Source organism: Netta rufina (assembly GCF_964035555.1).
Source record: "Netta rufina genome assembly, chromosome: 8".
NCBI classification, from domain to species: Eukaryota; Metazoa; Chordata; class Aves; order Anseriformes; family Anatidae; genus Netta; species Netta rufina.
The window spans coordinates 16,210,474-16,332,105 of NC_140131.1; the positions used below are offsets into that span (position 1 = coordinate 16,210,474).

The 121,632-nt window shown below is 41.1% G+C and overlaps 4 protein-coding genes across 12 annotated transcripts; 2 read left to right on the plus strand and 2 right to left on the minus strand.

The window, feature by feature from the left end:
* Positions 1 to 3,888: 3,888 nt before the first annotated feature.
* On the minus strand, positions 3,889 to 23,533 carry GTF2B (general transcription factor IIB). Of its 2 annotated transcripts, none has more exons than XM_084290950.1 (7): positions 23,443 to 23,533; positions 21,359 to 21,465; positions 12,386 to 12,519; positions 6,153 to 6,299; positions 5,887 to 6,016; positions 5,237 to 5,518; positions 3,889 to 4,119 (listed from the first exon to the last, which is right to left on the minus strand). In XM_084290950.1, exons 1-7 carry the CDS (start codon positions 23,457 to 23,459, stop codon positions 3,986 to 3,988), a joined length of 951 nt encoding a protein of 316 aa, XP_084147076.1. In that variant the 5' UTR covers positions 23,460 to 23,533; the 3' UTR covers positions 3,889 to 3,985. The 2 variants fall into 2 exon arrangements, with proteins under 2 accessions (XP_084147076.1, XP_084147077.1); XM_084290951.1 differs by lacking the exon at positions 23,443 to 23,533 and adding an exon at positions 22,747 to 22,940.
* Positions 23,534 to 26,889: 3,356 nt separating this feature from the next.
* KYAT3 (kynurenine aminotransferase 3) lies at positions 26,890 to 61,052 on the minus strand. Of its 6 annotated transcripts, none has more exons than XM_084290849.1 (16): positions 48,991 to 49,119; positions 45,531 to 45,575; positions 44,592 to 44,692; positions 41,339 to 41,397; positions 39,979 to 40,123; positions 36,878 to 37,027; positions 36,196 to 36,282; positions 34,908 to 35,030; positions 34,698 to 34,818; positions 31,855 to 31,931; positions 30,881 to 30,970; positions 30,166 to 30,352; positions 29,575 to 29,648; positions 29,071 to 29,157; positions 28,062 to 28,129; positions 26,890 to 26,981 (listed from the first exon to the last, which is right to left on the minus strand). In XM_084290849.1, exons 3-15 carry the CDS (start codon positions 44,688 to 44,690, stop codon positions 28,067 to 28,069), a joined length of 1,362 nt encoding a protein of 453 aa, XP_084146975.1. In that variant the 5' UTR covers positions 44,691 to 44,692; positions 45,531 to 45,575; positions 48,991 to 49,119; the 3' UTR covers positions 26,890 to 26,981; positions 28,062 to 28,066. The 6 variants fall into 6 exon arrangements, with proteins under 6 accessions (XP_084146975.1, XP_084146974.1, XP_084146973.1 ...); XM_084290850.1 differs by lacking the exon at positions 26,890 to 26,981 and adding an exon at positions 44,253 to 44,362 and having other exon boundaries at positions 27,036 to 28,129; XM_084290848.1 differs by lacking the exons at positions 26,890 to 26,981; positions 48,991 to 49,119 and adding an exon at positions 61,017 to 61,052 and having other exon boundaries at positions 27,034 to 28,129.
* Positions 61,053 to 61,393: 341 nt separating this feature from the next.
* On the plus strand, positions 61,394 to 80,771 carry LRRC8B (leucine rich repeat containing 8 VRAC subunit B). Its single transcript, XM_084291211.1, has 5 exons — positions 61,394 to 61,533; positions 74,652 to 74,706; positions 75,416 to 75,511; positions 76,167 to 78,328; positions 79,332 to 80,771. Exons 4-5 carry the CDS (start codon positions 76,193 to 76,195, stop codon positions 79,602 to 79,604), a joined length of 2,409 nt encoding a protein of 802 aa, XP_084147337.1. The 5' UTR covers positions 61,394 to 61,533; positions 74,652 to 74,706; positions 75,416 to 75,511; positions 76,167 to 76,192; the 3' UTR covers positions 79,605 to 80,771.
* Positions 80,772 to 95,843: 15,072 nt separating this feature from the next.
* Positions 95,844 to 115,665, plus strand: LRRC8C (leucine rich repeat containing 8 VRAC subunit C). 3 transcript variants are annotated; one of them, XM_084291209.1, is made up of 4 exons: positions 95,844 to 95,977; positions 101,991 to 102,203; positions 110,879 to 111,020; positions 113,212 to 115,665. In XM_084291209.1, the coding sequence occupies exons 3-4, from the start codon at positions 110,883 to 110,885 to the stop codon at positions 115,480 to 115,482; spliced, it is 2,409 nt and encodes an 802-aa protein (XP_084147335.1). In that variant the 5' UTR covers positions 95,844 to 95,977; positions 101,991 to 102,203; positions 110,879 to 110,882; the 3' UTR covers positions 115,483 to 115,665. The 3 variants fall into 3 exon arrangements, with proteins under 3 accessions (XP_084147335.1, XP_084147336.1, XP_084147334.1); XM_084291210.1 differs by having other exon boundaries at positions 95,849 to 95,935; XM_084291208.1 differs by lacking the exon at positions 95,844 to 95,977 and adding an exon at positions 99,058 to 99,175.
* Positions 115,666 to 121,632: the final 5,967 nt, after the last annotated feature.

Below are 121,632 nucleotides of genomic sequence, written 5' to 3' on the forward strand. Positions count from 1 at the left end.
TTTTTCAGTCTGAGTAAGTGACCAGCTCTGAATATACCTTCTTTGAAACTGAAGGAAAGTCCTCTTCTCTTGTTTGGGTGAGCAGTGCTGAACGGAGCAGAAGATCCCATATGTTAGGTTGGCCAGCTTGACTTGGCCTTCTTCCCTCACAAGATTCCTTTGAGGACAGTGGGAGACAACCCTCCCCTCCCTCCTGGGTATTTCTTCATTATTTTCCCCCCATTACAGAAGGCAGCTCTGTAAACAAACAAAAGCCTGCACAGAACCCCCAGTAAACCTCTTCTTTAAGCAAGAACGAAACTTTCTTTTCTGAGTTCATTTGAACAATAAATCTTTTCTACAACTTTTAATAACAAGCTAAGGTTTCATAAGGCTATTGCTTAGAGCCACCTACCTTCAGTACTTAGCTAAGCAGTCATTCCAGAAAGGGCTGGATACAAATGAAGATTACAGGGAGTTTTAAATAGTCTAAATTACAGTTAAATTAACATAGGAAGCACCTAAAGATACCATGCCATGTCCTTTGTTGTCTGTGCAGAATGCAATCCTTCAGCTCACCTGTCTTGTCCCAGGCTCCCTGCAGCTACCACCTGTACTTCTTAGTGGAGAACCCAAAGCCTACCACCGCCCCTACCTGCTGCTGGCCTCCTTGCCATGCTCTTTAGACTCTGCTCATCATACAGGCTTGGTGGCAGCTTGGCTTCAGTAATACAAGGTAGTTAGCTAGGAGCCTGGAAGTGCTCAGAGACCTCTTTGAACCTAGGAATGTACCCCAAATCAGGCTGCTTAGGTGCCATGATTCTTCCCACTAACAGTAAACACCCAGCTCAGAAGCACACCACCAAGAAGGCACGGCTCCTGCTACACCATCATAGAGTGGCTCTTCCTGCCATCCACCCCCACTAGCCTTTTCCCTTGCTGCTTTTATTCAGGAAATAGGAAGAGAGCAGCCTCATCATCTAACAAGTGGTTGCCTTGTGTTTAGCTCAGTACTCAGATTGTCCACCAGGAAGTCTCTGGCCCCCAATAATGGGCTCTTTTTGCTGTTCCTAAAAAAACAGCACTACTCACTGCTTGCAGTTCCTGGAGGAAGACAGTCTGGGGCCATGTCCTTAACAGCAAAACACAGACAAGCAAGCACATGTGCCTGTTCTCCATCTATCAAGTGACCACACAGAGCCAGCTGGCTCCCGTGCCACACTGAGCCTACCAGGACAGCTCGAGTCCCAGTAGAAAGGTTCTCACAGAACAGCATCTCTTCAGCCTCACGTCCAGCCACCACCAGTCCAGTTCACAGCAACTGAGTCCCTCTTCAAAGGCAAGAAGTGTCTGACCTAGATAAAACACACATGAGAAAGTATGGTAGCTTGCCTCAGGGACATGCATAAAGTTTAAACTCAATCTGAAGATACACAGCTATCACTTGTGGCTTTAAGGAGATTTAAGATGCCAACAGATGTTTAGAGTGTTTTTTCAAGGAGCTATGACTACTGCCCAGACCAAAGCTGCCTTTGCGTGATTGGAGGCTTCCAATTTGTGACTATTAACAGCAGTCTCTGCTGGACCAAAGCTGCTCTCAGCTTCCGTTGCTATAGCCTCAATCATCTCTTCCTTTATACAATTTCCAATTGACACAAGGTAAGAACACACCTCCCTTTCAACCAGCAGATGCAACATTTGCATCTTCTCCAGCTGAAGGCCTTGGAAGAAACCTGCCCACAGAGCATCCCAAAGCACTGCATTGCCCAAAACCCAGAAGAGGAAGGATGTCACCCTTCAGCACAGGGCCTTCAACGGCAAGACAAGGTGTCACAGCTCCAGAGGTCAGAGGCGATTACAACAGCTACAAGAGTGCAGCAGAGCTCCCAGAAGCCACAGAGCTTCCTTACAGAACAAAAACCTTGCCTCCAGCAGCTTGCACCTTTCCCTGCACTGAGAACTGCTGAGGGGGAACAGCCAGGAACACAAAGAGCTCATTCCTGAAGGAGAAGGTTCTGTGAGAAAAGACAAATTTCTTACCTTCATTAAAGCAGCTTACCAAAGTGGTCATAACTGCCCCAAAATGAATTCAAAGTTGTATTATTTTTTTCCCCTAAAATGCTATACATTAAGTTTAGTCTATCGGGATAAGAAATAACTGTTTTCCCAGAGCATACAGTCCCTTCAAGCATATTCCTCATTACACCTCTTCAGGCTGCAGTCAGTGCCATCTCCACAGCACAGGTGGCACCTGAACTGCCTGCACAAGTGCAGGAGGAGGCAGGGCCCAGCCAGGACAGCATATCCCTGCCTCTATCTACTATATTCCCTTTTAAATTTCAATCCAGACAGCTTCTGCTGTATGTAACAAACTGCACTCACCCCTCACGTGTCAACTGATCATTCATAATACCTGAAAGCATTTCTAGTAAGAGCATTATCATAAACGTAAGGTTTCAGGAAAAGTACTCCCTGTCTTTCACCTCTACATTTCCAAGCTCTAACAGGGCACTTAAGGCAGGACTCTGTCCCCTCAAAGCACCACGCCTGATCCCACAAAGGAGGCTGCAGAAGCATCGCAAACCGAGACCAGGAAAGCCCAGGTAACAGAAAAAGCTGCAACCAAGGTTAAGGAAATAGATGACATTAGAACCCTCCCAACAACAGGAATGCCACCTTTCACATCTGCACCACAATCATTTTTCACAACTGCAACCAACCGCCTCGGTGCTGTAAAACAACTGCACCGCCTTTGTAATTTAAGAAAAAATGGTGAGCTGCCACGTTTCAGTAGTCTCACTTGGCAGAACAGGATTAAAACCAAACCACCAGGAAAACAGCATGGCCTGTTGACAGTCAGTGCTGTTAGCTTTGGACACAAAGCCCTCCCTCTGGATGGCTCAGGACCAGATGTGAAGCAAGCTGACCCCTCAGCTGTTCAGTTTGGAAATTAAAATGAATTTGCACCTGTGAGGCAAAATTAGTTCAGGAACCAGAAGACTCCCAGTTAAGGACATTTGTTGCTTTGCACACAAAAGGAACACTGTCAAGAAGCAGCCAGTTTTCAGAGCTATTACAGTTTGGGAAGGGCTGAACAATTTCTGGCCTTCGCTTTTTCGCATCTGATGCATTATTTCACAAGAGTCAAGTGCCCAAGTAGAACATAACAGTGCCAAAGCTTAACCACTGGCCAGCCAGACCGCAAGGCAAAAAGACATGTCAGAACATTGAACAGCAGTATCAAAAATACTTCTGATCTTCCTTTGTACGAAACAAAGCACCACAAAATTGCCAGGAATTCAACCAAAACTAAGCCTGTTTTGTCATTACAAATTCAGAGAAGCAAAGCACTAAGACATCAGTGAAAATCAAGGAGAGTCTGATATTTCAATACAAGGTTAGAGACCTTCAGCAGCAGTTGTGCAAATATTCAAACTGCTTTTCACCAACTGCTTGCACTCTGGGTTAAGTCTCCCATAAATTGTAGCTCACTACAAATATTAAAGCCACTGCAGACATTTAAAATTGTGAGGAAGGTGAGCCTTGTGACTAAGTCTGTAAGCATGAAGCTAGCTCAACCATTCTCTGGCCTGCATTCCAGTTCTCAGTATGCAGAACAGCACGTGCACGTCCACTTGGAGTGATATTCACAAGATGTAAGTGTTTTTGGAAAACAGTTTATTCAGGAATTACAGAATATTTTCAATTTTCCAAAATACATTTTACTAGATCCCTACAAAAGAAATCTAAGTAAGTACAACAATATGAAATTAAGTTTGTTGCAAGTCATTAAATATTTACTTCCACTAATATATACATACAAAATGCCACACAACGAGCTTGTTTACCCTTGGAATGTGTGCTGCGTTCTGGCAGTATCCTCCAGTTCCACAACATGAAGACTCAATATTAACACTTTGTACATCCTTTATTATAGGCAAAAAAAAAAAAAAAAATCAGAAGTTTTTCTTTTTGTTAATAGAAATTAAAGGAGCCTTCAGCAATCTCACAGCTGTGGTAGCTTGTCTACTGGGGTATCGAACTTGAAGTCCGCTGGGAAGAGATCAGGAGCCCGAGGATAGATCAGCCTATACGACTGTCTGATCGTAACATCAGCCACACCAGCAATATCACCAATTTCTAAGACAAAAAGCAAAAAAATGATTAACAGTTTTTTATTTTGTTGCCATTTTTATTGAAGAAAACAGCAAACACCACCATTTACAAAAGGAACTTAAATTGATTCAAGATTTAACAAAGGTTGAAATTTCAAACCTTGAGATGACTGAAAGCCCCAGCATCATCCCAGGACTCTGCAGGAATATGAGGCATGTATGCGTCAACTGCAGACAGATGTATTCTCATTTAACAAAGACTCTTAAGAGATAATCAAATAGCTCGAGGTGAGCAAGGATGAAGGCACAGTACTGCTTGGGTTCTAGATCACTCTCATGCCCAGGAAACTGCCAACACAGTGAAAGTCCCAGGGACAGAATGAACAGCACTCAACGCAGAACAGAACATCACAACCCAACAGATAAAGACTATTACTTACCTAAAAGAATCTCTCCTCTAAAGGATTGCTAAATTTTTAACATCTCTGATCTGAACTGGACCAGACAAAGCGACAGAACTTCTATCCATGCACCACACCAAGTCCTAATCAAGGCAGCCGTTGTTCCCTTCCCTCCCCACACAGGCCCAGTTCTCTTGCAACCCACAGGCCAATCACTGCTGTTCTGAAGCTCAGGAACAGGCCTGAGCTCTTCACTGGCTTTCTAAGGGCTACCCTACCAGAAGAGGATAATGCTGAGGTGATCCATGGCCAAGCTGCCCCACAATCTAGGTGATCTGGGGCTGCCAGAATGATTTGAGACCAGGAATGTAAGCTAAGGCCTCAATACTAGCTACAACTGCCACCGAGTTTGCATTTGGAGTATTTTGGAGCAGCAGAATGCACACGTGCCAACATTAGCATGGGTGAAGTTAAAGTTATGCTCATGTGAACATACTCAAATGCAGCAGAGCAGTAAGAATCCAATTCCTAGTGCCAGGTAACGTGAGTTCAGTTTCACTAAGCACAGCTCACCATTCCATTTTTATTGGGGGGAGCGCAGAAGAGACATTCTGGTTTGGTCTCTGCCTCATGCTGCTATAACACCAGCTTACCACTACCTCCAGTGACTTCACTCAAGTTCTACAGTAACCTCAAACTCTCTTTTGAACCGTAAGACATTTGAATACAGTGAAGTTTTACCTTTTTGTGTCCTTTTCTCTGCAGAAGCTTGCGATGCCATATAAATCGCTGCAGCTGCTACGGAGATAGGGCTTCTCCCAGGAACCAAATCTAATTCCACGGCCTTACGGGCAATGTGCGTGGCTGCCATTTGCACTTGTTTCGGAAGACCCAGATTTGAACAGAATCTTGACATGAAGTCTCCAGTTGTAATCAGATCAACACTGGTTTCCAGAGCTTTCAAAATGAGTTTAAAACACCGGCCTATTTCCTTCTTTGAAATCCTGGACACTGCACATATTTCTAAACAAAGAGAAAAAATGAACTTCAGCTTGACAGCTTGCACATACTTACTGCAGAGCTGTTGGTTCAAATTCAGTTGGAAAAGTCCCCAATGTCCTCAGATCAAGCAATATCTTAAATTTCACCGACAATCAGAATGACCCTCAGGTGCCAATTTTTAAATGCATTATCACCAAAAATCCCGTGCCTGAGAGCCTTATGAACATAGCAATTTTTTTCTAGACTGCCTCCCCCCCCCCCCCAACAAGGTGTACTACAGTGGAGAACAACCAATTCAGCAAAGTCCAGAAATGAGAAAATTACCTTCCTTCAGTAACAATGACTAGATAATTCACAACAAAATTGAATCTGTATCACTGAAAGCTTACCTTTAAATGTTCTTGGAACACCCTCTTGCCTACAGGCTATGTAGAGACAAGCAGAAGCAATAGCATCATTACTCCTTCCCTTCAGGCTCTTCTGCTCATACACTTGCTTGAATAAATTATTTGTTCTATCCTTCAAAGCAAAAAGACAAAATTTAATTAACTCTAGGCCATTTAATTAGCAGCAATATCAAAAATTCATGTGCTCATTATATTATGCTAACTAAGTCAATGCCAGAACAATTAAAGAAAGAGAGACATGAACTTACAACTATATTTCTAGGGAGGTTGATTCTGTCTGCCATATTCGTGATTTCTTTAAAAGCGTTCATCATTGCACGATCAGAGCTACTCATAGTTCTACGATTCTGGTACTTTGAATTCCCAAATTCATCAAAACTTGCTGCACCTGTGCCCTGAAAAGAAAAATTTTATTGTCAGTAAAACATAATCAACTTCCTCCTCATTTCAAGAACGAACAAGTTCCAGCTTTATAAATCCCAATTCATGACATTAGGTTGGAACAACTGCACAAATACACGACTGAAGTAAATCATACAATTGAGCACTGTGCCAACCATCACGCTCTATGCGATGCACAAGTCTCGAATCATGAATTGATTTCCAAGGACTACCAATTATGCAAGTATTTTTCTTTCCTAATGTAACAATGGCTTAAAATATGAGCAACACGTAGCCAGCGTACGCATTTCAATACTCCAATCACCAACGCTGAGGTCCAAGACTCAGTTTTATGCAACCCATGTGTCACTGGGCTACATCTGCAGCATGGCAGACTGGCAATTGAGAAAAACAAAACTTTATGGCCAACTGGAGACCACTTGTTACAATGACAACTCAAATATGGTAGTGAAGGCGTGACCCAAGAGAACATCTAAATCAATGACCAATTCAAAACTAATTTGAGGCTTTGCCTACAAGCAGTAGCAAGTGTTCATTGTGGCAAATGTAAAAACCCATATATTCTGCCTTTACAATACAACCAAAGGACCTCTTAAAAGAAAAGCTTCAAGTCTTAGGAGAAGTAAAAGCCACTGACTCAACCCAGGAGCTTCAAAACAAGGTTCCGACAGGCATTGTCTTGTACCTTGTAACTGACAGTGCAAATCACATACTTCTGAAAACTCCCACCTCTACCCAGCTAAGAGGGTTTAAAATGTTTAAGGTGTTCAATTACTTATCGTGCTGAAATATGCCTTTAACAAATAAAACCATGTCAGATTAGCAATGGCCGATAACAACAATGCAGCCTGTGAGTTCAGGGGAGCAATCTCTGTAATTGCACCACACCCTGGCACCACGTTACTCCCCTGAGCTGCCCAGGCAGAGCCAGAGCACTCATGTCTTCTTTCCCAACCCAAGCTCTCTGGAGCTGCTGCTCTATTTTAAAGCAGCCTCTAATTCTGTCCTCTCCCCTTGGTGTATCTGCACATAACATACGTTCTTTGGCTGACACTAACAATGCTTGCTCCTTACATTCACTTACACTGTTCCACTTCGCTGTACTGAGGACTCCAGCTACATTCCATTCTCAGCAAACTCAGTGCATCCCTCTGTCATGAAGACCCACATCTCTGGTGCACACATACTTTGGTACTGCTGTGGAAAGCTACGGCTCTAGCTAAGAAACCTCTTTCTCATGTTTCCCTATAGGTTAGCCCCTTGAACAGGCCTTCTATGACAGCTGTTAGATCCCGAGACTGTTCTTGGCTTTTTTCCTACTCCTTCAAACATCCTTGCCAATTAAAGAACCACAGAGAAACAATCCTGGCACCAACACAGCAGAGGGAGCTCCAAAGGCAATCCTACTTCCCTGACTGGGTGAATACCTCCAGCTACGCAAAGGTTCCCAGAAAGGTTTAAAGGTAAACAGTGAGCACAAAGAGGGCACAACAGCCTTCAGGCCTGTTCAGGCCTTTAAAGAGCTTTACAAACACATCTGCAGCGCTAGCCCTTTCTTTTAGAACCCATGCCAGAACAACACTCCTCAGCCCAGAACACGTCTCTGGTCAAAAGTCTCCTTCCTGGTCATTGCTCACGTTCCTGCTCCCTACAACATTCCCTGCAACATTCACATGCATCACGGCCTCCTGGCCTAGTGCTATGCAGAAATACTTACCAGAATGGCATTTGCTCAAAATCTTGTGAATAATAGAGTAATGGCCGCAGCCAAAGGTCCCCTGTCCCTGTTCATTCAGACCTCACACCAGGTAACCCTTAGGAAACAGTGCTCTGTTCTCGTGCCATGAAGCATACCCTGTCACCACAGGGATTTTCACCAGTCCACCATACAGCACATGAAATATATATATGTTGTTGTTGGTTTTTTTTTGTTTTGTTTTGTTTTTTTAATGTTCTCGTTAACCTCCCCATTTTTAACTTTCTGGTTAGTTACTTTTTCCTTTGAATGTCTGCTTACACGTACCAAACCAACAGTGCAGCCACATGCAAGTACTGCTAGCCAGAGGACTTCACCCTGACTGCATCAACACCTTCCAAGAGTAATTCCAAGAGCGATCCCCAACATACAGCTTGCAACTATAAAAGGGTTGGAAAATACTCTTCCATTTCAACCGCTTAAGTTAAACCACAGCAATTCTCCCTGCATTTGCTATTTAAATGCATCATCTACTTTCCTTCTGAATCCTTCAATTGAGGGACAATGCTTCATTGGCTTCAGCTCCTGACAACCATGTTAGGAGTCCCTTCCCCTACATGGGCAAAACCAGAAGCCATAGAGTTTTAACAAAAATCCAATAAGCTTTAAGAATTAAGCATCTTTTGGCCGTGTCCTTTATAAGATGTCTACTCAAACCTCAGCAAGACAGGTGTGAAAGTCAGGAGTTCCAACTTTTTGGCTTTCAAACAGAGCTGAAACCTTCATGCACTATTTTTCTGTCCTGAAAACTGCCTCTAAGACAGCTGGAGTCAAAAACCAGTTCAATAAACAGTGGTGATCTCTGGAGACGCTCAGTGGAGGTTAGGTTTACAGCACTGGCATCCAACAGCTTTGCAGCCTAGCATATCTCCTTTAAGAGCAGAAGGGAGAAATATCTCCAGCATCACCGACTTGAGGCTATCCACAGCACCAAGGAATGCACCCATATCAGGCAGTTTGCTTGCCCAGTATAACCAGCTCATTATACAGTCTGGAGGTAACCATGGATCCTTTCTTCTTTCACATTCATCAGCCCTAGGTATCTTGCCACTGCTTATCAATACGGCACTTTGAGATCCAGGCCACGCCGTCTGACAACATCCAGCTTCCTTTCAGAGGCACCTGATCAAAGGATAGGAATTCTATACTAAGAGAATGCATTAGTTTCCTGTTCAGCCAACCTACATTCTCTTGTACCTGCAGTCACTACAAAAAGGACTAAATTAACAACAAAGCATGACAAAAGGCAACTTCTCCCACAAGATCGGTAGCAAAACTGCAAGTTTTCTTCTTAGACTCCGGGAAAAGGGGCTGATGTATTTAAGCTGCTTGCTCAGTTACTGCTCTTGAATTTTGCATGAAGATTTTAGAAATAACCATGATATCCTGGCAATCGAGTCACGACACCAGACCTCACCACGTCTCCAATTGATCTGCAGCATCACAGAATCAATCGCAGCACACTGCTTCAGAGGCATACAGTTCTGTGTCAATACCCTAAAGATCTGTCTGAAGAATGCCAGCCACTTCCACCACAGCCAGCTATGCTATTCATCCTCCTCTTCACAGACAAATTAATCTTTCTTCCAGCACAGGCTTTTGCTACTTCAGACAGATGGGTCCCATAAGTACTAAAACCAATTAGGAATTAATCCATTTGTACGGGCAGAACAGCCTCTCTCCTGCTGCTAGCAGACACAGACCACGCTTCCACAGCAGGAGTCCCAGAGCAGGACCTCCTGGCTCCAAAGAGGACGACTAGCAAACCATTCTGAGAAGCAGAACTGACTCCCTTCTTTTACTATTTCAAGTTCCATTGTAACTGGCAAGTGGTTCGGACTCCGTTTTCCCCTATATCCTCAGAAGTTTGCAATGGATGTGTTTTGTTATTTGCTACATATAAAATAATTAATCTTCACTTCTGGCTTTTCCATAACACAGGTTATATTTCTGTTGCTGTTGTTTTATTCGCTTGTTTTGACAATTCCATTGCCAACAGCTCTACCCCAAGCAGACAGAAATAACTGTTTCCTGCCTCATGTGAAAGGCTAAAGGGATTTCAGACACAGACATCTGAAGTCCACTCCAAGCCATTCTGGGAATTGTTGTTAACCAAGAAAACAGGATCTCATCCTGCTTCATTGCCTGGAATTCCTGAAGGCTGTTCTTTGTTCTTTTGGATAGTATTTACCTTCCTCTTGATTACACCAATTTCACTGCTTGACTACTCTACACATTCAGGTCAATCCTCACACCAGACTACTGCTGGTGCAGCCTCCGGAAGACTGCTTTAAAAGTGTGCTACTTGCTTGGTTTAGTTATTTTTGCTGCAAAATTCACTCTTCCTGCACTGACAGAAATCTTCAGCATCTTCTGATGAACTATCCTCTTCCTTCCAAATAGCTGATGAAGAAGGCAGCTCCTGATACAAAGTTCACATCAGTGAGCTGACATTTCAGAGCTCCTGGTTCAGTGGCAACACAAAGACAGGAACTCTTGTCCAGAACATATCCTGGTTTGTCACAATTTCCTGTAGAAAACAACATCTCTTCTTTGGTTCCTCCCCTTCTAAATGAAATACCCACAGCAAGACAGACTGTACCCCAAAATTCTCCATGGCAGTTCTAGTGCTTGGACATTTTCACTCACAGTTCTCATAGGTTGTATCATGCCTCTGACAATCCTGCCTCTGACACACCAACTTCACTGAATTGCACTCTGCTACTGCTAGTTTAGTCACGTCTGTCCTGGGGTGTTCTGGTTTAATGGCAAAGCTGTTTCACTCATTCAATCTTCCTCTCTGATCATTTTTATTTTTTTATTGAAAAAGCAAACTTTCACAGGTGTTTCTCTAGGTCTTTAATTCTCTCATTGAGGCTACTATCACTGTTAGTGATACGGATACAAATGCTCTCTAGTGGAAACATTTTTTTGTCTTCTCCAACATGCAGGTTCTGAGAAGGTCATCCTACCTACCGAATCAAACCAAGTTCCCAGAAACAAACCCTGTATTGGCACAGTCCCAGAAATAAGACAACCCTGTGTGAACCCAGAGCAAACTGGCTCTTTCTCTGCCTGTTTATAAAGGTGCATTTCTGATCTTTACCATAGCTCACCAAATCTATGACAGAAATCCAAGTCCTGAGGATTATAATCTTCATGGATCTATTAAGGAACCATTAAAACTCCAATGACTCATTTTTCCATTAGGATTTATTGAAAAGAGAACTAACATCATTCATAAAGGTGGTAATGACTCTCTCTAAGCACCCACCTGACTGCTACCAGAGTGGTTAATGCGTATATGTATTGCACAATTATCTAATTCTTTCTAGGACTGCAAGAAATTCACTCAGTTACTAGAAGATTACCCAAACTTTGCACAGTTTTAAGAAAATAACTATTTCTTTGGTAATCATTAAGTATTACAGGATCCCAATTAATGGCTGAAGACCATCTCCCTAACATGTATGAATATCTACGAAATGGACACTTAAAATCAAATGGAAATAATCTACTAAAAACAGGCTATAATTGCATATGCTCATTTCATTAAGTTATTGGGAAAGATATCAGATGACATCTGTAAAGATTAGACAGAAAGAAACATTCAAGAAATGCACAAATATGAATTTGCAACTTGCAGTAGGAAATATAACAAAGTACAACAATGAGAGCTTGTCTGGGTCACTATTTCATTAAGGGCAGCGTATTTGTGCTATTAATCTTGCTCTCTCTCATGGGAAACATCAGGATAAGGCTGTATCACAAAACTTCAAGTGAAACATGCATCAAGTACTTTCTTCTGCAGCAGTTATGCTATAGAAAATTCTACATTTAGTGCTTTAATATTAACTGACAGAGAAAGTACAACATGCATGTAGCTCTCAGGTTCTCATCCAATATAGATTTAATTACAAAAAGGTAGCTCGAGTTGGCAGTACAAGCCATTGAGACCCCAAAACTATGTCTCTGTTAATTCACAATTACCTCAAATACACAAAGTATTAGAATGCTAAGTAACAGTATTTGTTGTTTTGTTGGTTGTAATTAAACATTACAACATCAGCTCTTCTATTTATAGCAGCATATCAAGGGGTGGCAACTAACACCACAGCACTTAAAACTCTTCTTGAAGTGTTCGGCCCCTTCCTGCTACCAGCCAGAGCCAGCCCCTGTTACACACCACTGAAATGCAAGTGTACCATTTAGACAGAACACTTCTGTAAATACATTCTCTGAATAGTTTCGGTATGGACATACAAATACATACTTGACATTAAAATGTTCAAACTCAGTAGAATTTTGTATTTTAAATTTTACCTTGCCAATCATTGTACTCAAGTCACCATCACTCAACAAAGGATTCTGGGTATCCCCAACTCGAGATGGGTCTTTTGTCGCTTTGTCATTGCTGAAAGTTCTCCATTCCGACCCAACGTCTATGACCCGGTCACCTGAGATCACAGAAAGCAATAGTTTGCATTAATGTATTATTCTGAAACATCAAGTCAGGCATCTGAGCCCTCAGTTATAAAAACGCAACCTTTGTCATTTGCAAACAGAACAGTAACTTGCAGGACAATGTACCAAAATGTTTAGGCTTTCCAAGTTAAGTAGAAGGCAATAATAAAAAAATATGCAACAGGAGCTGTATAGAAAAATTAAATATCTAGAGAGATGCATCCAGAACACCAGGAGTTACAGCCATGCCTGACGAATACAACAGGTTATCTTCAATACAAAATAAGAATCAAGACTTTGACTTCCAGCTGCAGCTTATGGTTGCCTATGGACATCCTCAGCGCTTACACAAGTGAGTAAGTTATCTTACATTTTCCAAGTGATACAACTGCTTGTGAATTATCAGGCACCATGTCATCAAGCCGTAGCAAATCAGTTCTGTGTGTGAGCTCCAGGTCCTTGGTACTCCAAAATATATGCGCCACCTCTAACCCACAATACCATTTTGTAGCTCTATTTTGTTCCTTAAGGGAGTTCTTACCCTGCCCAACTCCATTTATGATACTTGACAGAATGAACTCAAAATCCATACACACAACCCTTTCTTAAACTTGAGCTACCCCTAGAATTGTATCTGGAAGAGTTTAAATACAAATTCAGAGCAAGCAGAAAAAGCACTAAAGCCCCAGTCTCTGAATGAACGAAAACTTTCCTCGAGTCCTCTCCAATTCATCTAAACGTTCCCAGCAGCAGCTATTCACGTTGACAAATATCTCTAATCAACACTCTGATACCAGCAAAAAAAAAATCACAATGACACTAATTTAAAAAAATAATAATAATCCTGTTGGCAGTGCAGTTCATTCTATCCGCAGGTCTGGTAAAACCTGCATCTCAAAGGTGAGGTCTCCAGAGCAGTATTACAATACTACAGAGTTTTTAGGAATGCATGTACAAAAAAGCATCAAAAGAACACTTTTTTTGGTGTGTGTTTCGCAGTTAAACAGATTACAGCTCTGTGAAGGAGAGGATATCAGTAGAAACTTCAATGTAATTGTCACCTCTGCTTTGCTAAACCTGAGGGAAAATTCACTACCTTCCTCAATGCTTACGTGTGTTATGAAAGGAACATTTGCAAGAAATAAACAGCACTGACAGCAAGAAAAACTTCTGGTATGAAGTCCAAATATGAACCCACAAAAGCTGGTTTATCCTAGTGAAAACATAAGCTGTCAGACAAAAGAACTCTCCACCAAACAATGATAATATAAAAGATATGAAGTGGGGAAAAAATGCAAGAGCAATGGACAGAGCAGTGTAACTGCAAAATTACTGGTGGAAAAAGAAATATCTAATCTGAATCTAAGGAATATTATTCGTAACAAATGATGATGCAAGGAGTATGTTTGAAATTGAAAGGCGTGACTGAACCGTAAGAGATCACCACAGACTAAAAAGAATAAATTCAGATTAGAAGTGTTCTCACCAGTGTTTGTCCACTATACCCACAGCTATGTTCCAACTTTATTTATTTAATGCTCTAATGAAGACCAAGAGAGGTTGTGGAAATACCAAAAGCTAGAAGATCAAGAAGATAGCAAGGGGGCACACATCCATTCTTTCCACCATGAAGGTCTCTGCCTTGCAAGGTTAAATTAGCAGATGGCATGCTCCTCTGGCTCCCGGACTCTCTGTAAATATTTGATTCAGTAATGCTCCTTCTATGGCCTAGCAGTAACTTTACTTTAAGACAACCCCCCAATACTGTTTACAGCATCTAAAAAAAGCAAAATGTACTTAAAATTCTGGCATGGTATAAATAGAACACTGAGTACAGAGCAATGATGTAATATTTTTTCCACACAAGTGGGAATGACCTAAATGACTCACTCAAGGATCTGCCTCTTGTGAGTTATGAACCATTCCTGCTCTAACAAAAAAAGTGTTATATCACTGCCTGCTTTGGCAAACGTATTACAAACAGAGGATTGAGACTACTATTTCAGAGTGAGAAAAGATTAAGCAGAACAAATCGCTGGGTACAAAACATGTGCGAGGATGAGGTATGCAAATACCTTTACTTTGCCAAGACTTCTAATATTGCAGAAAAATGGTTCTTCTGTATATTCTGTTTTACTTAAAATATACAGAGATCCTAGGGATTGCATTCCACCTTTCAGAAGGCTTCTATAAAAGCGTGACACAAGCTAGAAATACCAACAAAAATGCAACAAATACGCCAAGTATTTCCACAAATGGAAAACATATTCAACTACAAGCAACTAATTATCCAATTCTACACGCTCAAAAAAGCATGGCATTTACTATTTTTAACTTTTCAAAAAATAAAATTCGCTTTGAAACTGTCCTGTTAGTACAGATGCACTTAAGGCCCACCTGTAAGTGACAAAAACAAGACCTTAATATGCTAAAGTCAGTCCTCTCAGAAGTAGTGCAAAACAGTAGTGTTCAGAGAATGAGCCTTACACACTGCTCACTAAGCTGTCATTTCAAGCTCTGAGCTGGATTTCCTGGGTCATACCTTATTGATTGGCTGTCCCAAAGCACCTGGAAAATGGGTCTGGAGTGGTAAATGCCAGAGTAACAAAAGCTCCCCAGAACCACCACCTAAATTCTCTGCTTTCTCCCATTACTATTATATGGGTTTTGGCAACTGTATCCAGCTATGATTAAGGATGGGAGTGGTTGAATATTCCCTTCACTGCTTCCTTTTGATGCAGTCTTTTTGAACAGAAATAAAATCCACCAGATATGGTGATATTAGGCATATCTTTTCTTAATTTTCAGAAAAGAGATGAGCTCATCCTTTCCTCTCCTGAAGGGACAAAAACACAGTGTACAGGACTGAATCCTTGTGGAAACCCACCTCCAGACTAACAGCATGAAGCATCTTTACGAACATGTGAGTTTTTCTTCACTGCCCCATCTCATTTCATTTTGTATGCCATTCTTCCAGTATACAGCTACTCTTTAAAATTACAGTCTGGTTGACTGACATGTGAACCGTACTGGAAATAACCACAGCAACCTTCAGTGACTGGAGTTACCCACCATTGAAAAAATCAGTTAGTGAAACACAAAGCTGCTGTTACTCAGAAGAGAAGACCTCAGACCAAAGTTACTTTTCTTCATAACTGCCAAATGCAACAAGCAACTGCCACAGAAGTGCAAGAGTAAATTCAGACCAGCATCAAAAATTTAAATGTCATTTTGAACAGATTTTAATAATTAGTTTTAAATGTGTACACATCACCAATTATGTTTGTTTACTTCCTCCCCCAATAGAAAGTGCTTTATGAAAGGGAAGCATTTTCACTTGACAAGCTCTGAACTCAGTTACATATTTTCAGAGAAATAATACAAGCTATTTTAGTGTCACACTCCACTCATGATACATATGTATTTTATTCTCTATTTGCATTTCGCATTTTTTTATATAAATAAAATAAAGCTGCAATCTGAAGATGCTTAATCAAAACAAGTGGGATGAAATTCAAGCCTCAAATGTTATCCTCCATATTCAGTCTTGAAGCAGTTCTGAGAAGTATGCCTTAAGTCTTCTTAAGAGGACTATAACATTAGCTGTACGTTAAATCAAGTTACAAACATTAACAATTAGTACTTCAATCTTAAATACAGTATTATATTTATTTGCACTTTAAAATACCTACACCACTTGAACAGAATGTTTGTTTCATTCTTACAGTTAGCTAAGGAATCTGCTGCCATCTAGTGAACATATATATGGAAACACATTTTACAATGTTAAATTTAAAAATTTATAAGAATTATAATTAATTTGTCAGCTCCTTATTAAGGAAAGTACTGACATGCTGAGACAGAGTACAATGAAGAACTTAGGTGGCAGACTACAAACCAAGGAGAATTGTGAAGACTTTCAAGAGTGCCAAGAGACTTGTGAAGAGATTTGTGGAAACTTACCCTGCTTCCAGCAGAAACACAGCTGAAATGGGTTAGACTTAAGACAAACTATTTGAAATGCTTACTGCTAAATGGTAATGGATGGTTCTTTTGGTAATACAAATCACCTATGTAAATTAGGCAGCCACGAATACCCATGCATTCAACTGCTCAGAATTTCTGCAAGTATAAGCATACCTTATAATGAGCTTTTCTGTGGATGCAAAGCAGTTTACTTGCAAGCACAAACTTGTCAAACACTTTTTAGTGCTCTGGACACCAAGTGCAAAAGCAGTAACCAGACGCTAACGCAGCATCCATAACTAAATGTTTTTGACTGTTCATGTAACATGTTAAATTAAAATCTTCATTTTTAAATGTTAATAATACTTACAGAAAGAGGTAGCCATAAAAAAAAACAAAAACACAGAGATACGAAAAAGACTGTCACCATTTTGAGGTATAAAGGTATTAGAATAGCCATAAGTGCCATCTACTGGACCTAAGTCAGAAGTACTTACATTCCTTCACTTACAGGTTGCTCCAAAAAAAAAAATAATAATTAAATAAATAATAAAAGATTATTTGGTTTATTTTAGAAAAGCAGCATTTATGTACATATGCAATCAATCTTATCCCTGACAATAGACATCATAACGTGCTGGCAGAGTAACAGTCAGGCCACCAGCCAATCATGAAACCCATTTCATCCTATATTGTGAAGAAAAAAATATCTGTGGCAAAGTTAAATCTTACCTTTACCACGCAGACTACACCTAAATTTAAGACACACCATTTAGATCTTGAACTCTTGACCAACATTAGCCAACTAATAACGTGTCAATTTTATAACAGCATTACCTCTCTGACCAAAAGCCATTGAACCTTTTTCCCCAAAACTAAGTATTCAGGCACAAATGTCTGAATATAGGTCACAATCTGATTCAAACCTTTAACAAGTTGCTATGCATCCAAAGATTCCCATCAGGTGAAGACAGGCTTCAACTTTTTTTTTTTTTTTTTTTTTTTTAAATTTAAGAAGGTTATCCAGGAAGACTCCATACATGAGCTTGTTCTTCTCTATGCCACACCTGTCTCCTGAAGCAGAGGGAGCTAACCAGTTCAAGAAAAACTTACTGCTCACAGCTGCAACTCCTGCATGCTTTGACACAGTAGTTTAAGGAAAGTCCTCAGAAGTACTCCTGCCTAGCCGAGAAGCTACACAGCTGCACAGGCTACCAGACTTAATCACCCTCTGAAAGCCAGCTCATCACTTCCCTGCAGCAAGAAGTCAGTGCTTCGTATTCCACTTCTGTTCTGCTTTCTTCCACCCCTTCTGGTATCAGCTGACTTCCAGCCTTTTTACTGCCTAAAAGGTAGCAAGCAAAATATTTACCTGTCAAGGAAGAGGATTTACTAGTTTACTAGCCTGTGTTCTTGAACAAAAGACTTCCCCACCACAAAGTGTACCTGAAGAATGACATAGGGTCAATATTTCTAAATTAACACAGACCTATTTATTCCTCCAAAGCCTAAGAACTGTGTTCGTGAGCTGTTGAGCCAGCACATTAACAATTACTGTACTACACATCCCAGAATGATTTGAGAAATTTAATGAAACACCAGACACACAACAGCAAATAATCTAGGACACACACTTGTCACAATTCAGATTTATGTCAATCCAGAATGCAAAAACACCACAGATAATTGCAATTTAATCTCTGATTGATTTTCATGCAAAAAAAAAAAAAAAAAAAAAAAAAAAAACAAAGTATCTAATGGGGGAAGTTAGCAAATTCAAAACAGTTACCAGGAAAAGACAAAACACATGCTATGGCAGAAAAAAGCTGCAGTAAGAAGGTAGATGGAAGTTTTTCATAAACAGAAGCTATATTTTGAAGCCACAATAAAACAACTATCAGCTTCACTTAAAATGTTCTTAAAAGATTTGATTACTTTAATGCTGCACAGTGAAGCAGTACGGTTTATTTAGAACAAGTGAAAATTACTGTGCAAAGAAAAAGCACCATACCAGATTTAACTTAAATTTGCACTCTCATTAAGACACTAAGACCACCTGATGAGTACAGAATGACACCAGGTAAAAAACCTTTTCCTGTTGCTTCACTCCTCCCTTTCAGCTACATACCCCATAAATGCAACCTCAGCCATAACACTAGTAGTACTGATTTCACCTCACACTCCCAGAAAAGATAGTTTTCACACTTTGGAATCGATGTACAAGCTGCTTTAACCACGGACACAGTGTTTTAAATAACAACAAAAAACCAACTTTTTCCTCAAATATGTGAAAAATTATTATCTTACCACAACAAGCAAGAAAAACATCAAGTGGAAACACACTTAGTTTAGTCAAAAGATTCTTTGACCTCATTTCCAGCCAAACTGTACTAAAAATCAGTCAAGTCACATACTACATACTTTATGGCAGCAGAATATGCACACGTTTAGTATGTACCCTTCTGCCACACCAGGACACTGGCAGCACTCCCCAGGCACCAAAACCAGAGTATTTTTAAGTGAAACTGGAACATTTCTTTGAACACGGAGTGTATCAGATCTTTCCCTTTAACCTTTCTAATGGATCCCCTCCAGCGATCTCCCCAACTCTGTACCCACCTCCATCCAAACATACGAGGCAGACCTAACTCCCATCAGCTACACATCCCGACCACAAGTCTGAAGAAATCTGAACACAAATATGTGACTTCATTGTGTAGGAACAGGAAGTGAAATCACAACTCTCTAAGGGGAACCTGCAACAAATGTATAGAAGTTTTACAATTTGAAACAAAATTTTGTCTTCACTTTATACATCCTAGAAAACATCCCTATGCCATGAACCTCAAGAAAAACAGGCATCAACAATAGGAGCTGTTCTTCTCCTTCACTGAATTTCCTAACAAACCAGAAGAAATGTGCAATGTTCACACCTCTGTTTAGTCATGCACTCTTCAATTATTTACCTTCATCTCCTTTAATTAGTTTTCCAAACTAGCTGCTAGATACACCAGCTCATGAATTGGACATATGGAGGAAGACTCAATTACTCAAGGATGGAAAACAAAACAAGAGCAATCAGCACAAGAGAAAATGTTAAAACATTTTAATGATAAATCCATAGAAAGACCTGCTTAAAAAAACTCCATGCTTACAGGAGAAAAAAAAAAAAAAACAAAAAAACCTTTTTTTTACGCTACCAGTAATGTTAGCTCTAAAGAAGACTAGGTTCAGTTTAAACACATTTTGAAAATTCAGCTTAGTGAAAGGCTGCATTACTAGTCTAAGGATTTTGTCCAAGAATACCGAGCATTTCAACTAAGAAAAGCTGCAAAGCTACTGAATCAGAAGAGAACAAAGAGCAAATCTCTAAAGCACAAAAACCTTGAGACTAGATAACAAGAAAATATGTGAAAGCAAGGTTTCTCATGTATTTCAAAAGTTCCTGAAAAAGAAATGTAACAACAGGCAAGCAAAACCTTTCCCCCTCTTCTTCTAAAGCGAGTATTATCTTAGAAGTTATGAACTGATTGAGATGGACTTCTAAACTTCGGTTCAACTTCCAGAGTGGCTGTGCCAAGAGCTTAACACAGACCAAATTATTGTAAATAACAGCTTAAGAACATGATAGTATGTTTTAACAGGAAATATTGTTGTGGATATTTGCGTTTTCTAACAGCAGATTTATCATAGTTCATACATTTTCATCAGAATTCACGCAATCTAAGCCAGCCTTTCTGTAATAATGCAAGTAACAGTGGAGCTTTTTCAGCCTTTTATATGGGTTCATCATTTTAAATAAAACTGGTACCCAAGTTAAAATATTTTAGCAACTGTTTTAATAAAACATATCAAAGTCTGTTTTCTGCATGAACAAAAATACGTATTTTAGTCACCTGGCTAAGTTAGTGCTGTATTTGTTGCAATTTATTAAGCCTTTAGCTTCATGCTAGAAGTTGTACAAGAACTTCATTGCAAGAGTAGAACCAGTATAAAATCATTGCAGTCTAGGAGAAAGGGTTATGATGCTATCAGAAAATTTTTGTACTATTGAATTGATTGAATATTAATTATTGAACACACACCCTCAAAGACAGAGTACTTTCTTTTGGTCACCGCATCTCTAAATAAAACTTAATAGACATAAATGATGTTTAAAGAATGACTATAACACAAGCACAAACAGTTGTCCCACAAAGAGTTGCATAAAAATGAATATACAACATATTTTATGATACAATTTTCTCTATCATTCAAATAAAGACAATGCCTAAAAAGCCTTTCATTTTAAATATGCGTTATACTTATAAATACAGTTTAGCCTGTGAAAGTTGCTGCCACATGAACTAAGTAAAAGAGATCAGTAAAATTCCAGGAGAAAAACTGGATATTTACTTTGGATAGCGTTAAAAGCCTTTGGAGAAGTAATTAACAAATACAAGCAATGACATAAAGAATCATCCTTCAGGGCAGAAGATAACCTAGGAACAGATTTTTTTTTATTTTATAAGCAAGGTATTTGACTAAGAGCTTTGATTACAGTTCTTTTACTTTCCTATCTGAAACGGCAGTCATGATTAAAGACCAAGCACCCGGACTAGACAGCACAATATTCTAGCTCAATATTGCAAAATACTTCAAGTTTTCAATCTTTAAAGCAAGTGTTTTTTTCACCATAATGCAAGTTACTAGAAGATGGACAATTCAAAATAGTACGCTCTTAGTCAACACAACATCATAAAAGCAAACATTTAGGTATCAAGAAAAAAGCTTTTAATACTGAAACTATACACCACTCTTGGGGAAAAAACAGAACTACATGCGAAAGTTACATGGTAAGTCATGAAAACATGAATACCTACTTACCTACTACTAGCCCACACTCAGAACAGATCATATCACCGGCTCTGTAATCCTCTACCAAAATGGAGTCCGGATGGTTTGGACAAGTCACTCGTGGAAGCACATCCAAACTAAGAAAAGGAAAAAAAAAAAAAGCATTAATTCTTAATCATGTTTAATCGAGCAGGTTGCATATCCAAGTATGAGTTCCTCTGCAAAAAAAGAATGATTTAGTAATACTGGATTTACTGTGTTTTGAATCATAGTATGCTAACCCAAACACCTGAACTTCACCTTCTATTCAAAGGCTGTAGCACTACATTTGACAATCAAGACTCCAGGTCATCTTAAATTCCAGAATTTTTGCAATAAAACTCATTATCAGAAACATAAAATGCCTCCAATTAGAACATCAGAAACTTAAATGTAGACATGATTAAGTGTAGTCTAACTCACAGTCTACCACTAAATGAAGGTCCCCAGGAAGTCAGTGGTGATTGCTTCACTCTAAGTGACTGTTCCTACTCGTTCTTATCAGACCAATATTATTTATCAGGTTCTCTAATCAGCAAGTAATGCACACATACAACCTTTTTTTTTTTTTTTTTTTTAAAAGACAAAAAGAGAATACATGATTCTGACCTTATTTTTTCAAACATTTAAAGAAAAACACCCATTTTAAATAAAATCAGAACTAGATCATGCAAACTAGACAAGCCATTACTTGTGAGATCTTCAGAGAAAAACCATCAGCTCACAAAAGGGACTGCATGAAAACAAATTCTGAGAACAGGGAACTGCTTCTTGCACACCCATGCACATTCAAGAGCTACAGCAGATATAAAAACCTTCCCATAAAACATTAGCATTATTTAACGCATGCATAAACACAACAACTTTAGTTACTGGCTAGATCAGTGACCAATTGTTTCTAGTCAAATGTTTTAACAGCAAATGGCTCCTTCAAATTAATAGTGACCCCTCAGTAATTCCACTAGAAATGTTTCCTTTAAAAAATAGAACCATCTCTGCTTCCAGATGTAATCATTTACAATTATGTTCAACAAAGCCATTCTCCTTGAGCTGAAAACACCAGATACAGAGAGCGATCGCAAGAAAACTTCTCGCAGGTACTTGCCAACCTAAACGTGACTGTGTCATAAAATGTCTACTCATCTTTTAAACCGTAGAAAATGTCCTATTAAAGAGTTTGGTTAATCTGAGCTTCCCCCTTCCCAGTAGCTCGTTACTTCAGCCTAATCCGTGTACAGCCCCAGCTTAGTTTTCATGTTTTAGGTATTTCTGATATGTCAAAAAGAGAAAAACAACACTCTAACATTTTAACCCAATGGCTCTTCAGAAAACTCCAACCAAAACCGAAGAACAGCAGCAGCAGCATTAATATTAAAAACCTGCGGAAAGGACGTGTTCGTGCAGGCCACTCCGATGTAAACTGCGCTGGAAGCAGCGCACCAAACCCGCCCGCACCACCTCACTTCGCTGCTCCTCTCCGGGCGGCCGGCTCACACACACACCGCTGCTGACAAAGCGCCGTGCCCGGCACCTGGCGCTCGGCGTCATGCAAAATATCAGCGGCGCGGTAAGGGGGCGAAGAAAACCTAAACAGCTTCAGTGAGCCCGAAGAGCGTTGCGTTGAGGCTTCACCTCCACGAACTGTTACCACAAAGGGGCTTTCCTGTGCGAGCAGTAACCGGGTTACCGGGAGACACAGGGCCGGGGGCCCAGCAGCCGCTCCGCGCGGCGCCGAGGGCGGCAGGAGCGCCGCCGCCTCCGCAGGCCGGCTCCCGGCGAGACGCGGCCTGGGCCCGCTCCTGGCGCGTGAGGGCAGCACCAGGCGAGGCCTAGGCCCAGCCGCCGGCAGCGATGCCCCTCACACCGCGCGCCCCCTCCGGCACCCCTCCCCCAGCCCGTTCCGCAGGGTCAAGGCCGCGGAGGCCCGGCCGGCCGCCAGCCGGAGCGGCCCCAAGCCGGCCCCGCGGCTCCTCGGCTCAGCGGGGCGCTGCGGCCATTTTGTGCCGCGGGGACGTGGCGCAGCGGCCCCCCCCCCTCCCAAATGGCCCCCCCGCCCGGCCCGGCCCGGCGCTCACCGGCTGGTGGACGCCATGTCAGCGCCCCGCCGCAGCGCTGCGTGGAGTCGGGCGGCCGCGCAGCGCTGCCCCTTATGTAGCGCCGCCAGGGGGCGGGGCCAGGCCGCTCGCTACGGACCGCGCCAGGGCACATACCGCGGGGGGGGGGGGGGGGCCTCGCTGACAGGGCAGCGGCGGGGCTGAGACAGCCGGGGGGGGCCGGGGGTTACCCCAGGGGGCTGCTCACAGCCCTGAGGAGGGCTAAGCGGAGTATTTTCCCCGTGGGTAGCTCAAAAGAAATTCAGCAAGGCTGGAAAGTCCTGCTACTACCACCACTATTCACACAACTGCTGGGCACCCTTCTGCTTAGGGCTCTGTCCAGTTGCGGTAGAGTCCCATGGTAAAGGAGACAGAGGAAGAACCTTCACTTAGCCCTAAACAGAGCTTTATTGTGCTTACCAACAAATATTTCACTAATAGAAGCAAAGAGGTAGAAATTATAAATGTGTAATAAAATTGCCCTTCTTTTTATTCTTGGTGTGAGGGGTAAATAGTTCCTGAAACTTGTATTCAACATTAACTTAAATGTCTTACTACATTAAAGACCTGATACAACTCTGAAATTAGTTTAACACAGACCAGAGCCCCCAAACAGCAACCACACCCAAACACACACTTTCAGTTTTCGTTTTAAAACTGGACAGCAGGGTTTCCATTTGAAGAACGCCCCTGCCCCAGACTGCACGGTAGTGTGCACACGCTGAGCTCAGGGTGGATTTGCCAAGAGCCTCTTTTTACTTCAGATAAATAAACAGAAGCTTTAGGATAAAAAGAAGATGAACTACTAGAAGATACGGACACTTAGAAAAATTTAGAATTTACTTTTTCCCCTTTGCAATGACCCTTTTCACAAATCCTCGATAAAACCAAAAGATGAAATAGTACTTAAAGCAGTTGGTTTTTGTTGTTTCCACCCCATCTCCCCCGCTAAACACATCTTCCTATATTACATTTCCCTGTAACTTCTGAAATTTGGGTGTAGCTGTCTGCAACAGCTGTACCACATCAGCACTGTCAGTCCCATCAAGCTTTCAAGGTTTGTCATGGCTTTTCATATAATCTGTTCTTTGAAAAAGGTCTTCTGCTGACAACCACTGTCAACAGCAGGTCCTTCCTGACCATATTGTCATTAATGAGAATTGAAAGAGTTTAACTTCCAGTACAGAAAGACAATCAGTTTTAGAACTGTTGCAAAAAATACAATAGATCATATCTCAGCACTTCTTTACTTCTTGTCTACAGCAATTTTTTCAAGTGCTTTGTCCCCAAGCAGCCAAAAATAGTGGTTGATATGGCAGATCAGAACAGCACTATTGACAGTCTCAACAACAGACTGTTTTCATAGCTTCTGGAAAGTTCACCTTGCTATCCCCAGCTGTTTCTGTTGTTTCTCATTGCTGTAGTCGCAACAATAATCCTATTTTCAAACCATTCTACTTCACTGGTCATTCTGGGGTTTCTTAAAATTTCATCCAAAGTTATCTCATGGTGGCTACTGTCAGTGATGAAAGCAAATTAAATTGCAATTCTTACATTACTAACAATACCAGCATCATTCCATCAAGAACGCAACGGGATATTCAGCTGCCTTTGTGAACACAATGAATAGTACATTAATGAAAATAAGTCATCAGATCTTACTTGTTTGTCTAAAAGTCCTTTGAAATTGGTTTGTTGATTTATCCAATGTTCATTTTGTTAAAATAGCAGATGTCAGTCAAATGTCTCAAAGGAGCAAACGAAGAAAACAATGGACAGCCAGAGCAGCTGAATTATGCTTGGTACATTAATTCATCTCTGTACTCTATCTTACATGTTCAAACCTTTGATGAAACAAAGAGATTAGCATATTAACAGCACCTGGACAACATGGGAAAAAAATAAAACTAACTGAAGACCAATACAATGGGTCCCATAGCATGAGAAAGTCTCTGGACCTGTACAAAATGCAGAGGTATCTTCAAACATCAGCCACCTGTGTGTCCCCACTCAGATTTGGTGCTTTAGCATATGAGTTATTAGCATACCAATGAAGTGTTTGAAACACAGTAAGATGTAGCAGTAGAAAAACAATTATTTTGCTGTACTTTCCTTAATTTCCTCTTGAGCCCTGCATATCATTTTTCTTTCATGCATATTCTAGACTGATTTTACACGATATCCCATTTGCCAATGAGAGTAATATAAGCAGAGATATTAATAGTCTTGTTGGATCAAGTCTTTTGGAAGCAGAGGGGCTTTTGTTTAAAGGGCAATGAAAACACAGTGAAGAGGTGACTAGAAGAACCCTTGGTACCTTTCTACTTTTGTGAGGATACATAACCTAGTTTTTATGGGTGCTCACACGCTAACAACTATCTCTTTTTGGGAAACCTTAGATAGCACAAACAGGGTTTTAAAAATACTTAGAGAATTGTGTTCTGTAGCTGCTATATTTAAGACAAGCATAATGACAAAAATAACATTACTGGCATAAGATTTAATTGCATTGCAAAGCACTGCTTCCATAGACAAGAAAACAAAATTCAAATATTTATTATTTTGTATCAAATGAGAGGCTAATCAGCTGGGAAGTTTTGATTCACATGATCATAACTGAAAACATTTCATAAAAGACCTACGTTTTAAATTTGCATTTATGCTAGCAAAGATTTGTTTAATGTTATGAGTATTCACTTTTCAATTAAAATAGTAGTCCATCTTACATTTTCTTTGCCCAAATTATCATGCAGCTCAACAGACTTGGGCTACCCCCTTAGTTCTTGCAACACCACAACTCTCTAGTGCAATTTATACAAATGGATTTTAAAGGCCCGGTAAAACAGTGTAAATTTCACAGAAATGCGGTATCTTAAAACAGCATATTCTTCCTGGAATTTCTGGGATTTTGTATAGGAATTTCCATGTGAAATTCATGCTGAAATTTCATTCAAGTCATTTTAATTACTAAATTTATTTTTCTACACAAAGACTACAGGCTCCCTTGAAAGTATCAGGTAACAATTTTCTGGTGAGATCTGGGGAATGGCAGTGCAAGACAAATGAAAAGAGACTACAGAACTCCCAGCTCCTGGCCTCAAAAAGCCAAAGAACTCCCAACAAAGCAGCCTAGCAGCTGTTCTCGCAGCCCAGTTTCCATCCTTTATTTTTAGGCCTTGTCATAGTCACAGACAAATGGAATTCTGCTAGATTCCAGCTCTGTGACCACAGAATAGCTGCAAAAACTAGCTATTGAGTTTGTTTAGACTTTCTACCATAAGGCCTGTGGGAACAATGTAAAATAACATGAAGAACATTAACACAGACTTAAAAGGTTACCTACCTGGATTGCTTCTGCTAGTGGGAAACCATCCAGAGATTAAGAAGATCGGACAGGAGGCAACAATGAAAGAATTCTCCACATTGATCTCTTTTGAATCAGTCCTTTATCCACTGAGATTGAAATAGTCAAAAATGGATCTCCATAGCACAATATTAGGTTCATCTCCATGTTCCTAGATCTTAACAGTTTAAAATAAATTTGGTGTGAAGTTACCAATAGCTTTTGTGAACATGCAAAGAGCGGAAAAGAGATTACAGGATTAATTTTCTCACTGTACATCTGATTGTGAAGGAGCCTCTATAGCAAGTTCTTTTATTTCTCTTTGTAGGTTCATGCACGTAGTAAACAAGAGGGTAGACATAAACAAAAGAATTCCTATTCTAGATGTCACTTTTTTAATTTTATTAAGGAATGAATACCTTCCGAACAGCATGAGTACTGAGAGAAAATGAAATAGTGATCATGCAACTTAGCGTTTTATATCTTGCCTATATATAAACACTATATTGATTTAACTCAATCACTTTACCTAAACTGATGCCTTTTGTGCACAGATATGGTAGGCAGGTACTTTGCAGAAATTGCAGAAAGGTACTGCAATTACCTTATTTGTGATGTCTTAGTTTTCCTCCACTGCAAGCTATTGGGTTTCACAAATCACAATGTTGAAGTCTCACCCGTAATTCCTATATATAACCCCACACCAAAATTGTAGAATACCTGTATCATATATTTATTCTTACACAATCCCAGAAATCTTTGTATTTCAGTAAAAGATGTGAATACCACTTTTTTTTTTTTTTTTTTTAATTAAGGAAAAAATAATTTTGAAAAGACTGAAAATAACTTGAGTTGCTATCCTGGGTCTGTCACCTCCCAGCTCCTGCTGCACCCCCAGCCTGCCACTGGCAGGACAGAGCAAGAAGGTGAAAAGTCCTTAGCTTGATGTAAGCACTGCTCTGCAACAACTAAAACATCAGTGTGTTATCAGCACTCTTCTCATCCTAAGCCAAAACAGAACACCCTACCAGCTACTAGGAGGAAAATTAACTCTATCCTAACTGAAACCAGGACAGCTGCATTATACATTTCAGTAAATCCACATTTTAACTCCTCAGCAGGTGGTAGCACAGTTATTTACAATATCATTAATTCTGTACTGTAAATTATTTAATAATTAAATCTTAAATTTGCAATAAAAAACTCTAGTGTAAGATAATTATACCAGATGGAAGAGTTAATTAATGTATATATATACATATATCAATTTTTCTGTTTAGTCCAGTTCTTCAGGATCACTTCAGCTGCATCCAGTGTGCTGTCTTCCTGCAAAAACATGGAATACCACTATTACTACAAGTACAGAGTTCTTGAAAACAGAGTAGCAGTCACAATTACATGATCCCCAATCAGTATTTGGCAGTGTCACTTATATCCTGTAAATATCCCAGTCAGTTTTCCCATTAACAGTTATAGCTACAAGTCTATATTAGTAGAAATTAAAGAGTTTGCACACATTCCATCGTGTTAAGTCTGTGACAAAGCAATAGGAGAAACATCTATTAGGGGAGTCAATTTATCAAAGCTTATGCACATCCCCAAAGTCTTTCTTTTCAAGAACAGAAGCAGGTGAAACAGGAGTAAGAAAATGTGAAAAACAAGTGCTCACAAAATGGCAGATGTCAGCCAAGTCACAATTTCTGTTTTCTTCAAAAACAAAAATGGGTGAGATTCCTTCCTGTGTCTTTGTTTTCTTTTGTAATTTGCAGCCTCTGAAAAATCCTTGGTATTTTCAGGTAAGTGAGCTAAACTTGAAGCTGATCTACTAAAAAAACCTATTTTCGTTTTTGGAAACTGAATGGACATGCGGTATACAAGTCTCCTATGCATTGGTATTGATTCTAGATTAGAGAATCCACCTTAATTGATAGCATACCTGCCTCATACATTTTCACTGTCACTGTCAGTCAAGAATGTTTTACAAATCAGTAGAAAAAGCTAAAAGACTAACCACCAAGTTGTTTTCTGGCAGCTGCCCTTCTTAACCATGCTGCCCATATTTATGGTTTCAAGTCTCTCAGGGAAAAAAAAAAAAAAAAAAAAAAAAAAAGCTGAAGCTAATTTGTGCTGAATTTTACACCAAACTAACTTTCTGCCTCAAAAACCATCCAACTCAGATCCTGGGCAAAAACGTAACAAATAGCCTCTTACAGTTTTGGTACTGCATTGATTTTTGAGCCTCAGGTCTTCCCACAACACATATTTACCTTAATGAAGCAAAAACGTATATATTTTTCAAACTGCCCTTTTGTCTCAGGACCACAGAACGCTGAAAGAGGAATCGCTGAGAGTTTCTGGAAAATAAAACAGAAATATTATTTGTTTATACATACATACATACTTCAAAATAGTTTTAAGCATGATTTTACTATTCCATTTCTGTAACTCTCCAAACATTAAAAGGAAATACAAGGTTGGATTTTGTATTTACTAACTAGGCTTAACTAAATTCAAATTACTTTTCTGAGGCAAAACAGTTTAAAGGTACTTTTCTACAACTAGCATCTAAGCCCGGAGAAAGAACAAGTGCTGGGACTTAACACAAAGCATGCTTAGCAATATTTTAGCCACAACATTTCCAGCAGTTAGTATAAACAAACAATATTTTGGATGTAGTATCCCTACTATGTTATTGAGTAAGCATGGTTGCACTGCTCTTGGTTTCATTACAAAAGCATTTCCAAAAACAGAGTACAACTAGGATACCTTACCTTAGATTTTATCATCCATCTGACAAATTTATAATCATAAGGTTGATTCCCATCTTCATCAGAGAGATCCACATCTAAAAAAAAAAAATAAGTTTAAAACAGACATCATGTTGTAAGATTTCCTAGACTCCAGTGGGAAGGCATTCACTAACAGCACTCTTACAGTTAATGCTACAGAATAAAGATATAATTTAATAATATTTTTAAATAAAATCATATAACAATTGAGTACAAACTCAGGATATAAAGCCAGGTGCTTGGCTCCCAAACTTTTCATAATCATAGACTTCTAAAAAAAAAAAAAATAAATAGAAAAAAAATATATAAATTGTTTTTATCAAATCTCCTTTGCCCTTCCTAAAACTTTACCTAAGCTTTGCAAAACAAGGACAGTACTTAGAATCACAAATGTTTTGCTAAAGCTTGTAAAATCTAGCTCCTGGCTAAAGTCAAATAGAAAATTCCAGTCTCAGTATTTCTGACAAGCGTTATGTGACTATGAAATGAGAAGTTAAGCTGAAAATGGAGCTTTCATTTTGAACTAACTTCCCAACTGCTTTCCACACATTTTTGAATAAGCTTTTTACTAACGTAATGTAGAAACATCGGCAATCATAAAGTATCCTCCATCTGGAATGACAGGCTTCAGTCCAACTTCTTGAAGTAGCTGAGCCATCCGATCACGCTTGCTTTCCAGCTCTCGAGACAGTGAGTAAAAATAGCAGTCTGGGTCATCCATGCGTTTATAGTCTATCCAAAATGCTCGTGCCAAAGCCTCCTGGAAACACAAATGTTCAAAAACACTCAGACACACACGCCTCCTACTGAAATCATATAGATTTTTCCCTGATCCTGTAGCAGGATCTGGCCCTTATTAAGCAAATGAGCAAATTAGACAAGCTACATCCAGTAGCATCATTTGTTTGTCTCTTTGTACTGTGGCAACATCCCAAGCACCCAAGTACTCACTAGTCAGTAATCACATATATAATACTAATAAAAAAATGTGATCTAACAGGTAGAGATAATGCTCAGTAAAACAAGACCTTATTGCAACAACGTTTACTTCTATTTGGTAGAAAACTACAAAGATTGTCATGTTTGTCTTATGCAACAAACAGCAGTTTGTAGCTGAAAGAGTTCTGTTGTTCTTTAAAACATTTGGTGAGCTGATTGAGTTTATCTTCCTCTTTTAGCACCCCAGAAAATTAATTGCTGTGATTGTTTTATCATAGATTGTTTTATCATAGGCCTACAGATTTGCTATGCCCAGAAAAATAACCTCCTCGGCTTCATCTGTACCTACCTGTAATGGAGTTGGGCAAGTATACAGTGTATTTTGATGAACGACTTGCAAATGCTTAATCAGGTTCTGGGGGCCAATAGACCAACCAAGCTAAGGGAAGAAAACATGCATAAGTTATACTTACAGCAATGCTGTTACTTCAAATTAACATTAAAGTTAACAAACATCTTGAGTTTTTCTTTTTTTCAGAATTAGTCATAAAATAGTTATGATAAAGAATCCAGAAAAGGGCTAGCTTACCCAAACTTTGCTGAATGATGCCATTAAGAAAGTCTAAATATGAGGCAACAGTTACAGCTTCACCTACCCACATCTCTCAAATGGTACTGAGCAAACTTTGATTTCTAAACCCTGTTATACGAAGACTTAAAGTTTTCATTAGGAATGCTATTCCTTATTGGTTTAGGATCTTTCCATCTCACAGGGGTCCACATCCAGGGTAGTTTGAGCTTAAAACAAGGGCTTGCTATTGAATCAAACTCTTAACCAGATATAACTCAAATGTCATGTGTCAGTTGGACCACAGGTGGTGATAAAGAAAGAATTTAGCCGTCAAACGTTTAAATATTTTGTTTACTTTCTGATACGTATTTTAAAGTCAAGCAAAACATTATTATTAAATATTTACAGAAATATAAACCATTCTAAAATACTACCTCAATCTGAAAATAGCACCACAAAACTGGAATATTAAAATATGAGTGTTCTCCATTAATTTTGATTGATTTTGAACAAACCATGCAGTGTTTTTTTTTATTATTATTTTCTCACAAGAAAATATTAATCAAGAGGTAAGAATAGACTTAAAACATGGATGTTCTAAGTAGACAGTTGTTCCAATTGAATGTTATCTTCACTTTTTGGAGACACAGATATTTGCCAGATGCTTTCAAAAGACAGGTAACAAAAACAGAGCATGATAGATGCATTTTGTAATTCATATAACAAAATTATTTTCTATTGATTCTTCTTACCTTCCAGCCAGTTACACTGTAAGTTTTTCCAGCACTTCCTATAGTTATTGTTCTTTCCCACATACCCGGCAATGTAGCTGTATATAAAATAAGAGGAATTGGTTACATGTACACTCACATATTCCATGTAATTAGAAAAACTGTACTGCCCCTAGCTAAGAACTACAGTATGTTCATACACCATTGCAGGGAGAACATTCTAAAATTACGGCAACTGTAACAAGTGAGAAAGAATATATGGGCCAATGATTCTGGTATAAAAATAAGATCAGAATTAATGAAAGGAGAAAGAGAAAGTTTTCACTAACTGTGCCTCTATTTTTCTTATTTTTTCTCAGCTAAGATGCACAATTATTCATAAGAGATACGATCTAGTAAGTGCTACACATTCATCTCAGTACAGCATTATTTCTGATGCCTGGTAACAACACTATACACAACGTGAACTCAAGTACTCACAGCCATCTTAACAGACTTGTTTAGCAAACAGTTCAGCAATGGATATCTCAGAAATCAGAAAGTTTCTAAAGACGTCTAACCCGGAACCAAATGCCACAAAAATCAGAAAGTCAGCAGAGAGACATTACGTTTTGTTCAACAGGTCTGGGACTGACAAGCAATAAAAGCCAGCTAAGGATGTCTGCAAGGATTAAGGGATTCATGGAGGCCTATGTCCATCTCTGTATTTGTATCTTGTAGGAGACTAAAACCTCTGCTTTCTTTCAAAAGAGGTGACAGAGCAGAAGTCTTTTCTGTCAGCTTGCAATTTTCTTTTGTATATTGCTTCACAGTTTGGACTCTAACTCAACTCGTTTTCAGTAGAAACAGGTAAATCAAGACACACTTAAGTCTGAGAGAAAAAACTAAATAAGGTCATAACATTACTGCAGCTGCAGTTACAGTGCTCAACACCACCTGACTCCACCACACCTGTATATTACAATGCTACCAGTGAATTTGTCAATTGTTAAATTCCCTCTCTGGGGAAACCAGTGAACACAGATTTTTCCAAACAAAAACGCTGATTTTCATAAGGAAGTTTTTGCAGCAGTTACATTCATTAGCATGGTACAGGTCTTCGCAATTATTTGAAAACATGCATTGTACTCTTTTGAGCACACTTGCCAATAAAAGAACCAAAACAATTAGCAGGAAAGAGACTCATATTCTTATTAGCTCACCCATATTCACTCAACTGCTCTGTGACCTTGAAAACAGAAAGGCAGTTTGAACAGATGCATCTTCTAGCTAGCTAGGTCAAGTGTATATACATCACTTCCCAAAGATGACCAAACTAGTTCTCACAAACTGCAAAGACTTGAATTTCAAAGCAAATGCCCTCTAGTGATACTGTTTTGCCACACAGTCATAGGAATTCAACCTGGGAGACAGAAAGCGTTTCAAACAATAGCTGTAGCAAAAGGGCACAGGGGAAAGATCAGCTCCATCACTTTTACAAGCAGCAGGTTTTAAATAGGCAAATTCTTTCATGCCATATGGCAGCATCATTATATGACACCACAGCCAACTCTGATTACAATTTATAACTAACAAAGTACAAACCGACACACATAAGCCTGTTACTTGGGCTTGCAATCAGCTTGTTGGGATGCTTGTTTTGAATCCTCAGTTACAACACGCAACCCCTAAATCTGCCAGTGCAACACTAATCATTACTTAGAGGAGGTTCACTGTTTTTACAGAAGTTGGATAGCGATGAGAAACATGACTGAGTGCTCCGCACAGCGGAAAACTGCCTCAGTGACAGCAAAGACTGCACTAATTTTATGACCTGTGGCTAGCAACTCCATGATTTCTTAATATAATTTAACAAATCAGACGCTAAATTGATGCAATAACCATTTTGTACCTCTCACAAAGGAAATGTCACTGCATTTGATGGAACATGTAAAGGTTAATATGGAAACAGGAGCTTTTAGAGACATAACATTCATTTTTTTCTTGTATTATCTTTTTGTAGATTTAAAGAAGCCTAAGAAACTGAAGTTAATAGATCTTGTTTCTTTTACTGAAATAACGCTATTTTTCACAGTTTTATCCTGAAAGTTGTACGGTCATTTTAACAATAAAGTTAAAAGGTAATGTCATGGGATCCATTACAGAGTATATACCAAAACCAAGTTGACTAGCTTTCCAGGCTTTAACTTGCATTATCATCACAAGGGATTTTTACACTTTCTGCTAAACTACAGAATGTCTTTTGTTCAACTGTAAATGTTTTGGTTTGAAGCATTAACATGACAATACTGACACTAATGAACAATGAAGTTACTGTGCTTTAAGAATTCACCACCTGTCTACTAAGACAAAGTGCAACTGACACCATCAGTGTTCAAACTTGCTGCCATGGCAAAGGAAAATGGATTACCTTGCACCACCCACAGAGACTTTGGTTCTAAAGATGGCTATTTGCATGAACCACCTGCTAAGTCCACGAAGAAAGCTTTAATCTAACTCATTTTACTTTGTAATTGGGACAGGATAAAGCACCAGTTACTGTGGTAACTTCGTATGATGCACTAACTCAGATTACGATCGCATGAAGGTATCTCTATCAAGCCACCACAACAGCCATGAAGACAGGCCTTTCAAAACAGACTCAGCCCATGCATGGCCAATCCAATCAGTATAGTACAGCTGTATGATCAGCAGCTGTGTAGCTGAGCACTGCAAGGTCATTTAGATATGTATTTTTTTTTTGTTATTTTTAAGAATCAATTTCTACAGTAATGCCATGCTCCTACTATAGCCCTCACTAAATGGAGAAAATACCATTCCACAGCCACTTCTACAATACCACACACACACAAAAAAATCAGTACCTATTTTGATGTGCTTTTTTCCTTTGTACACCAGCCATTCATACACCTCATCACTGATGCACAGGGTATCATGTTTAATGCAGAGATCAGCTATTACCTGGAGCTCTTCTCTGGTAAATACCTGGAATGCAAGAAAGCAAGGGCAATGCATTAATCATAGTCTTTAAGGCATGCTCTGAAATTACAATAGCGTTAAAAGAGGACTCTTACCTTGCCTATAGGGTTGTGTGGGGTATTCAGAATAATTGCTTTTGTTTTGGAGTTAAATTTCTTTGCAAGTTCAGCAGGATCCAAGACCCAATCAGCACTAGATGCAGAGTTTCCATCATTTTTCTTAAAAATAAATAAATAAGAACTTAACATGCATTACTGGGATGCAACATGTTACAGACTAAACAGAGATGCTCAAGTTATCACCCTCTGACACTTTACTAACCACACACAACTTATCCCACCCGTCCTGTTCTCCTGGGAGGAGGCACCTCCAGGAACAGGCAGTGAGGCCAAGAACAAGATACATTTCTATGACAGCGACAGTCTTCTCCTGGCCACTGTCTGTCTTACCCACACACTGACCATATAGTGTGTAATGCAGGAAGTCACACAACAGGAGAGTTTATGGCCTTCCCATACACTAGAACAAGTGTGTGCATGTTTGGCTGGAAAGACTTATCACTGCCTGCTGGACTAGGACATCAGCTCTTTCCTTCCTCATCTACAGGAAAACAGCCTAACAGTTAAAAATCCATTCCACTGAGACATTACATGAGGATGACAAAAGTTTGGGTCTGTTTCTGCTGAGAACAATGAGCCTGGCAGTAATAACTTTCTGACACCTGTGCATTACTGGGAGAGGGCCAAGCAAACAAAGAAAGCATGAAACAAAAAATCCATGGAGGAACCCCATTCCTAAGAAGGAGGGCACCACAAGGAGTAGTCTCACCTACTCCCTCCAGTACTGCATAAACAGCCCCTCAGCCCTCCTCCGGTAACAGCATCAACACTTTGCATCCATAAAAGTCCTTCCAAGCTGCCAGTAAGGAAAATGTCTACCACATAAATGCTTCTTATTTAGTAAGTGGATTTTAGAAAATAAATTACATTCTATCACTATACAAGTTGCTGAAGGGATCAGAAACCGAACATTTTGAGATGTGGCAGATACAGAAATTGCACTGATATGATCATCCTTCCTGTATTTCTACTGAAAACATTTTCTGATCACATCCAAACAAAGGAACATTAACTTGTGCATTCTGAAAGCTGATTACACTAAATGAGAAATGTTGTCCTACTTTTACTAATACCAGGAAAATATTTTACCTGCTTTGGATTATCATCACTTTAGATCACTATAGCGTGAGTCTCTCTCATTTTTATATAATTGGATATTATGAAAAACTATAGAGAAAAGCATCTCCTACAAGGTGTTCATCAAACTGTATTAGGTATGGAAGAACAGTTGAATATAATAAATATATTTTTAAAAGCTACTCACATTTCTCAAAGGAATAAAAACAGGCTTCGCACCCGCCATCTTTACCATTGGTTCATAACAGTCATAAAATGGCTCTATTATTATTACCTGAAATTATAATCATGAGTATCAGAAACAGAAAATCTTCAGTGCGTGATGCCATCATATTTCCAGATTTGCTTTGGTAATATAGCTTGATAATGTTTCTGGCACTCCTGCCTGGTTTTAAAATTGCAGAACGTTCCTCTTCCATCACATAACTTCATACAAAATGCCCTCAGTTTAAGTATGATAAGCACTACTCTTTTTTTTTTTTTGACAAACACAGGCTGTTCTCTAGTTACTTTACAGATGTCAACATATAACATCAGGGTTGCTTGGATCTTGCACAGAGATGTGAAAGTGCCAGACAAAGATCGGAGATAACCAAAGATGGCAGATAAACAAACAAACATGAAGAGCTAAGAGCAGAGAACTGTTAAAGAAAAAAAAGTGACTATCAGAGCAACAAAAAAGGAATAAAGGATACAGATGAGAATACGATGTACAAATGAAACTGACGAAACACTGAAAGAAAATGCAACAACAAACTCTTGTGCACTGTAGGCACAAGGAAATATCCCCCCCCCCATTAATTTCAGTATCATTATCAACAAGGCATAGAAGTTGTCATTTCAGTGAGAATTTTAAATAAAAAACTTACTTCATCTCCCTCTTCAATTAAAGCCTGTATTGTACTAAAGAGAGATCCATAACCTCCTACTGTCACCAGGATATCTGTGAGAGGGTCAATCTTTCTTCCACAAACTCTCTCATACACTTGAGACAAGGCTTTCACCAGCAACGGATGCCCCTGTCCAAAGCAAAGAAATGCAATTGATGGGCTTTGTACATTCTCAGGAATGCAACACATTTTTTGCTGTTTTTTCCCCTCCCAACATGGAAGGAAATTACACATTTTGGAGCATAAGAATGAGAGATGGATGCTCAGTATTAATGGTTTTTAACAGGTGGTATGGTTTAAAATTTTTATACATGGGGAAGAAAAGTTATTTGATTTTATTTGTATCTTCGGGGATTTTTTTTTTTTATCTAGTTCTTTTGAATTTTTGTCTTATTATTTGTCTTAAGCTCAGGATAGCTTCAGGTAGCCTACAGAAGAGCTAGAACAAGAGATAGGAGGAGAGAAGCAAATACTAGTTCATCCTCATTCCTTTTAGAGTCTTTTTTTCCTACCTGACCATATCTCCATCTGAAGCTCCTTCTGTTTCTTTTGTTTTCTTTCAACTAAGTTTTTTTTGGTGCATGGGAAATTTTTTTTAAACCTTTTTATATACTCCTGATAAACAGCACTTGTGATCAAAATTACGATTCCTATAATGATACCCCAAACCTCAGAGCACCATTTACCATTTGTCTCCTACAGGAACACAGTCGTTAATGTATTCTTCCCAAAATGTGCAAAGAACAATAAAACAAAGACCACCTACAACATATAAATAAGGCGGCACACTTCTATTTACTCAGGAGGACTAGAGATTTCCTGTTCTGAAAATCTCTTATCTTTTCTATCTTTATACCAAGTATGAAAAAACAGCTCTGTAGGAAAATGCAGCTATGTAACAAAAAAGCCCTTCGCTAAAATATTGAATATTGTACCTCCACACGTAAGGTAAAAAATCTTGAACCCCTCTGTAAACAAAAACATTACCACGAATTAAGGCTTGCAAATCATTGCTGATTCAAATGACAGCCATTTCTTCCCATGAGTGTGTCAACTGCACAGGAATGCTGCACCACCCAGCTCACATTAGGTCACTCTATAGACCACAGCCCTACAGGCAACGAGAGGCCCAAGTGCTGCAGAGACTTGGGACAATGTCTCAATTATCAGATGGATGTGCATCATTCATATTCATCCCTCCCACATTTGCTATCCACAAATACTTGTGCTCAAAAAAACTTAGAATTGCAGGAGTTTGTAGAGAATGCACAAAAGCAGAAGATGAGACTATTGGTTAAAAAATCCTCTTTAATTACTATTCACAGTATAACAACTGCAAACATTCATAAATATCAAAGGAATTTAGAAGTAAGGAGCAAAAGGACAGAACTAAATACAACTAAATACTGAATAATTGCACACAGTGGAAAAATTATACTTATGCTTAACTCACAAATTGTTTTAGGGAATCGCTCTGTGGTTATTTGCTCAGCAGGGGACCGTAGCCCATTCTGTCTGTAACAATTCTGTGCCACAGCTCCTCCATAACGCAGTCTGGCTGGCAAGCATAGACTTTTCAGTTAACTTATTGTGGCTGGTAAACATATTCACATTTAGTCCAGAAGGTCACTAAATTCCAGCTGTCTTCTGAGTGCCATGAAACAATGGCTTTACACTTTTGAGATTTACACATACACACACACACACACACTTGCCATCAGCTAAAGGTGACTAAACAAAGTGACCCACATAGGGATGATAATGAGACTGTATTAAGTACGGAATTTTTTGTTCTATTCTTATCAGGGTCCCAAGTACCCTAATATGCCTTAATGACCCTCACCAGCCTCACCTGTGTCCTCTACCCATACAACTGCTCCTGGTCCAAAGGCTCCATGTAAGTGCTATGCTTTCGTATTTGCCGGCCTGCAATTGTTACAGCCATGCCTGTACCTGTCCATGGCCTCTGTTGATCCTAGGCCCCTACCTGCGGGCTTGACCTTGCACCCGCCTTCTTCCTCTAGACCTGCCCAGCAACCACTGGGTTGTGTCTAACCGTGGTTAACACTGCTGGGCCTGGTTTGTGTGCTGACCCCCTGGCTTAACCTCAGACCATCTCACCACCACAAGCTTCCTGGCCATCTGGGCTCACCTCACCTCAGCTACCACCTCCTAGCCTGCCTTGCTCAGGTACCACAGCACTAGGCCCTGGCTGATGCAGCCTCTGCTCCACTCGTTGTGATAGTTTGTCCCTGAGGGAGCTGCTGGCCATTGCTGCTCCCTCCCAGTTCTAATACATGCTGATCCTCAGAAAACAGGCAAGAGGTTATATTGGAATATATGAGCAATGACGCTACAAGTACCAACTCAATCACTGGTTTACCAGTCTGTACGATGCTTTCCTATCACTGCTACATCATGTGATCATCTAGAAAAACATTAGATTGACTCCTTAGGATCTTGTAGCAACCCTAACACATGATTCTCAGTTGGGCAGTATGGTTTATCTTTACCACAAAAAGTGAGAAAGACAAACCAAACAGGAACAAGAAAACAATCATAGTAAAAGAGAGTAACAGGCATTGCCCTGCCTTGGACAATGACAAATGCCACACATTCACACTCAGCTCAGGACTTAAATGCTACAAGACAACTTATCCAACGTGTAGTGACTGTCCTCCAGAGGCAAAACCTTACTCTTTCAACCACTTCCTCATTTCTACTAATGTTATGGGTGAATCTTTTCTTGATCCAGGAGGTTGTCTCAGCAAGTATTTCTGTCTCATTCTAGGCTTAGCCTATCTGACTCATGTTTACACTGACCATAATCAGCGGTAAATGTGTAATTTACAATCTTTAACCTTTGCATTGATTTATATAATCTTTGAAGGGTCATGCTCTACCATTTTGCTCTTGCTAAAAGTTTCTGCCTTGAAGAAGCCTATACAGAGGACGCTGGTTAGTAACTGATAAATCTGTTAAGAAAACTAGGGACATAAGAGTACAAACTACTGGTAAAACCAAGTTAAAGTCTTAAATTTTCTCCCTGAACTTGGATCCTCCAGTTTCACAGTACTTACAAAGCCTCGCGTGTACTGGTTCAGTCTGTCAACTGCTGCTACATTTGCCAGCTCTTCTTTAACATAGCTGGGAGGGGATATATCAGGAAGGCCTTGACCAAGATTAACAATTGAGGGATCTGCTGCCACCTTTGTAAATTCAACCCTAAAGGGAAAAAAACAGCTTAAATTTAACATACCAAACAGAATTATCTTCTCCTTCATCAACATTAGAAGACAAAAAAAAAAGTATTTTGCTTTGCTAAACTCACAGCAGTGTAAACATCTTTAGGTAGAGTGCGAGACGGGTATTGGGACAATGTTAAGTAAGCAGAGGAGTCACACAAGAACCCAGTAAACGGTTTATTTCCTGCCTCCACAGAATAACTTTCTTGCCAGCAGAACTGTGCTTGGATGTGTGGTATCTCTGGACATGGGCAGAAATGAAATGCTACCCTCTTCACAAAATGAAGTAGACCCAATTAGAACAGGTATGTTAAATGATTTAAAGGTTAGATACCGTCAAGTGAAGGTGTCACTTAAACTGTTGAGTCATCTCAGAGCACTATAATTTTGTGTGTGATTTTAGAGAACAAACTGCTGCAAGCTCTTTATTAACTGTTACTAGTTCCCTGCCAGAAACTAATGTTAGGATTCTTGAACAACTACTTTTTCCCTCGTTTCATGAAGGAGTCTTACATTTCACCCTTATCCATGTTAAAGACTAGTAAAAAAAGAAAAAAATAATGACAACAAAAAATGCATCACAGCTCAATCAAAAACAAACACAAATTGCTAAAAAATGAGTCTGAGGACAGATGACAAAATACCTTACATGTGTATGTATATACACACACATACATACACACTAATGTAAGCCCAAAACATCATTATCATCATCTAACAAAATCCCATCTTTACCAATGATAGCAATAGTGCTTTGAGACCAATTTAATACCTACCAAAAAAAAGTGTATTGAAATGAACGATTTAAATTATCAAGGCAATTATAATGGTTTAAAAATAAAATCAGATTAATTTGGGAAACAAAAAGCGAGTGTAAGTGAAATAATTACTCAACAATACTCGCATTTAAATTTGAAAGCCAGAAATACTACCACACCCAAGAGCCATCCTTCTCTCATGTGGTTTACTAAATACACAGAATCCTAAGCCTAATGCTAAAAGGTAAATTAAATTATTATTTTTGAGCTTCAACAGAATTTATTTAATTGCTTCTGTCTTAAACAGATGCCAAATATATTTCAGCAGAGACAGCAAGTGCTATGCATGTTCTTATTAGTAGTAATTATGAATTTGGAAAGAAAATATATCCTCCAAAGATATTTTCTGAATTTGCTGATATTTTCCTTTTACTTACCACACATTGCTGTCAAGGCCTTCAATTCGTCTTGTGTTTTTGTGTCTGAAGGCCATTGTCTGCAAGATCAAGATATACAGACATAAGGGTTTTGTTAAGAAAGACAAAATACTTTATTGTTGGATTATGCAGGACAAACCCTCTTTCATGCTTTCTCAAATACAGCATTGCCAGTTGCATTCAGTTGTTACACACAATTATAGACATGGTCTTTCATTAAAGCTTCTATAATAGCTTGAATACGGACTAAGAAGAAAATACACAAAAATGTCCTAAATTCTCATTCATTATCATCTAAACCCACTGAACTTGCAGCAAGAATGGAGCAGAGGCATAATGTAGGTCAATAACTTGAGAAGATGACCTAAAAATCAAATAATTAAAAAAGGATACATTAATTCTTCTTCTTTTATATGATACGCTAAGGATTTAAAGACTGATTTATTTCTAGCCCAATCCAGTTTGGGAAGTGTGTTTTCTATGCAATTTTATTTGTTAAATTGGTAGCTAACAAGGAAATAGGATAGACATTTCATGTTTTCATTCAGACTTTCAACACTTTTAAGTATTTAATTACAACACAGCAAAATCACATTAGAGCATGTTTTTTTTGCTGTATATTCTGAACTTTAGCTAAGGCCTTAGACAACATAGTTAGAATAGCCTTTCATTGAGTCCTCCCTATAAAGGCAGAGCAAAACTTACTGACAGTTCAGGTATATTTAAGCTAAAAAAGAAAAAATGAAAATAAAATCAACAGATTTATTTGTATGTACAAACAACAACAACAAAAAAGCAGTGCATGCCCGTTTCTATCTGTAAACCAGCTAGATACTGAGGAGAAAAAAAAAAATCACACAGAAAACAAGTCCCGCAAAACTCCAGAATACTGCTGTTTCTTTTAGTCAGACTACTCATTTTAGTGGCTTTCATGTAAGACTGCTTGCTATTATCATACCGTGAGAAATTTTAAAAAAGCATAGTCCATCTAGCACACTGTGAGATGTCTGAGTTGCCATTACACTCAAAGTTTCAACTTTGAATTGATGGAATTAACTCGTAGTTGAAGTATTACACAGGCACACATTTGTACTCAACCTGTTTACAGTAAAAATAAAAATAAAAAAACTACCACATATGTAAAGTTTTGAAAAATGGAAAATCATATTATTAAGCTAACAGATATTTCTTTGCTTACTGTACATCTTCTGTACAAATTTAATTCTGACCTCATCCGTAAAACATAAGTACCAGAGGAACCAAACAGTGATATCTTTCATTTATCCTCAGGAAGAAAAAATATATATTTAAAGTAACTAGACAGGTGAAGTTGTACTTCCTGATATGGAACATACAACATAGTTAAGAGAGAGTTCTGAGTAGGTGATCTGTACTGCATCTATTGAAAAACACATATGGTTTAAAAGATGAATCCAATTTTCCAACGTTTGCCTTAGTAAATTAACCTCTGGCTATACTATATAAATATCAATAACACAAGTATTAGTCTGAGCCTCTCTAACACGCACTTTTTTTTTCCACATACCAGACCACTACTCACACTACAAGGAAAAGGAAATCTCACCTTGAATCTTCACAGTTAAAAAATGAGAATTCTGTATGGTACCATGGGAAATTTGTTCTGTTGACAAACTCTTCTTGAAATTGCTTCAATTTACTAAAAGCTAAAGACTTATCCACACTGTAGGATGTTATCCTTAAATGTAACAGAAATTTTAATTGCACTTTCCCTTGCCAAAAAAGTACAGTCAAGAAAAAAAGCCTTTGAGTGTTACAGCCCTCATACTATTTTAAGTTTAAATACTTAGTATTTTATGTCTTCCTATTTAGTTTTTCTTGTACCTTGAAACTAGCTTTAAAATGGAATAGCTGGACCTGCATTAGTCATCAGGGGTTCAACTTACAGCAGACTTCAGAGCCACCTCATTACCTTGAGAAAGTAAACAAAATACCTTGCATTTATAAATGATACCTTAAGAAGCATTCTTTCTCCCAGAAGAGATTCTCTCCTTAAGAATCTTTTTTGCTTTAACCTAGTTACATCATAGCTTGATCATCTTCAAGCCATTTTTAGGCACAAGGATAGGATTTCCATGACTTTAAGATCAGCATTAAACAAGAGAGGCATGTCCTCATCAAGTTCTAATTCTGACCTCCTGCTTTCCCTATCACTGATTGCTTTAGATGGAAAGTCAGATGCTACTTGTATTTATCTTTCCTCATAATACAAAGAAACTCATGATTAAATTGAATGGGAATAAGTTTAATGACAAAAGTAAATACTTTTACATGGTACATAATTAAATTGTGAAATTCAATGTTGAAAATTACAGCTGAAGCCAAAATCTTAAGTAAATTCAAAAAGAAAAACAGGATTAGACTTTAGCATAGTCAGTAAGAACATCCAGGTACATTAAGTAGAATACAAATACTTACAGAAAACGAAAAACTGACTCAGGTATAATCCAGCCCCCAAAGTGGCTTGTATGTTAAAAGAAGCCTCTCATATGAGCAAACTATGCTACAGCTGTCTGCATAATAGTTTCAACACCTGTTTTGGACAATCTCACATGTGCGTTGGTTGACACAAGCTGCTGACTAGATGAACTCCTGTTCTGACCTCGGAGGACAATTTACATTCCAGTCTTCTACATGCAATGCAGAGCATAACCTCCAGCCACCCATCATGTTGCAATGCTTTTTTCTCTCAACAAAACTGAAAGACTTAAACTGGAGTTATACAACCTCATAAGCAGTTAAGCTGGGAAATGAAGAAGATTCTGTATAAAATTAAGTTTGAGGTACTTATACATCCCTTGTTATTGCAGCATCAAGAAGCACAACTACTTGCGTTTCATTAGCAGAAAACTGACAAAAGAATTAACTGACTTACCAAGAGTCTGTGATAAAGGTGGGATCGAATCAGTCTCCTATATTTCAGGCTAGTGCCCTAACAACTAGGCGATCCTCCTGGCCTGGTACCTGCAGCTCTGACTTTAAAGACTGAAAAGGATACACAAAGCCATGATTGCCGAACTGTTGTGCTAGTGTGGCTAAATATTTCACTGGTTGGAATAACTTACTGTAGTCTTAATGTTAAAAGTTTGAGTCAATGTAACAAGAAGTAAAGAAAGTACAGCTAATATATGTTTATTGGCAACATTACAAAATCAGTGCATCTCTAAAATATTGCGTTAAATAGTTTTATCTATGAAGTTGATGGAATACTTACATCAGAGGCTGAAAGCTTGATAGATCTAGAAAGCAAATCTGCTCGTAGCTGGTATGTTCTAATGCCAAGGTAACTGAAGCTTCGTGAAGCACATAGCATGCCTGTATAATAAATACATAACCTGAAAAAAACTTACAGATTCCAGGAACAAGTTTCCTAAACTAAGGAAACCTAAGTAAACTAAAGAATCACTAAGTAATTTTAAAAGATAAGACCTTCTTTTCCTCCTTTCAGCAATTTTCTTTCATTGAAATCAGTTCTAGTAAATTATTACCAGGGCTTAAAAATGTTTCTGAATGTCATACAAAGGAAAAGTTTCCTCTATCTGAAAACACTGTTTTGTTGTTGTCGTTGTTTTCCTTTGGATGAAAATTAAGACTAAATGCATTTCAAAGTCTCTGTTAGAATTGTGAAAATATGTTTGTGTAATAAAATTTGTTATCCGAGTTGCCAGTTAAGACGCGAAATAAAAAGAATCTTTTTTTTTTTTTTTAAAGTCACGCCCCATTAAAACTGGTCTCAATTTTCAAGTGTTTAAAATCATGCACTTTGCAACTGAGATACTCAAGATCACCAGACACACTGCAGATGCAGGCCTACACAATTTATGTAACTATTCTAAGTTTTGCCTCAGTGACTGGGCAAACATCAAATATCTGCAATGGGAGAAAACAGAGAGCTAGGAAAGATGTTCCATGTGGTGTAACGGGTCATTCACGGACTACAGAAAACGAGCCCTGTTAATCAATAAGCGTAAAAAAGAAGTAAGAGCTAGGACTTAAGTTAACTGCTTTCAGGATGTATGTTTAAACATGTGCATTGGATGATGTTGTCAAAATGACTGGAATTTGTAAGAGAAAAATATATAACCCATACACCTAAATTAGAAATACAGTAGGCACAGATATACGATTATTAAATTTGTTTTCCAAAGCTTACTTATTTAGGAATAGGCAGCCCCCACTTCCCTCCAGACTTTGCTACCTGAAAACAGAAAGAAAATTAAAAAAGAAAAAATAATACACTACTTTTATTAGAAAATATTAACATTGTCACCTGTAAAACAATACCATGCAAGCTTTGCAGAGAGAAGCTGAGAGGGTAATTAAATATAATAGTACAGCATGACTTTTTCATGAAGAATTGATTTATTACAACAAGAAAGTGTTCCTTCTATTTTAAATGTAAGCTAACATAAAAGGTCCACAAATATTCCTTTTAAAGGTGCCCCATTGAATGAGTTAAGTTTTAAAAGTATGTTCATTTTGCCTCTTTTACACCAGTGCTACAAACTCAGCCTCAGCTCTGAAAATACAGGCTTTCCCACACACTACTGAGATGTAGCTAACTCAATTAGATCCTCAGTAATATCAGTGTTAGCCCACTTAGTGGCCTGCAAGTATGCAATTCACTGACATTTCCTTCAAAAGGAGAAACACTATCATTTTCCTCAACTCCGCTGGCCTAACGAGTAGCAAAAATAAACAAGAATTGAATATTTCACACTAGTCAGCAGATACTCTGAAAGAAACAAAATAAATATATATGTTTTATAAGACCTGCAAATACATTTTAAGTCACTTTTAATAACACAGTTTTAATAATACACCGATATGCACTTGGTATATTTGACATAATCTCTCACAAGTACAGAGTGAAGCCTTTCTCACTGCATATTTTGACAAAAACTACTTGCATAATGTATGGATATTATCTTATCTTATAATGTAACTGCAACAGTGCTGTTCTCCCAAGAGTCAGCCTTACTTGTACTGCAAACAACTGCAGTAGTTACTGCAGTGTGACAAATATGCGTATCTTTACCTCTTTCATTTTGTACTGAGGAATAGCAAAATGAAATCCAAATTTTCCAAACAAAACTAACTTGCAACCTTAATTAAAAAATAAAAATAAAAATCTGTAAATATTTCTCACATTATTGCTGCATGGAAGTATGGTATGTGACAGGTCATTATTTCATGTGAGGCAATCACACAAAACCACATTGCATGAGGGGCACCAGATCTGTATCACGCCAATCTCTGAAGGTACCTGGAACACCTGAGTTAAAAACTGATATCCATGTTTAATTTAACTCCACAGAACTGTAGAAATTGTCAAAACTTTATAAGGAACATAATGGAAAAAATATTTTGTAAAACAACCTCAAAAAGCCAAGTCCAGGCCCCAGTATGGAAAATTTGTCCTGCTGCATTTAAATCTTTATGATGCTTTTCCAGGAAATACTCTTCTCTCTGCAGTTCTGCAACACTGAATGCTTCCATTTAAGCTACTCACGGAAGTAAAGGCAAAGGCCTCCTTAATATACCCAGACAATTCCCCACACTGATGTCAAAAAGCAAGCACGACCTGCTCTTTTTTTCCACACACACACATTCACACTATTATTTTATATGACATAGTAACACATATTACAGGGTCAAGAGAATTATTGTTACTTTTAGGATGATTGCATGCTTAATTATTACCTCTACACATTTTGTAAATGGGATGTTTTATAATGTCCTATGGTAAGTTTTTCTCATCCAGACAGAAAGTTTCTTCCACTTCAGGAAAGTTACACAGTGCTTGACAGCTACAAGAGTGTTGCAAATCCTATTCAACTCTTCTAAAAATTTGTAAGGTTACTTCAAACACAGACAACACACTGGTCTTTGAGGGGAAATGGAAAGGTATTAATTTTTTCTTTCTTAATGTTTCCTTTTTCAATCTTGGAACCAGACACAAACTTTTTGACCAAGAGTCATGTCTGAAATTCAGAAATTAACGTTTAGGAATACTTTTCATCTCATTCTAATTTTCAGTGCTCTAAAGTATTCATGCTTTTAGTCATAGTCAGTCCTTCTGGAATTTAGGCTTGCATAGTTGTACAGAAAACAGGAAAGTCAACATACTTGGGAAAGAAGGATAAAAAATGACTATTCCTGCAGCTTCCTTTATTTTTATTTTTATTTATTTATTTATTCAGGGTTGAGAAGCTAAGAAGGCTATTAGAAAGACCAACATGATGTTTTTAGTAGGGCTGAGAGGAAGATACACGTGTTTTTGATTCTGGTTGTCAATCTGGTTTAAACTCAGGAGATTTGGTGACTTCAACCAACCTAGAATATGCAAGAAGACTTTGTCATGTGAACTCTGAGAATACATCTGTGCATTAACAACCATTTAGCTCATGCTGTGCTTTATAAGCACTCAAATAGAGACAGCCTCAGAGTTGTAGGGTCTCTAACTCACTTTACAGCAGCTGCACAGCTTCCTGGACATACAGTGCCCTAACCTGTGATGCTGCTGTAGCACTGGAAAATATTTTGTGAAGTTACATGTTTCTGATTAAGTCATTTTTTTTTCCCTGTTGAAACTGTACCAAATGCCACTGTCCCTTAATTTTTGAACTTCAGTTGTACCATCTCTATAATAACACCTTTGAGTTTGAAAAACTTATGGTCAGCTCTCTTCAGCTGGTGCATTTTCTCCATGCAGAAAGTAGTCTCATTTACTCTGCACTCTCAGTAACAATCAAGGTATTAAAACCAGCGCCAGTCCTTCAGCCACCACAGTAATCTAAATGCAATCACTATTATGCTTGAGTTGGATTTAGTACCCATTGGATATGCCAACGTGTAGGTTTCTCAGCCAAACTTTGTGAAGTCTTTGAAGGACTGCATCTTCATACGTGCCCAGAGTGCAAAAGCTTCAGAGAAGGAAAGGGCGCCATCTCACCAGCCCCTCTCCACAGATTTTTTGTGCCACATAAAACTAATTCCTGACAGGACAAGCCAACAGAACTTGTTAAACACGCTGGCCTGAGGGAAACTGCTTATTCTTACTAAGGACACTGAACTTAAAAAGTGCCGTATGCGGAGATTTGCCACACTACAGTATTTTGTCACTTCACCTTCTGTAGCCTCCACGAAATGGAGAAAACCAAGCATGGAAAAACAAACTTTACAATGTAAAGGGAGGAAATGGATCAGGTTTTGTTTTACTCTTCTCCCTCATGCTGCAGCTGTGGCACTCGGACATTTTACACGGCACTTGGCATGCTTTCACTGGCAGCTCGGAGCACTCCGCGTTCGCAGTACGAAGTCTGAAAGGCCACAAAGCGCCGGCCACTAGCGGACCTCCCTCCCTCCCTCTCTGACGGGCCCTGCTCCATCGGCTCCGGCTGGGTTTTGGGGAAAAGGCACGCGCCCGGCGCAGCGACACAACTCAGGGCGGACCGAGGCCGCCACGAGAGCTCCAGGCCCCGCTCCCTGCACGGGGCAGCGGCCGGCCGCCACCCCACCGCCGGCCGGGAGCGGACTACGAGGCCCAGCTCGCCCCGGGGCCCCTTCCCCCGCCGGGCCGGGCCGGGCCGCAGCCTGCCGCCACAACTCACCGCCCGTAGCCGCCGCGCTCCCGCCCGCGAGGGGAGGGCGCGGAGCCGCCAGGGCGGAGCCGGTCACCGGTACGGCCCTGAGGAGCCGGGGGAGCGAGGAGCGGGGCGCCACAGCGGCGGTGCCTGGGCGAGCGGGGGCTGTGGTGGGGCCGGAGGTTTCCCTCCCGAGGGGAAGGTGGGCGGGGAGCGCGCAATGGCTCGGGACATGGCGACAGGCAAGCGAGTGGGACTGCACACGGGGCTCGGCGGAGTGTGGTGAAACAGCGGGTGAAAGGCTGGTGAAAGGCTCGCAAGGACGCAATCAGCTTGGCTGAACCTTTTAGAAAAGCCTCTGAATTTTCAAGTTCTGGTTGTTATAAATGAAGTCTCAACTCAATCTGAATTTAGTAATATTTATAAAAGAATATTTATAAAAGGTATAAAAGGCAACTAAAAAGCGCTGGGTGTGCAGAGAGTCTACACTCCACCAACACGCACACACAAACATCAAACATTCTAAATATACAGAACATTGCTTTTACATACTAAACCCAAGTATGCCTATACATATGTACAATCAGGAAAGGTAACAAACAATCCTTTAAGTTCCATGACTTAGCAGTCTCCATTTTCCGTTTCTTTTGAGCAATATCTCTTGCTTTAAGTTGTCAAGCAACTCAGCCTTCAGGCCTTATGTATCCCATTCTTCCCGGATCAAAGAAAAGCATATCCATCTCCTTTTCAAGGCCAATAGGGCCTGGGTCAAAAGGCACGTCCAGGTCAGCAGAGGGCGTAACAGCAAAAGCCTTCGATGGCTGTAGCGGCAGAGGGGTCGATGGCGTAGCAGTCGGATCAGAAAAGGAGCCCGCAGCTCCCTCACTATCTGGCAAATCACACGTTTCTGACTGTGGTCCCACAGGGCTCTTCAAGGCCTCAGGGACTGCTCGCCAGGTGCTGAGCAATCCTGCCGCAATCTTGTCATTTTTAGATGCAGAGTCCCATACCTTGACCTCAATTTGGTCCCATAATTCAGGATCGCAAACTGTCCGACTGTTAATAAAGAGAATAAACTGTAAGGTTACCAGGACAGTCTTTGTTCCTAAGGACGTATGATTCCCCATAATGCCCGGCTGCTTACCAGCGAGGGGCAGTTGTGTGCACGGCTCCGCTTCTCTCAGCTTGAGCTTCTTCCCAGCTCCGGTGCGCCTGTTTCCAGTGACTTTCAGTACGAGCTTCTCTGAGCGGTTTGCTGAGTTTGGCTGAACCTATCTTCATGGGGCGATCAATGTGCCTGCTCCCGTCCTGATCTCCATTCTACTAGCCTGTTCCTTTTCATTCCTTCTTTCTACTTCTTTATTGATGACGTAACTTCATCGTGTTTCCTTTTTTTATTATTATTTTTTTATCTCAATGACAGGCTCCCCTCTTATACCCTTCTCCCCACAGCAATGCTTTTCAAAAACAACTTCTCATTGGTCAAACAACTTTGCATATAACAACAACAGCAAACACCCAGAAACTTCCATGCCTCAACGGCTAGAGAACAAGAAACCCGAAACTGCATGGAGTCTCCTGAATCACCCTTCTTAGTTCCCTCTAAACTCTTTTATATTCCTGATGGCCTTATCGTTAAGAGTCTGATGTTATCATCAACCACGGGGCTTTCTGACTCCCATGGCCACACTCCCACATCTCCCCCTTCTTTATTAATATCAATCATCTTATCAACACAAATTACCACTCCATATATAACATGGTGGATTTATATTTTTTTTTGGCCAAAGCTTAATTTATAATTTTCCCAATCAACTTGTGCACAATACTTCTTGATGTGAACCCACACGCATGCAGTGTCCTGAAAAATGTAAGAATTGGTGCTAGGCTGGTGTAAACTGGGCTGGTTACCCAACTCGTTACCCTCTTGGGACATTCTGTCAGGAAGGAATGAAACGTCTAACTTGTTAACAACGATGTCATATGAGAGTTCACCCCTTACTGAGAAAATAAGGGGTTTGCGGGATTCTCAAGGTATTCCACAAATTCACAGGATTTACATTTCTAAGATTCTTTTCATATCCACATAGGGCAAATAGAACCTTACTTAATTTTTAACTGAAGGCTGAAGTCAGAGGAGAAAAAAAGCTGTTGGTACCCGTGTTGGGGCACACCCAGATTGTTCCTGAATCTTGCTCCAAATAGGTGTATGTGGTTCCCTTTAATCAGCACCTCATCATCGCTAAATTAATGAGGGAAAATGTGTTTCAAATGTCTCTTTGCAACCTTTTTCTGCTTTTTTATAAAACGTCACAAAACCAGTTTGCCTTAATACCAGCATCACCATAGAGAGTTTTGAGAAAGGACATATGCGTTCTTTAACATGGTGATCTTAACATCCAGAGTCTTAGACCACTGCAGAGTTGAGGGAGCCTCACACACCAGATTTCTGTGGGGCCCTGTGGAAGTGGCAAGACATTACATGTCAAATTCATCTCTTGTTCTAAAATATCCGGTAATACAGATAAATATTTTTAGAAGAACTGTGTGTGACAGAAATAAAACACTTAACCTAGCAAGTCTTCATGGTTTTATTTTTAAACATTAATGCTAAACTGAGGTCTAGGATATCAATAATAATCATGAAGAGATTATTAGCAGGCAGAATGCAGGTATCAGATGCAATACTGGGATATCATTACTGAATGTGTTATGTTACATATGTAATCATAATGAAAGAGTGAGAGCTGATTGAAAAGGATCGATGTGTCATAGAACGAACTAGAAAATGTCTACTTGGATGTAAAAGTGCCCTGACAAAAAAAAAAAAAAAAAAAAAAAAAAAGCAATATTAAGAAATGAGACCCAGATATGATTTTTGATGCTAAATGTGGTACACAATATGTACCACATATAATATAATATGTACCTATATATATATAATATAATATAATTAGCACTTTATTACTTTTTTTTTCTTTCTTTTTTTTTTTTTTTTTTTTTTCCTGTAGTGCTTTTTAAAGAAGTTTAATGGTCTCAAGCATGGTGCTCCTGCTGTGCCTGCACAGTCCTGCTCTTTTAGACGTAACCTCTGTAAGTATCCATCGGAGGGCAGCAGATCACAAACCTTGTCGCACCACAAGGAGGTTCCAAAAAAAAATCAAGCAAGAAAAATTCAGCCTTCCATTGGCCATTCATGACATTAATGCCCAGATTTTTCACTTAATTTGTTGTACAAAGCAGACATAATTGGGAAATCCGTACAATGACATATTCTCTGGGGTAACCTCTGCACAACAGCACTACTCTAGGTCCGTGATGCAGATAGTTGAAGAGATGTTATTAAGATCCTGCTGATTCATCCTCAGCTGATGAAACAAGCACTACTTTATTCTTTCTCCCTTTAAGTGATGATTAGTGTCTACCAGATCAGCTGATATAGTGAAGAATAAAGGGGGTTTTAAAGGCTCGTCTACCCCATCTCCTCTCTGGTTCTGACATGTAATGTCTTACAAGACATCTGATTATTTGACTTTAACAAACAACACATCTATTAAATGGACTCTTAAGAGAACATGAGTTAATAGAACTCACTGTAGTTAATTAATGTGGTAAAGGCAATATTGTCTGCTTTTTTAATTTTAATTTTGTAGTATCTGGTGCAACAGTTTTGGTTTAAATTTCAGTTGAAATAATAAGAAAAAATTATAGCAGTTCTGACTTAAGCAACAAACAAAGCCTGCTGTAATGATAGACAACTATGAAAACCTTAGTTGCTTCTATACTGAGTAGTGTTTTTTCAAGTTATCACCCAAAATTTACAATTTAATTTAACTTAATGGAATTTTGTGCTTTAAGTGGGAAAGTCTCACTTCATACCTCAATCAGGTCTTGCAGGGGCCTGTCTCCTGGTGTTAAAGAAATGGATTGAATAGTTCAGTCTTGACAGTGTCATCAGCGTGAGGGCCTAAAGCTTCTGTTTCAAAGACTGCTAACTCTAAAGGCTCTTCCAAGTTCTGTCATGGCAGGGAAAATGGGGACACCAAGTGAGCCTAATGATTAAATAAGTTAAATCTTTTAAATTCAGCGTTCAATATTGTTCATAAAATGAAAATGGTCCAGCATCACAGGACTCAGCTGAAGTAATAAATTTAGGCATAGTGAGGTATTTGCATTTTCAAATTCACCTAAGTGAATTTGAAGTAATATTTATCATCATATTTAAAATAATAATTATTTTTCCCAGCACCCTCATTAAATTGTTCTGGCTTTATTTAAGCACCCCAACTACCTCATACTGACTTTCAATTTAGAGTCATCTCATTCATTTTGTGACTGCATTGTATGACCTATTCTTTTTTTTTTATATATATATATATATATATATATAAAAGTCTTGCATGGATGGTCTAGCTGTTTAGCACATTCTCATTCTTTGAAAGTGAGAATTTGTGCATTTTTAGATTAATTTATTCTAATATAACTCAAGTAAGTCTTATTTATAAAGGAGGAACAGTAACCAGGAATCTCTACACTTCAAAAAAGATTAGTGAGAGGCATCCCAGTTGAAAAGGAAAAAATTCCTTGGCAGGACTTGGATGCACAAATGCTACTGAGAGTCCATAGAAAATCAGCTGATTTCAGCTAAGTTTTGTCTGTTAGAGTTTTCTAGCCTAGCTGCAGTACGTAAGTTTTTAATGAACCTGGATATTGGTCAAATCAAGGTAGAGATTAAAAAAAAAAATGTAGATCAGCTTTCCCTTGGGATATTGCCAGTGCTTTCCAAAGTGGTGTTATGCAAATCATAAAAATAAAACTTTTCACTTAATGGTTCAAAAAGGCACATATGTGTTGTAATTTCCTTTTTATGTGAATTTAGGACCCCAAGATTGTGAGTTTGTGGTTTTGTTTTGTTTTTTGACAAAAGGAGAAAGTATTAAATTACCAAAGGGGCATTGAGGTCTTTGACAGTTTTTTTTTTGTTAACAAGAAATGATAACAAGAATGCTAACAAGATAATCCTGTTTTTCTGTTCCTAAAAGCAGCTGGACAGCAGATGAGAGACTTTCTTTGCTCGTCATTTCTGTTCTTAGTGTTTTCTTCTTTTCCTCTTCTTCCTCGGGACTGCACAACTATGTTGTACTACCAGTCCTGCTTTTCAAGCAAAAGCACAGGAAGATATGCTGATGTCTGCAGCAGTTTATTGCCCAGTCCTATACCCATGCCTCTGCAGTAGGTTAGGCAGGACATCCCCATGCCTTTTAACCACAAATAACTTGGAGTCTCTCAGCTGGGAGATACCCTCCTTATTCCCAGCCCATTGCTAAGATGATACTTTACAGTCTGCCTTGTGGCTGTAAGCCCTGTTCAAGAAAAATAGTATGAATCTTTTCTTCAGGAACTGTTTATTAAAGAGATGTTCTGAGAAATCAGTGAGCTATTTTAAATAAAATGTATGATAAGGCAGGTGAAGGAATACAGCCCAAATATCTCACAGCTTTATTGCTAAAGGCTGAATCCAGCCAGCATCTGAATCAGGGAAGAGGATGTGGCTATCTGAGTGCTCCCACACCGTGTGACTAACACTGGATTGCATCAGGGGACTCTACTAAACTGGAAATACTTCAGGGAGAATTTCCTGTATTACTCACGGTACGCAGTATTAAACAAATGCATAAGATTTTTCAGTCATTTGGGGTGAGCTGTATGACTCGTGTCTAACTACATTTTTTTATGATTAAACATTCCAATTATGTGCCAAAGAACTCCTCATATCACACTGTGCTTTATGCATTTATTATTTACTTTGATTCTCATTCAAAAATAATATTTGGGATTTGTGAGTGCATTTTTTTTTTTTTTTTTTTTTGTCTGGTAGGCTGCACTGGAACAATTTACTTATCAGATAGTAGCTACAGTATATGCTTGGCACTGTTTTAAAAAAGGCATCATAGCCAATTAGCTTGATCCTGGAGTTCAGATTATGCTGGCTTTATTGCCTCTAAAGATCTAATCTTAGCAGGTGCTGAGAATGCTCCAATTCTAAATGACCTCATACATTTTGTATATCTCAGAGAAAATTGAATACAATTGCAGAGTGAAGCAGGTGGTGGGTAATTCTGGCATTTCTTATCATTATCTATATCCAAATTAATATTCATTTATTTGTGTATTGTTCACACTGCCAAGGCTGATCATGTGCTGACAAATTCCAGAGGTGCCTTCTCTGCTTATAAATTCGGAAAGAGATGCTTAAGTCAACCTTTTAATGTTTTCTTTTTCATATTCTCCAGAAAGAAAAAGGTGAGTTTCTGCTTGAGATGTAGGATCTGATCATCTACCAGAAAGTAAGTCTGTGGCATTTTTGTTGTCAGGGGCTGCAAATAGCACAGAACTGATGTTTTCACTTTCTGTAGGGGCATTGGGAATATATTTTTCAGATAAATCACTGACCAAACCACACTGAAATGACCGAGAAATAAAGGCCCAGAATGAAAGTGTGCTGAAAGACAAAGATACTGGTTTTGGTCATTTGATCCAACATCTCTGAGGATCTGAGGCTGCAGAGTGCAGAGCAAGTCCTTCTCTATTGTAAGGGCAAATTAAATGGGAAAAATGTTGTATTGGTTGATCCCAAATTGTTTCTTTAATTGATCAGATCAGTTTTGGTCAAACCAAATTGGGGAGTGACATCACACAAACAAAACTGCAGTTCTGACAGTAACTTTTGGTGAAAAAATAGTCGGGGACTACCAGCAGCAGCAGGAAATTAGTTAAAGGAGGTGACCGTCTTGAGTTGTCTCAACTGAAATCAGAGCTGCATGTCTGCAGCCTAACAATTAAAGCAACAGTGATTTCATAAAACAGCACAACAAGTAGTTTCCTACTGGAGAACTTCCGATTTCTAGTCTGTGAACTTCTACAGTAAGCATAAAGCTGTCTCCAGACAAGTTCTGGATTAACTAGAAACACAAGACTTCGCAAGAGGGCTGAGCAAACAGAAACTGACATTAATGAAATAGTTACTCAGTGTAAAATTCTTTCATCTCCGTACAAGGCAAGTGAAATACAAAAACTAGCATAGCATAAAAGAAGGTAAGATCTAGTATGCTTGTGAGAAATCTGAGTCTGCATAAGAATTTCCTGTGTTTTCTGCAGAAAATAAAGTGATGTAGAGTTTCAAGAGCTAGAATCGTATTTTTATTGACATGTAGTTTCAATGTACAGTAGAGTCAAAGCGTTTGTAAACAACAGAAGTGAATGGCAGGGGAATCCCTAAGCACTGAAAAAAAAAAAAAACACTTAAATTTCGTTAGTAACTATCTAGTAGGCACTCATCAATGATTAGCAATGCAGTATTGTGTCACGTGTGAACTGTTTATGCCTATAGGTTTTGTAGAGCTAATAAATGTTTACTTTGTGTTGAAAGCAATTAGGGGGCAAGTACTCATCATTAGTTGCTCTGTTTACTAGGAGTCCATCTCATATATGTTTTCTTGAAAATCATCAGAAAAGACTTCACGATTAGTCAGTAAGAATAAGATAGCAGGAGACAAGAATGCAATACTGTTGAAGAGAAGCAGAAAGCAATCCATATTCTTCAGCATTTAAAATGTAAGTGATGGCTGGAGAACATCCTGCTTAGAAAAGCATTGTCTATGCTACATTATGCTGTACGTTTTTTTATTTCCTTTACTTCATGCTGTTACTTAGGATTTCACCTGCGTTCCAGCATTATGGTTTCTTCCTTATTCAAGCCTTTTGTTTCCTCTCCACGTTCTTTGAAAACATTATTTCATGAGAAATATTTCTTATCCAATCTTTTCTAACTAGACCTTCAGTATGCTTAGTACAGGCTTTGTTCTGAACACAAATCAGGAATTACTTACTGTATAATCATCTGTTTCCTGCTTTCTTGTGAACGTTTATTCCATTTAACCTCAGCCTTAAGCACTGTTATCTCTTCTACGTTTTAACACTGAGTACTACTTTGATCCAATCTTTTGATGATTTTTTCTGGGGAGCTTCTCTGCTTCCTGTTTCAAAGTAAATTTCTCTGACTGGGAATATTGTTTTAGGAATATATATCTGTATTGTCTACTCCTCTTCCTCCATGTTTCATTTATTCATCATCTTCCTATGTTTTGACATCCACCAAAATCCTTCATTCAGCAGAGTATGTGAATGGAATCTTTGTGCAGCAGAATGCTTAGTTGCGAGTTTAAGTTGTGCTTGTACAAGTGAGTTAGGAGCATGTGTACTATTGCACTGGGACCAGTTCCTGTCCACGGAGAACATGAATGAAGCACAACTTTAGTCAGTTGTCTCCACAATCGTCTCTCTCCCCTCTCTCTGACTCTCCCTCCTCCCTCAGTTGTGGACATTGTTCCTGTAATAGTAAAATTCGAACTCAGGCTGTATCTGAATATGGTAGTTTCCATCAAAAACTACCATAAAATGTCATACTCTGGTTATTACTAGCAGTTTTGAACAGATGGCCAGATAGGAAGTATAGCACCCAATTAAAATTCAGTGTACCACTCTTTTTCGGTTTCTATCAGAGTCATAAAAACTGTGGCCAATATTTCTCTCTGAAAAAAGTTAACCTTTTCCTGTAGTGCTGTATATACACACACTCTACAAAAGAATGCCTGTTTGTCTGAGTAAAAGGTATTTTCACTTAGTTTTATCTGGCCTGAAGCTCCCTTTGTCACTTAAGAATGAAAACTCCTTAATTTGTCAATTAAAATCAGCACTGGCTGCATAAGAAAGTCTTTGCAGACAATGGATCCATATGTAGGCATTGTCTGCCAAGCAGGGTTCATGCTAACAGCCCTGTATGTTACAGGTTTCTGTTTTTTATGCTGCTGGCTTTCTAACAGGACAAAAAATGATGTTAACATGCTGCTGTCGCTTTGTCTGTGCTCACTTCCTCACAGATGAAAAGGTAGCAGCACATAACAGGGAATGAAGAAGAACCAAGCTTTCTTCTCAAACACCCTGTATTTCGCAGGATGTCCTGTGTATGGTGTCTTTCTTGGGATACCCTAAGATCCTAATGCTTTTTCACTGAAGTACATCCAGCCAAGGTACATCTCCTATTCCAGTTCTCTTATGCTTAAATGTTTTTGTATTATCAGAGTTTATCTGGTCTCTCTTTATTCTATAAACTATTGCAGCTCAAGATCCAATGTGTCTGGGTTTTAGCCTGAATAAAAAATGACAGGCCCTAGGACTCCTGATTTTAGTAATATCTACAGCTTTGAGATAGTTCTGTGTTGAACAGAAATTAAATTCATATTCCTGATCAGCTGATGCTGGATTAAACTGTTATCATATTTATTTGATAAATTAAGAATACCCTTACTAGTGCCTTACTGTCCAAAGCTGTCTGGAAGGAGCAGGGATCCTGCCTAAGCTAGTGGCACAGAATTTGGGCAGATCCCTCCAGCGCAGGGACAGCTGTCGCTGCCCACAGATCCAGCAGAGGGAAGTGTTGTTCTAAAATACCCACCCCTGCGGTGAGTGCCTTATTTACAAGCTGCAAGTCACAGTATTGCACCAGGAGATCAGTGATCTGGAGCCTGTGTAATGTGTGATTTATAAATTCTCAGCAGGAGACACAGAAGCTTTAGCAATGCCAGAAATAGTAAGCATGGTAACAATTGGGATGTGCCAAGGACTGATAGGAAGTTATCTTTAGATCTATGGAGCTTAAATGTGTTTTATTCCCTTCAGGAGAACAAATGTTTGTATGGCATTTTAGAGGTTGAAGGGTTATGATGTGTTGGTTCATGCTTCAGCTAACTTTGAAGCTGTAGCCTTTCATATGAAAAGATGGGATCTTGAAAAACAGATGGTCAGGAGTCCACTTGGTGATCACAAGGCAAGTCATCACAGAGTGCTTTATTCAAAAGGACTGGCCCAGTTTCAGATAACTGCTTCCAGAGCAATTGTCAATCACGATGCTTTTGCTCCTGCAAATCCAAGCGGTGCTGGAGGGTTAAAAGTCAAGTCACCTGTCTGATCTGAGAAAGAATATTTATTTAGAGATATTTTAAAGTGAAATTTCAACTCCAAATATTACCCTCTTAAGTATACAGAACGCTGCCATGTAGCTTTCCCTTTCTTACTGCATCAGATTTCCCAGAGTTGTGCATGTGGAGGGACTGAAGTACATGCTCAAGACACCCCTTAGTCACACTGAGCATAGCATTTGAAACTGTTAATTCTTTTGAGATTCAAAGCTGGTTTTGTAACATCTAAATATCAAGTTAAAAAAGATGAAGGGATGGCATGATGTGTGAAATGAAACTCAACTTTTCTTGGATTGTCAAGCTGTTGTTTTTCAGTATCTTATAAATGTCTGTGATGAACAACTAGAAAGGGTGTTAGAACTTGAAGAATGTTTTCTGGATAGTGCTGCTTGAAAAAGACTGGAAGAAATTAATCCTAATGTAATAGCACTAAAATAACTCTGAAGATGAACTTGATCTGCTGGATTTACAGTCAGGAGCTGCACAGCTAAAAACAGAGTTGGTTTTGAGTAGGTGGGTAACAGAATATTCCCTTTGCTCAGGTATCATCACTGGGAGATTTGTGGAGAGTGATCGGTGAGAGGAGTGCTCCTCTTGTGGATCCCCAGGAGCCACTCAGCAGTGGAGTAAATAAAAACCAAACCTAGAAAGTTAGGTTTCAGTCTGTTACTCAAGCAATTATGAGCCTTATAGCCATTGGGTTCTGTGTTCTGACTTAATATTTTCCTTTTATTTTTAGCACAACAAAGTGTTCCTGGTTTTATAATTTAATGAAATATTAATTTGTCCTCCTAGCCTATTGCTGACAAAAAAAGAAAAGCGTGACAGATCATAGAGACAGACATCTCATTTTAAGTAAGTAGAAATAAAAATTATAGAATAAGATATACTTTTATTTACTTTGCTCACAGAAAGGGTAAACAGTTCCAAGAAGGGAAAACGGATGAAATCATTAATCAGGCAAATGCTAGCAGAGCAGATGATTTATCTTGATGGTGGAAGTCAAGATACATGAAGGGTATGAAGATGGCAGGTCAGGAGACAGAAGGGTCTCTTAGGAAGATTGCTGGCCTAGCTAATGCTTACCAAACTTTAAGAATGCTTCTTAGAGAAGAAATTGCAGAAAATGTCTCACTACTGTCACCTCTGACATTAAATTACTATTCATCAAATTGTATCATCATAAGTAACACCAATCAGCCTGAAACAAACGCAAAACACACACATTCTCTACTATGCTACCAATATGGCTGCAAACTGGAAAAACAAATGTGTGCTTTTTTTTTACAACATACATATTTGCATTAGCAGGTCTGTACGTTTGGGTTAAAACACCAGTTTCACTTTTATTTGTAAGTAGTTTCAGTTTTGGCTCAACGGCAACGTTTGTGTTCCAAAACTTGTTTTGCACAGAACTATGTTGTATTTTAATAGTTCTTTTAAGTTGAATAATAATAGATAATTGTGTGCTCCATACAATTTGCAATTTATTTCCACAAAATCTAGAGCCTGTGCTGCTTAAACGAAGGGGGGGTTGTTTAGCTGTGAGGAAAAGGGTTTTGGTGTTTTGTGGGGGAAAAGCAGTATTTTGAAAACAGATCCTTTTTCCTAGCTGATGACTAGACAATTAACAAACATTATTGTAGCAGAATGAATGTAAGGAGTATAATTATGTTGTAAATATGTTTCTGAATAGATTTGTTGCAGTGGGGTGGCTAAGAATGAAAATATTGCAGGAAAATTTATTGAGCAGAATGAGATGTTTGTGCGTGTGACTAAGAGGAGGCAGAAACACCCCATTTGCTGAGGTATTGAGAGGAATACGGGCAGAAATCAGCCCTTTTTTTCAGGCTTTCTCGCATTTAGCCCTGCAGAAGCAGCTTTTCAGACAGGGCTGAGGGTGGGAATTGCACTGTCAGCTGGAGAAAGAGGAAGTGAGGCAGGAAAGTCAAAAAACTTACGGTGCGTGGGTTGGTTTTTTAAGCGTGCATACTTGTGAAGTTCTGTACGCGTTACCTGCTTTGGGCTGGACCTGACCGGCCGCGGTAGGGTCTGGCCCCGCAGCAGCGCGGCGTTGGGCTGTGCCTCTCAGCAGGAGGACGGGCACCGCGCGCACCCGACCCGGTGACGGGACCGGTGCCGGACGAGCCTGGGTGCGCCCACGGGGCCCCGGGGGGGTCTCCGGGGCCGGGCGGGACGGGCCCTTCCCTCGGCCGAGCCTCCCGCCCGGTGCCTGCCGGGCTGCCCTCAGGCCGGGCCGGGCCGCAGGTGCGCGGCGCCGCCTTTGTCCGCCCGGGCCGCCGCCGCCCCGCGGCCTGTCAGCGGGCCCGCCGGCCGCAAGCCCCATTGGGCGGCGCGGGCGGTGACGCGCGGCGGGGCGGGTCCGGAGCCGAGGAGCGCCGGTTGCAGCCGGTGCCTCGCGCTGCGCTGCGCTGCGCTGCGGGCTGACGGGCGCTGGCGGGCGGCGGGCGCGGCTCGGGGCGGCTCGGCTCGGGGCGAGGAGAGACGAGGGGAGGCGAGGCGGCGCGGCCAGGTGAGCGCGGGGCAGCCGCCGCCGGCAGGTGCCGCATCGCCACGGCCTGCGGGGAGCGGCCCCGCGCCCTCCCGCTCGCCCCAGGGGAGCGGGGCTGGGGCTGGCGCCGTGCGGGTGGGGCCGGGAGGAGGCGCCGCGCCCGGGGCCGGTAGCGCCGCGCGCCCGCCTCCAGGGCCAGGTGTGGCGGCGGCACCTGCCCCTGCCCCTGCCCCTGCCCCTGCCCTGCCCCGCCCCGGGCTCCGCTGGGCCCTGGCCGCGGCCTCCGCGCTGCCGCCCGGCCCGGCTGCTCCGCCCGGACACCGGGGAACCCTCCTGGCGCCCGGTGGCCGCGTGTCCGGGGGGCGATCAGCCCGTGCTGCGGGGCCTGGGGGATAAAGCACCGAACCGGGCTTCCCCGGGGCTCGGGTCTACGTGGAGGCTGTCGTTAACCGTGCCGCTGGGCTCGCTGGGCTCGCCTTAGCACCTGGTGCGGTCCTGTCAAGCAGCAGCCCTGGGTAACGCTGCAGCGAGCCGGGAGCTCCGTGCTCACTTGCGTTTTCAGGCGTTTCAGCGGCGTGTTCTGCTGACTCCTGGCTTCCCCTGCCTGCTAGCTGAAGCGATAAGATAAGGCATCGCTCCCTTCCCCGTGTCTCACAAGTCTCCTCTCTGTACCTGCTTAGCAGGGAGGGCGACTGGTCAAAGGGTTGCTTATCTGTTTTGTCTGCGTTCATAAAGTTTTTTGGGGGGGAGGGAGAGAGCTCACAAAGCTTAAGTAATGTGACATTACAATATATCACTCATATAATTTATTATGTATTGTCTCTGTAAATTGTATGCATTTTCTTCGCTCAGCAGGCCCTGGGAGGAATGGAAGAGTTCTCCCAAGTAGGACTTTTCTTCAGCAGCTGCGGTGCTGACCACAGCGAGGGATGTGGTAGGAGAGAGAGCGGGAGGGAGAAGGGCTGCAGTGTAGAACCGGGAGTTAGGATAGGCTACAAGTTCTCTTAAGGGTTTTCCCTAGTGTTTTTAAAACATCCTGTTGTAGCTAGGTAACAGTGCTTATCGCAGAGTTTCATGCTAGCACATATTTTACGTAGTAACCATTTCAATTTCAGTAGGTTTCATGTAATTCATTGAAATTTGCATGTTTGTTCTCTTACAGTCTTGAGAGAAAAAAGTTGTTGGTCTGACCACTATTTTTTTTTTTTTTTTAAGGAAGATAGTATTATCATGGGGACAAAAGTACAGGTACCTTGTGAGAAACAAAAGGAAATTAATTTTACAAGTGCTCTTTGAAGTTGGTGACAGCATGTTGTACAAATTTAAGGCAGAGCAGTAATACTAAAGAGGCATCTATCTGTAATTCAATATTATAAAATGAGCCTCGCAGAGCAGTATATCACTGCCAAAGAAGCATTCTTATAATGGATTTCTTGAATGAGAGGAGGGAGGAAGAAAGTCTTGGGTTCCTTTAGTTGCTTTTGCACTTGCCCTGCCTGCCACACTAGAGGTAGCGAAGGAGGCTGTAGCTCTAGTAATACTACTACAGGCTGCTAAAGCCATAAAGCTTTACTCTGCTGGGATTAGAAATGGGTATTTCATGTGACTAAGGGGGATACAGCATGGTTTGTACTGGTCTCAGCTGCCTGTTTCACACTGCTGCCTTTATTTCCTCCTCTAACCTGTGGGCTGTATTTATCCTTCCTGTAGGCATCCTCACAACAGCTGTTCAGCTGTTGTCTTGCAAATAGCATTATTCTGCCAGTTGCTCTTGCAGTCTTTTTTTCTTTTTAAGAAGTTAGAAGCCTGTGCTATGATTATGGAGATAATTGGTTAGATTACTAGGGTAGCTACGTAAAAGGAGAGGGAATGTAAAGTGGAATTAATATTTGAATCTTTAAATATGCTGGAATGTTAATATTTGAGTGGGATAGGCTATGCTACTTTAGGAACAGAGGAATCTATTCTTAATTTGCTAATTAACTAATGAAACATTCGCTTGTTTCTTCTTAACTGGTGACAAGCTATGGCAAGTCCTATCTGACCAAGGTTTGTGTTCTGTATGGAGTGAGTTCAGAGCCACGTACTAGGAGCTTGTAACTCAGCTTTGTTGTAGCTGGTAAATGTAGCTTTACATTCACACCCCTGTTACCATGTGGACGTTCAGTCTCATTAATGTCAGGTTGTTATGAATCATGTGGTCTTAACTTATTGATAACTAAATTGCATATTTGTGTGCGCTCTCTCTCTCTCTCTCTCTTTCTCTCTCTCTTTCTCTTCATATATATATATATATATAGTGTCTATGTCCTGGTTAGAGTTGTAGCAGACTTGGTATGCAGACTTCATTTCATCATAGTTATGCTTGGATTTGTTGTTGCTTTTCACCAAGAGATGCTAGCATGCTGTGTGCTGGTTCTGGATTCAGGTTTGAACTTGTTGAAATCAAATTGTGTTCTATATTGAACTAAAGCTTTAGAATTCATATGAATAGTTTCCCCAGTTAATTGGTGTGAGAAGACTAATTTCTATTGATGTTGTACTTTGCAAGAAAGGTAGACAGTACAGCTATCAAGGAAGCCATTGCAAATGTAGTTTGGTGCATGACACAGGCATGCTCTCCTCCAGTGTACACCAGAGAGGGTTCTATGGTCTTCCAACAATCAGAAAGGAATTGCGGAGAGAACACCTAACGGAGTGTCTTCCATTTAATTCCTACTGGTGCCATTCTGTGTCAAAGTAATGCATGTCTGAATTAGATGGTGTAAGTGCACTTCCATGAGAAGTGTTCAACTTTTCATTGTGTTCTAGTATTGTAAGCTGGAATGCAGTTTCTCATAAATAAATTGTGGACTTTCAATGTAGGAAACTGGCCTTTTTGATCCCTTCAATAAGGAATCCAGTGATACCAATAAAAAATGTTAGCAAGGCAATCTTTTTTTTGTTGTTGCTAATTGTGAGTGGGCTTAGGAGTTGTTTTGGGTTGCTGTGTTGCAAACACTATTTGCTTGCTTGGGAGATACTTGCTTGAGTTGTGGCTTTTGTTTAATATGGAAGCCAAATTTCAGTTTTATGCAATAACAACTACAAAGCTATGGTCATGCAGTTCATTTAGCAATAATTAGTGACATCAATTTTAATGCTCTCACTTAAAAACCTTGGAAATATAACCCATGATTTCTCAGACCTTACTGCTATAGTTTGCTCGGGAAAATATTGGTATTTTGTGAGTAGTTGAGGTTTTCAGATATTTATCTAGATATTTTATGGTAGGTTAAATTCTCCTGCATGCAAACGTAGGTATCTACTGAGCTGGAATTTGAGAACTGCAAATTTAGATTCTGTTGTTAATGTATTTATCCTTAAAATTCTTTTTTGTGAATGAAGGCAAAATCTTGATATGCAGTTGTAGTGTAATCCAAAACACTTGAAGAAGGGAGGTGCTTGAAAACCTTCAACAGAAACTGCCTGTTTCTGGGCTGTTTAAACTATTAACAGGGGTGATAATCTATTGCTTTCCACCCACAACAAATGGAAGTGTGAAAGTGATTATTACTCAGCCAGCGTCCTTGCAAGTAAAGGCACTTGTTTTCTAAGTAAATGTCTTTTATTAAACATTAACGCTGTTTAAATACTAATTTTACAATGACACTGGCTCAAAGTCAGGAAAGCACCAAAACATTGCCTAGTTGACTCCGGGCACATCCTGGCTCAGTTCAAGTGCATTTTCAAACAGGAGTTCAGTAACGTTGGCTTTGCTTGGAGCTGTTAACTCAGTTTCGTATAAACTGGGGGGTGGAGTTTTGTTTTGTTTTTTTTTCTCTCACTTCAAAGCTCTTAATTGACTCAAGCGGTGGTAAAACCTTGACTTTTGTTTTTGAAGTTACTACATTTGGCTTCATACTGAAAAGTGGCATTTGTTCTTGTAGAAATGCTGTCTGGAAGGAAAAAAAAAAAAAAAAAAAAAAAAAAAAAAACAACGTTGCCAGTTTTTAGGTTTGCTCAGACAGCCTGCTCATAAAGGGGATTTGGTGTGGTGGAGGACTGTTGTGCAGCATGCTTCAACTTGACAGAAGTATAAAGAGAAAGTTTAAGTACTAAGCTAACTGTCTGTCAAGGTATCAAAGCAGGATTACTGCAGATTTACTGTAGTGCTCAATACTGATCACTTGTACCTTGTTCTGAAACAGCATTGTTCTAGGAGATGCTTCTGGTAGGTAACTGTAACCGTGCTTTTAGCTCTAGTGATTGCATGCAGACGTGTTCTCAGAAAATGTAGTATTGCATAGGACATGCAATGTGGAAACTTGTCCTTCAGTCCTTTAATTTCATTAAAGAAAAATGGCTGCTTGGTTGAATAGATAATACAGAGAAATATAGAGATGGAAAAGATGCTTAGGAGATTGAGGGGATTGTGCAGTCAGCATGCACCCTGCTGGATGGTTAGTAAAACCTATTCCGCTTCCATTTCAGGGGAGTTTTTTATTAGAGCTTCACAACTTGTGTGTTTTTTTTTTTTTTTTTTTTTTTTTTTTAATTTTAACTTTGAGGTGTGGAGGTTCTATAAAATGTTAGCAAGATGGGTTTGGGGAGAATTCACATACACAGAGTAGCTGAGTTTGAATCAGATGTATGTTGGATATTTATCTGTTCTTGTTAATTTTTATAGGTATTTAGATGGAATATCTAGAATCGAGTGTTTCAGCTTGTCATCTGGCTTTTGGCAGTAACTGTCTTTCCAATTAAACAAGAAGAAATGCTTTTTCTTCTAAGAAGAGATACTAGCCATGCTGTATGTTTGTTCTTAAGTCTTGTGTTTATGTTTAAGTGTGGTAATAATTATCTTGCACAGGCAGAGTGTATTTATTTTTCATTTGTTAACTTGATGCTTCTGTTTTTTTAACATCTGTTATCCTGATAGGACATGTTTGGTCTTGGCAGTCTATAACTATTGAAAAATCATCAGTTTCCCTAACTAAAAACTTTCCCAACATAAAATAATTACTTAAATACATTGAATTTCAATACTCTGCTCTCAGCAAAACAGGCAAGATTTCCCATCATATGTCACACGTTGGCCACTTTGTTCTTGATCTCAGCTTGGTGCTGCTGAATTCCTCCTAGGCCCTTTATCCAGAAGTACCAAATCAGAACATGACCGTGCTTAGTGAATGCATCAGTACCCACGGTGCTGATTTACAGCAGCATGTATGCTGCTGTGCTGCCTAGCCGTAGCACCACAATGTCCTTGTGGATTGCAAAACTGGCCCAATGCTTACTAGGATTTGTAGTCCACTCTGTTGTGCTGTGACAGCAGCACTGCTGGTGCTGGTTGGAAAACTAATTCAGAGCTAGCTCAGGTGTGTGTACATACTCTATGGTTCCTCTTTCTCAGAATACTTCTTTACTTAGACTTGATTTCTGTAGACTCACTGGGAACATCTTGGATATTACTAGGGTTTCTAGCCATTTACAGTTTTTTCAAGAGTCAGTTTATTGGAAAGTACACTGAAAATGGAAGGGCACGTACGCATAATTCCCTGCCTTTTCCCAGGGGAGGATGGTCTTTTGTTAAGTATTCTTAACTTCTTTATGCAGCTGGCCTCTCTTGTACTTGTACTGCTCTTGAAGACTGAAGATAATAAACTATATTATAATTAAAGAATCTGCTGGTAGAGGAACCTTGTAGCATTTAAGTAATGACTATTCTCTAGTGTTATCTTGGTATGCTTTGCTTTCTGATGTCCTGAGCATAGCAGCACAATGAATGGACGTGGTGAGTATCTGTCTGATTTCTGGAAACTAAGAGGATAAGAATTAATTTTCTATTGTAGCACTTATCTTGGTATGCAGAATTAAGTAGATACTATTGAGACTTCCTTTAGTATGCTGGAGGGATCCTGCTGATACCATTGTTTTATGGTTATGTATTCATATTTCTCAGCATGAGGAAGACTCGGGGATGTGGATACAAGAATAAAAAGGCATTAAAAGTGAGCTTGAAAAGCTAGTTCCATGCAGTTGAGAGATGTCTGACTGTGCTAGCCACGTCAGTATTGGGATGAAAGACTTGGTGTACTGTTCTATAAGATGGTTTCTGAGAAAGTTATAAAAGGTACAGCATGCCACAGATACTGGTCCCAGTCTAGACATGTTGAGATTTCTTCCCTAAGCAAGATTACACCAAAGGCATGGGTGAAGAGCCAAGGAGACTTTTCGTACTTACTGCTTCAAACTTGCTCAGATGTTTCTTTGGAACTCAGAAGCATGGACTGCTTGTAGTATTGGCAAAGAATTTCTGTCTTCAGCATTGCAGTACTGATTTCAAAGCTGGGACTTGAAGGGACAGCAAAGGAGGCCCATTCTTACCTCTTTTTAGGCACCACTTGAGAGTGTAATCTGTGCTGCTTCCCTGATACCTTTCATGGCACGCTTGGGCTGGAATGTCTGACTGCTTGACATGCCTGCAGTCATCCCTGGAGAGAGTGGTCTCCTCCCACGCTGGTTGGAATAAGCATTATCTGAGCACAGATGGGCTGTGTGCATCTGTCCTGAGAAGGCAGATGTGTTTCCCAGGCTGTTCTGTTCTCGCCTCTTCACCCCCAGTAATTTCTCACTCATCTCTTCTGTACTAGAAAGACAGCTTCCTGTAATCTACTTGCTTAAGAACCACCAGTCCTCTGAGCGTTCTTAGTCTTGCAGTCCTGATTGTGTTTTTTTTTGTATTTTTTTCCTAAATGAGATGCTAATGATCTTTCATAATGAAAATGAGGTTTGTACAGGGATGTTACCCTTCTATGGTGGAAGTGTTTTCTTTGGTACTAATGTAGGACAGCCTTTCCTGCTCCTAGGGCTGCATCCTTGGTGGTGTGTATCTTTCCTACCAAAGATGAGTCCAGGCAGGATTTTTCCCCTCTTCTGGTTGCTTCCAACACATGGCTCAAGTCACAGCAAAAATACGTAGTTCTTTGCCTGTTTCAATTCAATCTCTTATGTTTGGCTTGTTTAGAAAAACATTTACTTTATCAAAGAAATGCACCTAGCTGGTCTGGCAAGCTCCATTTAATTTTTGCTTCCACATCTACAATGTTGACCGCCATAGTTTAGAGGGTTTTTTGTTTGTTTTGTTTTGTTTTTTGTTTTTTTAAGTGGACTTATTAAAGTTTATGTGAAGTTCATGATTGTATGCTTGGGTGATAGCATGAGCTGTTCTAGGGTGATGTTGATAATGAGAGTACATTGCTGTGGTTAACGCAATCTGGTACCTCAGTGCTGTCAATCCTATTCCACAAATCCATTACTAATTCACAAAAAGGTAGCTTGTCTACAAAGGGGTCTTTCATACATTCTTTGAACATTCTTGGCTTCAAATTTATATTTAAATGAGTCTTGTGTACAGTTTGGGTGCTGATCCTGCTTATGTATCTGTGTCCCCTTTTTGAGACTAATGTGAACTGACTTTTCTGTTGTGTACGTCATTATGGGCTAATGCCAAGCTTAAAAGAACAGACTTCTTTGGGTTCTTACAAGTGTGTATGTCTTCAGAAATAGCAGATCTCTTGCTAGCAAGAATCCATGCCCTTCTCCTATGTTTTTCTTAATACTGAAAATTTTGTTCACTTGAAAATGTTACGGGGCTGAAAAAGAAGCTGCTGGAAGACAGTGCTTCACTGTGGATACTGACCTCTTTGTGTTAAAAATGAATGAATGTGACTAGACTGCATGGTGCTGCACAACAAATATTTGGGACTTACTTTTTGTTGGGTGGTCCTAGGCTCCCCAATGCCCTCCTCTTCCAGTCAGCAGTGCTACACTTTGTTATGCTCACTTAAAAATATATATATATAAATAAATAAAAATAATAAGAATTTAAATCCTCATGGAACTCTGCAGTTACTTGTCATGCGTTAATAGGTTTTGCTGTTCCTTCAGCAATTGCCAAGCAGACTCTTGATGGTAGATCTTCAAGTGGCTGATACTTTTAAGTTTGGAATACCAATGTGAAACTTTTGGTGCACTACTTATAATTTCCTTGTACAGGGAAATAAGTGAAACATACAAGTGTCTGAAGAAATGGAGATTAATGGAGTACAAAAAACCCACTCTGTTTTCTATGGAAGAAGTGCTGGTTTCCTGTGAGAATACAAACTAAATAAGTTGGTTGAATCACTAATTAAATATTAGGGTGAAACAAAACATGTCTCTAAGTGAATTTACCATTTGGCTTCTCTGCTTTTTCCATATTGACTGTAATCAATATTTTAGATGCTAATATGTATTTTATTAATTTTAAGCTAATGTATTTATATTGTTAATTAAAGATGAGAGCACAAGCTGAAAATAAATCCATAGTCCAGGGAAGTTACTGCATACAGCTTGGCTGAAGATTTACATTGCCTCCTTAAGGAAGGTAGAGGCCACAACGCTAACATTTGTCAGTTTAGTGAAAACCCTTCCTCTGTTATACTACCATCACTATCTGATATAACCTTAATTTATAGATTTTTAAATATATGTGTCTGAGTTTGAAAATATTGCTGGGCCACTGAAGCTATACCAACTACTACTCACTAGAAAAGTAAATCAGAATTGATGCAGAGTCCAGATTTTGCATGGGTTGGCAGGGATCTCAGAAAGCACCCTGCGTGGTGAGAAAGCATCCCTGTGAGGATCACTGCCCAGAATGTAGAAAGCTTACTTTCAGAGAGGTCAGTCATGATGCAATGACTTGCAAGACAGACAAAGCAGGTCTACTTCTCAATTTCCTTGCATGTTCTTTGCCATCAGGTTGCTGTTCAGCTCAAACGTGCCCATCCAGAAATGTAGCTTTGTGCCTACTTGCCACTTCTGTTTTGCAGTGATTTTTCTCTAAGCTCTCAACTACTGTCTGTCTAGCCTTAAACTTGGATTTAAACTGGGTAGTTTGTTTTTATTTTTAGCTTGCGTGCATAAATGTTTCTCAGCAGTACAGTCCTTTCTAGGAGCATAGGTTGTGACCTTCTGGTTTGGCTAGAAGGCAACATCTTGAGGAGAGGGCCGGAGAAGTGCTTTTACTAAAGCTGAAGCGTGTATTTAGAATTGTTCTCCAAGCTAACTTAGTATGAGACTAAAAGTACTGTTTTTCCCTAAATGTATATATCTTGATGACTTGTAATATGACTTCATTAGAAAGTTTAACCCTCAAAATATTTAACTTGGTTTCTCCCTCCCATCCAGCATTGACAATTAAGCCCAGGTAACCCCATGCACTTGCGCAGACCTCACTGATGCAATCCATTGTCATGTGCCTACAGGCAGGTAACGGGAACTGGCTGTGCGACCAGACTGTTGGGAGGTGATCCACCTCCTAGTGAGCGTTTGACCAGGGACCTGTTTTAATACCACAGACTAATTCTTTACTGGACTTTCTTAAACACAGAACAGATTAAATCCTTGCATATTGATGACATTTAAGGAGAAGTTAGCTACCTATGGTTTGAGGAAGACTGGTGTTTTCAGGAGTGCTGCAGCATAGCTTGGAAATGTATAATGTGATGTAGGTAATCCTGCTCAGTCAGATTTCAAGAATAAGGCTTTTGCTTGTAAAGCAAGACAATTTGGAATAAAGCTTACTTTTAATTTAGATTAGGTGGCAAGATAAAGTATTTCCCTTGAATTAAGCATAGCAGAGAAAGGAAGTAATAAAAATCAACACTGATATTCTGTGTTTAGGTGAAGCTGCCTTCAAGACACCTTTTTTCACCTGCTCAAAGGCCTGTGTTGAGCCTAGGAATGTTCAAGCTATTGGGTAGTTGGGGAAACTACTTATTATATCCTTGCCAAGTTACATGCTAATCTAGTTTCTCAGCTTACGGAAGTTTTGGTAGTGGCAGTGTTAGATAGTTTAATTTTGCAAGGCTTTTTTTCTTTTATCAGCTTGTGTGCTAGGCAGTTAACTTTGAAGCAGTAGCAGGGAAGGAGGGCAACCCATGTAAAGTGAAAGTGTAAGCATAGCCTAATTTACTAAATTTTTGTACTAAAAACATGTTTGACTTCCCAGAAATGAATGTCTAAATAGCTTGATATAAGTAGCCTTCTCTAGAGAGAAAGGACTACCTTAAACAGTGGAAGACTTTGCAATTACTGGTCCACATTTTATGTTCAGCAGTACTGTCCTGAGCACAGCAGTGCTTAAGGACTAGCTGGTCTGTATGCAGAGAGTTGAGGTTGCCTACTTGTGGTTAAGATCCTAGACTGTTTGAAAGGTCTTCAGGTATTCAATGGTTTGAAAGTTTGTAAAACTTGTAACACTGTTGTTACTGTAGTATTGAACATCCAGTGCTTGAGCAACATTTATTGTAGAGTTTGGGAGTGTCTTGAGGCTTATTTTGAATGCAGAAGGATAATCACTTAAGTTTAATCATCACTTGTGACCTTCTTCAGAAGGAGCTAGAAAGAAGCTTTCTCTAATCTTGTTTGCATGTTGTTTGGCATTCAGTGGAATTCAGATGCAAAAATACAGTCCCCATCTAAAAGATCCTAAAACTACATCTCTGTGCATGCAAGTGACCAAAGTACAGGTTTTGGAAGACCATATATCAAATGGATTGGATTGAGTATTCTATCACTTGGATTGAGTATTCTATCACTTCTCAGTAGAAAGCTGAAACAAAAAGCAGTAGGTGTGCGAAGGCATCTGCTGAGGCTGTGCAGCAGTTGCGTTCTTCATGAATTCTGAGCTGCCCTAGAACACTTGCAGTACCTGGGCTTTTTGTTGTTTTGGGATGCTTAAAAAAGGAGATGGTGGCATGCCTATGGATGGGGAAGTTCTAACCAGAAAAGACATGTTGGGGGTGAATGAGCAAGGTTTGTGCCTTTTTTTTGCTTTTGTAATATTCATGAGGATTTATTTACTTATCTATTCCAGTGTCACTGGGATACCTGTCAAAGTATACTTTAGTTGTGTAAAATATATTTTGATTAAGTGTCAGAAACATCTGTTCAATACTGAAGGTTATTTTTTTGAGTTGTGTAAAACAAAACCTCCTGTCAGGTATTGGCTTTTGTAGCCCATCATCATCTGGGGACAAGTGTCACGTGTCAGAGCCACCCCAACCAAGTGTGCCTACAGTTATATAAGCATTGACCAAGGGAAGGAGTAATGCAATACTAAGCAACCTTTTGGAGGAAGATAGAGTTTCTAGTGGTAATAGGTAATATTTTTTTCAGAATGATAGCCTCTTATTCATATGCTGGATTTGTTTCTATTGAAGTTGTAAGTAATTAAAAATTGCCTAGTTAGTAGTGAATGCTACTATTTTATTTTTCTGGCCTGAGACATGGTTCCAGCCTGGGGTAACTCCTGAAGTCATCACTTAGCTTGGGGCTGAATTTCTTTCTCTCATCTTCTGAGAAAGAGTGCCAATTGAATTAGGCCACTTTGAAAAGCTTTTATGGCTCTGATATGGGTTGAAAGCAGCTGGAGATGAGAGTCATCAAGCCCATTACACTTCAGCTTCTTTCCATTTGATTAGTCAGTCTTGGCATACAGATAAGATCTGAAAGAAAACTGTCTTGAGCAAAATCATCATTAATAATTCACATGTTTATATTATACTTGTATATACTGTATATTTCTCCAATAGGGGAGTTTATTTTGCATACATGGAATTGTAATAAATACACGTTTCATCAGGAGGTTTCAAAAGTGGTCATTAGGATAACCGGAGTTTAAGTATCTAAGCACTTAATACTGTGACACTCACTTTCTGCTAGAAACAGTTCTAAAACCCCAGTAAGAACTTTTCTTTTCTAGGATATGTGATAGGGACTAACAATTTTCTAGTGTGAGGCAGAGAGATGACAAAGAAAGCATTTTTGTAGGAAGCAAACGTGACGGAATTACATGGGTCAGTCTCACTCTGAGTTCTCTGACTGCATAAGCACAAACCACTTTGAGCATTAAAGCATTGCTTGAAGATGATGTACTGGGTTATGCATATACTCAAGTACAGACAGTATGTTTTTAGCAGAATTGACTTAAGTTCAGTTTTTCTGGTTTTCTTTGTAATTTAAATACAAAGCTAAAATAACAAAACCAACCAGTGTTAATTGTTGTAGTATAAGTTAATATTTTTTCATACTCTGAATTCTGTGCCTTGATTATTCCCCAAGACAAGTCTGTTACCAGGAGAGTTTTCTTCCATGTATCAAAATACACATGCATTATTAAGTTGTATTACTTGTAGCTTTCTCTAGGTGCTTAGTTATAAAAGCAATTTCTTAAAATGTTAGTATGCGCCCGTGCCCTTGACAAGGTCCATGCGTTTGTCAGGAAAAACATACTTCCATCCTTCTGCAAATGATTTTTCACATTATTCCAGACTCTCAGCCAATTCTGCTATTACCTCAACTTTTCAAATTTTCTTTGTTAAATATATACTATTTATGGTTTTTGCACTTCTGTTTCATCTTCAACATATTAATCTCTTGGTGTGTTCTTTACAACTTTAACAGGGGTTCTAAATACTTCTTTTTATTATAAAGTTCTGTTTTAATTCTAGGTTAGAAATGGGGAAAAAAAAAAAACTTTTTTTTTTTTTTTTTTGAACTTTGTTCAAATCAAGCATTTATGGCTTGAGTAGAGACAGTATCCAGATACTTTTAGTGAAATGAGAGCCTTAATTTGATGTGTTTAGTACCTTTCTGTGTTTTTACACCTGTGAATTTATGTCCAAGTGCCAAAGAATTATTCCAAAAGAGCTGATTTTAGAGATACTTACAGATCTGTTTTTGCAAGTTGAGCTGCAGTGAATGAAAAAATTGCTGTTTCTCAGCTGTGGTTATAACACCTCAGCTGCAGGAGTAGCAACTTCTTATGTAAATGCAAAACCGTTTGTGCTTAAATGGCTTTTAGCACTTAGGTGACAATGACAAGGGCTGTTACTCCATCTCTACTTCAGGGAAAGCAATGCTTGGTTAGTGACCTAGTAAATATTTCACAGGGATGGTATCTTAAAGGATTCTAACTAGAACTTTGGCTTATTAAATGTTAGATTTTTTAAAACACTGCTGTGGAAAGACTACTGAAGTGCTGTTGAATTACTCAGTTGTGGAGAACCAAATGTTTCATGATCTGATGAAACCTTTTTTCTCTCCAGGAGCATATTACAACCATCCTGTCCTTCTTCAGCTGCTTTACCTTGAGCAGGCCTGGTAAGTTTCTGCATTTTGTTAAAAGCTGCCTTGTCAAATGAAGAAATACTAATTTAATTTTGGCCATTCCCCTCTCTTCAAACGTGAATGTAGGATAAGAATAGGGTTCTGCCTCAGTCCTGCTATTTGTATTTTTATAGCAGCTTGTCAATTGTGTTGGAAATTAAAAGTGCAGTAAGAGTACATCAGGAAAAATACAGAACATCATCAGTCCTTGTTATCTGTAGTGCTTAACAAAATTTTGTAGTAAGTTTGCCTCAAAACTGGTAGTGTCTGTGGTATTGCTTTTGACAGTGGATAATTTGTTTTATGAAGTAAAATATGGCCCTCAATTCTTGAGAAACCTACCTTTCTGCCAAACTTTGGTGTATCAAAACTGACTGAACTATTTCTCAGAGTAATGTATGTTGCATATTTTATTTTCACAGAGCTGTTTGGCTGAAAAAAAAAAATACTTTCCAGTGAAATAGTTAGCTGTAGGCTGTTTGCTCTTTTTTCTTGTGTTGATGTGATGGTGTAAAACTTTGACTTTACGCTCAAGATGTTCATGTCCAAGTGTGCTCTGTTCCATTTTGTGTAGCTGTAGCAGTGCAGAGCTTAACAGCTCTTGATGTCTGCAGTAAGGCAGTAGTTGTGCTGAAAGCTGAATATTTGCTCTGTATTTTAATGGCTTCACCCAAGTAAGTATATTCAATGTTTTTCCATGCAGAATGAAGACAAATGTAAAGATGGCATGTCCAAGGAATTTTAAAAGGTGTAGACCTCCTGACTGAGAGGTGCTGTATATTTCATTCTCTTTAATAAAGTAAGTATTAATCAAATGTATGCTGCTAGGGGTTAAATTTGACAATTACATACATGTGTGTGCATGAGAATGACAATAACGCACAATAAAAATGTTAGAAAAGCTACATTTTCAAATCTCTTGGTAGGAGAAGGGGAATTATATGTAAGGATATGTAATACAGAACTGTTCTTTCAAGAAATTTTGTTCACTCTTTATTCTTTACGAATTGGGTGGAATGATTTAATTCAGTAGAAAATTCTAAATTACAAGAGCAGTCCTGTTACCATATTGCTCTGATTTTTGGCATTCTTAATAAAAGATAAATAACTTCAGTTACATAAACTTAGGATAGAGGTCAAGGACTGCTAGTAATATCTCAGGCACTCAACTCATACCTGCTTGTTCTTGACTAGTACCCAAATGCAAAAAAGCATTTCTCCTAATTCCTGATGCTATTTTAATATAAAATAAAAAATAAAATAAAATGAAATCATGGCTATGGTGTTAAGTACCAGGAATTCTTGGATCCTTTCGCTGTACTTTGAATACTAGGCCAATATTTCATATTAGATCTACAAATCATGAAAACAGTGATAAGCTTCAAGTGTTTAATGGTGAAATAAATTGTTTTTAACCATTCTCTAAGGATGTCTTTTCTTTTTTCCTCTACCAGCTGCTGTTCTCTCACAGGTGAAAGTCATGATCACGCTAACAGAACTCAAATACTTAGCAGATGCCCAGTCATCCTACCACATACTAAAACCATGGTGGGATGTCTTCTGGTATTACCTCACCATGATAATGCTGCTAGTTGCTGTGCTTGCTGGGGCTCTCCAGCTTACTCAAACCAGAGTGTTGTGTTGTCTTCCTTGCAAGCTAGAATTTGACAATCATTGTGCCGTGCCTTGGGATTTAGTTAAAACCAACCTTAACATGTCTGCTAGCTCTACAGCACAGATAATCATCCCACTTAAAATCCAGAATGATCTCCATCGGCAGCAGTATTCCTATATTGACGCAGTATGTTATGAGAGAGAGCTTCATTGGTTTGCCAAATTTTTTCCATACCTAGTGCTTCTGCATACCTTTATTTTTGCAGCTTGCAGTAATTTCTGGCTTTACTATCCTAGTACAAGTTCCAGGCTTGAGCACTTTGTAGCAATTCTTCAGAAGTGTTTTGATTCTCCATGGACAACGCGTGCCCTCTCAGAAACAGTTGCCGAGCAGTCTGTGAGGAAGTTGCCAATATCCAAATCCAAAGCAGTGATTTCATCACCTGGGAGTTCGGTAGATATAGGGGCTAGCAGACAGTCCCTGCCATATACGCAGCCTGGCTTGGAAACAACTGGAAGAGAAAATTCCTCAAGTGTTCTTGACAAAAAAGAAGGGGAACAAGCTAAAGCTATATTTGAAAAAGTGAAGAAATTCAGAGTACACGTTGAAGAGAAGGATGTCATATATAAAGTCTATATGAAACAGATCATAGTCAAAGTCATTGTGTTTGTAATAATAATAATTTATGTTCCCTATTATTTATCTTTTATTACACTTGAAATAGATTGTGTAGTTAATGTTCAAGCCTTTACAGGCTACAAAAGGTACCAGTGTGTTTATTCACTAGCAGAAATTTTTAAAGTTCTGGCTTCGTTTTATGTTGTTTTAGTGATCTTCTATGGCTTAACTTGTACGTACAGTTTGTGGTGGATGTTAAGAAGTTCACTTAAGCAATATTCTTTTGAGAAGCTGAGAGAGAAAAGTAACTACAGCGATATACCTGATGTAAAGAATGACTTTGCATTTATTCTCCACTTGGCAGATCAGTATGATCCTCTTTATTCCCAACGATTCTCAATATTCCTGTCTGATTTGAGTGAAAACAAACTGAAACAGATTAATCTGAACAATGAATGGTCAGTGGAAAAACTGAAAAATAAACTAGTAAGAAATGCCCAGGACAATATTGAACTTAACCTTTTTATGTTAAACGGTCTTCCAGACAGCGTATTTGAACTGACAGAAATAGAAGTCCTAAGCTTGGAACTTATTCCCGAAGCCAAACTTCCTTCAGCTGTGACCCAGCTAGTCAATCTCAAAGAACTCAACGTTTATCATTCATCACTAACTATGGATTATCCAGCAGTGAGCTTTTTAGAAGAAAATCTGAAAACATTGCGTCTGAAATCGAGTGAGATGGGAAGAATTCCCTTTTGGGTCTTTCATCTGAAAAACCTTAAAGAATTGTGCTTAACGGGATATTTTGTGCTAGATCATCACAACTCCATTTACAATGAAAGCTTTCAGGGACTAAAAAATCTGAGATCAATTCACTTAAAAACCAACCTTTCCCGTATACCTCAAGTGGTTACAGATCTTCTGCCTTCTTTGCAACACTTGTCTATCAACAACGAGGGAAATAAATTGATAGTGCTAAATAACTTGAAGAAGCTGGTAAACCTGAGAACCTTGGAATTAATCTGCTGTGATCTAGAGCGCATACCCCATTCTATTTTTACCCTAAACAATTTGCATGAAATTGACTTAAAAGAAAATAATCTCAGAACAGTGGAAGAAATAATTAGTTTTCAGCATCTTAAGAACCTTTCTTGCTTAAAACTGTGGCACAACAGCATTTCATATGTTCCAGTGCAGATTGGTGCGTTATCAAACCTGGAACAACTGTATCTAAATTACAATAATATTAAAAATGTTCCATTGCAGCTATTTCTTTGCAAAAAGTTGCAATATTTGGATCTTAGCTATAATAAGCTAACCTCTATACCTGAAGAAATCAGTTATCTGACCAATCTGCAGTACTTGGCTTTGACAAAAAACCATGTAAGTAGAACTTTGAATTACTACTTAAAAAAAGAAAATCAAATATTGACTTTAACCTCCTGTTCCTTCTGGAGCAGTCCTGATTCAAAATGTTTTTGTAGTGCTCATGATTGAAGTAAACAAGGTGGAGCTGAGAGAAGGTGGTACTTGTTTATTTGCTAGAACTTCAGTATCATGAAAGCTTGTTTGATACTAAGTGCTATCTTAGTCCTAAAGTGTCTTCAGGGCTCTGTTCCATAATCACAGATAGCATAGGCTGGGATGGGTGCTAAAATGTACCTTCCGTTTCCCTGCGCCTGTCTATCCTATGTAGTATATTAATGGCAATAATCCGTGTTAAATTTTTACCTGAAGTGGCCAAAGTGAAAGCTTTAGTGAATCAGCAGCTAGCTCATGAGCAGCGCAGCTGTCTCACTGGGAGGAGGGAAATAGCTGGTAACCTCAGCAGCAGTGCTAAACTGAGAGGCTTGTTATTGTAGGGTTTATGACCTGAGGACTTCTGTTCAGGTTTCAAATTGCTTTCACTTGTAAGGTTGTTTTTATATGTTAATAGTGTGGACCGGGATTAATTACCACTGTGCTGTTTGTACAGGTTTCACAACACTGGAGCTGCTAATGTCTCTCCACAGAATCTGTGCTTTGTCTTCGTTAAATGGTTCTTAGGAGATGGCGGTCTATTTATCTCCCCTATCACCTGCACATGCACATGTTTGTACACAATCCTACGTGTGCACACATGCATATGCTCACCCATGCCATGCTTCTGCCTTGACTTCTGCCAGTAACTAAGCATTTCCTTACCAAAAAATTGTATATAAAATGTTGTAGTGTTCTCAAGCACTTTCTCATCTAATGATAAAAGCATTAGTTATCCTTTCCGTGTACCTCCATGAACTAAGAGCTTTCTTACCCTTAAATGAAATCGGGAAATGTGAAAACTTGAAGCTTAAGTGCAGGTTAACATATTTTAACATAGGTTATTTTTGTTTTTTCCTTTTTCTAGATTGAAATGCTGCCTGATGGATTATTTCAGTGCAAAAAGCTGCAATTTCTTCTTCTGGGAAATAACAGTCTGATGAATTTGTCCCCTTGCGTGGGTCAGCTACTGAATCTTGTTCAATTAGAGCTCATTGGAAACTATCTTGAATCACTTCCCGCTGAACTAGAAGAATGTCAGTTCCTAAAACGGAATAGTCTAATCGTAGAAGAAAGGTTGTTAAAAACGCTTCCACCTCGTGTAAGAGAGCGTTTGCAGACATGCTCAGATAAGTGCTAAGCTTGAAATGAAACTCTACATCAGTGCATCCTGTAAGCCTTTTCACTTAATACTCTCTAAAGATCTGTATAGATAGAGAGAATAGCAGTTTACAGATTAGTCTTAAACATAAATGCATTGAACAGAGTTGATTGTATTGGAAAAGAAAAATTTGTTTGGACTTGAACAAAAAAATACAGCCTTTAACAGGTAATCATATGTGGAAAGTCTGAAATATGAATTGCCAGTTTGATTCTACTATTTGAAATAACTTAGTTAAATGTTTATGATAGTACTGGAATGGAAGAGTTGATTGCCTGGTTATAGTGAGTGTGTGTATATACTTTTTTTTTTTTCTTATGGGGAATTTATTTCTGTTGGTAGTGACAATTTTAAACAGTTTCATCTCCTGCCATATGAGGCCTAAAAACTGTCTGGAATTAGTTTTTAAATGTGAACTCTTCACTAACGTAGAATATCTTAAATTGAGAATTTAAGCTATTTGAGCAGTTCAATTGCATGGGATATACTGAAAATCATTTTTCAAGATGATACCTTAATTTTTGAAGATTTTTTGACAAGTACTAAGCATTAATTTTATAATTGTGGAAGATGCCATTTATGTCTTGCTAGTAAAACCAGCTGGGCAATAATATCTGAAATCAGTTTCAGTATTTTTGTCTTAAATAGTAAGTACAAAATGTTGCCTAGAAATTGGGAGGAACCAGAAGAATCTGGAATAACTATTGTGCACGTGTACTAGTCAAATTTTACAGTACTGATTTTCGTAGATAATGATGGCAAACAGAACACGATAAGGTTATAAAGCTGTCTTCTGTGTGTTGTGAGCATCCCAGGTGTCAGTGTAATGTGTGTTGCTATTTAATGTTTTTTATAACCTCTCACTTACTGACTGCCTCAGTGCTTCTCCATGCCCAGTTATGGTATTTTGGTGGCTGAGGAGAGGAAGAAAGAGGTATGTGTTAGATAGGAACTGAAAAACAAAGTTAAAACAAACCAAATAGTCACACAGTTCATAAGTACCTGGGAGGGAAAACCAGGAAAGCATTATAAACTTTGTCTCTTCAAGGGATGGAATAATTTCATAATTAACAGTGGTGAAATAAGTTTTCATGCCATCCTTAATACTTGCAAAGCTGGATGGAAATAAAATGGTTCCTGACTTTATTAATTTTTCTGCTGTGCGCTGTTTTATTGTACTTGAAGACTTAACGCTGCAGACATTTATTATGCTCACTTAAGAAGTTCTGCCCCTGGAGAAAAAAAAAAAAGAGCAAGCTTTCCAAAAAACACAGGTTTGAAAACTTCTTGTAGTATATTAAAGTTTTCAAAAACAATCTTAATTATAGTAAAATAAATGTGGTAAATTGTGCTCTTAAAGACTTCATTGTCATCAAGTGTGCTAACTATACATTCCAGTTTGCAATAACAAATAATCACAGATAAGCCAGTTTTAGTATTAGACTGTTTCTAGTCATCTCTTGCTTCCATTTCAGTGACACTTCTATGGAGAGTAAGGTTTATTTTGAAGGAAAATACCAAAAGTGAGTCTGATCAACGTGGAACTAGGAGATGTCTCTGCAGTAGCAGTGCAAGAGGTACCTCTTTATTCACTGTACTGAGGGTATTCCAAAGACCTCTGTAGTTAGAGCACTGTTCTTCTCAGGGAACCAAAATATGTAATTATTATGTTTTATGTAGTTCTAGAAATAGGGTAAGCTGATTAGTTGTTTTTATGTGCAGATCAGTACAGTTGGAATAGTCTTTCATAGCAACCATATGTAGCTCTCCCAGGCTCTATTTCCATCTAAATCTGAGTTGTGTAATAGTTCCACGGGAATTGACGTGGTTCACAAACGGAGCCAGTCGTGGTAGATGTGATCGATTAAACTGGAGTATGCTGATTTGCACCCCTGTGGCTGGAGCTTTGTTAATAATTGCAATAGATCTATTAGAACTTGGTAAATTAACACTGGGGAATGCTTCATGCCATAATTTGACACCTGAGACTTGCGGCTTAGAATTTTTTTTTTTTAAATAGGCAAGTATTTTCTTTAAAGGTTTTTTGAAATCGGCAAGTTGTATTGAAAAAGTTGAATAAGCAAGTAAACTGTACACATGGTTTTGGCCAATAACTTCATTTTTTTAGCAGTGAATCTGCCCTTTGCCACAATCAACACAACTGATAGGTGAGCAATGATCTTAAGTATGCATTTTATGATAGTTCTGCCAGACTGAAATAACACCAAACTTTGAAAGGTACTTCATTTCTCTAATGTGTAATCTCAAATCCTTTAAGGAAATGGTAAAAGAAAAAAAAATGCATAAGTATACAATGTTTTATAATTTAAGTAGTTTACATTTTTTCATTCAGACATCTTTTTCAAAGTGCACCACTTTAAGAGGGTTGGATTTTTTCACTGTATGTTTGTTTACAAGACACCCAGAGAAAAGCCAGAAAGGTTAAAGGCTAGAATCTCTAGCCTTGCTTTCAATCCACAGTGTGCCTTTATTATCTGCTTTCTACCATTAAGCCCAATCCCAATGTTTAGAAGTGAGGGTGGAGACAAATACAACCCTGAATTTCTTGCATTTATTTCAGCTGTGACCTTAATATTCAGTATTTCTTCAAAGAGAGGAGGTTTTCAGGGAATCAATCTGAATCCATTGTCATAAGCTTTACACAATAAGCGGTACTGGCATCTAGTCTTTGTATTAAACAATTGCTTCCAATCGAAAAAAGGCTTTTCAAGTTGTTTGTGTTGTGTTGTTTGAGAACTTTGTATTGTGCCCTTCCGTATCGCGAATGCTTTTTTTAAAAAAATTAAATTTTTTTGCATTACAATTCTATGAACTGTTCTTTTATTTCCTAAATGAGATGTTGCATTTAATGCAAAGCTCAGGAGTTTGCTTCCAGCTATCTGTATCAATGTGCCTAGTAGGCATGTCTGCTTCAGGAAGGTGTGGAAAAAATGGATGCTCTGCTCTTCCATTTTCAATGCAGTTCTCATGCTCTGGGCCAGGAGAGAAACTCTTGTGTGAATTAGAACTAAACTTTTGTCTTAATCACAGAATCACTGCAAGTCTCTCAGTTTGATTTTTGGGGAGCTGGGTAAATACAGAATGCAGCCTGGACTTGTACTGACAGAAGTGGGAAAGCAATGATTCTCTTCCCAGCTTGTTTTTTTCTCCCCCCCAAAAAATGCTGCATGTAGTGAGCCATGCATATGTTTTAAGTATTGTGTATTCTGTGAGTTTGAGGTTCTAGCATCTCTTGAAACACAAGATGGTACCTGATAGTGTGATTTTTTTGTTTGTTTGTTTGTTTGTTTTGGTGGTGGTAACCTATGGTTTGGCTCTTCTGTTTTGAAAAGAAGGAGGCAAAAATAAACAAACCATGCAGGTGATGTTACATGTTCAAGTGCTAGCTGTGTATCTTTCAAAATAAGAACCTTCCTAGCCAGTTTTACAGACTTATCTCTATTTCTTCTTGGAGGTCAAATTAAATAACTAATAAAAAATGACACGCAGCTGACTTTCTTGGATGGTGATAGCATTACTAAAATCAGGCAAATCTTCTTTCAGCTGTTGTTTCAGGCTTCTTCAGATCCATATATTCTGTCTTCATGGGAATTTATATGTATTCTAATGCCTTTGGTAGACTTGCATCATCATTGGTATATAGACTTACCATCTTCAGAATGAGAGTCGAAGTTCTCTCTGTAATCACTTACAATTAAATCTTTCCCTCTTCCCTTTCCACCCCAATAAATGCTGGGATTATAGAGGGCAATATGGGACCAACTGAAGTAGAATCTACTAGTAAGCATCTGATCCCAAATCCTGAAATCAGAAGGCAGTGCATGGCATCCTATGGATTGCTTATCAAAGATTTTATGGAGCTCTGGCTATTTCTAGAGATCACTAATTGCCCAAGTTCTTACTTTATTCAGCCTTATTGACTGAACAAGTTCCTCAAATGCCCAATCATGACAATTTGTTTCCCAGAGAGTGGTACAGGCTTTATTGTAGTGCTTGAGGCTTTCTGGAACAATGCTGGATGTTTTACGGTGGAATGGTTTCAGACATGGCTGATCAGGAAAGCGAAACTGAACCTTATTTTAATCAATGGATACCAATGTGTTTAAACTAGCACTGAACATTTAAGTTGTGTTTTTCGCTTTGATTCGTTCTTTTTTGTTTGTTCCCAAGGGTTGAGCTCTGCACTTCAGATACCCTTCACACCCAATGGGAGAATTTGTATATCTTAGTTGAGATCTAGGATATTGAAGGGGTCCCTTTCACTCACAGCAGTAAACTAAGGGGTTTCCAGCTCCTCAGATCACTTGCTCTGGGGCTCTCTGTGTGTAGGGTATTTGGGGGAGTGGCGTGAATAGTTCTGTATGTTTTCCAGCTAGCATCAAAATGGTTCCAATCTGGCTGTTTCTGCCAGCTAAAAGCAGGAGCTGTCACTGCAGCATACTGTTTAGTTCCTAGTGGAGGCTGTTGGCAGTAGCTTGTGCATCTCAGAAGGCGAATTTCAATTGAGATGCAGAGACTGCAGCTTGCTTGCTGTCATGATGAAATTGGCAGCTAATGTGGACTGGCAACAGAGGGGGGATTGTAGCTGACAGATAGGAAGCATCAAGCAGTAATACTACAGTACTGTGCGCTTGTAGGACATGGCAATGTTGCTGGAATTCCTGTGTCTGGAGAGGCGCCGTCCTGGCGTTACACGAAGAGTTTGGCCCTGTCCTCTGCTGCCAGGACGCGTAGGTGATGGAGGGGGCAGTAGCAGCCCGCTCCAGGGCTGGACTGGCTTCTGAAAGGGCTTAGGCAGTAACTCAGTTCAGTGTGTTTATTAATTGAGCTGTTATGCTTCTGTCTTGTTGCTTCCTTATGTTCCTCCACTTATGTGAATATATCTGTTCTTTGTCCTACCTCTTATAACTTTCAATCCATTTTCATTATATTTTGTACCACAGTGTGCTGCTCTTTGCTAAGCGACAGATAAAACTTCCTTTGTCTTTTCCACTCATACTTTCATATCTGTCCATTGCAGAACAAATGCTTTTGTGAAAATACTCTGTAAAGCAACTAACAGAATTAGTATTTGAAAAGTGTGCAAGGATGAAAGCTGTCTGTAGTGGAGGTCTGTAGAAATGCCAGTCACTGCGAACTCACTGCAATCTCAGTAGCAGCAAAACATTAATTATTTTGCTAGTTCTCTGCTCTTTTAACAAGCTGAATTATCTTGCTACAGTCTGATAGGCACCAAAGTCAATAGCAAAATGGGATAAGGACAAAACCTCCTATTGTGATGGTTGCTTAGGGTGCAGCTTTGCACTTGCTTGCGAAGTAATCATGCTTTGCTGCTGCTCCTTATACATGTAGTACTTTCTTACAACCAAATGGTAATGCCCTCTGTGGGTGAGCTATAATGCACATATGTATCTGGCTTCAGGGGCATGCACATTGAATCTGGATCTAGTATTAAGCATGTCTAGCACACAGTAATATACTGAATATGTTCTTTTATTTTAATAATATCTTTAAGATATTAATGAAGTGGAAAGTATAAGCATAAAAGATACTTAAAACTTATCAAGAATTCATAAATAGCATGTCTTGAAATAATCCCATTGGATGACACATGCTCAGTTACCTCGGCTGCAATGGTTGCATAAAACTTTAGGAATATGAGGAGAAAGCAATCAGACCAATCAAGGTGTGCAACCTGTGATAGTTGGTTGTAAAGCAAGATGCTTCTACTCCTGAATCAGTTCCTTATTCTGGCTGGCGAGAGACACAGCCTGTTCTTATTCAAAGCAGTCTGTCTTGTTACAAAAAACACATGAAGTAACTTGATAGCTATGCAGGGATTTACTCTGTAAGGTGCTGAGTTTTTGAGTAACTGCTCATGTGAATGAGCTTGACTCCTACCCAAAGTCAGTGGGAGTTCGGGGTATTCATACTACTTCAAATAACCCTTGTTATTCTCCAAGATGCCTTGATAAAAGGAGCTTGTAAAACAATGATTTGTTTTCTGTCTGTTCTGTGGGTATAAATCGTAACACATGCAGGAAAAGGAAATGGGGAACAGTTATCTCTTTTTAAAAATGGCTAGAAACAAGCAACAATGTCAAAGGCAAGGACACATGAATCTTATTTGTTTTAAATCTCTCTTCGTGCCAAGTGTGTGTGGTTTTGCTAGCTTGAGAAATAAATCAACTAACTAGTCTTAACTGATAGCATTCTTCCCTGCATTGGTTCAGAGGAAACTTTGATATACTTTAGGTACAAACTCAGTTCTAAATACACTGAGTTTTAACTATAGCTGCGTATTTTTCTGGATTTAATAATTTTAGTGGTTTATGAAGAAGGAATGATTTTCTGCTCATTTACATGGATATATCAAGAGTATAAGCACAGCATTGTATGCAGTGGGTGAAGGAATATGAAATTCTCCATCAAGCTTCTAGTTTCTCTAAGCTACAATACAGTTACATTATGTACGTTAAAAATGGAGGCTTTTAAGTTTAGCTCACAAATAAAAATTAATAGTAAGTGGTACTTCAGATATTTTGATGAAAAGCTCTGCATGTTTTATGCTGCCCTCACTTAGTTCTTAATATATCAAAGATGTTTATGTTGGAAATGCACAACTGTCAGTGAGAAGCTGGAGCAATGGGCAGACGGGGAAGAAGAAAAAGCACGGGAACTGAGTGTACTCAAGTCAGCAATGTAACAGCAAATAGTGCATGACAAGCTGTCTTTTAAGACTTCAGGCTTAATCAGTCAAGATCTCAGTCATTTGCTTCACTTGGAGTATTGCTCTAGTACCTTGCAGACTCAAGAAAACAGAACTAGAGGATAGGACAAGTCAAGGTTCAGGGATCTTCCTTCACTGGAAAAAGCCATCACCTTTTCTTTAAAGGAAAACAACAAAGTCGTGATGCAGAAGTCTAGTATGTTCAATAAGGCTTTGAGTTCGTTCCTTCAAATTGTGATATCCCTTTTGAATTTTTCAGAATTCTCTATTTAAGGAAAACCTGTGTGCAAGTTGATTTCAACCCTGCCTTTTCTCTGTAATGGTCCATTCTTGAGTGAGTTTTAGTGTTAGTTATAATTGCATAGGACAAAGGAATCCCTTACAGCTTCTAGGTGTCAGTGAAAGTCATCTTTGTGCCTAGGTAAACAGTGATCTGGTTTCTGTGTCAAGGGCAGGGAGATGCTAATCACTGTGGCTTCTGAGTCCAGCTGCTGCTTACTTCACCTGCTTACTTCACGCTTGTGCTGCACAAGAGAAGGAGCTGGGAGGGGCACAATAGGACTGATTATTTTTGGTGGCTGTGCCAGTTCATGTGAGTTTTGATTGTTTGTAGGTAGAACTGTAACCTAAGTAGCGTAGACTCCAAGTATAGAACGTTGAGTAAAAAACAACCAGACTGGGAGGCAAACTCAGTACTTCTCTGGAAGTTGTGCCTGGTACACATTGTAGGAACCGGACTGGCAAAGAATGGTGGGGGTGGGTGGAGGGGAATTCTGTTTGGAGAGGAAAGCTTTAAAGGGCTGAGTCCCTCCCGATGTGAGCATTTCTCAGTTTGCATTCTTAGCATGCAGTTAGCTAATGGCTTTATTTTTGCCATCTTCATAAGATTAAACCAGTAGCTTCTTTATTTAACACTACCCAAGTCCATAGGTCAGTGGGAAGGGAGTAACACTTACTTTAATTCTTTCTCAGCCAAAGTAATATGCTACAAAGTCAGAGAGCTTTAGCATGAGCTGTACATGCTGATATTGGATTGGATTGCTAGTGAAGTGTGGGACGTGCATCCTGCACAGCTAGTGACCTGATGCATTTGGATATGCTAAGTAATGTCTTTGCCTTTCCCTCCCGAATGCTACATGTGCTGAGAATATAACCAGCTGAGAGGTTATACCTTGAGGAACACTAACAAAAGGATTGTAGGTATTTACAAATACTTGCACAACCATATAAGGTATGCGTGTATAACTGTTTATTAAAATTCGAAAATTAAGCTGCTAGGTAAGAGTTCAGAAGTAATCAGCTATACCCAGAAAATTAAAACAACTGTTTGCAGAGAAACTGTTTGCATATTTACTTTGTGCTCTTGCTTGTTAGCAATTTGTTTTTCACTTGTTTCATTTTTAAATCCCTTACTTAAATTACAGATTCTTTTGTTTATAAATGTTATTTACTGCATAAGGCATTTCATTGTAAAACTTCGTCCTACCTGTGCTTTATGCAGCCAGAGGCATAGCTTGCTCTTTGTCTCCCTCTGTCGGCACTATCTCATGACTGAATTGGTACAGTAGGATGCTTCCAGGCATGGACGATCTCATTGAAAAGACAGTTTTTAAAATATTTTAGTAAATTCAATGCAAATAATAATGTAAGAAGATCCAAATTATAAGTTTCTGAAATATGAATACAGAACAATGTATTTCTGAATCTTTCTGAAATTTGGATGTAAACACACCCCAGATTTCAAGTTGCTGCAGTATGGAGCAAAACCATTTGTGGGACACAGCAGCACCAGTTCATCTTCATGCTGCCAGTTAACCACTGTGCGCAAAGCAAATGCAATACCCAAATAGCTGAAAAAAACCTGTTATGTATTTGAGTATCAAGATGTGTATTTTCAGTTTACTTTTTGTTGGCAGGTTGTCTTTACTCTGTTTTGATGTTGATTAGTGCAAGCTGAGAATTAAACAGTCATATTAAGATGTATGTTAAGCTCTATAAGAAGAGTTGTATTAAATGTGTAAATTCTCCAAAAAATGGGAAAAGTCATTTTCCATTGGGAAACAGCTACCTTTAATTTGTGAGGAACTAGATTTTCTCCCTACTTCAAATCCATGTCACAGTTGTTGCGGGTAAGCATACTACTCACGTTTCCTTTTGCTGTAAAGTCAGCATGCTACTCTGCTGTGTTATTAGTGTGGAGTGTCTTCTCCTTCCCAATCCTTTCTTTAACTTTTTTCCTGAAAATCTGCTGTTTCCTTGGTATGCTTGGAATGGCTTTCCTGAGAAGAGTGTTTTTCTTCATTTCTTTTGAAGTAGTAGGGAAATAGAGTACTTGTTATTTTGAAACTGTGGCTAAGATCTGAGTAACTTCCAAAGAAATCTGTCTTCTGGACTTCTTAATATTTATTATGAATGTGCAGCATAAAATACTGTACATGATTTTTCAAACATAATTAAGCAGTCCTGTTATGCAGAATGGATGAGATTGAAAAAACAAGTGTATACATTGCTGATGTCCAGTATTTATGTTTAACTACTTTCTGTTAGATGCAATATTTTTCCAGATTATTACTAATAGGTTATTTCTGGTAAGAAACAGAAGCATTCCGTTGCTGTCTTGCTTATTTACAGGAAGTCACAGTTACCTCCTCCTGCTTCATTTCTGTGTTTTGGAAAATGTATTTAATCCACCAGTTTCATGTCAAGTCTCTTCCTTAACTGACTCCTCACCCTTGATATTCTTCTAAAACTATACCACAGTGTCTGTCTCTGGGGACCGCTTTGTCCAGTCCTCTCACTGAGTGCATTTTTCTCTCATAGTTGCAGCCATTGTACAGCTGAAGGCATCTGTGCACCATTGTTCTGTATTCAAATATATCTGTGCATGCATAATTTATGCTATGTAGCAGCTTTTCTGGGCTCATTGTTTCAGCTGGGGGTTTCTGTTCCATCAAAGGGACATGCAATTACTCATCTGCCTGAGGAGGATGAATGGTTTTCTGTGCCAGCTTCAGTGAAATTTTTGGCTAGCTGCTTGCAGAAACATTTTGCTGTAATCGTGTCACCAGGTATCCCCAGACTAGTCACTAGAGGTCAACATTATCATCTCCTAATAGAGCATTAACTCACACAATTAAAAGGCAGTGTCTGGTAGCAGTTCATGCTTCTGTATGTTAGATGTTCATGACAGGATGTTACTGATTCTGCCACTTCTCGAGGTTAAGAGAAGGCGTAAAGACAGGAGACAGTCATTTCTTACAGTGTGGGCTTTTTAAGGATAGCAGGAGCAAGGAGGGGTGGGGGGGAGCTGAAGGCTGTTGCTTATTTGAGCCTGAGGTTGCTTTTGGTGAGTGCTTTGGAACAGTGACAAAGGCAACAGGGCAGAGCAGTGAAGAAGACTCTTTTTCTGAGGCCATTGCTGTGTGTCAGATTTGTGGGGTCTCCCAGCTAACACATGTAGCCGGGGATCCCGTTCAGCACAATGCCAGCATCATAAGAACTCCTGGGGATCCCAAAAGCAGAAGTGTTCTTTGCATTCCTTCTTTAAGATTTTTTTTTTTTTTTTTACTGTTTCTAGCTTGGAAAAGCATGCAGGCTCTTTCTGAAGTCTCTGACTTACTGCTCCATAACTGGATGAAGTTAAGAAAATTTGAAATCAGAGAGGAAGAGCCCAGAACTGCATCATTTAACAAGCAGCGGAAAGAAGCCTAGCCTACAGATCAGTGTCCCTGAAGATTTCCTCATAGTTAGAGTATTTAGAAGTGACCTCCCTCTTCCAGATTTTCTGCTGTGTTCTGATCTTGCAGGCTTTTTCTTGGCTGGAGGACTTGCAGGATCTTTGTCCCCTACATATCCAGTTGCATATTTTCATGCAACTCAAAGGAAATCAGTTTTTTTGAGATTTCTATTCTGTTGTTGCATCTGTTTGAAATCAACTAGTACACTCAGTATTTATTAAGGGGATGACACAAATCACATTATTTTAATGCTTTTTTTGTTACCTCATTTTCTATGAGAATATGATATAAATAGTCTTCATCTTAAGAAATCTGCAGAAACTGTCTGTTATGAATGCAGTATTCTCTGGGCTAAATCATCCACTCCACATCTAATGAATTGTGGAAGAGGTAGAAGAATGCAACATTTTTCAGAGAACATGGATTAGAGTTTCAGGTGTGCATCTCTGTATACAAAATCTGTTTTTGACTTAAAACTTTCCCTGGTAGGTCTAAGAAGAACAATGAGGGAGAAGGGAGGACTGACCTGCCTAAAAAGGCAAAGAATGAGGTTGCCTGAGTGGCCCTGAGTGTAATTTTCAAGGACTTACCTAGGCAGGGTTTTTGTTGCTGTTCCTTTTATTGTAAAGTTGCTCATAATTTACTGTGTTCCTGTTACACCACATAGAAGTGTGGTGTTCCTGAAAAATTTATGGAACTTAAGCTGGCATTTCTTACACTGGAAGGAAAAGAACAAAAACAGTACTTTACAAACACATTTTTTTGTTATAGTTGGTTTTTTCCTAATTGTAGTCAAGAGACTTGCCAGGAGTGGGAATGCAAACTGCCCTCCGTTCTAACCGGGGTGCTGTGCCCTGCTTTCTCATTCTTAGCTAATGCACCTCTGCTGCTTCTGGGCCATAAGCTGTGCCGTGGGCTGTGCCAGGCAGTGCTTCCAGCTCATCTGGACTAGCTCAGGATCTTTGCGTGGTGGTGCCTTGAATGGGGGGAGTTGCACAGGCATGAGGATACTGAAGTCTGTGCCAGAGAGATGCTGTGGATGTGATGGCAAAGCAGAGGTGCTGGTGGGAGAAATGTTTGTTCCTATTTTCTGGTGCATCACCTTTGGTAGACTGACACCTGTGTTTCTTCTGAATGCAGGTCTGGGGGAGGGCTGTTTAGCTGTCATATGACGCTGTTGCAGGGCTAAGCTGAAATTCCCTGCATAGTTTGAGCTGGCACAAACTGATGGCACAGCAGAGGGAGGTAGCCCTGCTACCCTCTTTCCGCTCCCTCCTATATCTGCAACTATTTCTGCAGCTGTGTAGGCTATGTGTGTGTGCATGGGTAAGCTAAATAGGCCTGAGGCAGAAGCCAAAGCACTCACATCTGCTGTATCCATGCTGCAAGTTGTAATGTTGTCCACAGCACAACCCTGGCCCAGTTAACATCCTTTGCAGCTGCATGCAAGCGTGGCTCTGGTTGGCACAGGCCAGCTGGTAGTTTGATTTTAGTCCTAGTGGTGGCAATAAGGGAGTTTAACTGTGTGGGCACAGGCTGTTCTTGGCAATACATAGATATGAAAAGTAACTGTAGTATCATGTCACTGTTTGCTATTTAAACATCAATAAGCTTTCTGTAACTGGTTGCATATCCTTGGACTCCTGTAAGTGGGTTTTCATATTCCTGCTTCTCTCTGTGTGGATCCAAAAAGTAACAACAGAAAAACAGGCATCTTTGTATATGGTGAAAAGACCATCAGAAATTGTAGTATGCAAGCACTGTGCAGTAAGCATGAAGTCACCTGGATTTGATGCTTCACAATCACAGAATTGTCTAGGTTGGAAGAGACCTCCAAGATCACCTAGTCCAACCTCTGACCTAATACGAACAAGTCCTCCACTAAACCATATCACTAAGACTTGATTCCTTATTAGAAGTTGCAATCTTTACTCACCAGTAGTCAGCTTCAGGACCTGAGCTGCACTTGATAAAGCTGAGAAGCAAATATTTCCGGGGTGGAAAATGTACTAGATTTACACACCTCTGAGACTGACCTTATTTGAAAGTAAGATTCCCTCCAGCTTGTTGGAGCAGAGGTTTCTTGAAGGAAGAGAGCAGAAGGCTTGAACTGGGAGGTTTGTATTCGTTATATCCAGAGGCCACACTTCTGCTCATGCTGTGTGGTACTTTTCTTTGACAGTGCTCTGCTTCGCCGCCACTTCAGAGTAGTTTCGAGTCAGCATGAATCAAGGCAGCAGAACGGATTTCTTCATGAACCTGAATGAACATGTCTCCTCTTGCTTTTGCACCCCCAGATGCACTATTCTTCTTTCCTTTCAGAACTGCAGAGTTCACCTGTTTATATAGCATTATTGCCTCTGTCCTCATGTCTAACAAACACCAGTTACTCCTTTATTGTTGCTGGATGGAAGCATTTACGTAGAGCTCTTAACAGTGAGTTCAAGCTAAAAATGGATTTGATTTCATGAGATGAAGTCACGGACAGCTAACATCTTATGCTGAGATCATTTTGTACTGTTTTATTTCATGGTTTGCTTTTGACATAAAGGCTTCCTGTTACTCTGGTAAAATATGCTTTCTTCATTCTTCTTTTCACAAACTAAAATAGCCTTGTAGTGCAGAGACCATTGGCGTTACCTTTGTTCCCTGGTTCTGCTTGTATTCTACACAATCTCCGGGAAACAGTCCTATTCCTGGAAATCCATCACATTCCACACAGTTGTGTGGCCTCGCTGATGGTGTTCTTCAACTGCTTAAAATGATTCAGTGGAGCTTCCATTTGTGTTTGGGATTCCTGGAAGGTTTGTCATATACAGTGCTCTAAAAATGCCATACAGCAGTTAAAGCCAGACATAGAGACTGAACTGTGCATTTTTCTTAAATTGTTACTAGCCAATCTAAAGGGGAAGTTGTCTACTGCATAGTCTGCTGGCTATTAAAGGTCTCCAGTACAAACACATCTGTAGCCTTTTGCTGAGCAAAGAGTCATCTTACTGTATACAGCCCAATCAGCAGCTAGCTTGGATTCATCTCCTTATGTTTGTGGTATAAGAAGCAATCCTCTCTCTCATCTCAGCTGCATGCAGGCTTGTTTCAGTAAGCATACATGTGTGTACCCACATACACACAGCCTGAACTCTAAATACTTCAGTGTGATAGTTGTTCATACAGATACAAACTTCTGGCGGTGTAACCTGGACTGTTTGGACAGCTCTGCAAATTGCATCCACCAGGAACGCTAACAGCTGTGAGAAGGGAAGAACGAAGCCTTTGGACTGCACGCTTTCAACTGTGTGAATGGCTCGTAGCCAGAGCCCAGAGGACTGAAAAGCACTTCTAGAAGTAAAGACAGACTTGAACGTGCAGTTGCTGAAGTAGCTGAATCAGGTGTAGTTCCAGTGGCGAGCCAACCTTTAACAACCTGGAGAAAGTGAAAATGAAAAAGAAGCTGCGTGCCTTGTGTATGGTAACTGAATGGTTGAACTGACTGTTCGAGTTGTCCACAGGTTGCTGTAATTGATGCCCACTCATGTCAGAAGGCCGTTACAAGTTCCCTAATGCTGCTCACTTTCCTGTGCAGTCACCCTCTTCAGAGACTGCCCACTGGGGCTTTTTCACCAAAGAAGTCCTGAAGCAATGATGTATCCTGTCATTTGGGTTGGTTTCCTCCTGAAGAAGCGTGAAATAGGCAGAGCTGAAATTGTGAACTTAAGTTCTGTTTTTTTCCTAAGAGTTGGATTCAAGTTGATTTGTTGTAAAGTACAAGGCTCAAAACTGCAATTGAAAAACAAGAGAGGGAAGAACACCTCTTTACCATATGCGCTGAAATAAGGGCAAGTCTGAACATTAAGAGTTGGAGTGGGGTCAGATGCATTCCATGTAAGCAACTGTCAGTGATGAACAAGCCCAAGGCCCAGGACAGGATGTATGCTGGCTTCCTCTGTTGAAGTAGTGTTGGCCTGGACCTGTGTCATATGTAGGCAGCAAAGCATGCATCCGTTCATTCGGTGCGAGGGCCTCGTCTAATGACGCAGGAAAACGTTGGGACCTGTCTTCTGCTGTTACACTACTGATCTGAAGAATCACTGGCATCCAGCTAGTGTGATGGCGAGGTTTTCATTCTGTTGTGCCTCCTTTGGCAGCAGGATGGCCTGAGAGCTGTGCTTCCACACTGTGCCAGAACATAATTTTAGTGCCTAGTATCTCAGTGGCATTATAAATCCAAGATGTGATTGCTTTTATCTGACCTGACACTTCTGCATCCCATGCAGAGTCCCATGGCTCTTAGAGCTCCTGAGCTCACAGAGAAACCACCAAAAAAAACTTCACGTTTTGTTCCTTATTAGCTATGTCTGTATCAGCTAATCACCTTTGCAGGTAAATTGACTAGCTCATCCCCAGTCTACCAAGCCTTCTCCCCGTCAGGCACCAAATTTCAAGGAATCATTTAGTCATGTGTTTTTTTTTTTTTCTCAGTGTTGATCTGTTCCAGCGATTAACACAAAGCATTGTTTATTTGAAGTTTAGGCAGCCAAGATTGCTGCTATATTCTAGTACTTTCTAATTCTGAGAGTCTGTTCTAATCCTGACCCTTTCCTGGCTAATAAGCATACCATATGTCTGATTACTCAGGTTCCCATGCAAAATAGGAAATTAAAAATTCCAGATGATCTTCTTTTTGTTTATTTTGAGGTGTCTTTTAAAATACCACAAACGTTTAGGGATCTGTTCCTCAAATGTTCATTCCCTCATTGTTAGATGCGTAAGATGATATTTTCATTAAGCGCACTCGGTTTGTTTTTAATTTGACTTATTGACACAGATTTGCTAGCAGTAAAAGATCTGCAAATAACTGTTGAAAGAGAGTGGACAAAAAGATGAGTAGTTTGGCAGTGGAATTTCATGGCGGGGGGGAGGACATAGGGAAAAAAATCCAAGCTGAGGTCTAATGACAAGAAAAAAAATGGTTCATCTTTGAGAGATCCAAGCACAAAGCACGATGCAGAGTATACCGTAACTGCCAGTCTGTTACCTCTTTCCATGATGTAAACCAGGGGAGTGTGCCATGGAGCCAGTGATTCAGTCCCTTACAGCATCACAACCAGGATACCAGTCAGGGTATGTCACCGTTCTGACAAACAGACACTCCCCTTTAAGTTGAGCTGTTCTGTACTAATTTATATTCTATGCATTAATTTGGTTACAAGCAGGCTGGCAGTGTGAGCATCGTGGTTTGGCTTCTGTGAGGGATAGGAGGCTGTTGAGGAAACCAAGTATAAGAGAGAAGTGATCACCTGAGTTAAGCTATCTGATCTATGAATGAGGGTAAGAGAAGGTGCCCATAGAGGAAAAGAAAAAAAGCCAGTACGTATGTGAGACCACCTAGAGCAGTTTAGCAGGGAGTGTCAGAGGGGGCAGGACCTCAGGCAGCCAAAGGTGTCACGACTGCCCCAGCTACCCCTCATCCTAAAATCCTCCCCCAGAAGATGTCCTTGCTCCTGCTTGCTTATTCAGTCACGCCAATGAAGATGCACTGGTAGTAATAAAACCAGCCACTGTTTGGATAGCAGTGTTTAGTAATTATAAAGTGCTGCTTCTGAGCTCTGATTGCTGGGCTCCATCCCTCCTGCTTTGTGTGAGCTACCCCCCTCACTGCGTCACCTCTAAAATTAGATGATAACATGCTGCATCCTGTGAAGCACGTGGCTTGGTGGCTTAGAGCTGCAGTAGGTGTACTGAGCGTAGCTGCACAGCTCCCCACTTAAGAAGTTTGCAGACGGATCACTGAAGAAAACTTAACAAACAGAAGCCTAACAGAGGTAAAGCGCCTTTCAAATCCAGGAGCTCCAGTTCAGCCAAAGGTCAGAAAACGGGAGTTAGTCCTATTTCTTTTGGCATGTCTTCTGCTCTCTGTTTTCTGAACAATACAAGGTACATGCTGTCAATACAGCACTTCACAGAGAACTAGTTAGGCTGAATTCTTCCCTGCTATAATTGTACTGCTTTCGTTGTAATTGTAGCAGTGCTGAATGTGGCTCCTCTGTACTTAGGAACAACAAAAGCGTCCATGAGATTAAAAATCCTTTGTGTTTTCCTTCTGATTAAAGTGGCTGTTAATATATGAAATAAAAAACAAAAATGTTGCAGGCTTAAGAAATGGTAGCATACTACTCACCTTGCTCTGAAGCTTTGCTTCTCCTACCTGGATTCAATCCATAGCATCCACGTGATCTATTTTAAAAGTCTGCATTTCCAGGACATTGCTGTTGTTTAAGCATATGGTGGTGTAAAATCAAAATCGTGTTTCAAAAACATTGCTGTGGAGGGAGAGGGGTTAAAATGTAAATCTGGAGAACAAAGTAGAGGAAAAGATAAACTGACAAACTTCAAGTAGCTGAGAAGCACTTGAGCTGTCAGAGCATGCAGCTTGGACGCGAGTTAAATCACAAGTAATTTTTCAGTACTTTGTCTGAAAGCAATTTAGCATTCTGTGTTAGCAGATTATGCTGTTTTCAACAGTTGTTGGAAAGAGATGACTGATGGAAAGCATTTTCATTGTGGGTCTGTTTCCAAGTATAGTCAAAGCTCTTGCACTCTGGCCTCTGTTCTCTTGCCCCAGTTTCTCTCCTGAGGCTGAGGGGAGATGGGATCTGCCAAGCTCTGAGCGTCACCATCCCTTGTCCCCAATTTCAGGGCTGCTCTTGGGAGCCAAGAGGCTTGGGGATTTTGAGGGGGAATAGGAACTGTGGGGCAGTATCCCTGCAGATGCTGTGCTGGCGCTGTGCACCTTGACCCTGGATCACGCCAAGGGGTCAACCCATGGGTAGCTGCATGGGGTGAGTGCTGACGGTGCCGGCTGTCCCTGCAGCCGGCTGGTCGGCTGTGGGTTTAACTCGGCGCAAACCAGCGCTGCACTGTTTTTTTTTGCAGTGTAAATGCTGTGAGGCAGCACACAGTAGCAGCAATAACACTTCCGGAATTTGTAAAATATGAATGATAGAATAGGCCAATTGACAAAAAAGGCAAATACACAAAGTCTGCAGCAATGGCATTTCTTAGGTGGCCTGTCCCACATTCCTTCGGCATCAATGGAAACCAAAGAGGCTATCTGAAATCAAAGCAAGCAAAAACTTGCCGTCACACAAGTGGTTTCTTTGTGGTAGAAATGATGCTTTCAGTAAAATAAAGACACTGAAAGGACTTCAGGCTTCAACTGCCTGGATGGCCTTAAAACAATGGGGGAACTTTCCAAATAAAGTACACATTTTTTTGCAGGTAGCAAAGGAGTGTTTAATTTCAGATGTGAATTTTGGGCCTTCTCCCACCAAGAGCTCGCGCAGCAGAAGTGCACTAAGCCTCCAACCCACTGGGTGTAATTATCCGTGGACTGTCTTTTCTGTTGCAGTATCAGTGACCTTGCCTGTGATTATTCTTCTTGGGGAAGTTTAGCTCAACCCTCAGAGTACATCAGCAACTCCGAACAAAAATAGCCCAAAAGTCCACAACAGGAAACGTTAACAATGGCAGGATTACTGGCCACCATGTCACTGTGAAATAAATGAGCAACCGAGAGGGACTTCAGGGAAAAGCAGCAATGTGATTAGGTAACGGGAGGGACTGGCTTATGAGAAAAGATTAAATGAGCTAAGTGATGACGAAAGGGTGAACAGAACAACTGCAGATGGCTGAAAGAAGAAACCATCCAGGACAGGGAGGGATTCTCTTAAGCTGCTGCCAGGAGTTAAGAGTAATGGAAAGAAACCAATAAAAAGAAAATGAATGCAGCAGTCACGGTAACGGTTTCTTTAGCTCAAAAAAAGAAACCCAGTGCATTTGTCCGTATGGAAATCTTGCTCATTTGTTTTAATCTTCTGCCATATCCCCCGGTGCCTGGGGACAAGCATTAAAATTATATAATGGTGAATTACTGCGGAAATCTTCTAGGCAGGTGGCTCCACAGGGCCAGAAGTGGGTTGTGCCAGCTTCAGCCCCTTGGTTCTTGAGGTTCCTCAGAAAACACAGCCCAACCGGGGGCTTCTGCCAAGGGAAGCAGCTCTGCGCAGCAAAGCACTTAACTAAACGCATCGGTCGGGTGATGAGCTGAACTTCCACTGCTACACATCCCATCAGCGGCTCCCAGATGAGGAACCTACGCCTGCCCTCAGCAGCCCCTGGAGCAGATGGCTCAGAAGGACGCGAAGCCAGAGCTGCCCGCAGCAGTCCCTCGGTCCACATCCTGATCCAGTTAGTGTTTGTGCAGTAAGACAGCTGGGATGCCTCACGGCCTATTTGTTTCCATTAACTCCCCCCAGGGGGGTTATATATTTTGAGTTTCTCCGTGTTTACATATTTGCGTGTCCCTGAGGGCATACACACGCTATCCCTAAGGCTCGGGGCAAGTCATCGGAGGAAAAGGAAGCACCTCCCTCTGATGCTGAGCCCGGCCCGGCCCGGCTCTGCCAGAGCCGTGACTCTGCCCTGGCAGCGCCGGGCACCCGTCCCTCGCAGCAGCAGCCTGCAGTGCGCGCCTCGGGAGGCGCCGGCTGCAAGTTTGTGTTTCCAATTGTCACCCTCCGAGGCGCTTGGCCGCCGGCAGCGCGCTGCCAGCCCGCTCTCCTCGCAGCCTTTCCAGGCCGCCCCGCCGGAGGCCAAGGCCTCGCCCGGCTCCCCCCGCCGCCACCCTCCCGGCGGCCGGACCCCTCCCGCCCGCCCCGCGCCGGGACCCGGCGCCGCCGCGGGCCGCCCCCAGGGAGGCGCCGGCTGCCCCTGCCCGGCGCGGCCCCCTCCCGGGGCCCGGGGCGGAGCGCGGCCGGGCCCGAGGGGGCTGCGCTGCCCGGCGCGGCCCCGCCGCGGGCTGGAGACGTGGCCCCGCGGCGGCGAAGGCGGAGCGCGGCTGCCGGCGGCCTCCCCGCCCCGCCCGGCCCCGCCCGGCCCGGCCCTGCCCTGCCCGGCCCGCTCGGCTCGGCTCGGCTCGGCTCCGCACCGCTCCGCTCCGCACCGCGGCGTGAGCGCCCGGCCGCCGCCCGTGACCCCGCGCCGAGGCGGCAGGCGGCAGGCAGGTAGGCCCCGCGGCGCCGGGAGCGGGCTCCGGGAGGCTCCGTGCCCCGGGCCCGCCGCTGGGCGGGGGCGGCCCCGGGGAGATGCCGAGCCCCGGCGGCTCCGCGCTGCCCGCCCCGGGACGGGGCAGCCCCGGAGGGCGGCTGCGGGGGACCCCGGCCGCCGGCTCGTCCCCCGCGGCTCAGGCAGCGGGGCCCCGGGGGGGGTGCTGGGGGCTCGCGGCCCGCCCCAGCCCGCCGGGGGCACGGAGCGGGGGCGTCCCGGTGCCGCTGCACCGGCTGCGGGCAGCGCAGCCCCGCCTCGCCTCGCCCTGCCCTAGCGGGTGCTCGCCAGCAGCCGCTGCAGCTCGCCGGGGAGAGTTGGCCGAGCGCGGTGAGAGGCTGGGCAAGGCTGCGGGATGCGTCGGGTGGGGTTTCGTCGGGACGAAAACGCGTGGAAGCGGGGAATGTGCAGAGATGAGGTGCGGCCCGGTGGGGTTTTGTTGTCTCTTGCTCCGGGGTCGGGCGCGGGGTCGCTGGGCGGCGGGGTCTCGCCACGCACGTGTGCCGATCGCTGCCGGCAGCGCCGCAGCCCCGCGGGGGCAGGGGGCTGCCTTGCGAGGTGGCGGGGGAAGGAGAAAAGATGGCAGTGCGGGGAAAACGGGAAAAACGCCTTCGCTGTTCAGCCGAGGGGGCGCGTCCCCCCTCCCCCCTGCGATTTCAGAGCCGCTTTTACTTTTCTTTCTGGCGCGGTGGAAGCAGTGCGGGGGCAGCGCTCCCGTTCTCGTTGTTTCCCGGAGCCGGGCCCAGCAGCGCTCCCGGCCCCGCGACCTGGCCCCGGGTTCCCGGCACCTCGCCTGTGCCCAGGGCTGCCGGCGAGGCGCAGCAGCCCGCGCAGAGCACCTGTGGTTTCTGAATCATTTCCTTTTCCAGTTGCACTCTGAGTTTGCTAAAACGTGTGGCAGCGGTGATGTTGCTTTCCTCCCGTCTGGGTAGTCACAGGCCCTGCTGTTGGTTTTACAGTAATAACACCGTTCTGTGGTGGCTTTTTTTTTTTTTTTTAATTGCTTGTTTACTGTTGGAATAACTTTCAAGAAGAAACTTTCTGACAGAAACCCTGAAAATCCATTACTTTGTGTGCCCAGCATCAGCCGCAGCCAGCGCTGGCTGCCGGAGAGGACCAGCACTGGAGACTCCTGAGCTCCACAGAAGTTCCTCGCTTCAGCGCCCGGCGCTATCAGGCAGCCGGATCCCGCAACAGCCCGGGCTGCTTCCTGCGGCGGGGCCGCCACCTGGGGCTGGAGGCCCCCCGTAAGGGCTCTGCCCGTGAGTGGGGCAGCGTCACAGCTGGTGGCAGGGAGGTGAAATGGCATCGGGGTCACCTGAGTGACCGCAGGGTCCGAAACAAAATGGGCTGGAGGCTGTTGGGAGCAGCAGTTCCCCTGATTGTCCGTTGACCTCTTAGCATTGATTCAAGTGGCCCCGATTTGTTGCCAAAAAGGCATTTCCCAGCCCAAGCCTCTTTGAATGCTGCAGGAAGTGAAAAATCTCCAATGGTACTCCAAACAATTCACAATAGCAGGAGCTAGAGTTTAATTTTACAGGCTTTTTTTTCCATCTTGAGAAAACTGAGTGAAAAGATCCTGTCCTTGCTGCCGGGGAGCTGTGAAGGGCAGCGGAGGAGGGCGTGTGGTAAAGAACCGCCTGAAGAGGAAATGTTGTACGTCAGGGAAAAAAGACAGGAACTCCAAAATACTTCCCCCAAAGTCTTAGTACAGCAAAGAAGCCTCTCTCTTTCCGAAACAGTTTGTCAGGAGACTGTTAGCCAGTGTTGGATTTTACGTGTTTGACATAATGGAAACTTTTCCCTCTGCTTCGTCCCTGAGCTGTGCTCCCATCGGTTCTATGCAACCCAGCGCTGGTGCAAGCTCAAGCCATAGCACGATGGCTTTGGTTGGGTTCTGTGCTCCTGAGACCTCTGTCCCCTGAGGAAGATGGGAGGTTTGGTTCACTCCCTGGGCAGATGTGACAGTGCCGTTTGCTGTGTCGCTTCCCACTGCAGCAGAGGGCAGGCCTAGTGCTGCCCCCTCCCCAGGCAGGCACAACATCTCAGGCTGCCTGTGAGGCTGGCGCCCCAGGCTCAGCCTTCCCACACCACGCTCCTTTGGTGCCTGATGCAGTGGCTGGTCAGGCACGGGACAGACCCTACAGCTGCATCATCTGGAGACTCGAAGCTTGGATCGGGATGGTGGGGTTTTTCTCTGTTTTTTGTGTTTGTTTTTTTTTATTATTTTATTTTATTTTATTTTATTTTATTTTATTTTATTTTATTTTATTTTATTTTATTTTATTTTATTTTATTTTATTTTATTTTATTTTATTTTATTTTATTTTATTTTATTTTATTTTATTTTATTTTATTTTATTTTTTCCAGTGTGGAGGTTGTGTCAGCTGTTTCCATAAAGGGCTGATTTGCAATCAAGTGTTTGATCGGGTAGGTAGGGCAGTGCTGTGTATGTGCTTTGTGTGTTTTCTAATCGTTTGGGAGAATCCCGCTTTAAGCTGGAGTTCTGGGTTCTTCTTGGCTGTGTTATCTCAGATAAGCTCGTAGTAATGTGCAGGGTCTGCTTCTTGGTGTGTCAGTGGTGAGAGAAATGCCCCCTGCAGGGCAGCATGCCGCAGCTCTCCTGGAAAGTTGCTGGCACTGCTGCTGGGGTGAGTGTGGAGATCCCCAGGGTCTGAACCAGAACGGGTGGCAGAGCCTGCTCCTGCAGAGTGATATAAAAGGCATGTTTCTTTCTGTTGGAGTCAACTTTCAACTTTTCCATTGACCCTTAGGCAAGCAGCACCGGGCCTTGTATACCAACTTCAAATTCTGGACTAAAGGATGCTCTGCTGAAAACACCGAGACACCAGCCCACGTTTCCCTTCAGTGGCGACAGCACCCAATGACTTTGTGTTGATGGGAATCCAAAATTCAACAAGCCAGCAATGAGACTGCTAACGTGCTGAGAACACTTCAAGTTTTGTCTGCTCACCATTGGAAACAAGGTAGGAGCTCGGACTGCATGCTTGCTCTGGAGCTGGCAGTGAAGCAGAGCACAGGTTGGGTGCTGCTCTGTGGGGGGCTGACACGTGCCGGCTTCACGTCGCCCTGCGGCAGCTCGGGACCACGGGTTGCTGTAAAGAAGCAGTTCGGTGCTCTGAGAGAGTGCTGCCGGTGTGCATGCCTGAGCAGTAGTCCCAGTGGCAGGCCGCTCTCATGCGAGCACACAGGGCGAAGTGGGTGTTCGTGGACGGTATTGTCAGAAAGGGCCCCGCATGCCGCAGCCGGGTCTGGGCCCCGTGTGATGGCTTTGATCTGGCGAAGCTGGGGCTCAGTGGATACAGCCTTTTGTTCTGTGGGGCACCAGTGGGCCTTCTGATGGAGTGTGTTTCGAGCTAATCCCTCCAGTGGGCCACGGCTGGGCGCTGCTCTGAAAACGTCTGGTAAAGAATTTAGGCAGGTAGCTCTGGTTTTCCAAACCTTGGTTTGTGATCTTTAAAAGTCTTCCTGCGTGAGTAGCAAGTCAGGTTCTGTAGCTGTTCATGCTTACCTTTGAGCGTGCAAGGATCATACCTGTTGTGAGAATACCCATGCTTGACTTTCTATATGTTAGTCTTTCCATTTTTTCAGGAGTGCGGGTGGGACTGAGCTGTGTTTTCATTGTTGGAGATTTTTGTCACAAAGGATGGTTAGGGGGTAGGAAAATGCATCAGCTGTGCTTCAGGCTGAGAATACCCACATGTTTATTTGGGCGTTTGGGGATTCGTGTTTTACGAGACTATTGCAAAGTTTAGAAAGCTCTCTTGTGTAGCATGCGAGCAGGAGCAGAAAAGATCCCTTATGCGAAGTAGTCTCACAAATCATGAAAGCAGCATTTCTTTAATGTTTTTGGCTCAATCACTGCATAAAAAGTTTTTAACTAACTTTTCAGATGGTTGAGCTGCTTAGGCTCAGAATGGACCCTTTGTGCTTCATGTCCCAATTAGGAATTAACTTTTAATTATATCATCTGAACATTTTTTATTCTCAGCACTTGTTTTAGCCTGGAGTCCCTGAATATTCCTTTGACAATGACTGTCACTAGTTTATGTAATATTCTCTATCCTATGACATGGTTCCTGTCTTCATTATCTGAGTGTATCAGTAAGTGTTTGTGGAAAGCCTGCTGTAGTTTCAGTTAAAACTTGATCAGCATTTCCTTTTCTCGGTCATTCAGACGTATTTCAGCAGTACTAAAATAGTACTTTCTGGATAGTTTCTTGCTCTTGGGGTTGCTGTTAAAGGTTTTCACATGCATTAAGAACGTTTTGCAGCTCTGGAAAGAGGGGCCTAGCCTTGAGTGATAGCCCTGATAAACCAAGAATGTGACTGTCAAAGCCAAAAAGTGGAGAGTATCACATGGAAATATACAGAGTTCACTTTTCTTTAAATTTGGACAAAGAGTTCAGCAAAGCTAGACCTCCACACAGTGCTGTGGTACAAAAGAGCTGCTATCAATTCCACTGAGATTATATCTGGCAGAATCTGGCCCTGGACATTTTTTTTGTCTTCAGTCCAGCCAAACAGAAGTCAAAGAGCTGCTGACAATAGGAAGTATTCTTGGTGTGTAATGCATGAAAAAGGACTGAGGCTCAATTAAAACAACAAGGGTATTGTATGGGATGCTGTCGCCAAGGCGGCGCTTACTGGATGTGTAGGTGGAAATTGCAGCGTATACTTTGATGCACAATTATTAAAGTCGCTTCCTCATTACATTCTTCAGGTATGCTCCGAACTCTGGATTCGGGGCTGGGAGTGGCTCCCCAGGCACCGCAGCAGGGACAGGGCGGTCACTGTCGCCTCTGAACCCGCAATGCTGGCTGTGGGCGTTGGGCAGGGCATGGGCTGTAGGGCCACCAAACTGGGCGCAGGAATAACGCATCCTACGGGTTGGCTGTGTTTTGTCCGCTCCCCGCATGGCAGCCTAACAGCGGCTGTGGTTACATGTAGCATCAGCGCAGCTCTGGTGGCTCTGCTGAGGAGTTTGGGCTTGCTGTGAGTTCAGACTCAATCACTTGCAGAGACATGGAAAAAGCAATATATTGTGATTTTGTATTCACCCCTCCCAGTAAAGGCAGTAGGCACCTTTCTGCTTGCAGCTGGAGGCACGGCGGGGTGATGTGGCGTGCCCAAGGCAGGGAGTCCATGGCCAAGTCTGATGGGAGGCCTGACTCATGCTCTGTCCTTCCTTCTGGCCAGGTTTCCTTGCCAGCCTCACCCCCGAGAAGACAAATGTCAAGTGGTTTGTTTGATGATACAGTAAACATATGTCTCTTAAAAATAACTTGTTTGGATGCAAATGGATTGTTTTTAATGACTTTCCAGTTCCTTAACGTGGGATTTATGTTTAAGCAACAGCATCATTTGTTTGTATCTCTTCCAAATGATGGTATTTCTTCCTATGAAAACCTCTGATATGATCAACAGAACAAAAAGTAGCCCATCATGTTTGAAGAAATGGCAACGTGCGACCTTTTTGCTTTATTTCCAAATACTCAGTTTTCAAAGAAATTTTTCCAACCCCTATTTCCCCCTCACCTCCTCCCCCCCCCCCAAAAAAAAAAAAAAAGGCAGTTTTTATTTTATTTTACAGGAAACACCGATGGCTGGAGGGCCTGACAGGGGACACTAGTTTCCTGAAATGCTTCAAAGCCAGGGAGATATTACTAGTAGAGGTATTACTGTATGTTACATGGGAGCAGACCATTGCTGGACATCTAGGTCAGTGCAAACAGATAGCAAGGTAATTACCAGAGCTCAGTATCAGGGTAGTTCAGGTACTGTTCCACCACACGTATGATTTCTGTAAGAACTCAGATAAAGGCACAGCATCAAACTCTTGGGAATTAGGAGTTGCTAATTCCAGCCCTTATCATCTTATTGCCCCCTTAGCCTAATCAGTGCTGTTTCAGACTGGAGGCCTTGTCCATGGGCCCGCTTTTGGTCTCCTCCCAGTTAGGTGACGAAGTGGAGAGGGTTCATTATCTAAGTCTGCAGTGCCAGCACAAGCAGCGCCAGGAGCTGTGGGGGACTCCAGGGCAAGCTGTGGAGACAAGGATCAGCCTTTGTAGCTGCCACAACCAGCAGACATGCAAAACCACAGTTTCCAAGGTTTATAAATTAAAATTAGTCAGCTGTGGGCAGCTGTTTACAGTGCAGTAAAAAATGCTTCCCCAATACACAGGCCAAATTTTGGGACACAGGGGTCTGGAAAGTTCAAAATAAAAAGACAGCAAGTTCTGTAACATGCATAGTCTAGTGCTGTTCCCCTAAGCCTGTTTCTAGAAGTGGTTAGAACAATTTTTGGTGCCACCTGAAAAGTGGCTTGACAGTATTTCTGTGGAGCAGTGACCACTTACAGCCAGCTGCAGGGTGCTGGGGGTTCGTGATACCAGTCCCATGTGCCCTAGGGCTCAGCAAGTCCCTGCCACCAAGTCACGAGCTCATCGCTTCCTGTAATTGCTGCGGCCTCTGTTACATATGTGCTGTGCTCTGTTCCTTTAATGAAGATGAATATGCTATAAATCATGTATGGGAACCAGCCCAGAGACCTACTTGCAGTGGTATTCCCAAAAGCCATTTCATAATTTATCCTAACACATGCAATATATTTAAATCAGCAAGGAGAGCTAGTTTTACCCAGCCCAATGCTTTCCCCACTTGATAGATCTCTGATATGAAGGACTGCACAGTCCCAGTCTGAGTTTTCTCTTGTGGAAACCCATCTCTGCCAGCGGCTCGGGGCCATGGCTGTGGTGCCCAGGGCTGGGCTTAGCCTTTGTGGCTGCTTTAGGAGGTGGTGGTGCCGGTCTTCTGCCCGAGGTGGGGTCGATGCAATGGTGGGGAAATATGGTTCAGTGTCAGCTGGCAAATAATACTCACATCTTTTCTGATTAGTTTAAGAGATATCACCACGTTCTTGTGCTTCCTCATTCTAAACTTCACTGTTTCTGCAATTTCACTACTCTCCTAGTGCTGTGTTCCTCCTCCTTTTGCCCTCTGGCCTACTATTTACACCCTGCCCTAACTGAATTGGTGCAACTTTGACATTAGCTGCCTGCCCAGTGCTCAGGGGCCCTGACTGTGGTGCGAGGCTTTGTATGTTACCTAAAACAAGCCATGGATGACAGCCATTGCCTGGGGGCACAGCAACGTGGTTGAATACCTACTGGAAGAGTAAGACAGCAGTAAGAGTAAGACAGCTTGCCTTCTGGGGAATGATGTCTGTAGCCTGACAAACACAGCGCTGCCAAGCCCCAGTCTCTCACATACAGCACAGCAAGCAGCCGTGCCACCGCCATTTTGTCAGATGGTGGGTTGGGTTGGGCCCAAAGCATGGGGCATGTCTTCAGGCTTTGCTCAGCAAGGATGTGGTAGCTGGGATGGTGGCAGCAGGCCTTGCTGCTCAGCAGCTTTCTCAGCAGTCTGGAGGTCGTCCTTCCCCTCACGGCCAGGCCGGTCCCCAGCCTGAGGACGGTGAGGGAGGGACAGCAGGTGATGGCCCACAGCTATCCCGCTGTGCCCTGCTGGGGTCTGGGCACTGACAGACCTGCACCAAGAGATGGAATAGAGGCAGGGATGCCCAGTTATCTGTGTCCATTCAGAGTTACGTTGCCTAAAACGAGTTAAGTCGCTCCACAAGCATCTACTTAAAAATAGCAACGGTCACCTAGCAATAGCTGGAGCGTGGGGAGCCGCCAGGAGCCAGCAGCGTTTTTATTGAGGGCTGTATTGGAGGTGAGCAGCTGCAAGCATTAACGTGTCTGTACCCTGTAATCGTGCTGCATCCCTCAGAGCACGGGCTGAGGCGAGGAGCTCTGGCAGCCTGTGGTGCAATGGCAGGAGGGCTCTGGTGTGTCCACCGTTGTCACTGGGGGTGGCAGGGTGGCCGCAGCTGGAAGCAGTGTCTGTTGGCCTGCCCCCGTCCAGCCCCTGATGCAGCTGTTCCTCAGAGCATGAAGCCCTGCACAACCACGGATCCCACCGGCAGCCCTGCCTGCCCGCTCCTGCAGGCTGCCAGCGCCAAGCAGCTAATTAATTAATTTCCTTTACATTCTGCAGTGTGTCCACACGGCTTCCCCGCGTTTCCCCTGGTGAAGGCCAATTGCTCAGGAGGTGCTTTGTGACGTGGCTGTTTTGGAATCATCCCCTGATTTAATCTCTCATTTATTAAGTCTAACTTGTGTCCAGTACTTTGCTTTCCCACTTGAATCTATTTATTCTCTTTAGCTCTTTCAGGTCATGTTAAGTCATCATGCTGTGCTTCTCATTGCCCATGCATGAGCTGATTTCTGTGGTTAGATTTCTGCAGGAGTAAATATCCATTTGGCTGGAAGCTGTTCCTGTTTACATCAGCGAAGAGTTTGGACCTGAAAGTTGTGGGTGTTCTTTTTGTTTTTGTTTTGTTTTTGGTGTTCTTCCACATCTCTATTTCCAGTGAAAGCCATATCTGCTTATTATCTTCAAGTCTTTGCGCATGCCTTCAGGGTACTTTATTTGACCCTCCTTTTCCTTTGCAGGGGGATTCAGGTATTCTTTGCACATCTCCCTGGATTCCAGCATTTCATCACATACTTACTTTCATTCATTGACTCTTTGTATCCTAGATAATTTAAAATAATAAAAACCTACTAGTTTCTCTCCCCTTCCATTTTGTTGTTGTTTTTGTTTTTCATCTGGCACACTCAGCACTTTTTTGCAGTACTGTTCAATGAGACAGTACAGCTCTTAATCCAAGTCTCTTTCTGATTTCATACTGGTAGCAGAATGCCAGATGGTTTGTCTCATGTGCAGTTTTCTTTTCTCTAGAGATTGAGGATTGTTAGAAATACGGAAGAGATGAAAAAAGAACAAATTCTGGTTGTAATTGGAAAAGTTACTCCAATATTTAGAATTCAAAGTTTCCTAAGGTGGGTTAAAAGAGTGTTTAATTTAAGTCACGTTTCACGTTTGGGGTACCATAAATTGTGCCATTAAGTAGCGTTTTGAATGTAGGTGAGCTGAAATCAGTCATGCTGTCTTACTTTCCACCAGCTGAAATTTTGAACTCATGTTCTTCCATCTGCATGTGGTAAGAGGAGGTAGTGACCTACAGCGGATGGTGTGCTGTTCCAGAGATGGCTCTTTGGGCTGCGGTAGGAATTTTTACCATCTCTGGTTTGATTTGTTTAGATGAATGTAAAGATCGACAGAATCACTTTGTTTTGAGAGAATTACAACAGGCCTTGTTTGTGCATGTGGCCCCAGGTGTCTGCTGGGGGCAGGAGGGTTATGTCAGGGTTGTGTGGACCTGCTGTGTCTCTGCTGGGGCTCTGAAGCCATTGCTAATGGATGTCCTCCTGGTCACTGGACAGGCCAGAGTGTGGAAGCAGTTACAGGGAAGAAGGAGATGAAGACTGCGCAATTTCGTATAACTATGTCATGCCATTACAGCAGTGCTGGCAAGCCCTTGCTCCTCTACATTTCTTTCCAGTGTTTTTTCTTTATTGCTGGTGTCACAATGAAAGAAGAACTAGGGTTTCTCCAGAGAATCTTGGAAAATGGTTATCCATCTTCTTTGTGTCCAATCTCCATTTAAAGCTTCTTGTGAATGTCTTTTTTTCTGAAACTAAAAAAAAAAAAGTAGCCTGTCATCAGACACTGCTAGTTTATTTACCATCATTATGTGCAGTACTACTGCCATTGTTCAGTAACTGTTTCATTAAAAAAAAAAAAAAAATAAAGGAAAATTTAAGTGGCAAACAGATTGTGGTGTTGCTCTGCAGACCTGGCATGGCTCAGAGAGAGGCTGGCTGTGCACAGGTCTCCCCACTTGGACCATTAACCAGGGTGACAGTATGTGCACTGTGCTAATGAGGAGTCACACAATGCAAATAGTGACCACAACAGAGAACAAGGGATGGGAGCAGCATGTATTTGTGCTACCAGGAACTATCTGCCTTCATTTAAATTCTCCACACATCACTTACAAGAAACAAAGCAACCAGGGAACACAACAAAGGCCCCTAAAAATACAGAGTGGAGCCCATCAGACGGAACAGCCGCTCTGTGTGGTGCAGGTCCTGAGGGCTGTCCCTGTGCTGTGTGTCCAAGAGAGTCCCCAGCCCCTGCTGCAGCCTGGCCCAGCGCACATGGACCAGGGGAGTGGCTCTGGGGTGCACATGGCACTGATGGCTGCGTTCATCCATTCAGGCAGCTTAATAAAATTAATAATAAATTCATTTGCATGTGCTGCAGGGGACTGCTGGCTGTGCAAGGGAGGCGCATGGCTTCACCTGGTTTCATAGCCTGTATCGTGTCTTGGGGACTACTTGAAGACAAGAAGCTGACAGTGACTCTCTTGTCTGCCAAAGTGATGCTAAAAGCAACACAAAAGGGTTAAAAGAGGGCAGGGAGCAGGGGCTAGGAGGTGTTTATGCTCCCCACTCAGGAAGTGGTGAAGCCCCAGCCCAGCTATTAACCCAAGCACATTTACAGGCATCACCTCTGTGTGCTGCTGCTTTTGGGGATGGTCCAGCTCCTGAGGAGGTGCTGGGCAAGCAGAGACATGGTGCTCCTTAAGGGGGCATTGAGCTGGATATCTATTCACCCAAGTACAGCCTGTGCAGTGGGAGCAGTGATACATTTGTAAGATGACCATACACTTGCAGTTAGGGCTGCGTCCTTCCCTGTCTGGCTAAGGATCTGCCAAATCCCCACAGTCCCCAGGAGGTGTGTCAGCACGTGCACCCTCATGGCTGAGCCTTCTTGCTGCTGGGTGGCACCAAAGCCACCCCATGAGTTCCAGCACACAGCTGAACTGGGACTGTAAACTCTTAAAATATGTCTGTGACACGAGGTGATTGTGGTGAGCGTTTATGGTATTAGTTAAAGGACATTCTTCATAAATTGTCCTTGGGAGTATTTTTGTTACATTCCCATGTGGATTTATCTTTCCACTGTAACTTACTGGGGAGTTTCAGTGCTGGTTTGATCTCAAGGATTCAGTTACACAACTCGCTGTGGACTTACAGATCGGTGTCTGTGTGTACATGCTCGTGCAGGAGCTGATTTCTCCGAGGAGGTGATGATGTAAGCCTAGACATCTGAGGTGAAGATAAAGCCCTTGATCTGCCCATACTGCCTGTAGTTCTGGTTAGCTGAAGCACTTTAGCAAGTTGTACTCAAAACATAGTAGATTTAAAACTGTAGTGAGTATGCACACAAATATTCAAGAGCATCCCAGAAACCACTATAAATACAACGGAAGCGAATGAAACATGATAGCTAAACGGGCCTGTGAAATCTGAGCACCGGATAACTGCTTTAGCCAGGCCTTTGAGATCAAGGCTAGTGCATATGGAGCTGGCAGCGTTCAGAAGGCCGTGCCGACCCATCAGGTGGGGTGGGAGTCAGTGCAGAGCACGTTGGTGTCCCTGCATGTACGGGGCATGGTGGTGCTGGGTGGCAGCACGAGCATCCCTTGTCAGGTGGGTGTCCGAGGGACCTCATGGGAGGCAACTAGGGACTTTGTGCCACATCCCAGGCCTCTCATGTCCAGACTGGATTGTGTCAAACCTCTTGGAAGAACTTTCTCGCTGTCTCGCATAGACCAGTGGGTGCTGGCTGCAGGAGGCTGATCGCTGGCCTTGCTCTTTTCCAGGAGGATGATTCCCGTGACCGAGTTTCGCCAGTTCTCGGAGCAGCAGCCAGCGTTCAGAGTGCTGAAGCCCTGGTGGGATGTGTTCACGGACTATCTCTCCGTCGCCATGCTGATGATCGGTGTGTTTGGGTGCACGCTGCAGGTAAATTGGCCGAGGGAGGTGCTCTCAGGGGCACTGAGAGAGCAGTGAGGACAGTCCTCACGAGTACAGTGCCACGCATTGTTTATCTCTTGAATTTGTAGTGAACAAAGCAAAAATTTGCTAGTCGTGGGTTTAAAGCTGCTATAACACAGACCAGACTTTCTGCAGCTGTAAATCAGTAGAGCTGCACCAGAGTCAGTGGAGTCATGCCAGTTCAGATAAGAGCTGTTGCTTTGGCTTGTGCATGTATGCCTGTTTTCACCGCAATCTGACATAACAAAACAGATGATCAAATATAAGTTCTTCTTTGTACTACTTTTTTATTATTATTATTTTTGCTTAGAAGCTTGGAAAAATGTGATTCTGTAATTTCTGTTTTTCTTTATTTGGCAAATGTTAATACTTTTTGCTTTTGTGTTTCAAAGGGATTTGAAATGCATGTGCTTATTTTATTAACACCACCCACAACTAATATTACACCTCCTCCATTCCAAAGCATCTCTGAGGATGCTGACACATAAACAATTGACATTACTGTCACTCACTGTAGCTAAATTTTGCTGAAGAGCCAAAAGCTGAAAAGAAATGGAAAGTGCTGTTTGGGATGGACTCCACAGGAGCAGAAAGTTGTAGTACTGGCTCAAACGTGGGTCTCACGTATTTTGGCGTGACTCAGAAATGGAGCTAAAGGGACACACTGACAGAGCTCTTACATGTATTTCAGGAGGATTTGCTCACCTCTGTGGCCTAAGATTTTCACTTACCTTGTCCCAGGTTTCATGTGAAATCAACTATGGTTTCACCTGTATTCACCATTTTAAATATTTTCAGTTGAAAAGATAGGATGTCCATGTTTAAAAATCTCTGTACAGTACTGTGTTTTGCATCATAACCTAAGTGTTTGCTTAAGCACATGAAGTAGAGCTTCTGTTGTTTTTAAGTTTACCTGCTTGACTGGATGAAGCATGCTGGAACATAATGCATGGAAACACTTCAAATGACGGGCAGGTTCTTTTTATTTCATCTTACTACCAGAGGTATGAATCTAGAGTGTAACTAACAGCAGTGTAAGAAATACCAGAATAGCATTTACAGACAAAAATTAATGGTAGGAGTTTCTGAAGTGTCAACAGTTACAGTTAAAAATGTGCAATCTCATCTCAGCATCTCCCTACACCACAGTGGATTGTCAAGGATGTTCTGCACTTGGAAGCTCTTGTTGCATACCCTATTTTTAGTGCTTTCAACAACCACGATGTCAAAGGATACATTCATACTACAGTAGAAAACATGTTCTTAGTTTGGCTAATCCCAGTTAGTTGTTCAGGGAAAATTACAGATCTCTTTGGTTTATCACACGGATTAGTATTTTAAAATTAAGACCTCTGGGGAGCATGGCCCTGAACTCAGACTGTTATCCCAACTTAAACCAAAGGTGATTGGTCCCTGAAGGTAATCTCACCTGAGTTTACCAACGTGAATGGCGAGCCCAAATTAAGGAAGTTGCTCTTTCTTTTTCATTATAGACAGTCAAGGACAGGTACTTTGTTTCCACAGGTGTGTACTGTGAGAACTGTCTCTGTATGAGACACTGAATAAAAATGATATCCGTGCACGTACATGTATAAAATGCCATTGACTCTCTAATATCACTATCTGTATTTATTAAGACTGAAGATAAACAGCGTCTTCCCAGCATAGATATGCCCGCGTTGGCTCTTTGTCAGCCATTTTGGGTGTGATAGACATCACAGTTTAAGTGTAAAGCCACATGAATGCAGTTATGCTGCTTTCAAAGCCTGAGCTCTTTCTGAATACTGTGTAGCACTTGCCAGGATGAATACACCCGCCAAGAACAGTCTGTCTCTGGGGAGAGCAGGGCAGGAGATCCCTGGTCTTTTCTGGAAGCATTTCCCATACTTCTGCTTTTTCTGGATCGTCTCAGTGCCCTTTTATCCAAATTACGGAAAGCTAATCATTGATGAAAAGGGGTGACCTAGTTCCTTGCATATAGGACAAGTATCTTGTTGGGACTAACAACAATAATAATAAAAGCACAGACTGTGAGATCAAGTGCCAGGCTATGGGAAGGAATGCCTGACAGCTGGAGGAACTCCAAGGACAGCTACCCAGTGGTACTGCCGCCATTGTTTGTACATCAGTTTAAAAGATATCTTTTTGTGTGTTTCAGGTCATGCAAGACAAGATAATATGCCTTCCAAAACGAGTACAGCCTTGCCAGAACCAATCCAATAGTTCAAACGTGTTTAGTACAATCCCAGATACAACCCCTCTTCCTCCACCCAAGCCATCCACTCCTCCAGCTACAGTTGAAATGAAAGGGCTGAAGACTGATTTGGACCTTCAGCAATACAGTTTTATAAATCAGGTGTGCTATGAACGTGCCCTACACTGGTATGCCAAGTACTTCCCTTACCTTGTCCTTATACACACGCTGGTCTTCATGCTGTGTAGTAACTTTTGGTTCAAGTTCCCTGGGTCGAGCTCCAAAATCGAACACTTCATTTCAATACTTGGGAAATGTTTTGATTCTCCTTGGACAACAAGAGCCTTATCTGAAGTATCAGGAGAAGACTCTGAAGAGAAAGATAACAGGAAGAACAACATAAACAAGTCTAATACTATCCAGCCAAGCGCTGAAGGCACTCTGGTCAAGACACAGTCTTTAAAATCAATCCCTGAGAAGCTGGTTGTGGATAAGGGAACGCCTGGGGCATTAGACAAGAAAGAAGGTGAGCAGGCCAAAGCACTGTTTGAAAAGGTGAAGAAATTTAGACTGCATGTTGAGGAGGGTGATATACTCTATGTCATGTATGTTCGCCAGACTGTGCTTAAGGTAATTAAATTCCTTATTATTATTGCATACAACACAGCACTCGTCTCAGAAGTTAATTTTACAGTAGTCTGTGATGTTGATATAGAAGACATGACAGGATACAAGAATTTTTGCTGTAATCACACGATGGCACATCTGTTCTCTAAACTCTCCTACTGCTACCTGTGCTTTGTAAGCATCTATGGTCTCACATGCCTTTATACTTTATACTGGTTGTTCTATCGCTCGCTGAAAGAATATTCCTTTGAATATGTTCGGCAAGAGACAGGAATCGATGATATCCCAGATGTCAAGAACGACTTTGCTTTTATGCTTCATATGATAGATCAATATGATCCTCTCTATTCCAAGAGGTTTGCTGTCTTCCTGTCTGAAGTCAGTGAAAATAAGCTGAAACAGCTGAACTTAAACAATGAATGGACCGCGGATAAACTGAGACAGCGGCTACAGATGAACTCCCATAGCCATTTGGAGCTACAGCTTTTCATGCTCTCTGGACTACCAGACACTGTTTTTGAAATTACTGAGCTGCAGTCTTTAAAGCTTGAAATTATTAACAATGTAATGATACCAGCAACCATTGCACAGTTGGACAATCTCCAGGAGCTCTCATTGCACCAATGTTCTGTGAAGATCCACAGCGCTGCCTTGGCATTTCTGAAGGAGAATCTCAAGATCTTGAGCGTCAAGTTTGATGACATCAGAGAACTTCCCCACTGGATGTATGGCCTCAGAAATTTGGAAGAACTCTATTTAATTGGCTCCCTAAGTCATGATATTTCCAAAAACATTACGTTGGAGTCTTTTCGGGAACTTAAAAGCCTTAAAGTTCTTTACATAAAAAGTAACTTGTCTAAAATCCCACAATCTGCTGTCGATGTTTCAAGTCACCTTCAAAAATTGTGCATCCATAATGATGGCACTAAGCTGGTGATGCTCAACAACCTGAAGAAGATGGTCAACTTGACACAGCTGGAATTGGTTCACTGTGATTTAGAACGCATACCTCATGCAGTCTTCAGCCTTCTCAGTCTTCAGGAATTGGATTTAAAAGAAAACAACCTCAAATCAATTGAAGAAATAGTAAGTTTTCAACATCTGAGAAAACTGACGATCCTAAAGCTGTGGTACAACAGTATAACATACATCCCGGAGCATATAAAGAAACTCACTAGTCTTGAACGGCTTTCCTTCAGCCATAACAAAATAGAGGTTCTTCCATCCCACCTATTCCTATGCAACAAAATCAGATATTTGGATTTGTCTTACAATGACATTCGCTTTATCCCACCTGAAATAGGAGTTCTTCAGAGTTTACAGTACTTTTCCATTACTTGCAACAAAGTGGAGAGTGTGCCAGATGAACTATACTTTTGCAAAAAACTTAAGACTCTGAAAATTGGGAAAAATAACTTGTCAGTCCTTTCACCTAAAATTGGTAATTTGGTATTCCTCTCCCACTTGGATATTAAAGGCAATCACTTTGAAATTCTCCCAGCTGAACTTGGTGAATGTAGATCTCTGAAGCGGACTGGTTTCACTGTAGAGGACACCTTGTTTGAAACGTTGCCTTCTGATGTCAGGGAACAAATGAAAGCTGAATAACTAACTTCCTCTTGCTCAGTTTTACAGAAATAATGCTTCTACCAAATATGCTGTAGAAAGTGCATACTCTGAATATGCATTTAGTTTGTGATTATTTTTTTTCTTTTTCAAGAAGTCCTTTCTGTACAAAGCAATTTGGAGTAAGGAGTACATATATTTTTAATAAAATTTTCTCGTATTTTTTCACTGTTTTAAGATATTTTAAGTTTATTTTACCCTGAGAACAAGGGTGTCTGTAACTTAATTTTTACTGGCAAAAGTAAATGTTTTTATCTGATGACTTTTCTTTTTTTTTTTTTTTTTCCCCTTTGGCTAATCCCAACAGGGGAACTGTGTATAAGTTGTATGCTTTGAATTGCATAATTTGTAACAGGTGATTATATCGTCTTCCTGGTTATTGTTTGTCCCTTAGGATGTGGTCTTCAACGGGTAATCCTGCAGGTGTTGGGTGCCCTGTTCCCTCTTTTCTTCAGTGGGAGCTGAAGGTGTTCAACATCTAACAAGATCTGGGTTGACCTTCCTTTTACTTATGACACTGTTTTCTCACACGGTCAAAGCAGATAGGAAAGGTTCTTTATGTACAAAGGCTGGAGGTATTTTAATGGGTCTGAGGGATCATGCAGAATTCCTCCAGGGCCTTCTGGAAAATTTAGTCCAGGTCTCCATTCACATGCAGCACCAAACAGGAGGCACTGACTGCAGTTTCCTCCCCAGAGCTGGAAGAGTAAGGCCACAGGTCACAGAGGAGTCACTACCAAAATGACTCATGCTGAAGGTTTTCTGAACAATGCAGAGAGGTTCAGGGGCCAATTTCCTGCTGACTTAAGTTTAAGGGGTACAACAAACTCACTGTTTTGGAAAAGTCAATGCAGGGAGACAAAACACTAATTTCAAAAATCCCCTACCTATCTTCCACTAAAAGCCCAGTACCGCAAGTCAGCAAGTGTCCTCTGTGTCCCTCAAGGATGCTGGGCACCTTGCAGGACTGGGATTCAGAAAAAGTGCAATCGTGTTTAGTTTGTAAAGTTTCTGGCAAGGAAATGATAGTATTTTTAGCAGCTAATATGCTCCTTTTTTTGAGCTTTGGTATTGTATTACAAGCTCAACACAGGAACATTTGCAGATTTGGAAAGATGAGGTTAAATTAATACATTAACTTCTCAAAACTCTCAGCCTACCAAAGGGCAGTGATGAAGGCTATATTTTCATCTCCCAAATAGTAATTAAATTGGAAATCATACAGTTGGATGTCAGCTTTTTAAAATATTTTAATAATCTGTAATATCTTTAATGCATCAGGCTGGGAACTTTGTCCTCTGAAACCATTCTCAGTTGTTTGTTTATCCAGCTTTTTTTAAAATTTATCCAGCCTTTTATTTATCCATCCTTTCTCTTAGGCAAGTTTGGCAGGTATAGTCTTTGATAACTCTTGTGCTACTCACAAACTAATTTAAGCTAATAAAAATAACCATATAAAAAATCACCAAGCAAAATATCTTGCCGGGAGGAGATTTCTTCATCCTCTCCAACGACGCATATTTGAGTCAGATGCAGGCACTGGATAAAAGCTTTGCAAGAATATCCAGGAGTAACTACTTTCTGTAGGAGGCAATGCTGTTTATAAATTGCAGAGGTTGAGTTGCAGATTGTTTAAAGTTATGTAAAATAATTTTTGATGATTGTCAGGTTGGTTGCTTTTCAATGTTCTCTAACTGCCATTGCATGTCTTGAACTCCAGTTAATCTGGGTTCTTGAGTTTATTGTTGTTTTGAGTCTGATTTATAAAGGTGGGGAGACAATCTAAAATAAATATTTCCTAGTTAATCCAGGGTATGCTGCGCAATCTGGTAAGTGGGCTTGCTACATTACCAAGTCAGACTTGCTTTTTGCGCTTGGCTATGTTCTGCAGAGAATCTGTGTGATTAATCAGAAATGGGTCAGGTGTGAAAGAATCAGAACAAGCTTTTTTTAAAGTGGTTTAATTTAGTTCTGTAAAAGACCTATAACTGATGTAGCTGTTGCAAGAGTTACTCTTACTCATATGGAATGCACTTATTGGAACAGCTTGGCAGTATATATATATATATATATTCTAAATGTATTTCGCTTTGATGTAATGTGAGGGAGAGAAATGTTTCATTGCTCATATTAACCTAATTATGTAAACCAAAGTGCTGTTGTCTCTGATGAATGTAAACTGTTTAAAATGTCCAAGTAATCGTTGGAGCTATATGGTTATCTTATTTAGATTTGAAATATGGGAATACATTTGACGTGTTTTTTTTTTTTTTTTTAAATCTTTATATTCCTAGATGTAGCATTTTAAATCCATAATTTATTTTATGTCTAATGTTTCATGTGTAGTGGTCTATCTTCTGAATGGAAATTATGCACACCTCATAACTGAAGGTTGGAGACTGGTTCTACACCTTTTTTTTTTTTATTTAAATACATCACTTAGAGGATGTGGAGGTTTTGTTTGCCACTGATTATATTTATGTCAGGGCAATCCCTCATGTGGGCACAGTTACATGAGTATAAAGTGCCTTGTGCTGGTATTTCTTTATTTACCTTCTAGATAGCAAGAAACTATACCAGTGTAAGCACTTTCACGCTAATAACTGTATCTCCTCCAAGGGTTTGGTCTGCTGAGACAGCTTAGTCAATTGAACAGCTAATAACTATCCCCTCCAAAAAGGGGCAGTTTCCTTTGTCCACCCCTGCTCCCATCCCTGGCTGCATGGTCCAGCCGCTTCTCTCGTACCTCTACGGGTCTGGTGCTTGTCTGATCCCTCCACAGGATGAATCAATTTACTATGCCAGCAGAAAACTAAGCCAGTAAAAAAAAAAAAAAAAAGGCAAATCTGCTGGATTGATGGACGCTAGGGTAGGAGCAGCAAGGAAACAGGACTCTGCAGCCAGGGTCTGGGCAAGGAGGAGAAAGGACAGGGCACTTTAGAGGTGCTAGGTCAGCTCGTCGTCATGCTGAGCCACGTGCTTGGAGAGCTGTGCTGTTGCATCTATAGCAGGGTTAGGCAGCATGCCTTTTGTGAGTAGAAAACCCTCAGGCTCACAGTGAGTGATAAAATATCAAATTACTGTTAATTGCTTAAACTTAATGGAACGAACTCAGGTAGCTGCACTGTTGACTTTTTCTAAACTTCTTACTGTCTGGTCTGTGGGGTGTATTTTCCAAAACCATATTACAGTATTTTAGAAGCACATCAGCTAAGAGAAGATTGTTTCTTAATTCTGTATGACCTCCAGAAAAATATGTAAAAGTGCCATGTTTACTCAGTGATTCATGTACTGCTCATATGTATATTCACATGCAATTGCATAATAGAAGACTTTTCTGTGAACTATAGTATTTGACTTAGAATGGATGGACTTTTTGTGGATAATACTTCAGGCATGGTTTCTATGAGTTTATATAATCAGTTACAGTAATCAGGTGCCTAACAAATAATACAATTGCCAGAATATAAGCAAGGCATTTTACGTTATTGCTCAAAAATAATGTAAATCTTCCTTGGTAATGGAAGCAGAGATGACAGAGTGCCTCAAAAATACGAAGACAACTTTCATAGTATATTAAGCCTGAATAACAGATCTACCATGTGATCAAAATCTGGAGATGTACACTTCCCCCTTTGTCACAATTAGGATTTGTGCTGACCTCGTGCATCCAGCCAGTCCAGCAACTTTTGCAAGTTCGGATTGGAAAGTGCCCGCTCCAAGTCTGATATCACATTTCTGGCACTTCCACTAATTCATGTGCTTAAGTGGTGACAAGTCCTGTAAGAATGCCAAGGAAAAACTTTGAAATTTGACCAAACGGACAAACACCTTAATTCTGTAGCAAGAATCTTTATATGATAAAAGACCTGCCTAGTGTTACATTGCAATATAGTACACCCAGGAAAAAAGTGAAATAAAATGTTCTTTTGTAATAATGAACATTGTCAGACTGCAATGTGATTATTTGTTTTGGAAACACTTTGTTTCTGGGTTACCTAAAGATCAGACATAACCATCTTTTGGGTTTATTCTCTCGGGAGGGAAGTCAGGAAAACACACTTGAGAAAACATCGTTAGACTTGACAGGATTTACAGTGACGGTCTGGCTTCCTGCGCTCCCCCTTCCATCCAGTCTCTCCGCAGCCAGCTCAAGGGCACACAAAAAGGCTGTCCCTGCGGGAGCAGCTCCCTATGCTCCACAGGGGCTGGGGGGCCCGGTGCCCACCTGCGCTGTGCGGGAAATGATGCTGCAAGCCCTCACGGCTGATGCAACCCCCTATAAATCTCCCTCCTGAAGGCAACAGGCTCGTGCTGCCTGCGTTTGGTATGGTATGTGTTCCTCCTTTCTTTAGGTTGGGATCAGTGGTGTGTGTTGATGTGTGCAAGGATGTGAAGGGCCAGGAGAGCTGGCCCACTCCCAAAAGGCACACAGGAGGCAGCATTTTGGGGCTACACCCAGCGGGATGGGCACAACAGCACTGGCAAAACCATTGCAGGGTCCTGGAGTGTTTATTTAGCACTGTGGTTGTAGGACAAGCTCACAGCCTGAGCAAGCTGAGCTCTGACAAACCTCATCTTTCAGTTTGGTTAGGACATGTCCTGGGAAGTGGGACATGAGGGACTCGCAGGGTTGCCTACTTAACAGTGAACAGCAACATGAAAGCCAGGCTGTCCTTCATTGCGTGCCAAATAGCTACTGGGAATTTTCAATAGCTGTGATGGATGCTTTGTTTTTAGGTATTGCATTCAATAGTGAAGGCCATGGTAAGGAAATCACACGCCTGTCCTCTTTTCTCCTTTGGAATGTACATGAAGCCCTGAAGAGCCAGGTGAAGAAGAAAAAGGTGGTTTTTCTTTTTTTTCTCTCTCTTTTTTTTTTTTTTTTTCTCTCTTGTGATTGCCTCCAAAATGCCCCTCCTGCCAAGGGTGCAGGTCTTCCCCCAGCCATCTCCTTCCCTGTGAATGGCGGGCAGGTGGGAACAGTGATCCTCAGGCGAAGGCCAGGGCCACCACAGGAGCATGGAGGCAGGACCAGGCCTCGGCCGGATGAGCCCTCGGCCTCCTCCTCCTCTCCCAGCTAGGGCAGTACCAGGGCAGGTAGTGTCCCACCATCAGGGCGGCTCAGCGTGGCAGGTCCCTGCAGGCCCTCCATACACTGGCGCCCGTGTGCTCCAGGCTCTGCTCCCGGTTTCCTGTCGCACGTCCTGCCCTCCTCTGTAGCAGAGGACCTGGCAGGCTAGTCCAAGCTGGACCTGCCCTGTCCCCACTGGGATGAGAGAGGGCTGACGTGCTATAGGCGGACATGAGGTTTGGCAGACGTGCAGTGGGCGGCAACAGGCCCAGAGCTTCCACATAAGGAATCCCAGACCACTGTGAGGACCTTGCTCCAGTCGTCTGGCTCCAGACATGCGTTTGAAGGAGCTTGTGCTGGCAGAGAAGTTGTTTTTATCACTGTCTCAATGCTAAATAGGCTGTCTTGTGACTGGGCTGTGGCCGACTGCTTTGGCTCTGTCTAGTAAACTGTGATGCTACTCATGGCGGTTTGTAGGGCCGTGATGGGTCCTCACACATGGGCTGTTGGCAGGTGACTGCCTTTAAGAGCATGGCTTCCTGCACTGGGCCCGTGAGGGCCTGGATGTACCCAGAGGTACTTCCTGTGAGAAAACAAATGCAGTAACCTCAAGGAGCACTACCATCATGTGGGGTTTGGTGGCTCTTGGCCAGGGCAAAATTTGCAGGTATTACCATGGGCAGTGCTGGCAAGATGCGTAATCCCAGGGCGTGGAGTTAAAACACCTACACTGCAGGCAAGCATGAGCCTTTCTGCTGTCAAGCATGATTTTATCAGCCCCTCCTCTCATCTGCTGCGAAGGCTCATGAAGCTGCACCTAAAGTGAGGTGTCTGCGTGGCACATCCAGCAGCACCCTTGATGTGGCAAAGTGACACAGGAATGGGTGTTGGGAAAGGACAGGGCAAGATGGTGCTTCCTTCAAAGCCATTGGGATGTGGGTGGGCTTGTTGCTTGTCTGTGTGCCTTTACAGTGCTGCCATGGCTGGCATATGACACAGGTGGACCCTTATCTGCTTCGGACAATTGGCAGGTCCCTTAGGAGCACAGGTTGCAAGGG

Excerpts from the sequence above, each read along its gene's own strand:
- GTF2B (XM_084290950.1), bottom strand. Across the intron at positions 5,519-5,886 it reads TGTTCCAAGAACATTTAAAG|AAATATGTGCAGTGTCCAGG; the intron begins GTAAGCTTTCAG and ends CTCTTTGTTTAG. Across the intron at positions 4,120-5,236 it reads AGAGAAAAGGACACAAAAAG|AAATTGGTGATATTGCTGGT; the intron begins GTAAAACTTCAC and ends TTTTTGTCTTAG.
- KYAT3 (XM_084290849.1), bottom strand. The coding sequence starts at position 44,690 with ATGCTATGTGCTTCACGAAGCTTCAGTTACCTTGGCATTAGAACATAC. Across the intron at positions 30,971-31,854 it reads ACAGTGTAACTGGCTGGAAG|CTTGGTTGGTCTATTGGCCC; the intron begins GTAAGAAGAATC and ends TTCTTCCCTTAG. Across the intron at positions 30,353-30,880 it reads CTTGCCCAACTCCATTACAG|GAGGCTTTGGCACGAGCATT; the intron begins GTAGGTACAGAT and ends TTGTGTTTCCAG.
- LRRC8B (XM_084291211.1), top strand. The coding sequence starts at position 76,193 with ATGATCACGCTAACAGAACTCAAATACTTAGCAGATGCCCAGTCATCC. Across the intron at positions 78,329-79,331 it reads TGGCTTTGACAAAAAACCAT|ATTGAAATGCTGCCTGATGG; the intron begins GTAAGTAGAACT and ends TCCTTTTTCTAG.
- LRRC8C (XM_084291209.1), top strand. The coding sequence starts at position 110,883 with ATGATTCCCGTGACCGAGTTTCGCCAGTTCTCGGAGCAGCAGCCAGCG. Across the intron at positions 111,021-113,211 it reads TGTTTGGGTGCACGCTGCAG|GTCATGCAAGACAAGATAAT; the intron begins GTAAATTGGCCG and ends TGTGTGTTTCAG.